This window comes from Pezoporus flaviventris, unplaced genomic scaffold, assembly GCF_033815535.1.
Source record: "Pezoporus flaviventris isolate CSIRO_AGI_PZ_B2104156 unplaced genomic scaffold, CSIRO_AGI_Pfla_v1 ptg000093l, whole genome shotgun sequence".
NCBI classification, from domain to species: Eukaryota; Metazoa; Chordata; class Aves; order Psittaciformes; family Psittacidae; genus Pezoporus; species Pezoporus flaviventris.
The window spans coordinates 1,155,963-1,267,547 of NW_026892641.1; the positions used below are offsets into that span (position 1 = coordinate 1,155,963).

General features: G+C 44.6%; 5 protein-coding genes and 3 non-coding genes across 11 annotated transcripts; 6 read left to right on the forward strand and 2 right to left on the reverse strand.

The window, feature by feature from the left end:
• Nucleotides 1–9,259: 9,259 nt before the first annotated feature.
• Nucleotides 9,260–43,754, forward strand: CLMP (CXADR like membrane protein). The gene is made up of 7 exons (XM_061476037.1): nt 9,260–9,669; nt 37,535–37,692; nt 38,392–38,593; nt 39,375–39,539; nt 39,875–39,997; nt 41,555–41,696; nt 43,059–43,754. The coding sequence occupies exons 1-7, from the start codon at nt 9,642–9,644 to the stop codon at nt 43,351–43,353; spliced, it is 1,113 nt and encodes a 370-aa protein (XP_061332021.1). The 5' UTR covers nt 9,260–9,641; the 3' UTR covers nt 43,354–43,754.
• Nucleotides 43,755–49,709: 5,955 nt separating this feature from the next.
• On the forward strand, nt 49,710–54,681 carry HSPA8 (heat shock protein family A (Hsp70) member 8). Its single transcript, XM_061476036.1, has 9 exons — nt 49,710–49,876; nt 50,637–50,846; nt 51,280–51,485; nt 51,572–51,724; nt 51,824–52,379; nt 52,696–52,898; nt 53,220–53,418; nt 53,522–53,754; nt 54,201–54,681. The coding sequence occupies exons 2-9, from the start codon at nt 50,642–50,644 to the stop codon at nt 54,384–54,386; spliced, it is 1,941 nt and encodes a 646-aa protein (XP_061332020.1). The 5' UTR covers nt 49,710–49,876; nt 50,637–50,641; the 3' UTR covers nt 54,387–54,681.
• Nucleotides 52,533–52,623, forward strand: LOC133281071 (small nucleolar RNA SNORD14). Its single transcript, XR_009747371.1, has one exon. It is a non-coding gene; the product is annotated as a small nucleolar RNA SNORD14 (small nucleolar RNA).
• On the forward strand, nt 53,028–53,124 carry LOC133281069 (small nucleolar RNA SNORD14). The gene has a single exon (XR_009747369.1). It is a non-coding gene; the product is annotated as a small nucleolar RNA SNORD14 (small nucleolar RNA).
• Nucleotides 53,830–53,926, forward strand: LOC133281070 (small nucleolar RNA SNORD14). The gene has a single exon (XR_009747370.1). It is a non-coding gene; the product is annotated as a small nucleolar RNA SNORD14 (small nucleolar RNA).
• A 15,992-nt stretch (nt 54,682–70,673) lies between the features above and the next one.
• On the forward strand, nt 70,674–76,353 carry BSX (brain specific homeobox). Of its 4 annotated transcripts, none has more exons than XM_061476111.1 (5): nt 70,674–70,873; nt 71,407–71,554; nt 74,440–74,749; nt 75,630–75,826; nt 75,944–76,353. In XM_061476111.1, exons 3-5 carry the CDS (start codon nt 74,485–74,487, stop codon nt 76,187–76,189), a joined length of 708 nt encoding a protein of 235 aa, XP_061332095.1. In that variant the 5' UTR covers nt 70,674–70,873; nt 71,407–71,554; nt 74,440–74,484; the 3' UTR covers nt 76,190–76,353. The 4 variants fall into 4 exon arrangements, with proteins under 4 accessions (XP_061332095.1, XP_061332092.1, XP_061332093.1 ...); XM_061476108.1 differs by having other exon boundaries at nt 71,422–71,554; XM_061476109.1 differs by having other exon boundaries at nt 71,484–71,554.
• Nucleotides 76,354–82,957: 6,604 nt separating this feature from the next.
• On the reverse strand, nt 82,958–94,579 carry JHY (junctional cadherin complex regulator). Its single transcript, XM_061476191.1, has 6 exons — nt 94,121–94,579; nt 88,316–88,917; nt 87,639–87,921; nt 85,700–85,780; nt 84,617–84,742; nt 82,958–83,363 (listed from the first exon to the last, which is right to left on the reverse strand). The coding sequence occupies exons 1-6, from the start codon at nt 94,577–94,579 to the stop codon at nt 83,151–83,153; spliced, it is 1,764 nt and encodes a 587-aa protein (XP_061332175.1). The 3' UTR covers nt 82,958–83,150.
• Nucleotides 94,580–98,224: 3,645 nt separating this feature from the next.
• CRTAM (cytotoxic and regulatory T cell molecule) lies at nt 98,225–110,093 on the reverse strand. Its single transcript, XM_061476112.1, has 12 exons — nt 109,912–110,093; nt 107,118–107,264; nt 105,359–105,511; nt 105,020–105,151; nt 102,417–102,587; nt 101,977–102,048; nt 101,594–101,710; nt 100,822–100,893; nt 100,220–100,324; nt 99,702–99,848; nt 99,238–99,321; nt 98,225–98,940 (listed from the first exon to the last, which is right to left on the reverse strand). The coding sequence occupies exons 1-12, from the start codon at nt 109,958–109,960 to the stop codon at nt 98,810–98,812; spliced, it is 1,380 nt and encodes a 459-aa protein (XP_061332096.1). The 5' UTR covers nt 109,961–110,093; the 3' UTR covers nt 98,225–98,809.
• Between the last annotated feature and the right edge of the window lie 1,492 nt (nt 110,094–111,585).

The window sequence follows — 111,585 nt, forward strand, 5'->3', positions numbered from 1 at the left end:
ATAGGCCATCTTGTCTAAATGCATAGTTATAAGCATAACTAAGCAGAGTGACTCACATTAAAGCCTTAGACTGTTTATGCTTTCTGAAACTTTGCAGAAGCAATGACATGGTATGTTAGATGAAACACTGAGCCATATATTGTATGAAACAGTACTGAGTCATGAATAGACCAGTGGAAAACAGTAGCTTTTTTCTTCCCATTTCCCCAGCTCCACTGAGTTAAAATAGTTTATTTTCTCAATCATCAAACATTGGGAGGCACTCACAGCCTCTGGCTCAAGGAACCTCCAAATCACTCCTTGTAAAACATCAGAATGATGCAAAAGAGAAGGTCATACTGTGCTTGCCTGCTTCTTATACTCATCCACTAAGCTTTTAGTACCAAGCAGCATCACAGGGAGAATACTGCCATTTCTGGACTTCGTGGCTCTGATCAAGTGAAGTTGTTCTATTATTTAGATTTTTATCTTCCAGTAGGCAGGGAGAATATTCTTATGACTAAGATAGGGCTCATAAGTAAGCTTGCAGTAGTGGAATAGGATATGATACAATGATGAAAGTGCTGCTGCATCAGAAATATCACCCTCACTAGGACACACCATCACAATCTGAGCTGCATCACCTTGCAATCATAGTAGCCTAAGCTTATGAATAACTATCACACAGAGTAACTGGTTAAAGCAAAATATCTTCATCGCATGCCTCAAGTCCTAAGACTGCATCTTATCCAAGTCGTATTCCACAGGGTTGATTAGCTCCGTGAAGTTTATTGCCATGACAAAAGACACAAGTGTTGCACAAGACAGATTCGTCATGTTTCAGTTAGGAGCAGGAAATGAGTCACCTAAATCTGGGATCCACTTTCTCGCAGCATCTGTTCCTCATCTGGCGGTAGACTACTAAATCTCATGATACTGAGAACTAGCTTACACACAGGATACACAATCTAATACACAAAAGAAGGTGCAGCTGGTAAACCAGGAGGGGTGAGCCAAAGGACCTGCCTGGTGAGCCCATCTCTCCATTTGCACTTGAATGACAAAGGGAAAACCCTGTTTGAGCTCCATGTTTCTGGCACAGACACAGCATTCTGAATGACTAAATCAGCACGCAAGTGAACATCTTCTGCTGACTAGCGGTGTACAAATGAGATTGCTCCCTCACACTGCTTCTCCAAGGTGAAGAATCCCCATTCCTACCTTTAACCTCTCCGTCCTTCCCCCTCCCTTCTCCCTTTTAAAAATATCCTTTATTTTAAGTTAGTTGCAAGAATTTCAATTGGAACTTTTCCAGGTTGGAGCCTTCCAGTCCCCATCAGCAAAAGCCTAGGAGTTAAGAGAAAGAAATATGCAAAAGTCTGACACCTGCCACTTTCCATTGAGCTTTGGGTGGAAAATGTCCCTGGCCTCTTCCATTTTTAATGTCAGACTCAGCCTGGTGGAAAAGATTACCTCCAGGTAAAGTCATTCAGAACAGGAGCTTGTCTGCCAAGCCCCTCCTTTTTCCCTACTGATGCACCACAACAGCCTGAGCATCACTTTGTCAGGGGCAACCTTCTGTAGGGGAGGTGCATGCACTCAGCACAGACAGGGTTCCTGCCTCTCAGATTGTATTTGCGAGGCTACAGCTCTAATGATGCCCTGATGAGATTCTCCCTCTGCAGTAATGGAGCAGACTGCAATTCGTTCACAGTAACAGCAGCTCATTTCAGGGCTGGAAAAGATGCCAGAAGTTAGCAATGTGGGACCCTCCATCTCCCCAGATATTTAGCAGCCCTCAAATGCCCTCATTAGTCTTCAAGCAGAGAATCTCAGATGGAATAGTTTTGTTCCAAAACCCACAGGATTATGCATTTTAGATCTTCCCAGCCTGGGCTAGATCTATACTAAGCGAACAGCCTCCTCCTGTGCTATATATCAGCCCTTACAAACATTTCTGTGCTGCAAACAGGAAAGCTATCAGGTATATTCAATATTTGTATGTACATTGGTCAGCTTCAGGTTTAAACGCATTCAGATTAGAAGCGAGTCACACTGAAACACTTGGATTCCCTGCCCCAATTCCCTCTCAGAGATCAGGTGTCATTTTGAGCTGAATATAACCTGAATGCTCTAAAATAGACGGAAATAAAAGCAAAAGGAGATGTCATTCTTTACTCACTAATGTCACAAGATACTGACGCTCTTTATTAATTGATAGAGCCCTCTCACTCCAGCCTCGCAATCTCAACGTCTTCATGAATATTTCTATGCAGACAGGAAGGAGATTCTTCTGCTTCTCTCCTTACTCCTGAGACCATCATAATTGCTTTCCTTAGAGATTCTAGGCTATTGTAATTTGGCTATCAGAAGCCTGAGCGAGCCCACCTTGTCTGGCTGCTCTCTTTGCCATCAATAGAAATCCAATTTCAGATAGCCAGAAATACCTTTGAGAAAGATTACTCATTTAATACCATGATTAATTCACAGCACAGTACATGTGTGGTAAGCCTTATCCAAATACTTAAACCCATGCCATCTCCCAAGAATAGTCAGAGTAGGTGGAAGAAAGCGAAGAATAGAACAGTAACTCTGAAGGGAAATTTATCAGACCCACATTCATTAAGAAGCAAAGAGAGAATAAGACTCCTCCAGAAACAGAAAATTCCAACATGAACTAGGCTGTAATACCTCAGAGGAGATTAAAAGAGAAATAGATAAAGCAGAATACATGTTCTTGTTAAATACCAGGAGACAAGGGCTTTGCTTCAGCAACCTAAGGCAGTGGTCAAGAGACAAGAACATGGGACCATAAGGAAAGAGTCAAGGGATGTTCCACAATAGCCTGCATCATTTACTGCCTTTATTTCACTGCTAGAGCTCTTCTGAAGAAGAGCGTGGACTTTACCTAGTCACAACTTGATAACAAAAGCAGAGCTGTAAAAGGAACTTTAAAGAACATTGCACACACACGTTCCTATGGTCTGTGCCCCTTGTTCAAGATTTCCTATCACTTCTCAAGAGAGTCCTTTGGGTCTTTTGGTTTAAATGGCTTTGATTGGCGCAAGTGGGACTGTCAGAAAAGGTTTAGCAACCGAGCAATAAACCTTCCCGAGTGTCTTTTAGCCATACCGAGTCAGTGTCACAGCCTCAGTGACCACGCTGGCATTTTAATAGGAGCTGAAAGAACAGGTCTTGGAACCTTCACTCCTTACAGCTCACATTAAATTAGTAACATACATTAAATGATTATCTTAGATGGCATTACTTAAACATAACCTCACAGGACATTTGCCTTGAGCAAACTGCAACAGAAAAGCCAAGAGATTACGTAGTTCAGATACACATGAGTGTACAACAGCATGTTTGCACATGTAAGTGTGCTCAGGGAAGTCCACAAGCTTCAACAGTTTCTTGAAGCATATGGATGTACAGGACAAAGGCAAACCCCTTAGGAGTCCATAGTGAAAAGCCAGTATTTTATCACTGAGAGTCATTTTTGAACAGGCTGCAGGCCTACCATCTTCAGTCCATCAGCACATTACTTCCCTTACAAATCAGAACAATCAGTTTTCCTGGGTCAGGCACCCAAAAGGCTCAGGGATTCCATGAAACCTTAAGAGAAAGGCCTAAGGTTACCCACACAGAGGCTTGCCCTGCTCTATTAGTGCAACTGTATGCCAAATCACAGTTTCCAGTAGTTAAATTTAACAGCTACATATAGTGTTAAGCAGCTTGATGCAATAGTGTCTACAGCAGTGACTTGCAAAAGTTCAACTACGTTAGCAACTGGTGCAATAAAGCTGTCATCAAGTAAAGCAATCTTGTCCACAGGATTGCATATAGAATTTAGTGACATACAGAGAAAGTACCTGTAATGTAGCCTCAGATACAACAAAACCAAGTCCTCTAAAAGAAGCCCCGAGAGAACATTCTACATAAAGGCAAATACAACTTGTCCTATCTCAGGGTAGGTAAAAGAAACAGAACAGAATCCACAACTACAGGTGCTCAAGTGCCACATAATCATCTCCATAGCAGTCCATCATGCCATTCCAGTTCATACTTTATACTAGCTAGCCTTTAATACGTAGGCTCTTTAGTTATTTCACATATTCCAAGTGAACTCTGCTTTGGTGAAGATTAAAACAAAACTCCAGGGACAGATGGTTTCTGCCTGGCCCCTGCTTGCAACAGGCTGGCTGCCATTCAAAAACCACACTCCCCCCATGTCATTTGCATTACACAGTATTTTTTAACCTAGACAAACAATGCTTAAGAATAAGGCCACAAGTCTCCACCTAATCATTTTAACCCCAGCCTTCCTCCTCCTCTTAGGCTAGGTCATTGTGACAGCGCATGGAGTTGGTACACCCACCAAGCAGTGGGGTGAAGTTTACAAAATCATTTCCTATGGCTCTATAAACAGCTGCTGCACAACAAATACATTTGTCTGCTTCCAAGTTGAACTGGGGAGCAGTCAACAGATCAGTTTTACGCATGCCATGGTGCCTAATGACAACGTTAATAGATGAGAAGGAAATATCCAAGATACAAGCAGCTGTTTCTTTGCATTCGCTGGTTCGATAAAAAAACTCATGAAGCATTTCTTCGTTTTCTTTTTTTCTTTAAGATACTTCTTTTCTAGGTCATCACTTCTAAATAATCTCTTCTAATACTGAAAGGGAACCCTAGTTTGCTGACCAAGATGTGCTGCTTTCTACTAGCCAAGCCAAAGGACTTACTTGCCTACAGGCAGCTAGCCACACTGCGTCATACTAACTGCGTCCTGTGATGGAAGTGGACAAGGCATCAGCCTCACTCTAGTTGTTTATTAGAAGAAAAGCTTAAAAGGGCAAAAGTACTTGGACAGAATTTACCTGAAAGCAGTTGAGGAGTACATTATGGCTTGATATTCTAGTGCATATAAGTTATTATTAACTACATTATAGAAACAGAAAAGCAATTTAAGGAGTTAAATCTAGCAAGCACAGTGCATTTGTCTTCCCTCTTTAAGAGCTTCAAGAGGGCAAAAGCTTCTCCAACAGAAAGCTACACCAACACAAAAAGCACTCTAAGGACTAAAGTATTAATGCCTAGAAACCACAAACACTCACAAGAAAAACACCACAGTTACCCCAACTGAGACTTAAGCAGAATAACTCTTAAACAACATCATTCACACCTTCTCCAGCATTTTCTGTTATCCTATATTACACTGATAACAAAATTAACTTAACATGCTGAAACCATTCCCCAACGTGTAGAAAATGCACTTACTCCCAACCAAACTTACACAACAGCACCAACCCCCCCCCAGTTCTCACATACCTTACAGCAAAAGCAGCAGGCAACTTTTCTCCTCCATTTTGTTAACCACTACTTTTGCACACATACTTCTTCTATAGTTGGCTTATCCAGCTTGTCCTGCAATGTTTTACCAGCACTACCTATTACATATACATTAAAATACCAAACCAAAAGATGAAATAAAAACCTTGAAACTTACATTCATTTTTGACCAGCATAACCCTCCATCGAAGAAACACCCATGCACCCCCCTCCTGCTTCCAAACATGCGCTCTAACCCTCTCTGCTTAATCTCATACGATCCACACCTGCATCCTGACCCACCCTCCTTATGTGAAGATTCATATGCTTCACACCTGTGAATCACAGATGAGCATTATTTCCAATCACACAGCTGGGAAATCAAACCTTAGGGTTCCATTCGCTAATGGAACAATAAAACCCAGCCTTTTTTGGTGGGCTCCTTTCTGTCCTTGCACTGTTAGAACAGTCCCTGAGGTCTGAAGGTAAAGAAAAGTTAGTGTTTGCTTGTGATGCTTCTATGTTTAGCTTTATTTGCTGCGATGTTTTGGTTGAGGGGATGCTTTCTTACTTAGGAAAGCTCCATTAGGGGATTTGTTTGGAAACAGAAGTCTTGTATTCCAGAAATATTTAAAGCTTTTGATGTTAATGAAAATGAAATCTTGTCTGTTCTGACCTGGCTTGCCTTTTAGTATAAAATTAATAGTGCTAAGTGTTTCATGTTGCGTTAAGTTCTTGGCTATTGTGGCAACAACACAGTAAAGATTAAAAATGTTGTTTCTGTGTGTAAAGAGCAATTTACTTTCTGTTTCTTGAAATATAAATGCATGATTATGTGTTTGTATAGAAAATAAGGTTGCTTAAAAAGCAGTCAGGGTGTTTTCCTGCAAAGCCAACAAAAATTGGTGTTGGAGTAATAAGCTGCATGGACTGATGCACTTTGAGTTAGCTACAGCCTTAAGGAGCTCTTTGGTGGTTTGTGTTTATTCCCAGCTGCTGACACTGTGAATGCATTGGCTTGTTGAAGTGAGACTTTTCACTAATACTAAATGACTAATAGTGCTTTTATGATCAATTATTGAAGTTATTTGAGAGCTGAGAGCTTCTTAAACAACATCTTGTTTATAACTCAGTGTCTGAGTCCTGATGTAGTGTGAAGCAGCTTTTCTACTAGTGTCTTATTGTGAAGAGAAATCAGTGTGAAGGGCTTTATTTTCTACCCTGCTATTCCTTGGTGTCTGCTTTGAGTTGTCTTTCTCAGAGACTGGCTTCTTTGTGTGGTTTGCCCTTCCTTTGTCTGAGCTTTTCTCATTGCAAAGCCAAAAGATGAACACACATGGTTTTGCTCAAGAGACTCAAAGTGCTCACCTGGCTTTCTTGGTTGAATGACCCCTGTTCTTCTGCTGACTGTATCAATAAGATGCTTAAATAATTCAAGCTGCGTGAGATAAGCTCATGATGGAAGTTTCAGAGAACAGACTATTTAAAGAATCAACCCAAGAAGGTACCCAAGTAGCTGCAGTCTGTGTAACTGCTGTCCTAACAGCTTTCGAAGAGGATACAGCTTCTGGATGCATTTTGGGTGATGGGGTAGTTGGAGCTGTTGTTGCTGGGCATATGCAACATCATTTAGTGTTGAGTAGATATTGGGAGGCAGCAAGGAGTGGTTTTCCTGGAGGAGGAAGGGCAAGGTGAAACAAATAACCTGACACAAAAAAAATAGAGCTTAGAGAAAAGCTCCCCCATATGCTTCTCATAATTGAGGTATAGGAAAAGTTACTGCAGGCTCTTGGGACATGCAGGTTTAAGAGAGCCTCTTTTCCTAGGAGGGTTGACTCATGCAGATGTGAAAGGGGCTGAAACCGAGGCAGCAGCAGGGAGGACCGCAAAAAAAACCCTGGAAAACCAGTGTGCTGCAGATAGGGCCTATTCCCCCAAACCCGGTCAGCAAAGGTCTTGAGAGGATGCGCTGGTGCGAGTGGCATGGTTGTCCTTATATGTACTTACACACCAGCCTTCCCAGCTCCTCGCTGGAACAGTTACGCAAACAAGTGAGATGTGCTTGCCATAATAGGTATGAACACCAGAGGGAGAATCCCCGCTGAACCCCAAAGCACAACTTGCTCTTGAGGGGCTGAATGTAATGTGAGAGCAGGCTGTGGAATGGCTTATCCGAGATGATGAAGGGGAGATTTTGCATGCGTGACCTCCTCTTTCATTCTCCGCATCCCCCTCCTCCTCTGTGGATCTCAGTGGAGGCAGGGCAGTGAGTGCAGGGTGACAGCACTTCTCTGTGTCTTGGTTTCTGATGCATTGATTCTATTAAAGCAAAGCAGCATGCTGGCTATTTACAGCATAGCTTGGGACATCTTCTGTCAGACTTGTAATGCAGAGAGACAAGCTCAGTGCCGCTTGGTTTCTGGACAGCGGGGGAAGGGATTAAATGCATTTTTCTCCTTTGATTTATGCCCTGCACTGAAAATCAATGGTGTTTTCTCAGATCCACTCAACTATTGGAAACCAGCAGCCTCTTTGGTCAAGTGTGCGGGGAACAGTTCTGAAGGATATGGGTGGATGGGACAGATATAGATGCTCTATGGGAAGCACTGTGTTCATTTGGCAGTGTTTGCTTTTGTATCATAAGCCTATATTACTTGAATATGCTGTTTAAAGCATTTTCTCTTTTACACAGAGCAGGAGCCTAATGCTGCTTTTACTTCCATTGGAGGCTGGAAGGGGCAAATGATCAGGGGAGTGCAGCATGCTACCCCTGATCTCACAAGGGCGCTATATAAAAACTGTGTATAGATGGTGTTAAGAGACAGCTTAAAACTGAAGTCTGAGACCTCAGACCACAGCCTGGTAGACTTGCACGTGGCCTGCTCTTTCTTTAAGGTCTTAGAAATACCTTCATAAGTGTTCTTAAGGGAAAGGGTTTTGTTTTGTCTTCTAAAGCTTTGCTTTGTCCCAGGTTCCACAATATGGGTAAATTTCATTTGCCATCTGCTGTGTTTCAGGTAGCCAGGGTTACTCTTCTGTTAACATCCAAGCAGCCTAGCTGGAAGTTCTTTGCTTATCTGAAAAGCACATGTATCCTAGGGCACATGGATATAAAGGTGTAAGCATGAACTGTGTATGCGTAAAATGTAATAGATCAGAATGGTTGTGTAAATGCACACACGTAAAATAGCACAGTTTCCATGGCCTTGCAAGATTTATATGTGTTTTAATAAGGAATAAGGGAGTTCTGGCTGGTCAAAGTCATCATCTGTGAACTTTACTTGCTATCACATTTGAATCTCCTTATAGAAACAGGTTTGTCTTCACTGCTGTCACAGCAGAAACAGAACGGAGCATCTTAGCTTCTAAAACTTGCTAACTGCACTAGGGTGAAGCTCAAGATGAGCTGTAAAGCTGTACTGGGCTGCTTTAAAAGGGCTTTTGGAGGCGAGTTATAAATTGCATCCCATAACAGTCATTAAATGTAGACAACACATTGCTGCTTCATTTGGCTTTTTCTCTCATCGTGGAATGCAGAGGTAAATCAATTTTTAGGAGTTTTTTCTCTCCTAAAAACTTAAAGAAAACCATGAAGCAAATAGAAGTATTCCAGCAAGGCTGAAAGCTTTAATTCTGCCATCTACTAGCTACAAAAGGGAATAAAGTTAATATATACATGTGTGTTTATCACTCTAAAGAGCATGTGTGCCTTTTTCCATGAGTCTGTCTCTAGCCCTTGAGTGACTAATCTGACTTTTTTCCATGCTGGATTTTTACTGCCTCCAAACTTAACTGTTTTGACACTAGAGAAATCCTCTTGTTTCTCCTTTAAAGGTAAATATGTATATATATATATACACACACTATCGCTAGAAATCAAGAGAAGCTCTACCTCACCCATGTCTGGTCTTCACTATTAATCCCAGCTGATGGTAGGGAGGGGCTCTTCTGGGAGGCAGCCATGTGGTGAACATTGAGCACAGTGTTTTCCCCTGCTTCTCTCCTTTTCAGACAAGCAAAATTGTTCTATGCTGCCGTTAGATGTGAACTCCTTCCTGCGCTGCCTCTGTCTCCTCTTCCCCAGAAACTCAAAGGCCTGAATTACCGGCTGCAGAGATCTAAAAGCTCTCCCTGAATCTGGGTTCAATATGGACAAGGAGATGAATAGCACAAGGGAAGAAAGAGTGAAGTTGGTTATTTTTCTGGCACTTGGATGCAGTTACGCTCGGTGCATTCCAGAGGCGTTCCTTTGAATCCTGTGCAGGTCTGCTTGCTGTTCCTGGGAGAAAGGAAGAAAAAGGGAAGAAAAGTCCCTCTAGCTTGGAGACGGAATGTCTGCACTTCCCATTCTCTTTTTAGGTAGGTTGGTGTTTTGCTTTTGCTTAGAGTTTTTAATCAAACTTCCATGCACCCTCTCTTTGCGCCCGAAATACATTTCTCATGTGTTAGAGGAAGGGGTTTGTAAAGAGAAAACTTTGATGGGGAACTCCGATTTCAGTGGTGCTTGGGTTCCGAGGATTTTCCTTGTTGCTTTATTAGCAGGTCGATTGCCAGGGATCTCTTAATATTTCATTTGTGGTGGTTAAGCAGACTTAGTCTGGAATGTGTTTCTTGTCTAAAGAGTGCAGTGCCTTTAAGCAGTGAACTCGCGAGGGGCTTGAACCTCTCTGGCAAAACAAGGTGAACAAAATGTCTTTGTTTCGTGCATAGTGTCAAATGTGTTTAACTCCGTGTTTTCATTTGCTTGGGCATTTAACATGCAGATTCTGAAAGAAAAAGGGGTTATTGTTTCCAATTGATGCCTAAGATTAGAAACAGATGTGTTGAAGTGCAAGAGGGAGGAGTTGGGGGGGGAAGGATGGGAGTAGGGAGATAAAGGGGGAAAGCAAGAAATGGGAACAATGAGGGCTGCTGAAAGAAGGGGAAGAAAAGAGGTAGAAGCTGACTGTTTAACAGGAGAGGAGCGGAGAACGGCCAAGGAGACATTAAAGGAGAGTAAAGGGTTGAAGAGAGCTGTTTGTTAAAGCTATAGCCTATGGAGAGAAGAGTTTGCAGCCCTGAGGTCTTTGAGGGGGTTTGCCTACAAGACTGACTCAGAAGCAGCCTGAGTTTCTGCACCTCCAGAGGCACTGTAATGTGATGAGTGAGCTCCTGTCTGCATTCTGCTCACCACATCATGCTGACAGCTTTGAAATCTGTTGTGGCTGGGTAAAGGCTGTGATTCCTGGCTCTTCCTGTGCCCCAGGAACACTGGTACAGGTGTGAAAAAGTGGGTTGGTCTTTGATTCCCTGGGAAGAGTTGAGCCCCACAGGATGGTGGACTGATGGGGTGGCTGGACACAGAGTTTCATGACTTCTCCCTTAAGTCTCAGAGGTGTGGAACATGGACTAACCCGATTTCTAGGTATCTGAATGACAGGCAGCACTTAGAGCTGCTGAATAAACTGGAGAAAGGGGTTTTGCTCTAGGAATGCTGTTAGCAAAGGTTTTATCCATAGGAATGTGGCAGGGGGCTTGGATGTGCTGCAGGATCCTGCAGGGGAGTGCAGGCAGCGGTTTCTCCCTCTGGACATCTCCTCTATGTGCCTCTATGGCATGACTAGGACTCCTTTCATCTATAAAACACAATGGGCATTATCATACCTTTGGCACCTAGGCAACTTGTTCTGCTCTGTGTCCAGCTTCATTCACCAATATTGGAAGCATCCAGGGAAAAGTAAGGAAGTGCTGTGATTCCCTATTGAAAACAAGGAGGCTGGGGAGTCTTGTTTGCTAGCTAGGGAAAGTCTAATTGCTTTTCTGCAGTGAAAAGGTATAGAAGTGCCAACGATGGCTTGTTTTTCTTGCTGATAACGTGAAAGCCTAGTGTGGAAAACAGGGGTTTTCGCAAAGACAAGCAAACTTGAAAGGAAAGTTGCCTGGTTTGGGTTTTCATTATTAAACATACTAATGGCATTTCTAATATATACAGTCCTTGCCTTTTAGTGTTTACTGCTCTGGGGCAAGTGAGCAGCTCTGTGAGGAGACAGGAAACAGGAGCCAATTAGTTTTAAACCAAGACAAGATAAAAGACCTTGCGCAGGGTGGGCAAAAGCATGACCATGCTTACTTCCCTGCTAAAGGCTAGGTAAATGAAGGGGGAAGGGGTGAGGAGTGGAAGGTGATGCTTGTGAATGTGTGTGCCTACATGTAAGTGTTTGCCATCTGATTCTCATCTCTGTCTGCAGCTGGTCAAAACGGTTTCAAACTCCTTGTGTAACACACTGCACTCTTAAGAAACAAAAGGCGTGTTTCCAAGAGAAATAGCTGATTCTTCGGTGTAAAAACTCAATGTTGCATTTCTCAGGCAGTAAAAAAGCCCCAACAAACTAGCGAATGCTTTCATTTAAAGATTTTACTGAATTAAAGTTTTCAGGTGCTGGAATTCTCCTTTGCTGCCTTTTTCCCCCTCTCCAAGTTAATTTTGAATGCTTTGAATGAGCCTTCCATTAAGGTAGAAAACTGATTTTTCTTTTTTTCTTGTCATCAAGTGTGTTCACCTGTGTAATGCTGGCTTTGACACTACTACATGATTTTTCTTCACTTACTGGCTAGTGCATCTGTTCTGCCTTTCAGAAACCAGTGCCTTCAAGATTCACAGCAATGATGCGAGAGGCCAAATCAGCCATCCAGCTTTCTGGTGTCCTATTAGCAGTGAACCTTTACATTAGTTGCTTAGCACAATGCTCATTGAGACTGACTTACTGTCTGACAAAGGTGTAATCCATGTGTGAGACTGGGGTGATGCTGCTGGAGTGGGTGCAGCTGTAACAGCACAAGTAGCTCTGTACTTGTGCTCTGCCCTTTAAGCTCAGAGGTCAATGACTCTCTTACAGCCCTGTCCCAGGGGTATGCAGTTGCTGCATTGAACACCAAGACTCCAATTGTCTCATTGCACCGGGGAAAAGGTTATGGTGCAAGCCTGTTGGCATGAGCAATTGGGTCTGACAGCATGCATTTGCCTAGGTATCCACCAGCCTTCTAGCTTGAAGATCCATGATGATATGGAAGCGGCTCCACAGCATTCAGCAGTGGTAGGTCAGCCTGCGGCTATGCTCTAGTACACTGACTCCGGCCTTCTCTCCTGCTCGAAGAGCACAGGCAACCTGCAGTGTGCCTTATCTCATCTCCTTGAGATCTGTCTCCTTAAACCCTTGCAATGCTGCACTCCAAAGCCAACCGCTGCAGTGTTTTGCTTTAAAAAAGCACTTCTCTCCGTGAGCTTACTGGGAAGCTTTACACTTCAATGGAATGCATCTGCCTGGAATTAGTAAAAAGCAAGGAGGCTGTTCTAAGCAACCGAAAAACTAAACTGATGGATTTCCTATTCCCGCTGATTTTCCCAGATTTCTTAGCAGTAACTAACAGCGTGTAATACACCTTCTATTTCCTACCTTTCTCATGCTTCCTTCTCTGTTGCTTTTGCTTGTTTGCTTCATGGTATACTTAAAAAGCTTGGGGAAAGGGTTTTTGCTCTATGTGTTCACAGAACTTACAAAGCCTTAGCTCAGGAGCGGAGTACAAAAAGGTCTGTAGCTGTGGAAAGGGGTTTTATGTGTGATTTTTGGGAGGAATTCACCTTTTTGTGCCTTTGGATTCCAAAGGAATTCGGGTAACTGAGTGTATTTAGCTTAAAAGACTCTTCTCCAAAGGACAATTGGCAACTCATGGAAACTCCAGAAGCAGACAACACAATAAGCTGTATGCAAGATGGAGCCTCTTTCAGTTTAGTTCTAGGGCAGGGCAAAGAGCTCTTGAATAGAACACTACTCAAGGAATAGTGAAGGCAAGGGAGCAAAGCAGTGTATGCATTTGGCGCTCCAGGAGGGAATTAAAAGGAGCTAGACATAATTGAATTGCTATATGGCAGGGTTTCAGGGGTAACACTCCTTGTGAGATACTAAAATTGTTGTAAAGCAGGGATGGTTTCCATCAAATACCTGCTGCCAGGAGGCTCGGTGAGAAGTTGCCTGTTTTCCTCTACCGGTGCTTTGTTTTAAATGCAATAGTTTCATTTTTAGCATTAAAAAAACCTCACGTTTATTTGGGGAGTTATTTTTATCCCTTGTTTTTTCCATTTTACCATGAGCACAAAAAGGAGAAGAAAGGTAATGTTCCAGAGTGAGAAAAAGCAGGATGCCAAAGAGCTGCAATTCCAATGATGAATTCATTTTATGGGAAATAAAGCTGGAGGGCAAGGCAACCCTTATGCATTTCCCATGGAAAACAACTGGTGTTTTGCCTTTGTGGCCACCCTGGACCTTGTCTCCAGCATGTAAATTAGTGGTCTGTTCCTGTGGGGTACTCTGGCCCACTTCAGAACGATGTTTTGTGTAAGAGCAGCACAAGCTTCCCAGAAATGTCATTGCACAACTGGCCTGGAGATATCCTGATCTTCATCCTGAGGATCACAACAAATGCCCCTGTTTTCCTCAAGGCAAATACAGGGTTTTATAGGGAACTTAGCAGGTTTGCAGCCTGGGATTTGAGCCTTCAGGAACCGCCTGGAAAGCAATGTAAACAGTCATTCAGACAAAGCCTTGTGTGTAAATGTGCTTTCTATGCACTATTAAAACCAATGCAGTCGTTGGTTGTGTATCTGAAATGCAAAGAAGGCTCTGCTCGTGTGCACACAGTACTGTGCACGTCTTGCATGCACTAACGTGGCTACTTTGGGTAGAGCGGGAACTTGGTGGTGCCCTGTCCAAAAGATGAATGGGTCTTTTCTTCCCCTCCTCTTTCCCCAGAGCTGTTTCTCCATCTGTTTTTAGAAGCGGTTGCTTTACAGAAGCAGCCCAACCAAAAGCCAAGGGTGAAGTCAGGTCACTGAGGTCTGTGAATAGATACTCAGATGACAGGATAGTGGAGGATGCAGGAAGCACAACAATGGAAAAATGTGTGAAGTGATGGAAAGTCAACAAGTGAGGGTGAATTTCTATCTTTATCTCTTGGACTCTATTTTCCCTTCAGTCTGCTTTAGCGCTGCTGAGTGAAGTAACAGCTCACCTTTGTCAGAACCCAAGGGGTTCAAGCCTTGCCTAAAACACTCTTTTCCCTGGGTAGAATACAGAGAAGGTGTATACAACAGTGACTAGAAAAAGCTATGGGACTATGTGAAGAGGACGGGTACTACCTTGCTTCAGCAAAGCATCATTGCTAGGCTTTTCTCAGTGGCACTTAGGTTTCTCCATGTGACTCCTTAGGTAGCTTTACAACAAGTTGCTAAGGGGACTGAGCAATTAAGATGTATTAGTGGTGGTGAATGTGACAGAAGGTCATGAAACAACTGCTGCCCTCCTCTGCATCTTCTCTAGGAAAGCATTTGGCAGTTTCAAAAGGCAAATGTTGTAAATCAGCATTTCTCTTAATGGGCCAGACCCAGACTGATGATGTCCTACACGAATCAATATGCATTCCAGTATCTTTTCAGCCTGTCTCTTATGTAGCTGACATCCTTTTTTGTGCCTGGAAAATGAGTATGAAGCCTTAGCGTATGTGACTTGCTCCCAGCCTCTAAGGTAGAAAGGTTGAAGTTCAGCTTAGTGCCTGCAGTTTAATTGCCTTTGGTAGGGAAAGGGCAGTGAAATTTGTGGTGTTTATAACATGCACTGGCAGAAGAAAGGCTGCTCTCCTGGAAACAGCCTTTTGAAATGGAGCGTGCACAGTTAGAGGCAACTGATGACCATAACTAGGCTGCATTTGGTCTACCATATCATTGTGCTGCTGCTGTTAAAGCATGCATTGTGGTGTCACACTTACGTAAAGCTTGGGGTAACTCCGTCCAGCATTAGGGAAAAGTGGCTTTCATTCCCTTTCCTTGTGTCTCAGTAGAAATAATGGAATTAGGTGGTTTTCCAGTATTTGGAATATGAGATGCATGCTGGCTGAGTCTCATAGCTACTGCTTAGGCTATTCCTTTGTTTCTCAAAGGCTTGATGAAATTTTAAAGGCCGTAGAGATGTTTAATAGATATGAACCTTTTTCCGTATGGGAAGACTGACACAGAGTGCTAGGCAATGGCAGGGTGGTTTCGTGTGTGCAGGGGGAAGTCTTCCATGTAACACATCAAGCTTTGAATATTGAACTCGGAGTCAGCCACTTCTTTTGCTTGAAAGAAATCAAATTGCAGGGTTTTCAACCTAGAAGGCAAATCACTTTATGACTTCATTGTTTAAATATAGGTTTTGTTTTGCGGGGGGATCGTTAGACTTGAAGCAAAAGCCTTGTAGCCCAGGGACTGTCACTTCTGATTACTTCCAGTGACACTTCCAATTATTTCCAATCACAATTCCAGGGACAAGAGGAAAAAGGAGCCACGTTCTCTAGCATCAGGGCTTGGGGTTTTTTTTCCCCCTGAACAAAGGGCCATTTATCAGACCTCTGCAGGAAAAGGTACAGAGCCAGATTGGGAGCTCTGTTGTGGTAGGGTAATTCCAGAGCAAATGTGAAGTGAAACTAGAGGCCGGTGTCTGGGAATCCTGCTGTGGATCCTGCCTTGTTGAGTAATATTAAGGAAATTGCTTCATTTTCCCCAGGCGTTAACTGGCACTAGCACTCATTTCAGTGCACAACACGCAGCTCCAGTGAACGTCTGCTAAATGCTCTGTGGCTCTTGTAAGACATGAGCATGCAGAAGTGCTGCTCATGGAGAGCAAACAGCTTAGTGTGCTCACAATGGGAACTGAGTCTGCTGAGGGAACTCGACTGACTTCTAGGTATGTAAAGTGAAGGACTTGGTGCAGTCTAGTGAGCCTTATAGCTATTGTGTCCTTCCAGCCAATGGAGGCTGGAGCACTACCTCATTTTCAGATGTCTCTGGTAGCATTACTTTGAACTGCTCAAGTGTAAAAGTAAGTCTAAAAATGGTGTCACAGCTTTCAATCACGGTTAGGGATTTAATTTCCTTCGTCATACCACACTAGGCAGTGAGTGAAGTTGGACCTGCTGAGCGTAGGGGTTATTATTAGCAACTGATTGCTTTATTTCCTTTATAGTTAAAGGCACCAGCTAAGATCAGGGCTCTACAAACACTAGGGAGACTGTTTTACATTGTACTAATAGATGATGAGTAACAGACCTGGTCTTATGTTAGGAGCCAGACAAGTTACAATGGGAATTGCATGCAGCTTCATGTGGTGACTGCTTTTAAAGTGGGGATGAGATGTATCAGTGGCCTGGTGGAATGAAGTACTGGTGTTTACTTCGTACTGCCATAAATCCCCTGTTGTTGCTCCTCAAGTGGTGCTGGTGGCCCTCACTTCTGTGTTTATTCTGGTCTGCCTAGGGTAGGATGCCACGGAGAGCTGCCTGTGCCAGCTTCATCTGTTTTCCTGTAAGGAAAGACTGGTGTGAGGTGCTGCTGTAATATGCAAACACCGGGCATTATTTGCCTCTAGAGCATAAAGCAGACCATGGACATCTGGTCAGCAAAGTTCAGAAATTCATTTCCAGATGAGCAATTTGGCATTATTCTTGTTCCAAGACCTTCAAAGCATTCCTGTTCATCAGCTCTGATCTTACTGCGACATTTTGATGCCTGGAGTAGCTCAATTCCATTGTAGGCTTCCATTAGTGTGACTGAGGTGGCACTTGCAGGGAGCTTGGTGCTAATCCTCTAGGAATCTCATCCTTTCACATAAGGAACTGTTTTCTGAGTCCTTCCTGTCTGGATGGATGGTTCCAAGCTTTGTCTTGTTCTGATGTGGTCTGTGCTGTGGGCAAAACCCCTCTTCATTTCCATTGTTTCAAGCTGTTGCTTGGAGACAAAGGGAATTTTAACCAGATAAAGTCCAGCTTTTGCAATGACAAATGCTGTGATTCTTTCAAGCCGCTTTTCCAAGTGGGAATTTGATGCAATTGTGAGCATTCAGGATGTCTAGATTCCATCCTTGGTTTGGCTAGTGACTCAGTGGTGTAGTAATTCAGGCTCCATTTTAAGTGGCTGTTAGTTTTGAGTGTCTCCATTTCAAGTGTCACAAAGGGCCAGTACTTGTAAAAACGCAAGCATACAGACACATGAGCTTGGTCACACCAACTAAGTGCTGTCAGATGTCAAGTTCTGGGGTGCAATTGAAAATGCCCTGTGCCTCAACTGCTCTTCTGCAGAATAAGTGTAAGAGCACTCAAACACAGCAACCTTTCCCTCATAGCTGTAAAGTGCATTGAAATCACTGTAGGAATGCAGCTGCAAAAGTCCAAAGTGACAGACTAAGACGTATCAGGCACTAGTTTAATGGGTGAAGAGTCTTCCCATCAGTGCCACTCGACGTGGCAAATGGATCCCAGTTTACCTGGTTTTGTCAGAGCTCCTTCCATTTAGCCCAAAGCTACCCCTGGAGCAAACAGAAGAGAGCTGTTAATCCAGGCCCAATATGACCTGGTACAAGGAAAGATCAAAACTGAGCTGCTGTGCTCTGGAGCTAATGATCCTGCATTGCTCAATACTTTTCCTTCTAATAACTACTTGAGCTTCCATCTTTCTCCTAGTCAGTAATACCATGGGCATGTTGCTTGCATTGTGGGACAGCAACGAATACATACCCATCAGTCAAAGGACTGGATGCAGTGGGGGCTGCAGTGTTTCTTTTTCTCTGGTTGTCATCAAGCATCTTCCCCTGCCCTGTATCCTTTTCTGTGAAAGCACCAGGAGTGAGGATGAAAGCCCCAATGAGAATGTGAATGGAACAAACTGGGTGTTATTGCTCCGGGTGGAACTATTTAAGATGATATTTCCTGGGTTCCCTGTGCCCTGAGACAGGGAGTACTCCTTTGCCTGTTTGCACCGTTGCCTTTAACACTGCAGACTTGAAAGCTGGTACAGCAATCCAGAATGTCTTAAACCCAGCTATCTTCCTGCTTGCTGTCTAAACAAGCCAGGCACCAGGTAACTCCAGACTATAAATTCATGCAGAGTAATAGGCACTGCTTTTCTATCCTTGCTGCTGATTAAAATGCTTCTTAATTTTTTATTGCAAGCTTGTATAAGCAGAATGGAGGGAAAAGCCATTAAAAAAGCAAATGAATTCTGGTTTTCTAAAGCATCTGCGTGGAGCAGATAGGAACTGAGCACACTCAGTGCTCCCCTCTAAAATGATGTCTTTTAGCACCCTTTCAGTCTGGATCTGCCTCACAGCCCTGGGTTTAGATTTGTGACATTCTTAGCTTTGACTGAGTGCTAACCTCTTCATCCCTTGCAAACCTCTTCATCCCTTCCTGCCTCGGTGTCCCAGCCTCAGTTAGCACAGTTGTGATGCTGGGCCACAAATGGTTTAGTTCACGAAGGTAAGGCTGTGTGAAGAGTATCTGATGGGCTGGAGGCTGTCAAAGGCTCTGATTTTTTCTCACACTGTGTAAGGTCCATAAGGAGCCAGATTTACACTGGGTCTGAGTTACAGGAGGAAAAGGCAGTAGTAGCTCTATATTCCTGCTCTTGAGGGAACAGCCCTGCTCATTGCTTTAAATCATTCTGGGGTTTTATTTTTCTGTGTCAGCACTGTCAGAGCCTATAATCCTCAACTAAAAGAGGCCATCCCGCCCTACCAAGAGAAGGACTTAAAGTGAGGAATCCCCTTCAGCAAGGATGTGGCAAGCAGACTGACAATGTAAAAGAAAGGAAAAAAATATCCTGAGCCAATATGGATAAAATTAGGGCCTGATAATGATGCAGAATTCCAGCCATGAAGAATTCCCCGAGCACAGGGAGCTGGTGGAGCCACACAATGGGCAGTGCTTACTGCCAACCATGCATACTAACAACAGTAATTGAGCAGGTAATGGTTATGCATGCTTTATAAACACCCATCACCGGTTATGCTCATACCGTGCAGACAGGGAAGACTTTATATAGCAGATTAATGTTATTCTACATATGTTTTACATAGCAGTTACTATTCATGTATTCTCTACATCCCCTCTAATCCATAATATAGGAACACTCAGGGCAGATGCCAGGGAAAACGTTCAAGGCAGCTGTGAGATTAAAGGTATTGGACTGTTAAGACTTGCCTCAGTCCTGAGCTGTGCTATCAGTGTTGAGACAGGTTACAGGCAGAGGAGCTTTGTTCATTATCTGGCCTTTGGGTCTCTAGGAAGACAGAGTAAGACGCTTCCCTTGTGCTTCAGGTGGAGGTAAATGCTTCCTGTACAAAGTACAGTGTGGCTAATGCATGGAAAATGGCATATGAAACTTGGTAGTTATCATTCTAGCAAGAGGGTCAGAATAGTTTGTAAGAAGAGATGGGAAGACCAGAGTCTGTGCTTTTGCTTCCAGCTCCAGGGGTGACTCTATCAGAATGAGAACCTTTCACTGGTAAGGTTCAGGTCTGTTGTTCATTAACTTGTCTCATCTCCAGTGTAATTCCAATAGGTGGGTTTACAAGTCCTTTTGGAGCCTTGGTGTCCCCATCCACAAAAAGGCAAAGGTCTCATTACATAACATGGTTTATGGTCCTCAGACAAAACAATGAGGAGTATTGGTAAATAGCTTGATTTTTATCAGCCTGCCCTTTCCAAAGAGCTTATAGCTGCTGTCTGCTTGCATTTGTATTTCATGCCACTGGGATGTAACTGTGTTCTGACAGAGCTGGCTCTTTCAGCATTTAGGGGGGAAGAGTTGGGACTCTTCAAGAGCCACATAAGTCCTTACTTCAGTTCTTTATAAATTTTGTAGGAAATACACTCAGCCATACTTCCTAAAAGAGGAAATGCTCGAGTCCTGTCTCCTGTGTTTAGACTAAACAGAATCCAGATAATTTAATCTAAAAGGGAAATGCTCTTTTGAGGATAAACAGCCTGAATAAAACATTTCTGAGCAAACCCATGGCAATGTCCCCCCCCTAAACAGCAGTTTCTATCCTGAATGATGCCAGAAGCAGCTTGGCTGATCAAGGGAATTGGCCTCACTGTAAATCTCACTCAGGATACCCTGTTAAGACTGCTCCCATCATGCTGGTACCAATAATCATTGAGGATCAAGTGGGCACTTTTTACTTGGCTTATTCTGCATATATGCTAACTAAGACCTGGCAGATAGACCCTTTGGGCTTGTTTGTAGATACTAATGAGGGCCAGATGCTGAGACTTGTGTGGTCTGGGGCTGTTGAACTGCTGTTATCTACAGCACGGAGCCGTTTGATTTCTTTTCTTTACAAGGCAAACAAACTATTTTCAGCATTATGAAGCTGTTGCAACTTTGCCATTTGCTGGGCTGAGGAATCACAAGAGGTGGAAGCTTGAAGTAGGGGTGTATATATCCTGTCACTCCAGATACAGCAACATGAAGAGCAAATAGGCATATCAATTGTCAGTGCAAGATTTGCACATTAGAACTGTGTCCAGGACAGAATGCCAGCATCTAATAAGCATGTGTTACGGAGTAAGAGGTGCAATAAGGGTTAGGATACCCACTTAGCCTGTTATCTTGTTTCTAGTTATTAATAGGAGCTGGTTTGAGGGAAGGAATACAGGAGCAGAGTAAAAAATGGATTATTCCTGATATTTATAGTCAGTAAATGGCTAATGTATTCACTTAGCCATACTTCCTCCTGTGGCCCATGGGTTTGCCACAGTTACTCATACCCTTTATTCAGTTGTGAGCTGTCACAACAGCATCTGACAGATGCCTAGGAAACCCTACAATAACCCCAATAAGTATTTCACTTTTCTTACATAGATTTAGCCAGTGAGTCAGACTCCTGCCTGAGAGCAAACATGGAAATAAGGAGTTAGGAAATACTGGATGAGGCTAACAGTTAATCTGCAGTGTTTCACTTCAAAATGGTCTAGTAGCAGATGGAGGTGGAAGAAAACCCACAAGTGACAGTGCATGAAATCCCATACTTGCATGGGAAAGTTACTGCTGAATATAAGGTAGATAAGGAAAATTATGCATGTATATACTTGAAGAAATAAATCTAGTGTGACTTGTGCTTAAGCCTTATAAATATCTAATATCTTCCTGAATAGAAACTGAGCACTTGGGATCTCTTTTCTAGTAGCCGGATGCCCCATTTCTTACTGTGAGGATGAGCTGAATCACTTCTCGGATTGATGGAGGAGTTCAAACAAAAATAGGCTGTGGGGACCCTGCTGAGGCCTTTCAGCTTTGGCTTTGTGTGGTTTCAGGTAGCCCCAGGTGTGTTCATGAAGAGCTGGACTTTCAGCTCTCCCTGCAGCCTTGCAGCCACCCTTTTCCCTTGGCTGCTTCAGGACAGAAGGCATGTAAGTAACTGTGGTGCTTGCAGAAGCTTGTGCCTGGAGAGCTGGCTTAGTCTGGGCCAGGGTAAAGGTCTTTGCAGTAAACCCTTGGCCCAAGGCTGCTTTTTAGCTTGTTGAAACAATGCAGCTGAGTGGGGTTTAGCTCAGGGAAGGAATGTGAACTGTTTAAGACTGAGAGATGATGCTGGGCTATGCTTGCTGTCAGATATGCACAAAGCTCTGTCAGAATGTGCTGTCTGGCATCTCTTGGCACCTCTCATGTTTTACCTGCTTACCTTTTATAGTAAATGTTTTGATGAGCAGCAATACGTCCAAGCAAACAGACACAAGGATGACATGACAGACACTTTGCCCAGATCAAGAGGCAGGGTGCTGTGATTGATTCCCTAAAAGAAGGAGAGAATAGAACTAGTCAAGTTCTGTAAATCCCACTCAGCTCTAAATGAGCCCTGGATTCTAACATCAACTGACAGCTAGGGCTGGTTGATGCTAAACCTCCCCCTTCCTGGATGAAGCCCAAGATCAGGACAGCCCCTGTTGTCTTTTAGATAACTGTTCTCAGAGGGCCCTGTAATCTAGAATGCAGGGGGGTTTAAGAGCTGATAGCTGGAAGTTGAACCTTGACAAATGCAGGATAGAAGCTAAGATGCAAGGAATTATTGGGAAGCTTAATGTACCACTGAACTAGTCTATCAGTGGGAGGAGATGCTAATAGAACTGCAGGCTGTTAAACTGTACAAACATCATGGTGATCTACGGTCTCTGTACTGCACACTTGGATGATCAAAACTCATACATTCTGGCTTTGAAAATCTATTGGTAAATGTTGCATTTCATTCTTACAATTGTATTTTGGATTGAGGCTTAATTTGGTTTCTCTGGAATTATGCTTTGGATGTTCCATTGTCTTGTTATGGGCTTAAAATATGCTTTCTGCAGTAGTTCCACAGAGCTGTGGAGCGCATTACCATTAAGTGAAGTGGTGAGTGCAAACGTGGGTGGACAAGTGTGTATCAAAGAGTGGACCAAGTCAGTTCTTAGACTCCTTTTTAGATCATGGAGGTGTCTGACTTCCTCTCCCATTCGTTTTCTTTGTCTGTTTAAATATTTTCTTTTCCATCTGAGTTTCGTACTGGGATAGAAGCTGCCTTGTCCTCAGCCTTCTAATTCATTCTAAAGATAAGTACAAAGCTGCTTTTGTTGGTTTGAGAGACCCCGTGGGGTTTGAGGCTTTGTCAGTCTCTCCAGCTAACACAAGTTCCTATCTATTTTTCCTGCTTATACCCACAAGTTGTTTTCAGCCTGCATCAAGTTTTCAAAAACAACTGACTTTATGTATATACGGCTTCCATTTGAACCTTGCATCAAGAGGAAGGTGCTTTAATTGCTTTCCAGACTAACAGACAACAAATGATGATGTAGATAAGAGGATGTTTGTTCCTTGTATGTTCTGTGCTGGTTCTTTTCCCATCTCTGCTGCTTCCCAGTCTCTGCCAAAGAGCATATAAAACCAAAGGAATTTGAATCTAAATTTGCACCATCTGAATGGGTTTGAAATGGTGAGGAGTCAACATCCTTGCTGCTTTTCTAGAAACCTTTGTATGCTCAGTTTTGCTTGAGCCACTTGATAGCCTAAAGATTCTAGGTCTCAGGTCCTATGAGTTCTCTCATCAGTCTCAACTTGCCTGTTGTCTCTTCTTTTAGACACCCATATATCACCAGTGTATTTGTTATTCTGTATGCAGCATCTAAACAAGACCTATTCTTGTCTCAGTGCTTAACCTAATGTAAAGAATATCAAGCCACATGTCGAACACCTTCAATCAGCTAAACTGTAGTCAGAACAATAGGAGTAGAAGCAGATTTTTACTAAGTAGTAATCTGTGTCTAACCATAAATGCTTCAGACGCTCTATTTCTCCACTGCCTTAGTGTTTGAAACAGTCAGATTCACCACATCAAGAGCCTCACAATAGCAGGGAGGCACCAGGCTACTGCTTGTGTTTGTGGCGTTTAGTCTTGATGGTTTATTTACTTGCTCCTAAAAGTTCTTTGGGGGGAATCTCTTATCGGCTCCAAAACGCGGCCGTGCTGCTGAACGAGAGGCTGTGACATTAAAAGTAATTGACATTAAGAAGTGGTGACATTAAAATTAATCATGTTTGATGGATGCTGGAGACGGAAGCCGCAAGGCTCCCGGGTGCACGTTTTAGCAAGTTCTGACATTCATTCTCCCCCTTCGGTTCCTGCAGCATTATGTAACTGCCTTCTGCACCCGCTGGTCCCGAAACCACGTGCGGGGAGGGAATGTGCTTCAGGAAGAAGGGGTTTTCTTGGAATCCACTGCTTCATAGCTTTGGGTGTGATGGCTGTTTCAGCCTCCACCCGGTGAACTAATCAGTCGCTAAATCAACGCGGTACTGGTGACACTGGCTTCCTAATCTAAAGGCTGGAGATGAAAGAGGCCACTGGGTGTTTGCAGCAGAGCTGATGGAGTTGTGGAGCATTTATTCCCTCTACTATAGGAATTCAGGCAGAAGTCTTGCAAGGAAACCTGGTTCTTGTAGTGTAAATAGGGATATTTGTGGTTTTGTTGCCATTTGTTGCGATAATGGGCAAATATTTCTGTTCTTGTCACAACTGCGTGGTTCAGACCTGGTCAGTTCCCACTTCTGCTGCTGTGGCACCAGCACTCAACGAAGAAGAAACTGACAGTGTTTTCCTTCAGGACCTGGAGTTTCTCAAAGACCTGGAGGGGATGTGCTATAACCTGATACCTGTAGTTTACAGCCAAGTCCTTTAGCAGCAGCCAGGAATGAGATGAGCATCAGGAATGGACGACTGGTCTCCATGTGCATGCTTACTCTGGGAAGAATCAGGTGAAATCACAGCAGCCTTCTCTTCCTTTTGGTGCCCAAAACCTACCTAGAAACGTTCCTTCCAGGCAGCAAGTGAGATGCAGCTTGGTTGAAAGGATGAAATCTTGGTTCCAGGATAGCATTTTCCAACTTCCTTTTTTAGCCATGTGAAGCTGGAGGGGCCTCAAAAATGAACCCATGTATTGGGCGAGAAGCCAGTTACCTCCTTGCAGCTCGAGCTCTGTGCTGGCTCCGCTTTCTGTCCTATTTGGAAACTAGAAGTAATAAGCTGATGTGAGCTGATCTTGTTTTTCCTTTCCCACTGTGGTCTGTTTAGGGTGTCAGCCTTTGAAAGCCAGCACAGTGAGCATACAGCCTTTTTTTTTGCATGGCCTCTTAGTACCGAGCGATAACTTGCATGAGATCCAATGTAACTTCACTTTTAAAAGCAAAAAAACCCACATTGTAAGGTACTTTAGCTGGAGTTAAAGCTTGGCGTGATGGTTAGGGGCACTAAGAACTGCCATCTGCAAACAGCTTGTCAAGAGATGTTCCCAGTGTGTAGTTTGATTTGGATTGACCCTGTGAACTGTAGATCTTATCCCCAGCTCTGCTCATTCCTTGTGACTCCAGTCAGTCTTGTTGTGTCCCTAGTTATCCATGGGCTTTCAGCATCGGCTTTTTCCTTAGCAAACTGGAAACAATGATACTTGGGTGCTTCACTATGTGCCTGTGAGGAGAACACTGAGATCTTGGTATAGGAGGGTCGATGAATCTTGTCCTTTTCACTGTACAATGTGCACAAGTCACACTGTTGGGCACCAAGGACAGGAAGGTGATGTTAAGGATGTTTTTGCTAATGCAATATGAAACTAGTTAATAGACTGTCACTGGATGAAGTCCATAAGAGACAGACTTGATTGAATATACTATTTCCTTTTCTTTGCACTCTTCTATTTTTCTTTGGCGATATCCGAGTCCCTGGGGAGCCACAGATAAGCTTGAGCATCCACAGTGTTTGGATATGCAAGATAAAGTACTAACAAGTTACAGTTGAGATGCTTTGGTGGCAGGTTTGCAGAGGTGCTGAAGACATGTAGCTGTGCATGCCCTCAGTGAAGGGTATGAGGGTGAAGAGCAGCCTGGGGAGGCAAAGGAAGACCAGAGATGCCCTGTGTATACAGTGGGGTTTATGTAGCCTTCCTTCTGACTGAAAATGCCTTCTTAAAGCATGGGTAAGAAGCTGTGTCAGCTCCTATTAAAGCAAATGGGTTTTCCTAGAGAAGCCAAACCCACGAGTACTGTAGGGAAGAGCCAAATATCTGGCAGCTTTTTGTGGTGTTTCTGGCTTAAGAACATGGGGAATTTTTGAAGACAAAATTAACCCCTTGGAACACTGAATTACAGGAATAGAAGTGGATTTCAACTTGCAGGAAAGCATGCTTTGTGGCTTTTGAAGGGATGGCACCTCCCTGCAAACCTGGGTTTATATGCATCTCCAGGATCATGAATAGGGTATGGGGACTAAGGAAGCCAGCTAGGGGGGTTGAGCCTCCAGGGTTTGGCTTCAGTTCCCCATATCTGAGCCTTGCTGGCTAATGGACAGTGCAAATATTGCCTTTGCCCCTTTTTGTGCCACTTTATGTGGTCAGGTAATGACTTAGTTATTGTCTGGCACTTAGAAATAAATGTCAGTGTTGTCTGAGTAAATAGGGGGGAAAACCCCAACGTTAAACAGATCCTTCCTTGTAAGTTCAGGCAATCAAAAACCAGTATCGGGTGATGTTTTCCTCCATTATATGAAGAGAAATAAAAGCTGGTACTGGAGACAGCTGTGACCTGCTCACAGATACTGTCAGCAAGAAAAGAGGTTGAATCCATCAAATAAATGCTGTGCTTGGTTATCCCCCCAGACCACACATGCTGGGCTTTAATGTAAATGTGGCTGCCAGATGGTTGCCAGACGTTACAATGGGCTTAATCACTGAAGACCCCACCACCCTGATCCAGCAGCTGTGTACACAGTTTGTGTTATGGTGGCTGAAACCAAGCTGGTGTTTAGGAGCATCTCTGTTCCCAAGGCAGTGCGAGAGGAGCATTGTATGCTTCTTTCTGCACGGCCTAATGCTGCAGTGAAGCAGGAAGGCTTTAGGGAGTGGGACTTGAGTCCCATGGGTCCTTCCTGCTCTAAGACTTCAAGCTTGTCACGGAACAGCACAAAGCAGAAGGCATTTCTGGAGGTTTGTGGCTCAAAAGCAGCGTCAGCTTGCATCAGGCTGCTCAGGATTTTAGCCAGTCCAGTTCTGAATAGCTCTAAGGATGCTGATTCAACAGTCTATGAGCCTCTGTTCCAGTGGATGACTGTTCTCATAGTGTGTTTTTTCCCTACTATCCCATTATTTTCCCCTTTTTAGGACTTGTCCTTTGTCTCATCCACTCGTTGTGTACCTCTGAGAAATCTGGCTTCTCTACAGTCTTCTTGTTCCCTATGTAAGTTTTACATATGCATCCCCGAGGCATGCAGGCTTTCTTACATAGATTGGAAAGGACAGAAACGAGGTGCGGAGAAGCTGCAGCTTGTCCAGGAAACCTTAGCTCTGCATCAGGGCTTGAGGTCCTTTTCTCCTTGAGCTTTCCTATTGGGAATTTCAGATGAATTCCCCGACAACTCCTCACTGCCCAGGTCTCCCAAATAATTCAGTAGAAATCTGTCCTCCATCACTTGTCAGACTGTACAGACCCACTGCGATGCTTGTTTCCACGCAATGCCTGTATCCCTGCACTAGTTCTGGAGTCCTTGTATCCTGTTCCTTCTATCCTTTCCCCTTTGCATTAAAAATGCATGAGGTTCTGCAGGACAAAAAGGCGAGTGTGAACTAGCAATGTGCCTTTGTAGCAAGGAAGGCTGAAGCAGTTCTGATAACTGAGGTATCGAGAATTAACGGTTGGTGCTACAGATGTTGCTTGCTGTCCTCAACAGCAGTTTCAGGAGTGGCTCTGAAAGACGATGCACACACATTGTGATCCCAATAAAGTCCAAGATACAGCTTTTCACAAGATCAGAATAAGTTGGTTGGACCTCTGGGATAAACTGAAAATGAGGGTGGAAGTCCTGAGTCCTGGAGCTGGTCATGTGCGCTCCCCATTCCTCCTAGGCTTACTTCTGTATACTTCACCTGACCTTTATGGTATGTTTCTTGAGAAGATGCCTGACCTTTTCACATCTCATTAGCAGATTGGTTCAACTGTTGCCTGAATCCCATCTTCACCCTGCTCCAAACCCCTCTTCCAGTTCAGCATCTTGGAAACACTGTGCTTGCTCACCAGAGCTCGGTGATGGACTGTAGCTCTCAGACAGGGCTCCTTGCTGTCGGAATGCTGGTACCCAGTGCCTGTTTTTACAAAGGGCTTGGCCTCTCTCGTCTTACTCCGGGCATCCTTACTTTAGGAAAGGGACGAGTGCCAGAGGAGAACTAGATTGCTCTTTTGAGCAAAGGTCACAGGCATCTTTGGCAGGCATGATGCTTGCGTGTTCCCATTCAGGGTTTCTCCTGGCAATGGCCCTAGGCTTTTGCAGACTTTGTTGCTTTTGCAGAGCCCTTGATATTTGCAAACATGCAAAATATATGTAAGGAGCATTGCAGCCCTGTGGTAAACAGGGAAGGAGCTGCCTCCCTGCTGAGCTCATTCCTATTGCAGAGACAGTTTGTGACCATTAGAAATGGAGTGGTTGACCCCTGATCAGTTCTGAGCTGTTTAACTCTGCTGTATTATCCCTCCATGTTGTCCCCCCAGCAACCTGCAGGTTTGATTTAGCTCAAGTAATACTGAAGCTTTGTTTTAGTCTTTCCACCTGTATGTTTGCAAAGCCAGTGTTTTGAGTGTGCTTCTATTTCTGAGGGAAGTGAAATGGATCTGCTTTCCATTTTAGTCCTTATGCCTCTTCCAAGCACCCTAGATGGTAACTTAATTGATGCTTTGAGCCTTTAAAACTAGGGTTTGGATATATCTACACTAAGATAGAAAAAGAAACAAACCAGTTTTATAAGTAGACAGTTGGAAAACTAATAAACATTTTTTTTCTATGGGGTTTTAAATGTTTTAGAACATTGACAGAAGCAAATATTTGAGTAATTCCTCATTTTCCTATGTTGTTTCTTGGGTTGCTACACTCGATTTAAGCTAAGTTGGTTAACTTTATTGTATAGCCTTGGCCTTTTTAGGATTGGAGGCTGTTGTCGAGTGGAATGGATCCAGAAGTTGGAATTGCTCACACACTGCAATCCTGCGGGTAGCAGAATCCTCCTCGGACTTTACCATCTCTGGCTACTATCAGTGCATGAGAATGCCTTAGGTTCAGCTGTGCTGAAGAAACATAAATGCAGGAATCTGTAATGCCTTATATTGTGTTAAACACCACTTCCTTATTTCCTGTGTCTGACTTTGCAGTCCCTTCCTTAACGTCAGACTCGCTCGCAGCAGCTGGGCAGTGTTGCTGTCAGTTGGAATAGCTGTTGTGCTCCACTTTGGGAAGCTGTGCCTCTGCAGGGAGAGTGCTTTCCAAAGCCTGCTTGTCTCACAGTCAATACAAGTTCTCAGGCGTATAGTGAGAGTCTAGTCTTTGGCTTGTAAATGTTACTGAGAAGCTCAGGATCGTTTCGAGCACCAAATGCAAGATCAGACCTTCTTGAGTACAATGTGAACTAAAATGCGATGTCTAGAGATTTGGTGGATTGTCAGTGTGATGCCAGCTTCCTAAAATGCAGCTGGGTGTCTCTTGCAGCATTTACAGTGGGGTTTGCATTCCTCAGTAATCCCCACTTGCTCCGTTTGTAGCTCTGATTCAGAAAGTGGGATTTACAGAGCTCCGCCTCTACTCATCCGAGACCTTAGTGTCCATGTCCAGATGCCACAACTCCTAGTAACAGTAGGGAAGCAAACAGAAGATGATGGATCTTTTCTCCGTTTTCTTGCAGCTGGTACGCTGTTGTGCCAAAACTCGAGGAAAGATGCAGGGAGGGATTTGAATCCTAGTGATAAGAACCTGGCCCTCCTCCTTTTTATTCCTTCTGGCTCATACTGAAGGCAGTGCAAAGGTTTCTTCAATTCTCTAACCTCTGGGTTCAGTAAACATGAAGTAATTGATTGTAACTACTATAGCATTGGTGAGAAACAGGCTGCAGGCAGCATCTGTAACCACAGCTCCTCCAGAGTTAAGCTGCTGTTGTTCCTGGTCTTGTGCTCACACCAAGGGATGCACCTTGTACTCATCCCAGAAGCGCTGCAGACTTGAACGTCTTCGCAAAGTCTTTCACAAGACTTAAAGGGGTGACGGGGAGGAGCTGCTGCTGCTGTTCTTTTCCTGCCCTAGGGAAGGCTCTAGCTGAGGCTTTGAGATTGAGTGAACATGAGAAGTGACAGAGTGCTAATACATTAGACATTCATTTTGTACCATATTAGTAGTGCTTGTAGTGGATAAGTGAGATGTCATACCGTGTTATGTGCAATTACGAGTACACAATTGAGCATCTCATCGAGGTAACATGGATGTGATGAACAGGGACTGAAGTCTGTACCTTAAAACTATATCAAACTGGGCTGAAAATTAAAGGAAGATGGAGAAAGGCATGAAGTTTACCTGTATCTTCTGAGCTTCCTGGTACCTCTTTCAGCAAGCTTAAACCAAACTGACTTTCTATAACAAAGAGTAGCAGAAAAGCACAATCAGTGCAGTGCTTTCTGGTTAACCTCTTATACTTTGATGCTAAGGGGGAAAAATCAGGGAGTCCTCAGTACAAGAATGGCTTTATTAAGCATTTTAATCAGCTTAAATCTCTTGTCTCCCCAATTTTCACAGCTGATGCAATCTGCTCCTTGGATTTTGAAATTGGTGAGGAAAGATCTAATGGAAAACACTGTTTTGATAACAGTTTTGTTGCTGTCTCTTCTGGTTTGTGTTCTGGATTCTGCTTGGTGTCTGCCTTGGGCACATAACTTCATTTCTGCGTGCTTTCATTTCTGTGTCCGTGAACTGACAGCAACAATAGGCTCACTGGAAGGCTGAGGCCGAAGCATGCTCCTCAGACAGAGGATGCCCTGGAAATTCTTACTGAAACCATCTTCTCATGCTTTCAATCCTCACCTGAAACCAGGCAAAGGAGTGAAATTGCTGACGTTTAGGGGTGGAATGTCTTGTTCTCTTGCTTTTCTCGGTTCAAAGCTGTGTAAGGTACACAAAGCAGCACAGGGATGCTTGCAGAGAAAGGGAGCATCTGACAGCCATAGGTGCTTCAGCCCCCAAGGAATCTGATATGTACTGACAAGGTCTCTGTGCAGATCTAATCCACACAGCTTGAAATCACCAGCTCATTACTGAGAGGCTTGGTTGAGCTGTTGCTGTAAACAGAAGGCACCTGGACCATTTTACTGATACAAATGCCTGGATTAAAGGCTAAGGAATTTCACACATCCCTCTGTACACACACTCTGTGAACCATTAAATAGGAAGATGCAGTTCTGATGCCTTGTCTTCTGTTTGCTGGTCTCCAGGGATGTAAACCCAGAATCTCCTACTTGCACCTGATTTGAAAACGCACTGAGAAAAAGGAGAGCAACAGTACATAGGCAAAGTTCCTAATGGTGTTTTCAGTGGCAGAATTTGGCTGCTTGATTCTAGGAATGTAGAGGTAAGACCCTTAGGTTGCATGTGGCTGCTGGGTACTGCAGGATCAGTCTTTCATCTATCTCTAATAGAGAAACACTGAGTTTTGCCCAGGGAATACTACATCATTGCTGCTGGGGCTGCTTGTGAGACACGGATCTGCACTGGATGGCATGTGTGCCTATGTGCAGTGTGAAGACATTGTGCATTTAAACACTCGTGTGCACTGCTGCTGTGCTGGTAACAGCTATCCCAGAGATCACTTCCCTGCTTCATCCTGGCCTGCCTGGGGAAGGATTGGTGCCCATGCTTCTGCAGCTGTTGATGTTTTTGTTGGTAGAAGCCTGTGTATCACCAGCCAAATTCTAGCCCTCTCCTGCACTCTTGCTTGCTTGCTGCAAATCTAAAACTCGGATGCTTTGCTTTGTGAAATGAGTTTTCTGCTCTCCTTGGGCCTTCCTAACTCATCTACAGCTGCAATTCCAAACGCCTCACGTCACCACTTGGAAACCCAGAAGCATGCAGGACTCTTCCCCTTTGCTTTCTGTTTCACCAGCCTCCTCAAACCTCAGCCCCACGCACATGTGGTTCCCATTAGAGAACCTCTGCAACGCTATGTGCGCACGGATGGGGATAGGCTGCCCTCTTGATTTGAGCACAGCCAGCCTGTTCCTGTGGGAGCTGACTGCTAGCTCACATGTTTCTTATTTGAGATGCTTTTGCTTCACAACCACATTCCTCAAATCAAAGGGAGGCGGAGGGGAGCGGGCTGCAGGCAGCGTGCGCTGGGGGCCAGGTCTTGGTCACTTGGAGCACTCAAGCTCTCGGGAGAAGGTGACATTTGGCCTTTCTGTCTCTGCCAGCCAAGGAACACAGAAAGCAGATGTCCCAGAGGGCAGGCCTGGCTGAGTTAATTATCCTTAGGAGACTCGAGCCACCCCCATTCCTCCTCCCTTGTGCAAAGAACGCAGAAGAGCTGTCTGTAAGGAGACACCATTTCATGTTTGTTTTGGCTTAAAATGCTGTCAGCATAAGGGCTAGCCGGGGCTCTTCAGGCTAGTGTGGTCTGGGGGTGGCGACCTCTTGGGTTCTCCTTACAGTTCTGGAATAAACCAACATAGCTAGCCGCTGTCTTTGTTTATCCGCATTGGAGACTGGGGAACAGAGTGAAAGGGGAGATAAAAGCCTTAATGTGCATGTGTCTGTCATCATTACTGAACAGTAATGATGGAGGGAATGTTTGGTTTCTTAATAGCTTAATTTTGAGGCCTACTGAGCTTTAAATATTTAACTGTAGAACTAGTGCCTTTAGTGTCTTTAGCTGACTTGAGCTTCCGAGTCATTGAAGCATCCCGAAGTTTCACTCAGTGTAATTCTCTGTCCACAAAAGTATGTCAACCTCCTATTTCAGCATGTTGAATTGCATATTTCCTCATTAAAAATGCTTATATTTTGCTTAGTATCACTGTAATAACCACTGGACAGTGTGCTTGGGGCAGGCTTTTGGTCTTCCATAAGGAAGCTCAGTAAACTTCCCTCAAGGCTGGAGCGCAATCAAACCCCAACAGATGTGAAATGTCTCAAATTCCTGGCAGGAAGGAGTGGTTCTAAGTTGCGACACCACAGAGTGTCCTGGGCTGCTTGGTTCTTAACTCTCCAACAGATTATTCTTGTCTCTATCTAATATAGACATGCTGTTTTCAAATACTTGAGGGGAATGAATGCTTTTTAGCACAAGATGAAGCAAGTCAAATGTGCAGTTAAAGGAACACTCCAAGCCTGAATAATTCTCTGAGTATTTACTCTCTTCGGGCTCATTTAAACTGTTTAAGCCCTTCTCAGAAGGACCCCATTTTCACATAGTGGAATCGCACTGATGTGAAAGTAATGTGTTAAAAGTATTCCAAGAAGGACTCAAAATGAGACCACAATGATGGTTACACTTGAGAACTTGTCTGTAGGGGACTGTTCTCCTTTCAGACAAGATATGATGTGTCTTGACAACAGCGGCCATTCACTGTTCCCATCACACCTGCACCCAGGGAACACTTTGATATTAATGAACAAAAGCAGATAGGGCACCTATCCCAGGTGACATGGAAATCATCCAGACAGTGCCATGAACTGTATGTGGGTGGATATCACTGAAATTCCTGCTTTTGCTGTTGTATGGAAGAAGGTTTTCCTCGGCAGCTGATTTCTTTCCCGAGTTGTTTCCCTCTGGTGCTAGTACAGGATGTCTCAAGCTGCAGGAAAATTACAGGTTGCATTTGTGTAATGCCTCTTCATTGGCCATCAGTGCTCGGAATAGCCTGTTGCAATTGTCATCTTTGATTAAAAAGCCAAAATAAGCTACAAAAAGTGTAGCTAAAGATTTCACTTCACAGATGTTCTTGAAACTGAAGTGTCTCAAGACCCATTTTGGATAGTCACATCTTTAAATGAAGTTAGTATAGTATCTTGTATCTTTGATTTTCTGAATCTTTTCTAGGCTGTTCCTAATTCCAGCAGTTAAGTGATAGAGCACCACTTATAACTTTTTAAACAGTATAATCTATATTTAGCATTGCTCCCTAATTCAAACCTTGTTCTGAACCTAAGGAAAGATTTAAATCTGGCAGCTCTTTAGCTTTTAGCACATGAATTTGCCTACAAATAAAGATGTCAGCAAAGCATTTATTTTCACTTTGATTCTGCTTGTATGCCTATGCATATTTCATGCTGGTATATATGTACATTTGTGCGTATACATATACTTATTGGATGGGCATGACAATAAACTGAGCTTCCCAATCTGGATGCGAAAGCATGGGTGATCACATTAAGGATTCAGACATTCATTCATACTACTTTGAATGGATGATAATATGTGGTAAGGCCAGATCCACAGTCCCAATCTGCTCAGCACTTGCTGCATTGCACAGGCGAGGGCTCCTTCCTTCTACATCCATTTCAAAAGGCTGACTCTTGCAATACACATCTGAAATCAGGAGGCTGTTAATGTTGAAATGGTTCTAGGAAGTACCTTGAGTGACACCTTTGCATGAGAAAGAGGCAGAGTATTCCACATTCTGTCGTCTAAAATCTGTATGGCCTGTTCTTGAGAGGGGCAAAAAATCCCTGGCTCAATCCTTGCCCTTCCTCTAGTATATCTGTGCTCATGCTGTTCGGGTACTGTCTGTTTTGGTGTACTAGCTGTTGGTATTGTTTGAAATGCTTGTTTTGCTGTTTCTTGGATACTTAAAACACCAGTGAGGGATGGAAAACAATAATCTCTGTCCCTTCTCTGCAGGGTGTTGGGTGAGTTATTGTCCTCTGAACAATAGAGCGAACACTTGAACATGTTACAATGGTCTCTTCGCCCCAAGTACAGAGCGGGGTTGGCTGTGGTGTGTCAGCGAGCCTGCTGCTGTGCACGTTTATTCCTCTCAGACCCAGGGCCAGTGCTTCCAAAATGCTGCAGTTGCAATAAGCTTAGTGTGCCTGCTCCGCTGGGAAAACAAAGCAGGCTCCCGAAGCCAGGAGCTGCAGGCTGAGGATGGCCTGAGTAAAGCTGAGCGAAGCAGTTCAAGTGCTGCTCTTTGCAGCATCAACTGCTGTGCACAGGATGTGGAAGGGAAAGAGGCGTTTTGGGGTAAAGAACTGTGGAGCCTGCATACATGTGGCATTAGTGAGCGAGGCTCTTGGATCCCACTTGTGGGAAAACCATCTATTGTCTGCTGGAGCCGGTCCGCAGGCATTCGTCTGGGTAGGATCTGCCCTCGTGTGGAAAGAGATGGAGCCGGTTGTGCACCCAGGAGCAAGCTTTGCCGGACCCGGCCCACACATGGAGGTGGTTGCTGCTGTCAGCGGCTGTCCATAAGCAGCCGAACTCCTTTAGTACTCATATGAATGAAACTGAAACTGAAGGGGGTAATAAACGGTAAAAACACTCTGAGAAAAATCTTATTTCTCATCTACACAAACACAAGAGAATTTCAAAGGGCTTTTATTCTTCAGTGAATAATAAAGCATTTAAATTAACCTAGGGGGGACTTGGATGTGCTTTCTGATTCTTTCTCTTTTCTGAGGCATATATTGTAAATTCCAGCACATCCCTAAAGCTAAAGTAGACAGAAGGTCCTGTTTAGAACCCTGCAGAACTTTGACTTCTGATTATGTGGCCTTTATTAAAGGTCTAATAAGGACAAAACGGGCATGTATGGGTTTTTATAGTCAGACATGTCTTGGGAAACTATGCAATGCGTGTGACAATCTGGTTACTGGTTCAAAGGGGAGCCAGCTCCTAATTATCTCTGATTGTATCTACCTTTGGAAAACCAATCCTTAGATGTCTCCCTCATCTTACTTCCATTGAGAAGGTTATTTTATAGGCAGAGGGCTCTTTCTCAAACCCAGAGCTTATTTGCTGGGGGTAACAAGAACCAGACCAAGGCGAGAGCTCTCCTAAAAACAGTCTGTCCATAAACCCAGTCTATCCAAGCCAGGCAGGAAAGAAAATGATGCTTGTTATACTCCCACAAGGTGATTCCTAATCATGATCAAAGCTTTTAATGTAAAATTACACTTTAAAATGTAGAACACCACAAAACCTCAGCGCTCTGCGGGCACAGGGCTTCGAAAGCGCTGCAAATGGGCTGGGAATGCTCACGTCTGAGGTGCTTAAATTAAACTTATTGATCAGCCATGTAGCGAGTGTCAGCATGTTAATGAAGGCAGCCTGCAGCAAAGTGGGCTGTAGAAGAAAGCAGGCGCTCATCCTAGGCAGAATGTATAATTGTATTTGGCAGATGGAGCTTTGAGACTAGTGAATCCAGGCCTAAACTGCATTAGTTTTCCCTTTACAGAAAGCAGCTAATGTGGCTGCAAAGCTTTCACTCTCACCAACTTGCGCAGTTGGAGTAGAGGACAACTAAATCCTTTGCAGAACTCCACCTAAGTGTTTTATATGCGTGTGTGCACATAGCAGTGATAACTTCCATAGAAGTGCTTCCAAGTATTGATTACATATTAGAAGCTTAGGAGCTGAAGGGTGGTCATGTTAACTCAGATCTGATTGGGAGCAGGAGCAGAGTGTACCTTCTATAACAAAGCTAGTCCTGAAGAAGCAGAAAAAGCTGAGGAACTGTTGTGTTAAATGTAATTGTTTATCCCCCCATGAACCTTCACTGTTTAAATACAAGTGTAGGAGCAAATCAGCCTATGTAAGCAGAGCTGCTTATGCTCCTGCTGGTAATCTTGCTATGTAATCACAGCATTGTGTGTTCAGTCACACATGTGACTCCCTAGTGCTGCCAGCTCTCCCAGTGTTCATCAGGTTCATAGTCCAAGAGCAAGATAGTTCATCTCACTTCATCCCATGGAGGGGGAAGTGGTTTTAGGCTTCCTTTTTGCACAGCGAAACTTAAGAACAACCCAACTGCGCTCTGAAGATTCATACACAGCAGACACGTGGCGTTTGTGCCCCAGAAATCCCTCTGGAAACCCGGTTGGAAAATGTATTTGGTGTTATAGCAGACCTGGGGGATCCCTGTCCTAAATGCCTTTAATTTCCCATACCTCTCGTCCTTTGGGTCAGTTTTAACTGAGTGTAAGTGTGTTCTCAAATTGGAGATGGGCAAAGCGAAGGGTCAGTCCCTGATTTTGGTCAGTTTTAGCAGGGATGCAGTACAGAAAGAAACCGAGTTTCACAATGACTAAAGCAGCGCTGGTTAACCAGCGTGCGCCCTGTCTTCTGGTTCAACATTTAGGGAGGAAACGTGCTTTTTGGGTGTTCGCGGCGAACATTTCAAAGGCTTTGCTTCCCTCTAGTGTTTCAGATTGGCAATTTCTCCCTTTTTTCCTCGCAATTTTAAACCCTGACAAACCGTTTTTGACAAGTTCCGGGTTGGTTTTTTGTTTTTTGGTTTTTTTTTTTGGTGATGCTATTCAAAGACACTTCACTGGCCTACTTGTATCGTGCTTTTCTTAATCTCACCACTCTTGTTCCCAGCCTGGGCTCTTATTTCCAGTGCTGAAATGCATGCAATGAGCAGCATCCTAGGGAAGCGAAAGGGGCTCCGAGCCTTATCAGATTGACCATGGGAATAAAACCATGGGCTCTGAAGGTCTTCTGGGTGGAAATACTGCTTATGAATTAAGGTAATAAAAGGTGAAGGCAAAACCAAGGAAGTTATGTGAAATTTTGAGTGCATGGAGGAGGTGGGTGCGACTTTTGCATTGACAGCTCTGGAGTGTGAAGCCATCTGTTCTTCATGCTTAAATATTAGTGTGAAACTGCCTGCCTGTGTATCTATAGATGTCCCCTTTAATCAGCTGCAATCTGTCCAGGAAGCTAGGCTGTTGGGTTTTCTACGAAGCAAATGAGGAAGGATCCAGCTAAACCTACGCTAGCAACGCTTGTCAGTGCAGAGCTGCATGGTTAATCCCGGCCTCTGACCACTGTCTTTCAGCTTCCTGCTCTGTTTGGCTGTCCAAGGCTCAGACTGAATTCAAGAGAGTGGCTGAAGAGAACGTGACTTTGCCCTGTCACCACCGCCTGGGGCTCCTGGAGCAAGGCAGCCTGGATATTGAGTGGCTGCTGCACATCTCCGAAACAGTACAGAAAGCGGTAGGTTCAGCATCCGCTGGGAAAACCATCTTCTTTCTGCATTGACATCAATAGCAGCCATCGATTTAAAGTGATTTCTGTGACGATCTTTGCAGGTTGCTCTGATGAAGTAGCATTAGGAAACACAGCAGGTTTGAGAGAGATTTATAGCGTGTAAAAGTTGTTTGATATTCACATATGCTGCATCGTGTCACAATCAAGTTTGTTTTAACACTGCTTTATAATCACTTATCGTTGGATAAACTTCAGGATCGCCCTTCAGGTTTTCATATATGACCTTGGAATTTAAGGCTCAGTTTTTTGAAACCCTGCTTCCAGGAAAAAAAACATAAGAGTTTAATACCTACAAAAATCAGGTCTGCAGTAACTAAAATTAGCTAGCCAAAACCAGCCAAGACTAAAGCCTGTTTTCATAGTTGTGACACGTGCTGATATCTATTTTGACACCAGTATAAATGCTCCAACATAAATCTCTAGCATAAATGCAGTTTATACATCAGTCTCAGACTTGAAATGCAGCTTTGCTTTTCCAGCCTGTCACAGGCTTCCTACATGACCCTTAGCAATGGTTCTTCACCATGCAGAACCTTAGTCTGCAGCTCATGGACACGCACTGATTTGTCGTCTGTGTGAATGTAAGATTACAACTGGTTGTATATGTGACACACAGACACAGCAGTGACTGTCTCTGTTCCTCAGGTGATCACTTACTCTGGGGGCCGCGTTTATGATGACCTGAATGAGGAACAGAAAGGGCGCGTTTCCTTCACATCCAACTTCCTCGCTGGAGATGCATCCTTGCAAATCATATCCCTGCAGTCCAGCGATGCGGGGAAGTACATTTGTAAGGTTAAGAATGCTGGGCAGTACGAATGGGCTCGCATCACCCTGAAGGTTGTAGGTAAGCACATTTCATTGCTCTGCCAAGGAAGAAAAATTGCTAGCCTCATTTCCTGGGCAGAGATTTATTTCAGCAGGGTATAAATACACAAAGATGTGTCATGATCAGGTTCCACGGTCCAGCTCCATGTCTGCCTTTGCATTTTTTGGCACGGGAAGAGCCTAAAGAACTGTTTTGAGCAAGTGTAATTGCCTTCAAAATCATATGAACTGTTCTTACCGAATTATCTCCATGACCTCATCTGCTGACCATCTATGATCAAGCTGATATTCTAGCTTAGCTGGTGATACAGATCTCCTGCTGAAGACTCTGGGTTCATGTCCCAGGACCCCAAACTGATCCAAGCCAGTGGAGGTGACAAATAAGCTGCTGGGGTTAGCGTTTCCTGTGGAAGAAGTGCTGTGGCCTGCCAAACGCTGTGGGGAGAAGGAAGAAATGGAGAAGTAGGGGGAGGGAAAGGATATTCTCTAAATAGTACCTAGAATAGGAGCACAATGATACAGCTCCACTGAGGCAAGTATCCATGAGGCAAACTACCCCAGAGTATTATAAGGAATACATGGAATATGTATGTCACTTCTATATCTGAGCCAGCCAGCTTTACTTCTTAGACTATGAAGTTGCACACAGTTGCAGCTGAAGTCCCCTAACAAACAGCAGCGATGTAATTCCTTAATGCATTCCAGAGAAGCTGCTTAAGTGACGTACTTTGCCAAAGAAAGGCTTTCCACTAAGGAAACAGCGTGACGCGTTTGCATGCCTTGTCTTCTGTCCCTTCTAGAAAAGCCTTCCAAGCCCAAGTGCTGGCTAGAAGGGGAGCTGTTGGAAGGCAAGGAACTGTCCTTGCAGTGCCGCTCTGCCTCTGGCACTGCACCCATCTCCTACCGATGGCAGCGCATAAATGAGGAAGACAGAGCTGAGCATCTCCCACCTACATCGAGAGTCAGTAAGTCAGATCACTTCCTCTTAGGGCTCTCGGTACATTCAAAGCCACCTAACCACCCACATGTACGTGCTCACGTACAGTCACATGCCTGCTTTTTAAATGGGGATCCCTTGGTGGCAGTGAGAGCAATGATATGGCAGGGATCTCGCTACTGCAGCTGGACAAGGAAGTGCATGTAGGAGTTTTAGTGTTCTGCTGAAGGCTGACAAATGATCATTTGTGAGGCATCACTGATTGTTCTTAAACTGATTTGAACTGGAAGCTCAATCTGTGCTTCTGTTAAGCTTTCCTAGTCGTTTTCTTTATTAATCCCAGTGTTGTTTTTCCTGTTTCAGACATTTCTAATCCTGGGCAAGTCCTACTGAAGAATCTTACACAGATGAGCACAGGGTTATACCAATGCATTGCCACCAATGAGGCTGGACAAGAAACCTGTGTTGTTCAGGTGACAGTGCAGCGTAAGTGTTGGCACATAACTAGTATTTGCATCACTGTATGAGCAGTGCTGCTTCACATCTGTCCCATCTTGCCTGGTGAACTTGCCACACCTTTGCCCTTTCACAGTTCAACCACATGAAGCTGTTCTCATTCATTGCATTTTTAGTTTGCAGACAGTCCTCTGTATAACCTAAAGTGGTAAATACATCATTTGGGCTCACATGGTTTGGTCTGTTAGAAATTTAGGGTTTCTGAATGACTAAGGAAATATGAAGGGAAAACCAGTGAGTGAGAGGTTCCAGAGCCCCTAGATTTTAAGGTACTTCTGGCTGGAGTGATTGCATGAGATTACTCTCCAGTATCCAGCCTCTGTGTGAATAGTCCATTGTTCCAATTCCAAACGACGTATCTGTTGCACTTAGGACAGTAAAGTGTCGAAAGGCTGACGTGAAGTAACGTGCAGAATAAAAAGCAACTTTGGACATAATCTGGTTTCAATCCAGATTTAATAAACTCTGTCCTGAACAACAGAGATTAAAATCACTGTTTTACCTGGTTAACCCCATCGAGGGTGTGCCCATGTCTAGGTAAGGAAAGGGTGGAGTTTAGCACCACACTGAGGACACATCCAAACAATAGTTCAGCAGGTTTTCATGTGCAGCCCTCAGGGGAGATCAGCAAGAGCTGGAACTGCTGTAACAAAAGCCTGCTAATAGAGAAGGCTCTTGGAGATTCCATAGCTTTGGAATCTTGCTGCCCAGCCAGGCCTGAAATAATTGGAATATGGTCATGTAGCAAAGAGAAAGCCCATCTGCCTCAGGCATCTGAAGTAAAAGCATCCAGGCAGCTTTTATGCCAATTGAACTGAATTGGCTTAAAACCTTGCTTTGGTTTGCTAAACCCTCCATAGGGACAAGCCTTAAGGAAACAATTTTAAACCAACCCAACCTAACTGCTCTTATCAAAAGAAGTTGTCATAAAGCATCAGCTAAGGGCCCATATAGCTAGGAAGCATTCCCTCCTTAACTCTGTTATGATGAATGAAAAACACCTTGCACAGTGTGGTTCTCCTTTCCTCCTTCCTCTCTACACCCTCAGTTCACTTTTTCCCCCGACTCAATAATTCATTCTTCCAGTGGATTGTAATAACTTCAGGGTGAGTTGGAGGAAAAGCAAAATCTCCATGGGGAAACATTTGCAGTTCAAACACTCTTTCTCTTGGGAACTGCTCGGTGCCTTGTTTCACATAAGAGTTGTGCTGCTTGTGGTTCTGTGCTCTCATGAGGGAATTATTCCTTGGAGAACTCTCTTTTTCTTTCCTTCCATTCTCACTCATAGCTAAAGGCAAAGCACTTGTGATCCCACCCTTCCAGAGGTGAATACCTTTACCAGTGTTAGCTCTGCTTTAGAAACAATGCCTGAAGATGAACTGGTTCAACCTCAGTGTGGAGACACACCTAAATAAATAGACTAATACGTTCTGCTCTGATTTATACCCAGCTGCGTTATGGACTAGAACCTGACCGTATGACCCTAGTGAGAGTTTACCAGCTAACACACTTGTTTCTGGACCGCAGATGCACAAAACATCGGCATGATCGCAGGAGCAGTTTGTGGTGTGGTGGTGGGTCTTTCCCTCCTCCTCCTGGCCGTGAGGCTGACGATAAGGAGGAAAGAAAAGAAGAGATATGAGGAAGAGGAGGCACCAAATGAAATCAGGTAATTTGATTTAATCCCCCATCTCCCACCCTCTCTTCTTTCGGTTTCACACATCTTTCCACTACAGTTTTAAGTAACCTGGGTGTTAAGTGCACTAAAAGGTTGGTCTAAAAAGCTTTTAAAGCCTCCCTAAAACATTAGTGACACATTTCTTGACTGTGAGAAACTTTGGGAAGAAATTCCAGAAAATTAGGTAGATGGAAATCTCTTTTTTCCCTTCTTCCCAGGACACATTAGCATAAAACTCAACAAAATATTCTGTCTCACACTTGCCATTTCATCAGTCTGAAAGCATTTGCATAATCCTCTCCAGTACTTAAATTCAACCGACTGGAATGTGGTTTTGAGAGGTGGTTGGTTTGTTTGCTTGCTTTTGCCTTTTCAATGGCAATTCCTGTAGGGAATGCTATGAGCAGGGAGGTCCTCCTTGAGTCTTCTGAACAACTGTGCTTCTGGATTTAGCTCCCCTGTGTGCAGAGCTGAGAAGCCTCACCCAGAGTGGGTGTACCAAGAATGCTGACGCATGTTCTTTGAATTCATCTGGTGCATGCGTGTGAGGTCTGCTGCTCACCTCCCCTGAGCAGAGACTGGTCACCAGCCAATTGAGCCTGAACTCCTCAGGAAAGCAAGCCCCGGATAAAGACACTTCCAGGAATGAGTTTTAGCTGTTCGTGCCCTGGAAGAACCCCTTTGCCTTGTTCCATTCTTCTATCTGTAAAAGTGCACGCTGTCATACAACATCTATGTACCGTTAGGCATCTGTAATCACTGAGTAGCTGATTACTCAGCCAGGTGTCAGACTGCTAGCAAGGAAGTAGTGTCTGCTGGTTTCTTCCCTTCCCTTCTTCCTGTTCTCTTTGCTTTCAAATCTCTGAGCTTCACCCTTTTATGTCCCCTTTCTGTGCACGGCTGTTACCTTCTCTGTCTCTCTGGGCCCAGCTCTTGCACTTCTCTTACTACCCACGTTTCTTTTTGTTTAACTAGAAGAACCGGTCTCATTCCCACCTCAGTCATTTGTCATTATGAGTAAGGATTACGGAGCGGACAGCTCCATCTGAACTGTTTGCACTGACACCTGGCATTCGTTCCACAGTCCTCAAAGCTGCACACAAAGAGCCAGGTGTGTGCAGCATCTATTCTAAATCCATATGATCAATAGTTCCACAGAGCAATAAGGAATTTAGTCCAAAAAGTTGCATAGCACAGAACTTGGAAACCCCTGTACCGTGCTTAAACTGCTGGACAAGCATGTCCTGGTGATGGGCAGCTTCAATAAGCAACTTATTGCAGCAGCAGTTCAGTCTGGTACAATGTCTTCAGTGTTCTCATGGTATCTGAGCCCTGTTGTCTGTTTGATTGCAGAGAAGATGCAGAGGCACCCAAGGCCCATCTGGTCAAGCCCAGCTCCTCCTCCTCTGGTTCCAGGAGCTCACGCTCAGGCTCCTCCTCAACCAGGTCGACAGCCAACAGTGCCTCCCGCAGCCAACGGACTTTGTCGACGGAAGCTACTCCCCATCTAACTCCTCCCCAGTACAGCCAGAGGGAGGCGGAAGGGAAAGAAACTGAGCCCAAGAAAGTCGACTACACCAACCTGATGAAGATGGGAGCCACGCTGGTCATGGTGCCAGCCCAAAGCCGAGCGTTCCAGACAGTGTGACCGCCCGCCAGCTGTCTGGAGACTCCTGCTGTCCAGAAACACTTCACCTACCACCAGCCACATAGGAATTGTTAGGTTAGCTAGTTATCCTCCTGGTCAGCTTAACTTTAATCACTTGTGATCATTCACACCACAGGGAGCCCTCACACTCCGCTCTTTCTTACATCTTCCAGCACTGAGGTTCTGATACAGAATTATTTTCTGAAGAAAGATACATTTGAGGGGAAAAGGAGCCTTCTTTTTAAGTTACCTCTGTTGGAAATACACCACCGAGCATTTAAAAACTACAACAGCGAAGCACTGTACAAAGGAAGTGAAGCCAAACCTCAGGGCTCTATAAAAGGGATCAACAGAGACATAAAGATGCAAAATATTCCAGAGAGGTTTTTGTGGGAAAGTCTCTTGTGGAGAACTTTCTCACCTGAAGATTTTGGGGCACCCTCTCAACCTCAAAGCAGACTGACAGGCATTCCACGTCTTCTGTACTCAGTCTTTTACTGAAGCACTTCTGGAGTGGAAATGAAAGGATCACTCAAAACAATCAAGAGATGCAGCGTTAAGGCATGTGTCTGAACTAACTTCTGCACTACAGTGAAAGGACCCTTTATGTCAAAGCAACAGAGGTGCTATAATTGCCAAATAAACGTACAATGCACCCAGAGAGATACGGCCAAGAGCCTGACTCTGCTTGTATGGTCAGCACTGCAAAGCCACAGTTAACTCCACTGCCACTGGAGTGGTACCTGTGACAAATGAGCCTTAGCGTGATGAGAATCAGGCACTGAATCCAGAATGAAGGTGGTACCTCCAAGTGAGGGCCACTAATCTACCGAAAAGCCTGGATGAAGCATTTGGAAGCTATCTTTGCTATTGCCAGGCTGTGAATTCACCAGTTTGGGGTTGAGCCACGCTGTAGAAGCCTTACAGAGAGCTCTTCCCAGGACTGAACAAACAACATACTTGAGCTGACCTTCAGGCATCCAGGTAAGACTGAAGGATGGAGTGACAGAGCACATCGTGAGGAAAACACACCAGGGACAAGTAAACGAGCACAATGCTGCTTCCATTAGAACATATTTATGTGCATTGTCCCATTTACACACCAAACGCCATTTACATACCAAGGAATACAAAGTCTTACAAGTCCAGTTGGAGGCCAATAGGTAATGATGGGAGATAGGCACAGGCTTCCCCTGGAGGCAGATGCATACTTCTGTCATATATATTTTCCTCTGAAGGACTTGGCTCTGGCCACTGCTACACACCAGCCACTGAGCTTGTAGGTTCTAGATTCTTGTATTCCTGGGCTGATGATTTGCTATTAAGAAAAGGTTTGGGGTCGTTTAATCTTCATTTAAGGGGGGGGGGGGGGGGAAGGTTTTCTCTAGTACGTGGAATGAGTCTCCCAGAGATGGCTCAGCACAGAAGAACCACACATGTGTAATTCTTTCACTCCAGGAAGTATAATTAACCTCCTTTCCAGACAGAGAGCCAGAATTCTATCTTTGCTTGAGCTCTTTAGACAATGTGATCAAAGCCAGGCCCTGCTTTGGCTATTTCTGTATGGGAAACAGTTTTCAAACCTGCTCTATACTATCTGAGAACTTCTTTTCCTGAGAGCAGCCACTCATTTCCATCACATGTACAAGAATTCCACTTGTTCTTCTACCCCAGAGTCAACCAGGACCAATCTCTGCAGTTGCTCTCTTCCTGGACCTTGAAGGTTTTAAGAACCCCAAGTGCTTATAAGGTACTCCAAAGCTGGGAAAATCCCAAAGACAACGAGCAGGACTGCTGAAGTAGTTTGTGGCTTCTTGTACAGTTGCTTTATGGTGCTTAATGTTACCTGAGTTGCATCTGAGGATACTTATTCTATGCATATAAAACCAGGAGTGCTTTCCTCAGTAACATGCCAGAGCAACCAGAAGCTTATTAGCCCAAAATAAGGGTAACACTTGAGCTGGTTACAGTTTGAATACCAAAATGCTGTAGGTTAGCTTTGAGTCACTTGCAATTAGTGACTGCAGCCTGAAGGCCACTTGCTGCCGGCTAGGATTTGCCCAGCCTGCTCCTGGCAGTCTCTTTCCTATGGGAACAGGCTGCAGGACAGATCAGCAGTGGCAGCCCTCTCCTGGTCACCATCTCTCCTGGAGCAGGGAAGTCACTCTTTGTTACATGAGCTATCTGTCTGATTGCATGAGATGGAATGTGTATGGACCACAGTGAAGAGGTAGTTGGAAGCAACCCCTGGTGTGTGGGATCATTCCCAGCTGTTCCTAGCCCTGCTGGGAAGCGGGCAATACATGTACCCACTATCCAGGCACGGACAGACTGCCCTGTATACAAACCACGTTGGGAAAAGTACCGTGGCCTTCTCCTGCTACAGAACAAAGGTGTGTGGCCCTGGTTAGAAAACACGGTTAGAAAATCACTGCGGTGCTTTCGAGACCACGCATCATTGATCTCACAGGTGAACACAGAGTCAATTCTGCACTTCAGGAGCTAGCATGAAGCCCAAGAGGAAATGTTCATCACTCAACGGGAATACAAGAACAAGAGCATTTCAAAGGTGTTTTATTATCAAAGGGACACTTTCTGAGCTCCGGATGATAGGATCAGGAGCTGCACAAGGGAAGCAAATGAACTGTAAGCCAAACTCCATTTTGTAAAATAGTGTACTTAAAGCATTTATTGCCATATACCAGTTATTACTAGTGTGATTAAATGCATACGATGCTATGTAGCTTGCTTTTGTTTCTCAGCAGCTAGACTAAGCTTACATCTCTTCTACCTGCTATGATTGGTGTACTTGTACTGTGTCCGAACAACTCGGAGGAAAGCAAATATTTATTATTGATTCCTTTGAATCAATTATTTCTTTTATTTTCTTTTTGTTCCGTTGGTTGTTTTATAAATAAAGGTGCTGCAGCTTAAGTGCTACAGCTCAACTAAACCTGTACTAATGCTCCATCTTCTGTGGTGTGTGGTACATGCTGTCAAGCTGGACCCAAGGATGAAAAGAATGGGGTCAAAAATACAGTTTCTAAGGGTAAAGTGTGGGAAGCTGGTCTCTTCCTGGGTATTTTTTCATTCTAAATTATATGACATGGTAAGAAATATGTAAAACCTTGGGTGTATTGAAATAAATGGTGGTTTGAGTTCTATTTCACACGAGGTATTTTGGCTGAGGACGAGGATGCTTCAAGCTAATAGGACAAATAGTGCCAGCTCAGACACAGCACACATACAAGTGGTGATACTGCCCTCCCATTCCCACACACTGCAGCCTTACTCTGAACCACAATGGAGCCCTGAACAGCTCAGAGCTGTGTTCAGGCAGTTCAGACCTTCTCCAAGCATTTTGAAGATAACCATTTTGAACAAGCCAACAGGAATCTCCGGTCAGGGAGGTGCAGGGGAACTAAATATGATTGTGGTTGGTTTCTCTCACCGTGGTTCAGCCTCCTTTCCCCCGGGGGTGTTTTACACAGAGGTCTCCCAACATCAGCAATCCTCTTTATTGAAACCTGGGAGGAAGAATGACAACATAATTACACAGCAGGTAGAACAAACCGCAGTGGTCTCATAGGTGTGTCCTCCTCTCTATCCCTGATTCATGAGGAAACACTCTTACTTGCTCTTGATGGCACCCAAAACCCTGTTGAGGCAATGAACGTTTTGAGAGGAGTTGTGCAATTGCATGCTGCTGTACAGCATCGGCAATCTTGGGTTATTTTAAACTTGGATCAGTCTGTACTGAGACACTGGAGGGGGAGAACATGGTGGGAAAGGGAAGGGATCTCCTTGGATATGTGCGATTTTCAAACTCCGACCGGGAAGTGCAGATTCAAGTGTGGTATAAATAACAAATGAATAGGAAGCATGTCTTTGGTAATCTCCACTCTTCCCAATTCTGCTTTAAACACTTAAAGGAGAAGCAGTGCTTCATCTCTGATAGATTAAACCAGCTTCAAAACACAATCATCATAGGATCACTATGGAAAAGCCTCCCCATAGAATACTTGACACTGTCCAGCACTTTCATTCTTCTGATGAAATGAACTACTTTTCTCTCAGTTAACAGCCTTTAGTTTCTAATGTAATGAGTCACTTGCCAAAGTGCCCTCCTCCCTGCACTGACTCACAGTTGTTTCAGGCTGCCTTCACTTGCTATCAGTCTGCCGGGTGAAGGATGGCTGCACATGTAAATTCACTATTTCATTTCAAGATGCAGGTAGTGCTGTTTTTAGATCCTGCTGAGACCCTGCCCATGACTTCAAATAACAGAACCAAAAAGCAATCCCTTGCTAACAGTGTGGCTCCCGTGGGACCTGGTGTGTGATGTATTGATGTATTAAGTACAAGTTAGCACTGCATCCCTGAAGCATCTCCCATGCAGCATGGGAGCCTTTACTCTGGACGGGGTGGAGCGTGCTCTGCACGCTGTACCTGGTTAGATATGGGTTCAGGGCTCCTATTGACTGCCCTTATCTATCAAGGCAAAAGAGAGCGACAGTTAGTGTTCTATGATAAGGAGCTTTTCCTTCTCCTGCTGTCTTTAACCTTGTCCCCCCAAGTTCCAGCTCCAAATGATACTTTCTGTTGCCATCCAAAGGTCCTGATTCAGGTTCCTGTGCATGGCAGAGCAAGAAGAGGAGTGACTCCCCATGGGTCAGAGCACCAACAGGAGCCTGGTGGCACTTCCCAGTGAGAATCTGCACATTAGTGGTCTGGTAACAGGCTTCCAGCTTGGGTAACTGCATCATGTTCACTATTAGAGGTCACTCAGTGTTGTTATGAAGGAGATATTGATGCCTATCTGTATCTGAGTGAAGGCTTGCACACAGCAAGGTATCACAGAGCATGGACAGTCACTTGTTTGGGATAAGCTGAAAGGAGAGATTCGTTGGTGTGGTGTCCCCCTTGCCTCTAATATTAGACTTGAAGCAGTCGTTAGTGTGTGTACCCCCAGTATTGGACTTGAAGCAGTTACCACGAGTGCTTTTGTCTAAGGCCAGCCCTGAGTGCATCGGAATTCCTTTTCTATGCAGTTCTTACCCCTGGTTATAGAAGTTCCTTTGCCCTTTTTCCCACTGCCTACTCTCCCATAGGCTGCCCAGGGCATGGTTTTATATAGACCTCCTCCCAGCGACTCCCTTTGACTTTTCCACCCAGCGTTTTACACTGTGTAAACACTTAATGCAAGCAACAGCACTCCTCTTGGAGCCTGACCTTATGGGATTTATGACCTCTGATCAGCTTTCAGCCTAAGGTGCTGAGACCAGCGCAATGTCTGCAGTGTCCTCCTGCTCACTTGATCCCCCCAGGACAAGGGAGAGTTTTCCACCGTGCAGAGCCTCCGTTTCCATTCTGATGGGAGTCACACATGGTGAGAGAGCATGCACTGACCATGTGTCACCTTGTCCCTTAGCTTGGTTCAGTGCCTTAGCGCCGATTATGGATAAGGAGACTTTAGGATGGATTAAAAAGTAGGGCTTGGAGGATGGATTCTGCTTTGTGGGGAAACTGATGCTGCCCTAAACCCACAAACGTGGTTTTCTGTGCCTATTAGAGAACAAGGCTGGGGGAGAAACGACAGAACGGTGCCTTTTGCCTTTTTAAAGAGAACAAGGAAGATCCATGCTGCCGCTATGGATTATTCAGGGATTACTGAAGCAGCGGCTGGAGGAAGCCTATGGGAAGCGACAGGCAATCAGTTGCTAGCATGGGAATGAGAAACGCCGTCACCCCTCTGGGGGCAGAGGGCGATCCCCAGTGCTGTGCCCCCGGATAAGCCCTTTGCACCTCCAGCTTTGCTCCGGCTCTTTTCCGCCTGGATTCGAGCTGCCTGTCCCTAATTGCGCTCAACCGGACATGGTTGCCCGGCGCTGCACCGGAACAACGCTGCCGACAGCAGCTCGGAGCGTCCGGGGGCACTGAGCCCACCCGCTCGGTGCAATAGGAAGAGGGATGGGGATGAGGATAACGATGGGAACGGGGATACCGCCACCATTTTTTGCCGCCCCGCTCCGCCTTCCCGCCCCCTCTATGCAAATGACCCCACCAGCCCCGCGACCCGATTGGCCAAACCCACCCCAAAGGCGCCTCCCCCCTCTCGCGCCAAATATGCAAACGAACCCCCGGCCGCCTACGCTCGCCGGTGTCGTCACCCCCTGGAAGGCTACCATTGGCTCCCGCGCTCGCGAAGCTCCGCCCCCCGCCCATTGCAGGCTGGTGGAGGGGGGAGGAAGAAGGGGAAAGCGCATGAAGGTTCGAGAATACCGGCCGGCCGGCGGGCACGCCCCCTTCCTGCTGCGTCACCGAGGGCGCGGGCTTCCATTGGCGGTAAGGGCAGCGGAATACGCGAGCGGATTGGCTGGAGCTCAGCGAGGGGGCAGTCCCTTCTGGAAGGTTCTCAGCTAGTATTAAAGGCTGCGGGGCGGGCGCGGAACGGTCTCATTGAGCTGCAGCGGTAACGGGGTTGTGTCTCTCCGTGGTGCCTGGGCCTGTGTGTGCCGCGCAGGTAACGGGGCCTGGAGGTGTGGGGAGGGCGGGTAGACCTGCGTAAGGCGTTCCTACAGCGGGGATGGGGCTGGGTTGGGGGTGAGCGCGTTTAAAGCGTTGCTGTGGTCGGGTTTGTCCTTTGCCGTACGGCGCGGCAGCGGTTTTGCAAAGCTTTCTGCGTTACCGGCCCTTTTTTTGCCGTAAATACCGCCCTAGTAGTGGCTTTTTTTCGGTTCTCGGTTCCATGATTTCCTAAAGAAGAGGGGTGGGGGGTTTAGGGAGATAGAGGTGACCCGGCGTCCATGTTCCCTCCCGCGGGGCACGCCCGGGGCTGTGCGGTCGGAAGGAGGGGAGAGATGGGGCTGTGTCAAGGAGCGGGTGAGCATGCTGGGGTTTGTAGTCCGGGAGCTGCGGGAGGGCGGATGGAGGAGGGAGAATGGCTGCAGCACCGCCATGTGTTGGCTGTGGGCTGGCGGAGTGGGGCGGGGGGGGGCGGCGCGGCGGGCCGGTGCCGCAGCGGTGCTGGGGCTGTGCCAGCGCACACGGACCGGCGCGGACGCCATGTAAGATGTCCGCGGGAGGCCGCGTGATCGCGCGGTGCATGATGGGAGTTGTAGTCCTGCGTGATGGGGTTGATCACGTGGTCGCGCTCGGGCAGTATGGCGGCCGGACGCCAAGCGGTGGAGCTATTAAATGCATTTACGTGTGGGATAACAGCACTAAATCGCTTCAGTTTGACTTACTCTAAGCTTTAATTCCCTCTCGCTTTATTATTTCAGACAAAATGTCGAAGGGGCCAGCTGTCGGAATCGATCTTGGCACCACCTACTCCTGTGTTGGTGTATTCCAACATGGGAAGGTGGAAATCATTGCCAACGATCAGGGTAACCGGACCACGCCAAGTTACGTGGCCTTCACAGACACAGAGAGGTTGATCGGCGATGCTGCAAAGAACCAAGTTGCAATGAACCCAACCAATACAGTGTTCGGTAAGGCTGTAGGATTTCTATACTTTACATACAGAAGCTTAATATGGTGATAGTAGATGATCCTTGGTTACAAGAAATACTGAGAGCACAGTTAGAGTGTTCCTGTAGGCAATTAAAATGTCTTCTAATCTGAATAATACAACTGCATTACTAATAGCATTTACTGAAAACATAACTAAAAGTATGTGCCTTCCAGTTAATCTGTTGGTACTGCAGGTTGTTCTTGGCATTCACTAAGTACCTTAGTCTGATTCTTAGGCTGCTCTGTGGTTTATGGTGCAGCACTTGTAGCATTTCTGTGGTGGGTGTGTGATGATGCTGACAAGCTTGTACATACCCAAGAGGGGAAACACGGCAGCTGGGTCTTGACAGGACAGTAACAATTACTGTTCTGGATGAACGTTTTTAATATGGTCAACTGTCCTTTTTCCAGATGCAAAACGGTTGATTGGACGTCGATTTGATGATTCTGTTGTCCAGTCTGATATGAAGCACTGGCCCTTCACTGTGGTGAATGATGCTGGCAGACCAAAAGTGCAGGTGGAATACAAAGGCGAGACAAAGAGCTTCTACCCAGAAGAAATTTCTTCCATGGTTTTAACCAAAATGAAGGAAATTGCAGAAGCCTACCTTGGGAAGGTGAGTTTAGGACATCACTGAAAGGTAATAATTGTGCACGTCTGAGTGGTAAAGCTACATAACTTCTTTGCTTGCTTCTTCTATAGACTGTCACCAATGCTGTAGTGACTGTCCCAGCCTATTTCAACGACTCTCAGCGTCAGGCTACAAAAGATGCTGGAACCATTGCAGGGCTCAATGTCCTGCGAATTATCAATGAGCCAACAGCTGCTGCAATAGCCTATGGTCTGGACAAGAAGGTATCGTAGTAGTGCAATGACTGTTTATGATGTACTAGCAAACTTGCTAAGCTAATGGTAGAAAATGGAATTGCATTGTGAAAATTGATCTCTTTCCAGGTTGGTGCTGAAAGGAATGTTCTCATCTTCGACCTTGGAGGTGGCACCTTTGATGTGTCCATTCTGACTATCGAAGATGGTATCTTCGAGGTGAAATCCACTGCAGGTGACACCCACTTGGGTGGAGAAGACTTTGACAACCGCATGGTGAACCACTTCATTGCCGAGTTCAAGCGCAAGCACAAGAAGGACATCAGTGAGAACAAGCGTGCAGTTCGTCGCCTCCGCACTGCGTGCGAGCGTGCCAAGCGTACTCTGTCCTCTAGCACGCAGGCCAGTATTGAAATAGACTCTCTCTATGAGGGCATTGACTTCTACACATCCATCACCAGAGCTCGCTTTGAAGAGCTGAATGCTGACCTGTTCCGTGGCACCCTGGATCCAGTGGAGAAGGCTCTGCGGGATGCCAAGCTCGACAAGTCCCAGATCCATGACATCGTGCTGGTTGGTGGCTCTACTCGTATCCCAAAGATTCAGAAACTCCTGCAGGATTTCTTCAATGGCAAAGAGCTGAACAAGAGCATCAACCCTGATGAAGCTGTGGCTTACGGTGCAGGTAATGACGAATGATCATGATCTGTGTGCTGAAACTGCTGGATGGTGGTGTTAAGCTCGGTACTACCTGAACTAAAGTATCTCAGCAGTACCGTTGTAGGCCATAGGTCTTCCTGAATTAGGAAGGCTTTTCAAAGCAGAAGCTTACATTGACTTGCAATGATGAATCAGGTTCCAAAGCCATTCGTAGTTTCCACCAGAAGTCTACTAATGATGGCCAAAACCTTCCTTGGATGTCTGAGCGAGCCATGGGCTTAACTGGGGTGGGCAGTGTATGTGTTGCAGGTCTCTTGATGGCTTGTTTTCTCTCCCCCCAGCTGTTCAGGCTGCTATTCTGTCTGGAGACAAGTCTGAGAATGTCCAGGATCTGCTGCTGTTGGATGTGACTCCCCTGTCTCTTGGTATTGAGACGGCTGGAGGTGTCATGACAGTCCTGATTAAACGGAACACCACCATCCCCACCAAGCAGACTCAGACATTCACCACTTATTCAGACAACCAGCCTGGTGTGCTGATCCAGGTAAGCAAGCAACACTGGGGCAAACTGGTAACATGCTCACATAATTATAAGCCTTTGTCAATGCCTCAAGAAGGTAAATTTTGGGCTGGAGGTGTTGTGTTGCAGTTTGTTTGCCAGTAAATAACCTGGTTGCTGTGATGAAAGTGTTTCCAAAGCCATTCGTAGTTTCCACCAGAAGTCGAAAGACTTGTGTTGGTCCAAGTACCTTCCTTGGATGTCTGAGCGACCATGTCACTTCAGGATAAAATTGTCATGAGAACACAGTATCATAATGATGTGTGGTTAAAACTTGCAACTTAATTTGCTGGTTTTTCTTGGTAGGTATATGAGGGAGAACGTGCCATGACTAAGGACAACAACTTGCTGGGCAAGTTTGAGCTGACTGGTATCCCCCCTGCTCCCAGAGGTGTACCTCAGATTGAAGTAACCTTTGATATTGATGCCAATGGCATCCTGAATGTGTCTGCTGTGGATAAGAGCACTGGCAAGGAGAACAAGATCACGATCACAAATGACAAGGGTAAGGATCCATCTGTTTCTGAGGGTGGGAAGCTGCTGTAATCAATCTCTTCCTCGCAGTGGTTGACTGTAAAACTGATCTCAAATGTCTCTGTGTTGTGCAGGCCGGCTGAGCAAGGAAGACATCGAGCGCATGGTTCAGGAAGCAGAGAAATACAAAGCAGAAGATGAGAAACAGCGTGACAAAGTGTCTTCTAAGAACTCCCTGGAGTCTTACGCATTCAATATGAAAGCTACTGTTGAAGATGAGAAGCTCCAGGGCAAGATCTCTGATGAGGACAAGCAGAAAATCCTGGACAAATGCAATGAAATCATCAACTGGCTGGACAAGAACCAGGTATGTTGTATTCCATGTTCGGTCAGTGTTTCCACTGGGCTACCAAGAAAACTTGGGAAGCTGGAGGAGAACTGGTTGCTGTGATGAAAGTGTTTCCAAAGCCATTCGTAGTTTCCACCAGAAGTCGAAAGACTTGTGTTGGTCCAAGTACCTTCCTTGGATGTCTGAGCGACCGCAGCTTGCAAACACACAGCTTTCAATTCCTCCTCATTCACACAGGCACAGCTGTAGCTTTAAAGTCTATACTTGCTTCACTTCAAGTGAGGTCCTGCTGCAAGGGCAGTGTAAGCTCCAGGAGTGATCTGAGGGAGTTGTAAGCAAGAAATGTTCTTGTGCCTAGGTTAGTGGGTCTCTTCAAATATGTAAGCCAGGTAGTGACGTTAACTTTCAGACTGGATCCAAGTAATGTGAGCAACAGATACTGAGCTTTTGTCCTTCTTCTGTAGACCGCTGAGAAGGAGGAGTTTGAGCACCAGCAGAAAGAGCTGGAGAAGGTCTGCAACCCCATCATCACCAAGCTGTACCAGAGTGCAGGAGGAATGCCTGGTGGGATGCCTGGTGGATTCCCTGGTGGTGGAGCTCCTCCATCTGGCGGAGCTTCTTCTGGACCAACCATCGAGGAGGTAGACTAAAGATGCTGGGAGCTGCATTCCACTAGCAGTTAGTATTGGAGGAATCCCCAGGTTGGGGGTTAGCTTGAAGGACCCAAACCTGTAGTCACATCTGGGTTTATTTTGCCAGACTAAAACTCCATAACTGAGCTGCTGTAAAAAATAAAATCTTAAAAGATGTTAAAATTTTCTGGGCATTTTAAATACTTGAACCATGTGCACAGGAGCGGAGATGAAGATCATTGCACTTTACTGTAAACAAGTGGAAATGCAATTCATGTCCTAAAGAATAAAAACTATTTAATGGGCATCACAATGTTTCTCTCCTCACTTTTTGTACATCCTGACCAGTGTGAAAAGAATAAATACACTTAATGGTAAATAAAGAATGTTGGAGGTGCAGCAGCTTTTCAGCCCCTTCCCTCTATCTCAAGGTAGGTAATTGTAACTGCCAGTGCAGAGCTGGTTTTGCTAGATAGCTCCTGCTGTAATGAAAGGTGCTTAGTAGTTTGCAACACGTTTATTCTTTGAAGTACACAGCCACCAACTGCACAGAAACACCTTTCCTGTAATAAAGGACATCACCTAAACAAGCCTGCATTAAATGCATTGGTAACTGCCACCTTTCCAGAGACCTTGCAGAGCTAATTACTCAATCTATAATAACCCACACTGTCCCTAACATTAGGTATAGGGCTACAGACTGGTTAGTCTTTTGGGCCTGGAATCGTTCATCAGCTCGAGGTTTCTCCCCTGAGGGAGGCCAAGTGCAGAGGTGGCCCTTCATTTAATGAAGTCTGCTGGGATGTGGTTTTGGGTAGCCTCGAGGGATAATAAGCAGCTATTCTGTTGCTTATTAGTTACAGTATAATTAGTACATGTATTGTGCTCTATATAATACCAGCACACAGTGGAGTGGCAATTTTCATAGTCCTGAGTCTAGACCATGATACCCAACACAATACATTGCATATTCTGCGTTCCTAGTACATTCTAGATTCAAAACAATCAGCAATTCAGTGTCTGTATTTCAGGTTGAAGTAGTCTGAGCAAATTCTTTCTCAGCACTGATGAATTTAGGGACTTACCATTGTTTTCATTAACAGTGCTTAACCAAAGGGAAGAAATGATTCTCCGGTAGCTTAGTGCTCATCTTACTGTGTCAAAAGTGCATTTTCCCTGGTTGGATGGCTTTAGAGGGCTGCTGAAATGCAGACAGGAGCAGTTGAGAGTATTAAAATGCTTTGTATATCATTTCAGCAAGGAGGGCTGTTTTCACATATGTAGGAGAATGACACTGCAAACTGCAGGAGCTTCTGTGCTGCCGTGCCTTTTACTTTCCAACCTCTTTGCCACAGCATCAGTGCTCCCACTGAAGACTTGTGTACTGGAGTGGCAATGTTCATTAAGTCATGACTGCAGGCCATAAAAATCATCACTGGAATAATAGAACATTTCAGCTGCAAAGGACTTAGATGTGATCATTAAGGGCATTGACAGGTGTGGGCCATCAGCCCCTCTTGAGGAAGCCTGTTCCAGGGTTTGAAATGCTTCCTTGTATCTAGTCTGCCCCTTTCCTGGTGCTGCCCTAAAGCTCTCATCGATCCTGTCACTATATCCTGGAGAAAAGAGATGAACGTTTCCCACGCCCCTGCAGTGGGATATTCCCGTTTTACTGGAGTGTTGTGGCACCTCCAGGTACAGCATCATCAGCACACTTAGAATCCAGCATCCAGGCAAGGATGAAAGCACTATACAGGATAGAGCCCTGAGGAAGGCTGCTGGTGGCTGATGCCCAGCCCTGCTGTTTGACTGGTCCTTCCCTTAGGGCACCGTGTAGTTGCTTTGCTGTCACTGCGTTGCCAGGTGCCTGTTCCGACGATAATGATGGAGCTGTGGAGCCTGCGGTGCTGGCAGTGTTAGGCCACCGGATGGCAGCACCTGATCACCGATTGGCGTAGCTACCTTCTGTTGGTTGCCCCTTTCCAGGAGCATTAAATCCCCTCCAAAATATTTATGGCATTTAACTCCATACATAGCTTGAATTACTTTTTCCTCCCATTTCTTTATTTGTTAGTAAACGAGGAAATTTTGAAAAAGATTTGTAAAGAAAACTTGTGATTTTCTGTTACAAGTTTTCATTAGTTAACACAGATTGGGCAGTAGGTCACCTGATGAGGACCGTTATAAAATGGGCCAGCAGCTGTGTAGCTCTCGTGATTCTCTGCTGTGGGCTGGTAATGCTGCTGCTCTGGGTGCAACAACAGGCAAAGACAGAAATGCAGGTAACATCTATACACCTTTATTCTGTGCACCTCTTGAGGGTCTTGTTTTCTTCCAAAGCAGCAGGATTTTAATGTGATAAGGAGGAACCCTTGCAGGTAACACAGATGCACTGCACAGCCTGTTCATAAGGTAGGGATTAGTTAAAGGTTTTGGTTTAGAAGCTCAGAAGCCTGCTTGGACACTGCTAACTCCTTTTGGGGTGTCTTCACCAAGGAGAATTAGATCTTTTTTCATGTGTTCTGGTGTCTGTTTTCAGAGGTAAAGAGCGCTGTGGCTGTTCAATAGAGCAGGCAAGGAATATGTTACTGGTTTGCCCCTGTAAAAGCTCCTGCTTTGGAGTATTACCAAATTCCTCTGTGTCTTTGTGTGTGAGAGAGATGCAGAATGCATTTAGGTTTTGATAACACAGGCATGGAGGTATGCAGCTTAAGTTTGGGCTTGAAGGAGATTGGTCCTGTGCTCAGTGACTGCTACTGAGGGAGGGCAACCTGTGTGTGCTCTTGGAGTCAGACTCTGTTTCCTACACATGCTGCAGAATGCAAAGGGAAAGAGCTTCGAAGATGCTCTCACAGTTTATTGAAGAATAAAGCATTACTGAGGAACGGTTTGTTGGGGTTAAACATTCATGTTTTGCAAGTAAACCCAGGGTTATAATCCACTATAGCCTTAAGGATCATTAACTAAGCTGTGCTTGCCTTTTCTCCCTTGGAGAAGAGGGAACTCCTTAACCCCCAACAGGTGCAAAGGTGCTGTTAACTCTCCCAAACAATCCTTGGAGACTCACACACACGAATAAAGAGTAAACAGACGTCAGGAAAAGCAAGAGCTGGGTGGTCAGTGCTGGCTATCAACAGCTGGTTGTAAGGCAAGGACATGAATCAGGGCTGTGATTTATAGGGCTTGCTGTAAAAGCCAAATGCGGGTAACCCAGGCGAGCACACAGCCTGCTCACACTGAGCCTCGGTGCTTGTCTCCTCTCTCTGGTCAAGTGCCTGTTTTTTCATCACACGATTGACTTTGTGGCTGCTTTTTTCAGGCTGAAAGACAGGAGCGCTTGCTGGAGGAGGCAGTCAATGCAGAGGTCCTGGGGCCTTGAGAAAGGAAGGATTAATAGGTTTGCTGCCTTTGAGCTGTGCACCCGATAAAGGCTTTCACTAGCAGCAGCAAGGCAGCCAGGCCCTCAACCTCAGATCAGCAATGCCTTCAAGGCTGTTTCCACTAGCTCTAAAGGATAATACAACCTGTGGTAGGGAGATGCACAGGCAGATGTGGTACAGACTGGTTTACGAGCTTTGGCAGAAGATGGGGCAAATCTTTGGCCGTATCTGCCTGTGTTTCATGTATCATGGGGAATTCTTTGCCATTTAGAAGCAGCAACAGCACCTAAGCCTGGTTACATCCAATCACTTCTGGATTGATTAGTAACACTGCTTTTAGTTAGCAGGCAAATAGGTCCTCAGCAGCCCTTTGCTCAGCCCTCCTCATGCTCCTTCTGCTCTTCTTCTACTATCCCACATCATCATCATCATCCCTTTTCTGTTGATGTTTCAGCAATGCCAAATCCTATTGTTGGGAATGATTTCCCACTGGGCGGTAGTTTATTTCTGTCATCAAATCTCTGCTGAAGTCTTTAGACATGAAATATTTAGCCCGATACCAGCAAACCGCACATAGTGTTAACGTGTCACAAGCTGCCTGGAGACAGCATTAGGCTGTAATTTGAAAGTGAGTGAAGTGATAATGCCATGCCCACCGCTTTTGTGAGCGTGCATTAATGCATCTTTTGCCAGGGCTGCTCATTGACAGCAAATCGACTCCCGCTAATAGTATACAGGAGGGTGGCAAAATTGGGGGTGATGCAGAAAATAAAGCATATTGACCAGCCAACTGCAGCGCCTCAGTAGCCTTTAATCTATTATTGCCCTTGATGGGGATGTTTTAATGCAACTTTACTGTCAATTGCATTTATAGTCCCGCACTCTGCCTGCTGGGGAGCACTGTGAAAATGGCAGAACTTGGATCATGCTGTTGCTTAGAGCTCATAGTTATTGATTATGGCCGGGCTCAGGAGTCTGGGTTATAATTGTTTCATTAAACCATTTAATGGTTATCAAATATGAACCCTTGTACCATTCCATTTAGGAAATGTAGCAAGCTTTAAGTTTGATTGCTAATCCATGTTGATCTTATTTTCCTTAAATTGGCCGATGCTCCCAAGTGGTCGCTGCTCCCGTGCCTAAGCTCTCTTGTGTATTGATCCCGGGAGAGCCGCTCTCTCGTGGCACAAGTAGATGGGTTTGTATGTGAGTGAATCTGCCTTAACGGGTCATCCCAAATGGTAACTGGGTGCCTGGTTCCCTTTCTGAGCTGTTTTTGCTATGGTGGAGTCACTCCCAGACTGCCATGGTGGAGAAGGCACTCAGTTTATAGCTGACCTTTTGTGCCTCAGTTTCCCATTTGATCAGTTTGGGGTTTAGGGATTAAAAGAACCAGTTACTATGACCAAAATCCTCCCCTTATTCAAAGTCAGGCTGTTAATGCCTGTAAAGGAGGCAAGAAATTCCTCTTCCAAAGTGTTCTTGATGGGTTTTTAAGAGAATGAGAATAATCACGTTGTTTTTTCTCACACAGCCACAGTATGACTGCATCCCACTTGGTCCCAAATGTTTGAGGCACGCTTAAAAGCATGATAGGCAAAACACAGTCTGTTGCTGCATCTTCTGACACAGAGCATTTGCCTCTCTTCCCTGGGTATGTTATCCTCGACATGGCAGCTTAGAGCATCTTGTGTTACAGGATAGCGCAGGGGCATGGTAGAAATGAGGTGGGCTTTGAGGGGGGGTTGCTCTTGGCTCCTGAGCCTTTAGAGGTGCAAGGGCTGTTCCTGGCTGTTCCTAAATTCCTCTTCATGTCACCTTTCCTCCTTGCGAGCAGCAGATGAAGTCAGGGTTCAAGACCCATAGGAACCAAATGAACTGCGGGACTCTCATCAGCTGCCCCAGGACCCCCTCCTGCCCTTTCTCACACCCTGGTGCCTTTCAAACATCACCCAGACCTCACGATTGATATGTGGATAAAACCGGATGAACCCCAGCCTAGGGAGGGAGGGGGAGGAAGTATCTCGGCATGCATTTGTATTCCGGCTCCATTGAAAGCCTCTAGTCATTGGCACCTTTTCATTAAAACCCTGGATGCCCTGGAAAAGCTATATCTTAATTTGAACAAACTGATTCCTTTCGTCCATGGGCAGGCGATGGAGTTTCTGCAGAGTCCGTTATCAGTATTCTGTGCTGCCTTCTGGCAGCTGCTCATTTTATGTTGCCTCAACCTGTGCTGACCTCATTTTCTAGCACAGAGCAGAGAAGGATTTGGTAAAAATTAGTTATATTAGTAGCTCCCGATACAGCCAGTTTATTTGTGATATGACAAATATTTCAGCCATTAGGATCTTTCCATCTCTTAGCAGCTTAAATGCACTCACTTATATTCCAAATCACTGCTTAATTTAAAAGCCTATTTGTCTAGATTGTTGCAGGCATGAAAAAAACTGCAGAACACTTACCCTTTCAAATAGGCCTGTAGCACAACTGGAGTTGTGCCTGTGATTGGATCTCTCGCTCCATAACTTTACACTCAGCAAAGCCACAGACTAATCACTTAGTGCACGGCAGAAGCACATCAATTCCACGGAGGAAGAGCGGGCGCGATGCTGAGGATGCGGAGGCTGGATTGCTGCATCCTCCCCTCCGTGCAGTGATTCACTGGCTGTGCCTCAGTTTCCCCACAGACGGCATTGCTGGCTTTTTGGAGCTGCTCCATCACCCGTCGGTTTGGGAATACTGTGTGTGTTAGTACCAGAAAATCACTGCAGGGGTAGGGAAGGGCAGGAGGGGTACAAAGCTACCCTGATAGTTGGTCAAGCAGGCAGCAGATAGGGGTTGGTTCAATGCTTACAGGAGCTTTCATGTTTCCTGTGACCTGAACACATAGACTCATGGCAATGCCTAATGTCTTCAACCTTGCTGGCCTCTTAATCCTACAGTTCAGGGAAGGATGGAGCCACAAGAGAGATGCTGGGATGCTCCATCCCTACTGTTGTGCCTCCTTGAACTCCTCCTCGTATCCAACCAGGCCATTTCTGTGGCCTTTTTCCACCCCCAGGAGGCCTGAATGTTTCTTTTAGAGACTGGCATGTTTTGATGGGTTGGAGATGAAACTCCAGGGTTGCTTTAAGGAGCACACACTGGCTCTTGCAGTAAGATCCCAGGAGCTGCTGAAACTCCTGCAGTGTGAAGGGGGCCAGGTCTGCTGGGCAGGCTGGGCTGCCCTTGCTCTCTCCCTCTGTGCATTCCTCTGGGGAATGCTCTTCTGCTGGAGCTCTAATGGACACGTTTCAATTCATGGGTAGTAGTTGTTTAATGCTAGCAAAAGGGAGCACTGTCAAAGACTTAGCGTCCCTTGTCGAAGGGATGAGCTCTGGTTTAAGTGGTAGCGAAGAATCTACAGGTAGGTTCTGTGATGCATTTGCTGCCTTTTCTGCCAGCCCTGTTTTAACCTCTTGGCAGGTCTGCAAACCTCCCTCCCCTTCCAGGAGCTCCTCATCTGCCCCTGGATCTCATCTAGCCTCGTTGGGATTAGATGCAGTAGACATTTCCCTTTGCCCCTTAGGTGATGATGGGTCTATTTGCAAGGAAGAAGGGATCCACATGTTAACCCAGCTAATATCTGCCTCCAGGGCTCCACACAGGGAACAGCTTCCACGCCTGTTATTCCTTCTTCTGGTTTTCCATAGCCTCCTCCCAAGTAGGTAGCTGTTGTTTCTGGATCACACCTTGCAGCTTTGCAGGGCAAACAGTGCTAGATTTGATGGAGTACAGAGCAATGAAAGCAAAGGAATTCACCAGCTCTAAAAGGCAACTGCTGAAAGTGTCGTTCGCTTTGGAGGGAAGGATTTTTGCTTGTGGTGTTAGTCCCTTGGGCTCACAGGCATTGCCTGCTGCTGGTAGTTTCGTACAGCGTCCTTCATGGTAATTCTGCATAGCATCCTTCATGGTAATTCTGCATAGCATCCTTTATGGTAATTCTGCATAGCATCCTTTATGGTTGTGAAGAAGTAAGAAAAGGAATTTAAAAGTAAGATGTTGCTCACATGTAATCTCTGGTTTTGACTGTGTGAGCTGGGATGTCTGACATCTCTAAAGGTAAGCTCTCTCAAAATGTCTACTTTAACAGAATGTTATGGCAGAGGACTCTGACTAAGAATAATTACCCCAAGGTAACTGGGTCTTGATAAACTCTCCTGCATCCTTCACAAGTAAGGAGTTATGATGGAGACATATTTAATTGCTTGTCGAGGCCAGAGGGAACTGTAATTCCTTGCTTAGTTTCACTATTCAACTTGCAAGACTCTAGGAGTTCCAATGCTGATGGAAGTGTATCGATTTTCCTCTATATTGAATGCTTCCAAAAAGAAAACCTCAACAAAAAGACCCAACCCACCTCCTGGGATGCAAGTCCCATGGTTCCAATTAAAATCACCTGTTAACTTAAAAAGGTCTCTTTTTAAAAAGGGTTTAAAAGATTTTCATTTAATTGATTCCATGTAAAATGCCCTTTACAATTACCACTATAAACTACTTGTTTCCCACTGAGTAAGACCCAATTTGAGATGTTTATCAAGACTTTGCACTCTTTCCACACTCCATACTGAGTTCTTAAATTCCTTATTGACAGCTTGCATCTGTCAGCAATGGATATTTTTAGTTTGTTGCAAGAAAGCTTTTAAAAGGCTGTAATGGCTTGATTTTGTCTCTGTGGTCTCAAGCGATAAATCAGCTCTGAATGGCCTCATAAGTGTGGGCAGCACTGGGTGCCCTTTATTTCAGAGCAGTAAAATGATGTGATTTAACACATTTCTTCTTTCCTTCCTCTGAGTATTCCCATAAAGGCAGTGTTGTTTGGTGCAAAGATCACATCCCCTCCTTTTCCTTCTCTTTTTTGTGTGTGTCTTACTATAAACTTCATGTTTCAAGGCCAGGTTGGATGGAGTCTTGGGTGGCATGGTTTAGTGTGAGGTGTCCCTGCCTATAGCAGGGGGGTTAGAACTAGATGATCTTAAGGTCCTTTCCAACCCTGCCTGTTCTATGATTCTTCACAACTGATAAACAGTGTGGCACTGATTTGGTTCTGCTGAAGCTTTGATTGTGGGGCTTATGTAGAACTTCATCCTTAAAAGGCTGACAACCCCCCTCCCCCAATTTGAGGCAAGCATGCTTTTATTAGGAGACAACAGTTTGTTATTGGAACACTGGTGATCTGAGATTAAACTCTGGCTCCTCTCTGCCCTCCAGAAAGACCCTGTTAGTGCTGCTCAGCAGTAATGCCACGATTTCTCTTCAATAAAAGACACTTAGATTCACCTCGCATGCTTAAACCCAGCCCATCTCTCTGACCCAGGTTTACTGCTAATCAAACAGCCTCATAAATTACCCCAATTACAGTTTCACAGACACAGAGTTTGTTTCCACGCTTGCAATCAAAACTCTATCTGGAGCAGTGGAGAGATGTTAGCTTACAGCCCCTGCCACAGACATCCTAATTACAAAGCACAACAGGTTAAAGTGGCCAGCACAAAGGTGATAAATAGAGGTGTAATTATGGGTTATTGTAGGAACTTAATTAGGATAGCTGCAATTAGCCTATTTTTCCCGATCTTCGTTTAGCAGCTAACAAAATCAAATGGAAAATATTCTAATTTGAAAGGCCTTCTCCACATAGAGTTACTAGAAGAGACTTAATTACTCATTGATAACTATGAGGTGGAGGAGAAATCACTTCTTTTGTGCCAGTAGTAATAAAAGCAAGGCTGCTAGCCAAAAAAAAACCATATCCAGCAGGTTTAACCCTGGAATTTAGGTTTCAATCCATGTACAAAGCCGGGAGTCACCTTCACTTTAGTGAAGCTTAAGCTGGAAAACAGCATCTAAACTTCCAGGGAAAGGTCTTGTTTCTCTTTTCAGAGCCTGGGGAAGGCTGAGCACCACTGAGGAGAGCATGGGGTCTTGGTGCTTTCCTGCCCAGCAGGTATCTCCATCTGCTTGGCGTTCAGAGGCAGCTTAGGGAGCATCTGAATAGGTTTAAACACCAGGGACTGAAGACACCAGGGTCTTACCAAGGAAAAGGGCAAGTTTTAAGAGGCATGTTTCTAGATGGATGTTTAGCAATAAAGGGGCATGGAGAAGAGCAGTTTTTAGTTCAGGTGCTCAGGCTCTAATTCATCTTTCTTCTGTTTGTATTGCAATATCTGTGCCCTCAGAGCCTCCTTAAAGCTCTGGAAGTGCCCTGGAGCTGGTGGTAGGCTGGTGTGGTAATGGCAGCACCAAAAGCCCACTTGTGTGGGATATCCAGCCTTCTGGACAAGGAAAAACTGCCAGGATGCTTAGTTTCCTTCAGGTTAAATAAAATACCCAACTCCCTGATCCCTGCTGGTGTGGTGGGAGCAGGCACAGCCCACACTGAACATAGTGGGTTTTGGGGTGTTTAAAGAGCCCCCTCCTGCTAACATCCCTGTGGATTAGGTTGCTCATTTACTGGGCTTGAAAACATTTCCCTGTTCACAAGCTAAACAGATGAGACTCTAAGATTCCTCTCTTTCTTGTTCATTTAGGGGTGAAAAATTGCCAGCAAGAATTCAATTAGCATCATATCTGCTTAACCCGGGCTGCGCTGAGCGCCTTCCTATACCCATACTTCCACTGCATCGTCTTCACAATAGCAGCATCTGCTTTATTATGAGCTGCCTAATTGATTCTGACATGCTCAGTTATTATATGTTAACAATGTCCTCCAGGGTGAATAGTTAGAGGGGAAGGGAGGGGCACTCACAAAGATGTTTTTCTTCTGTTTCTTGGGCCTCCTTTCAGCATTAAACGCTGCGGCTGACCTATTGCATTGCCTTATTCACAGAAAGGTCCCTAACTTCTGGACCTAACTTGCAAATGCTGGTGGCAAATTTCCCTCTGGAAGCTTGGTTTTCCTTTTCCATTAGCTTTAAATGGTGTGGAACGGGCTGACAGGTATGAAAATTAAAGCCACCTTTATCATTTTTCCTCACAGTGTATGTGGCAGGAAAAGGCAGTCTCCAGCTCAGCAAAGGCAGTTAGAAACCCCAGGCACCATCTGAAGCTCTCAAAGCACTCTATACAACATTCAAAGCTATCACTGCTTTGGAGAGGGTATGAGGCCAGCAGTTATTGCTATTCTGTGGGAATTGTAAACATATCCCGAGTTTTCCTTCTGCGAAAATAGGAGTTGCTGTGTGCTGAGGAATGAAACTTATGATTAGGATGGCATTGCTGATAGAGAGCATCTAAACATCGTGGTGATTATGGGAGCAGGAATTGGAGAGGAGTTCAGACCCATGCCTTTCCAGGTGGGAAGTTAGGGAGCAGGGAGATGGATGAGGAGAGCTCTTGAGCTGGCTGCCGGTCCTACTTAGTACAAAGCTATTTGCAAGGCAGTGTTGTTACCCTAATCCTTGCCAGTCTTATAATGTGGTTTGATTTACACTTGCGCTCTAACTTCTGTCTTCATTTATAACTGCTGCAGAGGCACCCTTGTAAATCATGTTAGACCCCTCCAGCCTTCAGAGGGCTCAGACCAAAGCTTATGCAGGGTTGGTTGCTCCAATGCCTAAGCCAGAAATGATGCTGAAGCCCAATGTTCATGAAGCTGCCTTGTTTGAGCACCTCCTTGTCCCCTGGGGATGTGACAACTGTCTACCCTCATGGGATGAAGATAGCAAGCTGCCACCATCCTCTTCAGCCTGTTCACTGCTAGGTAAGATCCATTAGTGGCTTTTAAAAGGTGCTAATTCTCTCCCACAGTTTAGGGTGGGAAGTGAAAGAAATGGAACTGGGCTTTGCTGCAGCCCTGCAGGATGTGCTAGAAGTGACTCTTGACTCTTGTTTGTTTCTCCATTGAGCAGGGAGCTGTGTTTGAATCCACTGCTCATTACAGGCACTGCCAATTGATGCTGCATATTGACCAGGCCCTTCACATCACGGCGATGGGAAGTGGCTTGAATTTTGTCAGAGTAACTTATTAGGGAGCATTAATAAGACTTGTTACCCTAATTGAAACAAATACTTCAATAAAAATCAAGGCTTCAGACATTAATGGATGTGCGTGTGGGAGAGGGAAGAGCACACGAGTAACCGGGCTTCCTGTCCTTTTAGGATTGGATAGCAATAACCCTACCACGATGACAGCTAAATTAGAGAAGATGGCTTTCCATAATTTCTCCAAACAATCACTTAATGGGAGCGGTATAATTCCGTGAAATAGGTGAATGGAGCACTGATCCATTTTATGGAACCATCAATAAACTAAACCTTGCCTGCTTTTAAGATTAAACTGAAAAAAAAAGGGTAAAAAAAAAAAGAGGGGGGAAAAAAGCCTACGAGCAGGGAAGGGAGAAAAAAAAAAAGAGTATTTATCTTTACACATAAAATTTGTGTGCTAGTAAAGTGCAGGCAGTGACAGGAATTTCAATTATTTAATCAAAAAGAAAATGAAAGTGGCTTTAAGTGTTGTGATTTGAGCCAGTGAAATCTAATGTGGGCTCACATTGAATATGAGGAAAATGGGAAGAAAATTAAAGCTGCTCCTACTTAAATCATGTGGTTACAAATGGTAAATTAGTTTCTCGATGTTTTCATTTAAGTGTTTAAGTGGAAGGTTTTATTCTTAATGTAGTGTTGTGACTCAGAATAAAAACCTTATCTGTCTCTATAGCTTTTTTTCTTCCCCCCTCCGTGCTGCTGCCTTAGAAGGCAAAAGGGGAAAAAGCTGCAGCAATATTAGACTGCTTTTGTTAAAATTGGGAGGCAATATGCTTTCACCACAAGCTCATTAAGGTAATAGATGAATAATGTCTATTAAAAATGCACTAGGCTAAATGAATTTAATGTGTGTTGGGAAGGAAATTGCATTTGCCCGAGGATGCAAACTGGAAAATTCTCCTTTTTGCACTTACTTGGAGACTCGAGGACTGATCTCGGTTGGAAATGCACAGCCGAGCCCACACGCAAGCGTGCGCACACGCGTCTCCTGTTGGGACCCTGTGAGAAAGATGCACAAGGTTATGATATTCTAAGGCATGATATGTTGTTTCTCGTAATTGTGCTGCTGTTTTCCTCCGTTCAAGCTTATGGCTCTTGACCTGTTGGACTTGTAGGTTTAATTTTCCATCTGTAATAACAAACAGCAAGTTAATTTGCAACGATGGCTGTAGGCTGTTGAATGCCAAGTCTTGATTCCCTCTCCCTAAAGTCAAAAGAAAACTAAAGCACGTTTTGGCATTGAACAAATCCTTTCTTTGCATTGGTGAGCCTAGTGATTCCATTGCGCTGATCATTTCTAACATCAGCTTTGGAAAGCAGATAATATATTTATGAACTAGGAAGCTCCACAACTCCTTATTAAGGTATTATCTAAAAGGAAGCTAAACCCAGAGCAAAATAGAATCAAACTTGTATGCCCCATAAGTAAAGAATCAGTCTGTGCAGTTTTCCATCATGCTTCTCCTAAAAGAAATGCCAGACTTTGTATGTAGTGATTTGTCTACTGGGGGGTGTGGGGAGGGGGAGCTGGTCCTTGGAAAACTCGACATACAGAAGTCTTTTTCTTATCCAGAATGCATTTATCCCGTATAGAAAACTCTTTAGCATGCACGCAAGATGCAAAACTGATGCCATAGTCCAGTTATGTCTGTCAGGAAGTTGCTGCTCCTCTTAGACGCACTGATAGACTCTAACAGTTAATTAAAGATGATCCTATAGTGCTGTCCTGTTGCTTGAATAGGCCCTGGCCATACATCCCCCGTCCCCCTGAGGAACCTCGCTTTCTCCAGTAACTGAAGAGGGAGCCTGTTAGCTGTGTTAGGTGCCAACACTTTGACAGCAGGGAATGGCTGGAAGGGGATCCCTGCTTTCTTTCAGCATGAAAAACCGTGGTCAGCTTTTCAGCTGCAGTTCTCTCCCCAGCTACTGCACCCTCCTGTGAGCTAACTCCTGTGCTTTTGCCACACCAGACCCTAAAGAAGCGATGGGGATTTGGGGGAGCGAGGGGTCAGTGTGGATCCTCCAGCCTCACACTGCAATAATGAAGTCCCTGCCTTCTGTTCAGTCACTTACTTGTGAAACGTTTTGGGAAAGCGCATGTTTGGAACTGCTGATCGTCCAGCCAGTGTGACTGAAAAGGGCTGCTCTGCTGCAACCTTACCATGGTAAGGGGAAAGAGGAGAGTTAGAAAGGGATGTGCAAGCCTCAGGGTCTTTTAGCACGAAATCATATTAAAATGGGATATCAGAAAGAGTGAGGAATAGCTGGACTGAACCAAATATTGCAGAACTAACTAAATTGAGTTTATCCTTTGAGGTTGCTCAGAGAAGCTGTGGCTGCCCCATCCCTGGCAGTGTTCAAGGCCAGGCTGGACCAACCTGCCCTAGTGGAAGGTGTCCCTGCCCATGGCAGGGGGTTGGAACTGGATGAGCTTTAAGGTCCCTTCCAACCCAAACCATTTTAGGATTCTATGATCATCCAAATATTAACTTACTAATTTATTATGAGGCATCTGCCTGAATTACTTGTTTCAGGTGACCAAGCACACTTTAACATTTCCATTTAAAAATAACATTGACAAACGTGACAAAGTATTTTTAACATTGGACTATATTCTCTTACATCAGATCGCCATTTGAATACCATTTCCAAATGTAATTTCCACTTTTAAGGCATTATTTGAAGATGCATTTGTGAGATGTTGACTGGATTCTATCCGTTTTCCCCCAGACCTGTCATCCACTTCTGGAGTGCTTAAAATAAAGTGCACAGATACAGAGTAAGCTGAAACAGTCAAGAAGCTATATAATATAAAAATGCTTCGAGTAAAGTGTGTTACTCAGATCTTTCTAAAGTACATTTCTCCCTTTATTCTGAAGGCCACAGCACAGACAACTCTGACTAATGCAAGTAATGGAACCAATCTCTTCCTTTGATCATCAAAAAGGTTATCTTTTAGTAAACTAGGTCCAACTAGTTTTGCAATCATGTTTGGAGCAAACATGAAAGGAAAAGGTTTAATTATCTTTCACTAAAGAATGATTCCTCTTCTTTTAACAAAATAATCAGCTAAGACAGCATCACTTTGTGACCGTCACTGTGCATGTGACACGCATGGAGTGAGAGATGAGTGTACACATTTGTGTACACCTTCAATCTCAGTGCAAGAGGATATAACAGTTTGCGTGTAAGGCAGGATGTTGAGACTTGTTCTGAGCGGTTTATAAAGCTACTCCAGTAGAAATTGACCTTTTAATTAAGGGCTGAATGATATTTACAACAGCTTAGTGTAGAGTTTGTAAATAATCACAGATCTTCAGTCATAATATACAGATGAATAGAGAAGCTTGGTAGAGATAGGAGGAAAGTGGCTCATTCACCTGATTTCTAAGCATTTATTTCTTACGTACATATTGTGATGTTCCAAATATAATATAAAGAGTTAGAAGACTGGTACTGTTATTGCACAGGCTCCCTGGGTTCAATGTCTTCTCTAAATTCAATACAGTAGTTACTGGCTGAAACTCTGATTTAGGTGATTCAGAGGGTGAGACTGGGTGTCATAGCAGCTTCCCCTGACCTTGGAATGCATCGTTTGTGTGGTTTTTACTTTTAAGGCCTCCAAATGAGACACTTTAAAGCCGGGAAGTAAAGAGAGGGATTGAAAAGCAGCAAAGTATTTGTGTCATTTAGATATGTATGAGCCATTGGCTTTTGTATAAGTTACTTCTGTTTTCTGCCAATACTATATTCAGAGTATTCCTCTAAGTAGAAAAGGCATATGGGGTTTTCAAGAGGAACGTGGAGCTACAGAAAGAGTATGAGAAATAATCAAAGGAAAAAGACAACGGTAGGAAAACAATGGGACTAAAATAAAGGTTGAATGGATGAGACAGGGGGATTATCCTGCCCCGAAGGTTAAAAACAAGGATGTACAAGGTTCATATGTCACGAAATTAGGGAAACAAGGGAGGTTCTGAGTCATTAAAGCAAAGAAGTGAATCAAACTGTCGAGTTGTGCAGATGATTGTAACACAGCTGGAATGAAAGGAAGCAAATAAGCATTAAAGTGCAGAAGGCAGCAGCAAAGCAGTGGCTACGGCAGCAAGAATGGATTTTTCTGAGAGCAAAGGATTAGCGGAGATCCCAAAGTACAGATGGTCTTGGGTGAAATAATCACCTTCGCCTCGAGGGAGTAAGCAAGGCCCATGGGCTGGTCGCACGATGAGGAGGAATTGATATGTAACCAAATGAAGAGAAGAGTAATTGAAAGCTGGTCCCAGGGAAACTTCTAAGCCTCCCTCCCCATTTCTGACTCACTGAAAAGGAAGCGAGCAGGAATAATCTCGCTGTGGTCTGGAGCAGCACAGATAACCCTGCTGAAGTTGGAAACGTATATTAGGTAACTAAAAAGATCCGAGGTCTTAAAAGAGTCGCTGTTTTAGGGGAAGCCTTTAGACCAAACCTATAGACATTAACACAGTCATTGTCTTTTTGCAAGCACCCTGCCTTCAGACATTCTCAGGATTATCAGATAACGAGGCAAAATTTCAGTACAGAGATAACATTCTGGGTTTAGGAATGCACTCTCTGAGCCCATGCATAGATAGCTGGGTTCGGGAGCCCTGTGAGGGATCTACAGTCTAAGCTCTTACTCTTTAGATATTGTTTTGCCGGTCATTGATGCCATATGTGGTTTTATCCCTGGCATTCTTGCTGTTATTGGTAATGATACAAGCCTCAAAATACTTTCCTGTGTCAATCACTTCTTAATGTGGTTCCCTTGCATCAGCAACACTCCCGTCTCCCCCTGTGCTTTTTACCTAGAACTGTAGCCCTGAAATTACAGTGATGTTTGTGGTAGATTCAGTGACTCTGTCAGAATAACACAGACCCAGCTTTTAACCACTGTCTTGGGGTACAACCAACAGGCTGATTGCTTCTCTGTTTCACATTCTGACTTCATCTCAGCTACACGTGATGGAGAATGCCAGTCCATAGGCTACCTTTCGTGGCAGCAAAAGCCAAGGGGTGGCAGAGTTATGAGCCTTGGAAGACCTGGATGGATCTTCTGGTGCTGCCATCAACCCTGGTTAGGAGGTAAACTCCTCTTTGACACTCTTTCTCCTCCCACCTTCTCTCAGCCCATCCTGAAACAGCCTACCAGGTGCTGTAATAGGCAGCCCATCCACTGAGTCTTCCTTGAAGTTGAGCTGGTGGCAAGGCATGCTTGCGAACACTGAAACGCCAGTAAAGGCTTCTAGTGCAGACCTCAGTCCCAAAGGGGCTTCCCACCACTGCCTTGATGTTATGTCAGTTAAGCTGGGGGTATAGAATCTGTCATCATGAACCCAGCATCCCTGCTCCCAGGAGCCATGATTTTCCATGAGGAGTTTGCAGGGTGCTGGGAGACCTGTGGAGAAATGGGAGATGTGGGCAAAGAAAGTTAGGAAGGGGCTGCAGTGAAAGACAGGAGTGTTTTTAGCTCTGGGCAAAGGCACCCTGTTCCTTCAGGATGGGAAGTGGTTTTGCCTGAAGCATCACGCATGGAACACTCTCCATTAAGCCATGCTTTGTGTTCAAAAGACCTCTCTCTATGTTATGTGTGTGGCTACTCCAACTGAGCTCTTCAGACCTCTTTCCTGCAGCCAGGCTCCCATTTTGATCATATTGAGGCTGTCTGGTTTTAATTTAACCCTTCCTTTTTGAGTGGATTCGTCTTGAAAGGCATGAAAAGGCTGGGCTCCCAAGCTACCTTACCTCTTCAAGAGCCACGGGAAGGTAAGTGCATGTATTTTTAAACCGCACCAAATTTATCCTTAATGCAACATGCTGAAATAAAGCCTTTAACATCAACAGAGCTGCACCAACCTTTTAAATGACCCCCTCGGTTTTAAGTCAAATAAATTTCTGGTTTCCTAGGCAAAATTCTCCTGTAATAGCTTCAAATGATCTTAAGTGTGCAAGTAATGACAACCAGTGGTTATGTAAGCAAAGCACACGTGTATTATTAAATCGTTAAAGGGGGTGCGTGTCTATACATACAGGGGGGTTATGTGTGCCTCTGTTATGCTACCAGCGAAGTGTATAAAGCTCTTTTAGCCATTAGAAATAGTGTGTATTATTGAAGGGACAACAAGCTAACTCCATTGTTGTGTGGCTACCTGGCTTCACAGACACGTGCCCCTGCAGGAGCCCTGTTCGGGGTTCCAGGCTGAGACGTTATGCAGTCCCACAATGTGTTGGAGGGAGGACGCGAGAGCGCAGCATCAATGGGTAATTCGGCTGCCCCCTCCATGGGAAGGGAAACACACGGTGAGTAAAGCAGCCAAACCTGCTGCTTCTCCCTGCCTTGCACTGAGCCCAGTCCATCCTGTTCTCCCACCCTTAGCTCATCTTCTACCCAGGTTTGGGGAAGTTTCTGCCAAATCTGGGTAAAAGCGGTGGCACTGCCTCAAAGGGGGACCCTGCTCCGTTGAAAGGAGGCTACAAAGGTTTTATTTGAAGACCTGACTCACCCGTGTGTTTGGCAGCAAATGGAACTGTTACATAGAAGTACCTATGTGTGCATGTGTTTGGCAGCCAGTAAAAAGGGCTAATCCTGGGGATGGATGCAGCCAGGGTTGAGAGCGTTTTAGGGTCTCGGGGTGGGATCCATACTGCTGGATCCCCATCACTACGCTTTTATGGCAGAAAAGACCAAAAAGGGGAAAGAGAGGTGAGAGGTTTGTTGGGCAAAGATGCTAACAATGCCTGCGGATGGTGGGAAGCACCCGGCACCCGCTTCCTGTCACAAAGTCGTGAAACGTGAAGTTGAAATAGTCCCTGGGTGTGAGGACTGCAGTGGGAGCCCCTCTGGATGTGGCTGTCAGCAGGTAAACGCTTGCCTGAGTCCTAAAGCCCAATCTGGCTGAAGTAATATGTCTTTAATCTTTCAGATCTCCTTTAAATACATACATACACACACCCCAGTGATGAGTAAAGCCTCAGACCCCCCCCCCCCCCGGAGAGGCAATCCCAGCTGATGAAATGGCCAGTCAAGCAGCTTACATGCCCCGGGCCGCTCTCCCTCCGTTAACAAGGTGGGCATTAGACCCATTTCATCACTGTTAATTCATTTGCTTTACTCATTTGCTCCTCAGAGAAAGTTGTTAGCCTGTTGTATTTTTAACACCACCCCACCCCCGTCCCGGGCCAAATTCCCGGCTGATGCTGCAATGGGCGTTTTGGGAGGGGATCCTGCAACAGGTTTGTTATTGGGTTTTAACTTTAGGGGGGTTTCCTGGAGAAAAATAGGGAATTTTGTGGCAACACAAGGGGAGGCAGCAAGCCCCGTCCCTCCCGGAGCGCTCCTGCCTCTGTGGCACCCGCTGATGTTTAGATATATACATATATATGTGTATATCCACGCGTGGAAGCGAAGCGGCTGTAACACGCACTGCCTTTATATAAAGGCTCCCGTGGCTTCTCCCGGTGAGGCATCGGGCACCGCTGGAAAAGCCGAGTTCCGCCTTCATTAAAGCCGGAGGATTGCCATTTCTATTCTTTTGAAGGTTTCCCCCCATCTATTTGCCATTTACCAGCTCATCCATATGGAAGACATGGCTTACACTTCCCTGAGAACTGTACTTTTAGGACTAATTGATTCTGGTAATTAATTTGTTCTACCTGCTGGATCAGATGGAAATGCTGTCCATGTGCCCAAGGATTAGCACTTGCCTTTCTAACATCTTTCTTAATTATCTAATAGCATGGGTTGCGCGAATTCTGCCTCTATTAGAACACTTTTACTATTAACGGTAGTGATTGGAATTGTGATGGCAACTCGATTTCAACAAATTAGAGCTTAAAATCGGGAGATGAAGGAGAAGCGCCTTCTTTTAATTTCCCTGAGTTTAACATCAATAATTAGAGCAATTTTCTCGGCTATGATGTGGCGTATCACCCTCATTTTAGCAAATTGACTCCGGGGAAATGAATGTTACAGATTACGGGGGGGGGAATAGAAGACAAACAGAAAAGGAGAGTTAGCACAACACTGAGTGGGGAATGGACGGGAACAAAACCCCAGCGGGGTTATAACTTGAGCGGAAGGGACAAACTGCAAGGGACAAGTTAGGAGCGGAGCGTGGGGGGCAGCTCAGCAAAGCGCAGTGATTTATCCCCCCCCCCCCCAAGTTTTTGCCTTTACAAAAGCAAGAGGATAAAACACTTGTGTTTGGGAAAAAGCTCCGACTCCACCGCTCGCACCGGGGCTGAGAGTGGGTTGCGCTGCGCTGCGGGGCTGAGGTGCGGTGCGCCGGGGGCAGACTGCGCGTCCCCCCCTCCCCGAACCCCAAGCGGCTCCGCGTCCCCTGCGCGGTTTGGGTGGCCCGGAGGGCCCGTTCCCCCCGCCCGGCCGATGGCGATTGGTTCGCCGGAGACCCCCCTTTCTCCCGCGCCTCAAAGGCGCGCATCTCCCCGCACAGCCCGAGCCCGCCCGCATCGCATCCCCCGGCTCTTCCCTTCATTTCTGGCTGGGGGGGCATATTTATTTTTAATTGTTATTATCGCTATTTATTTTTTCTCCCTTTTTAAAAAAATATAATTTATTCATTGTTATAATTATTTCTATTTATCACCCCCGGCCCCGCGGCTTCCTCGCCCCCTGCATCCCTCTTTCTCAGCGCGCCTCGCTCCCTTCCCTGCTGCCCAAGGGGACCACAACCGAAATGAACCTCAACTTCACCTCGCCAGTGCACCCCGTCTCCGCGCCTAGGCCCACATCCTTCTTCATCGAGGACATCCTGCTGCACAAGCCCAAGCCCTTGCGGGAGGTGGCTCCCGAGCACTTCCCCGGCTCCTTGGCCTCTCGCGTCCCCCTCTTGGACTATGGGTACCCCCTGATGCCAACCCCGACCCTCCTGGCGCCTCACCCGCACCCTGCTCTGCACAAGCCGGAGCATCACCATCACCCCTATTTCCTCACCACCTCGGGTAAGTGCAGCCCTTCGCGGGAAGGAACCTGCGGAGTTTGTGGCCAGGCGGACCCGGGTGGGGAAAAGAGGCCACAGCCCCGGACGGGACAAGCCCCTCCGGGCATCTTTCTGCATCCTTCACCTGGATCCGGGCTGCGGTTTCCCGCTTCGTTATCAGGGAAAGGAGCGCACGGAGCTGCAGGTTGCCATCCATCCAATTGCCCGATATCTCGAGGGTCTCCTTCTCTTTCCATTTATATTCCATTTATTACTTTTAATTACTTTTATTTTCTGACCGATAACATCTCTTTTTCCTTGCGTTATCCCTCCAGACAGTGCCCGGGCTTTGATTTTTCCACCTCCAGCAGCACCGCTAGGGCTGCTCTGGCTCCGCATCCAGGGGCCGGGAGAGAGGCTCCTCCTGCCCGGCTGGAACCCGGGGCTTTGCCATCCTTCCCCGGGCTCTGAAGGGAAAGAAGGAAGGAAGGAAACAAATCCTCCTCCAAAGTTCCTCACCGGGCATCCCAAGTGAGATGGGAAGTTGCGCAGCCGTGGAGCCGGGAGGATCGTTTTCCTCCCAGCCTTTTCCAGCGCTGTCCTCGGTTTTCCTACTTTCTTTTCGTTGTGGTTCGATTGCCAGGAGAGTGAAGGTTTTTCTGTCCGGGCTGACCGCTCCGGCTCTGCTTAAGAGAGCACTGCTCAGGCTGCCTTTGCGTTGCTTGGGAAGGGTTCAGCAGGGGCGAAAAGCTTTGTTTTTAGAGCAAGAAAATCCCCTAAATCGATAAAACGACCTTAAAAACGATGTAAACGAAAAAGTCATTAAAAGCTAAGGGAGGCAGGGGGAGAGCCCAGCTCCGGGAGCTGCAGCCCACCCGGGTCTCGGCCGTGTGTCCCTCCAGGAATGCCGGTGCCAGCCCTCTTCCAGCCCCACGCTCACGCCGAGCTGCCCGGGAAGCATTGCCGCCGCCGCAAAGCCCGCACCGTTTTCTCCGACTCGCAGCTCTCCGGCTTGGAGAAGAGGTTTGAGATCCAGCGGTACCTCTCCACGCCCGAGCGGGTGGAGCTGGCCACGGCGCTCAGCCTCTCCGAGACCCAGGTACCGGGCGGAGAGACCGGTGTCTGCCCCATTCCCGTATCCCATGTGGCATCCTCACCTTTTCCTTCTCGTTTCTCTTTACCGTTATTATTTTCCCCCTCCTGATGCTCTCCCCAGGTGAAAACGTGGTTCCAGAACCGGCGGATGAAGCACAAAAAACAGCTGCGGAAAACCCAGGAGGATCCCAAGCACCCCGGAAGCGAGGAGAACCGGGAGCAGAGCTCCCCCGAACCCGAGCTGCCAGAGGCGGCCGGCACCGACCCTCGCAAGGGCCCTCCAGGCCCATTCCTGCTCCAGGACCCCGAGGATGAGGTGGACATCCTGGAGGAGGGGGACCTCTGCGCCGGTCCCCATCGCCTCTAGTTGCGCAGGGGCCCGGGGCGGCTTTGGCCCGGCCCGGCAAACTGCCCCTATCTCCCAGCCCTGAGCAGTGCCAGAGGGGAGGGGATCACGTTTTGGGGAGGAGGTGGTGATGCGGGAGGAGGCAGTGATGCTCCGCGGTACCGTCGGCTGCCCCTCGGTATCAGCCCTAGAAGTCTAGTGAGGCAGAGCGGAATAAGGCGAGTTCCCTTTTAAGTTTCCCCTTTTCCCTACGAAATATGGGACTTCTCTCCGTTCCCCCAACTTTCCTCGGTTTTGAAATAAATGTGCACCCGTGGCAGCGTGTTGTGGTTACTGGGAGCGGCGGGCAGGTCGGGTTTATCCCGGATTTATCCCGGGCAGAGCTTCCAGGACACGCACATCCTCCAAAAAAAAAAAACAAACAACCCCAAGGAAAACAATTATGGAAACGCCTTCCAAAGAAACAGGTAAGACAAAAACTACCGTTTGTTTAATCCGATATAGGGAGGGGAAAGGGGGAGCACCACGAATAACTCGATCATTGCTCGGAGCAGACGCAATCCCAGCGAGCAAAAGAGAACCGCTTGGAGAGCCACCTGCACCGGTGATTTCAGCCTGATTCCTTCCCGGCCTCCAGGTGCGAATCACCATTCGGATACTCCTCTTTTCCTCCCAAAGATGCCCCAGAGCAGCGTTTGGCTCCTGTTTTCCCCTTGCCTGCGTTTGCTCCAAAGCCTCCCTGAGCTCCGTGTTGCAGCCGCCGCTTTGCCTTTATCTTCTTGCCAGGGAAATGCTTTTAATTTCCAGGTAAATTAAGATATTTTAAATGCTATTTATTCCCCCCCCCCCCCCCGGCGAGCTGCTGGTTTGGGAGCGAGGTGGAGGCCCCTTGTTTCCAATGGGAAAAACTGGGGTTTTCCTCGGGAAAATCCTGGAGGAGAGGCTGTGCTTGCTCAGACGTTGGCTGCGCAGCCCCTGCTGCACCAGCAACCGGATGCCGCGTCGGTGTCTCCTTCGGTTACTTAATCCTGTTTTCCTAGCTTTGTTTTTAATTTGGTGTCATGGGCACTTTTGGTGGGTTTTTTTTGGATTATGGGATATGCGGTTTTGCGAGGAAAAAATCTGCTTAATATATAAAATACAGATTATTGTCCTGTGTAAGTTTGCTTCCTTTTCGTGGGTTTCCCTTTATGCTTTTTACCCGTGGAATAATAAACATCACACTTTAGGGAGGGAAAAATACCAAATACCCAACTGTCTGCCCATCAAATGGCTGGTTATCTTTCACATTGTCTTTATAATTACTTCCTGAACAAGCATTTTAATCATAAAACTTTGTAAAACGCCAACCATCTCCCTAGAAATGATAATTCAGAAGGCAAAGCAACCAATTTCCCCCTAAAACCTCGGTGTGTTTTGGAGCATGGTAGAGAGCTAAGCACAGGTGCAGCAGGACATTTCACATTGCTCTCTGGAAATGCTTCTCCTGTCTCTCCCCTTCTCTCATCACCTACTCGGGAGCTGATGGAAACTGTCTGGAAACCCTTTCAGTTCCATGCCATCCTTCACTTGCATCTGTACTCAGTTATCCAACAAGTATTTGGTTCCTTTTGCTCTGTCAGCCTTCCCCTGATCTCATGTTTCATCAGGAACTATTAAAAGTGATATAAAAGAGAAGCTCTAACATAATATTTAGTTATGTTTTCTCTCTGACCATGTCTAAAGCTGCTGTTCATGGCGTGGTATCGATACCCATCTCAGGGCCGATAACGCTCTGCTGCTGGGGTCCTTTGGTAATAGGGTTGGGCAGCAAGGTATTTAGAGAAATCCCTTTATTTTAGCGAAAGGGAACATTAGGAGGACGTATAAAGATGTAATAATCTAAAACAATTGCACCTGAATGAAAAGGGAGATTAAAAATCCTGTCTCATTACATTGGTGTGTGTGATTTCTTTTTACTTGTGTAAGGAATTGCTTGTTCTCTCTATTATTAAAGGCAAAGGCGTGTAAAAATGCTCTGTGCTGGAAAGAACTCAAAGAAAAAAAAGGCAGGAGAAAGTAAAAAGTAGAAGATGAAGTGAGAGAATGGGGCAGAGATGTGCAAAAGCAACTTTTCCCTCCTCTGTCCATTTACACTGCTCTTTGGCAAGGCATCTAGTGGATGTAGAGAAAGTAGTGGTGTCAGCCTGTGGGCACTGCCAGGCTCTGCCCTCCCAACACTGCTCAAGGAGTGGGATCAAATGCTGTGTCACCAGGCAGGTCCCACCTCACCAACCACCCCAAAAGTCAGTGCTCATCTCCTCTGCAGTAGCAGGGCCTGGGGCATCTGCGCATTGACAATGGTTATAGTCTGATGGTGGTTCCCAAGGAGGGAAGGATCCTGGGATTCAGGTGTAGGCACATCCAGGAACAAGGTCTGCAGCACAGAGTGCCCCAATGCAGGCAGTGCTGCAGACGATAGTGAATGAGGTCAGGACAGGTAAACCCCACAGGTACCCTCACCTCAGTCCCCTGGGCAGGGCTGGGTTCATGGGACCCAGGTTTCTCTGAGACACAGAAGTGTGACAAAGATCCCATTCCCCTTTCTGCCACCAGCATTATCACACTCAGGATGTGCCAGGACTATGAAGAAGGGTCAGAATATGACTCAGATAACACTTAAGTCTGCTGCCTCTCCCCTGCCGCTACGGGAACTTTCTCCTTCACAAAGAATTTATGCTGGTCAACGAAATCAAATCAAATCCACCCTCTCTTCCCCTCTCTGTATGTCCAGGCACCTTGGCTAACATTTAAGATTCCAATTATGTTTGAAATGAAAGCCACTGATGGCTATCAACCTCAGCGACAAGTGCATACAGAATGTGAACCATGCAACCCGAGGAAAGGACACTGCCCTGGTATGCGCTGAGCCTTGCAGTTAATGGGAGAAGGCTTTGGGAACAGGCTGCTTATCCCATCAAGTTTGATGCAAACAAGGGCAAATGAGACGGGGAAGAAAACAGCCCCTACCTGAGACATCTCCTCCCTTTAGAATAAGTGAAATGTGGTTTTATTCATCCAGTGACGAGTGCTGACTTTCTCCTGCTTTCCCCAAGAAGCTTAAGGAGTAGGGGAGATTGTTTAGAGCTCTTTTATATTTATGTGTGGGGGGGAAATGCTGAGTAGAAGTAGCTTGCAGGAAATCTTGGTGGATTTCCTATTTTTCAAGAATTTTCATCAAAATCCTTCCTTTTTCTTTTTCCAAATGGAAGTGTTTCCTGTTAATTAATTTGAACAGCCGAGTGGTTAATGGTTGCTGTTGATTTCATTAAAGAAAATCACAAAACGCTGCATAAAATAATTCTATGAACCTTTGCTCTCTGTTTTGATTTTGAGCGTTTTCCTGTCTGCTGCCCTTAACATCACTGACTTTCATGGGACTTTAAAGCAGTGCTGACCACTCAATTGCTTTCCTAAAAAGACTCGCTGTTCTCTGGTGTGGTGTATCTTGTTGGATCTGCTTTGACTGCTGGAACAAACCCTTCAGTGCTCCTATGACACACAGAAAGCTAGCCCTATGGTGCTACCTGCAGCTGCCCGCTCTGCTCTCCTGATTATGCAAAGCTCTTGCTGAGCTGCTGGGTGCTTCTTTAGCATCTGCTCTATCCAGGTTTTGGGCTCAGCATCACTTCTGTTCAGAGCAGGCTCTTCTGTAAGGCAGGCTGCTGTAACTCACCCTCACCAGCTGTCACCAGTGGAGGTTCACTGCCTGTCTCCATCACTGTGGTTTTGTCCACCTAGAACTCTTTCTCACACCACACAGGCAGTCACCAGAGCTGGTCCTTTCTTCACATGCCTGCTTCTTCTCATGCAAAGGGCACTTAGGTTTGGACAACATGCAAAAATAATGATAATTAAAAAAGGCATATTCTTTCTGCTATTGTAATTTAATGCAGAACTGGTTCCTGGTGCTAATGATCAAATGCTTGGCTCATTGGCTGTTTGGACATTCCAGCTTGTTCATGCCTGTTTGAAGGATTCAATGACTGCAGGAGTTAGGCATCATTTTGTCTAGTTTACAGTCCTCATCTTTGCCAGTGTGTCTTTAGAGATGTAATGATGGAACATGGTTGATTTAATGTTTTTAACTGTTAAACTAATATGCTTCTGTCAGTCAGCAGCCTATAAGCCAGACTTTCATACCTTTTGTGAGATGATGGTGGGAAGCCAACGTCAGTTACCTTCGAAAGAAATGTGATGGTGGTTTCATTGCAGCAGCATTGCTCCTAAGTAGAAGTGAAGGTGGTTTCAGCTTCTATCCTTCCTGAACCTAAAATACCAAGAAGTGGCAGTAGAAAGAGCCTGCCAAGTAAATGTTGAGTTCTATTGGGTGGCTTACACAATTCCTGCCCCTGTGAAGGCAGCCTGTGCTCACGGTAACGCTGTGATAGCTGGAGCCGTGGGACTACATCAGGCAGGTTCTACTCCAGCTCAATCTCTCCCTGAATACTTAATGCAAAATTCAAGGCCTATTTCTTATTTAAATTCCTTGCCTTCCTAATTTGAAAGACATTAAGTTTTGGCCTTTGCTTTTAAGCAGATGGATGCTCATCATTTACTTGTATGGTCCCTTTTTGTGCCACCGTATCTGTTAGGTGCCGGGAAAATTTGCATTAGTATTGAGGCAGATCAAAAGATTTTCTTTCCACATATGCTGCAAATAATGTCCTTTTCTTTTTTTTTATCACAATCTGTGTTCATAGAAAAAACCTATAACACCCCCCCCCCCCGATATCATATACGTGGCTTCTAGTTAGCATGGGTTTAGTATGTGAATGTTTCCTAAAAGTTCATTGTCTATTAAAGCCCCCCAAATAGAACACACCACCCACCTGGAAAGATCACCCTCATTTCTGGGAGCTCTAAGAGGCAGTCGGATGACAGATAGGGAGGAAGGTGATCAATTAAGACATTAAGCATTTTGCACCACATGGACACATCTGCATGTCAGCCAAATAATAAGGCCATCAGCTCATTTTCAGAGGGCTGTTGCCTACTTCAACTCAATCCTCAGATCAAAGAGGAAATGTCTGCTTGCATTTTCTAATCAGAAAAGGGATGCTAATTTAGGTTCCTTAATGTGTGGTGATAAGAGACTTCTTCAATTAACTGAATTCTATAGCTCAGAAAATAAAAAAAAGGGGGATACAAAGGGAGTCAGGCTGGAAAGGCAGAAGTTCTCATTAAATCAAAGGTCCAATATTCATTACCTCCAGCATCTGGGGCTAAACACTAAACATGGAGATCATCAAAGGGGGTTTAATGGGTTAAATTGAGAATATAATCTAATTAAAATATTAGATACGAGTAAATAGCTCTTTGATATTCATCTGAAGGTTTCATTAAAATAGGTACTTGAGGTTTGTATTAAGGGGGGATTATCACTTTTAAGCAGAAACAACAAGTTGAGGTTCCCTAATAAGAAATGCTTCAAAGTGTAACCATTTGGTTTAAAATATAGAAGTAGAAAAGCAGCAACTGGCAGAGCATGGTACCATTTACCCAGCCTCGCTTGATGGATCAGACCACAGGCATGCACGGTCTACAGCAAGGGGGCAAGTGATGTTCCCAAAGGCGAGCAGAAAGCAGGCTGAGGCAGAGGACAGTTCTGTTCCAGAAGATGCAGGGGCCATTTGGAGGTGTCTGTTGCTGCACTTCCATATGCTTCTTCCACCAGATTTCCCCCCAAAGCTTATGTATGTGACAAACTTGTGCCTGCAAAGTCTAATGGTCCCTGGGGTGGGTCAGGCGGGCTTTAAGGAAAGGAACATGTCCTTTTCCCATCATGGAGAGACACAGTATATTGATCACTTTGACTGGAGATGCTAACACACTTTCAGGAGGGCTGAGGCATCCTGAGGACTATAGGATCTAGATGAATTCCCCCCAGGACTCTCTAAAATGAAAGATATATGTAAGACTTTTCCAGCAATATATTTCATACCTCCAATGCCTTGACTTCACTGTACAACTACCGTAAAATCATCTTTCTGGTGAGACATCCAGCCCCTGTTAACCCAGCAATGTGTTAAGTCTTAATGCATTTCTAGCTTTTACCTTTGACTAAAAGTACATCTAGAAAGAGAGAAAGCCATTTCATAGATATTCCCTCTTTTATTCCCCATCTTTCCTTTCCATTGTGAGCCTCCTTCAGGGAGACCCAAACCTTTTTTTCCCCTCAAAGACTAATTCTCTTTCCTCCCATTCAAGAGGGGACCTAATAAATTGGATAAAGCAATTACATGTAATCACGAGGTGGTTGGGTTTTTTTGTGTGTGTGTGTTTGCACTTTTTCTTTCCCTTTTAACTAGCCTATTTGCTAAGATTTTAGTGCTTTTTCTCCAAAATTCCCTTGCTGTGTGTTCTAATCACATTTCACATGTTGACTTAATTCATCATTTACTAAGTTAAAGAAATGGAAGCATCATAAGCAACCCATCTGTTTGTTGTTATTTTGATAGATTTTAATCTGTTAAAAGCCGTTTCCTCTCAAACATGTAGCTCTCAATTATCCTTAGTTACTCAGTGTATTTTCCAACTGCTTCTGGCTAATAACAGATTGTCTGCATCATCAGCCAGGGCTTGTTTTGAATTCTCTTGCCCCAGATGAAGCTTCAAAATCTGGGTCTTGCTGTGACAGCTATTCACTAACAGATAACAGAGTAACAGTTGAGTAATGAGTATTGTGCCATTACCCACTGCCATGTTTGGTGCACTTCAAGAACAGAAACATCGCTGGTAGTAAAATCATCAAGTGAAACTGATGTTTATTGGTAATGCTTTGTAGGTATGCCCATATGCTTGAAACGCCTAAAAATGCTCCGTCTGTGGCAAGCCAACAGGTGATTAGTCTGAAAGAACAGAATGGGAAATCATACGTGATGCTCAGAGCTCATAACTAAATGGTTAAGATAGCTTAGCCTTGAAGATGTCCCGAGTAATTTCAAAACACTTTTAAGATATGAAGGTTTTTGAAAGCAGCTACAACTTGCTTCTCCTTCTGGTGTCTGTCCTGCAAAGTTTCCAAGGATGCAATCTGAGGCAGAATGCCTCCTTTTAAAGTCTGTGGCAGAGCTCTTTCTTCCTTCACCTTTTCAGCTGATTGTTTTGTTGTGAAAGTCTTTGGTCTAGGAATCTTCTTAGCATATTCCAGTGCCTAAAACCAGGAAAATTGGGATAATTAATCAAGAGAAAACCTGACCAATACTTCCAAGAAAAGGTAGGTATTTCTGTATTGAGTTAAATCTAGTTCTCCTAATTCCCAATTGTCTTGTTTCTGACAGTGTTCAATACTAGATGTTTCAGTAGCTACTGCAAGAAACCTCTGGAGTGGGCAAATCACCACCTCAGGGTGATTTGCTTTCTGACACCACTGGAGAGCACCTTAAATACTGAAGCAGTATTTTTTCTTCCAAACAGATACCTGTAAGAGGGTCAAATAGCACAGAATGATGCATGGAACCGGAAGGCAGAGGGAATGGGAACAGTGCTACAAAAATCCTGAAACCGGGAGCACCCTGGTTTAACCTGGGACCCCCAAAACCCACATAAGTGGTTTATGTGAGGCTTGGAAATAAACACAAGTAACTTGGTGATTAAACTGATATTAAATGCCAAAACTTGTTTCCTGGAGCCTGCAGGTCTTCTTCATCACTGTGGAGGAATAGCTGTTAGCATGCAGACGAGCTCCTGCAGAACTGATGGATATATACTATTTCCAGAGCTTTATTATTTCCTGCAATATAGAAAAGGTGCTGCCTTTGCTTGTTTACGTGTGCCACTGTCATGTAGTCAGTCGTTGCTCATTTGGGCTATTTTTGAAGGCAGGTGAAGGCTAAAGCGATGTTGTAGGGGCTTGAAAAATAAGACCAATTACTGTAGCTATGCAACTGAAGTGAAAAGAGTTTGTGAGTGAGACTGACAGGCAGGTGGATAATAGACTAACAAGAGGATATCTGTGGTCCATTAGAAGAGTGCACTCTGCAGTAGTGAGGCCTCTAAGGCTGATGTGAAGCAGAGCATGTGCTGCACTGGGTAATGCTCCTAGGAGGGTCCCACTCGCCTTTGTTCCCACCCTTTCCCCAGGAAACCATCACTAGCTGTTTAAGCCACGTGGAGTGCTGGTAGCTGGATGGAGTACTGCTCTTTTGCCATTTGGTACACCCTCACGAAGAGCAAGGCAGATGCATGGACTGAAGGCTGCCGTTGGCAAAGAAATCAGCAACTACATCTACAGCCATAACAGAATAGATGAGCACTTACCAGGATCCCATAAGTCCTTAGAGTTGATAAAAGGAAGATCAAAATGGAGAAACCATGTTAGCCTACAGTGAGTTAAATTTATGCTTTTTCTTTATGCATAGGCCAGAATCTCTCCCTGCATGCATTTTAAAGGGACTCTGTTCTTACCTTCTGTCTTGACACTGAAGTTACGACCTGGGGTTTTGTAGGTAACCTCTGAACTGAAGCAATGCTTCTCATGTTGCGTTCCTTAATCTGCTTTGCATATTCCTTTTGTTGCTTCAACTTCTCTTTCTGACAAAGGCAAAAAGTGCATGGTTAATGAAGTATCTCCCTGGATCCATCAATGAGACACTTTCCCACTGGAGACTTCCATTTACACCTCTGTTGCTGTTTAACCTGGCTATGCTATTGATCATTTCTCAGCAGAACACAACAGGAAGCCCTGATAAATGGCACAGCTTTCTTAGTCACTTTTTGTTTTTAAGAGCTTTGCCTTGGACCATATTGAGGATAGAGCTCAAGAGAATTGTGACAGGTTTAAACATTCTTTATTTTGAATGTTTAAATCTATCTGTTCAGTTCTAAAATGGCTGTGCTAATTTCTGACAGCTTTTGCAATGACTTTTGCAAGGAAGAAGAAGAAAATACAGGGGCAATTACTCCAAAGGGATGATCATTTTACCATTGTTCCTTCCTACTGTACAATGTCTGTATAAAGAATGCCATATAAAGCACCTCTTGTTACATTAATAGCATCTCAAGGCATGCAGGATGGAGTTTGCAGCACCTTAGATGTACAGCTGCTACCAGACCCTCATTACCAGCAGAAAACAGGCCAAGAGATACCAATTGCTCAGGTACTTCTCCTGAACAATCTGTTTCCATTTCAACAGGGTAATGCACATCCAGCTATTTCATTCTTGTCTTAACTTCTTTTACTTCCACTTTGGAGGTTAGGCAAACCTTCTACATTGGGAATGAGACCGCAGTTAAGCCTCATGAGTGTATAACTTACTCGTGCAATTAGCCCTGGTGAATCTTGTCAACTACTCACTTTTTCTGGCACTACAAAATTAAAGGGTTAAAATGATCCACAACACAGTTGTCTTTCCTCCTACCCAATCTCCCTTCAGGATCTCAAGCTAGACCTACAGTCAAGGACATAAAGTCCTTCTCAGCAGAGATTTCTTTGCCGTTCTCCTCTCTTTGCACAACTGAAAAGCGGATCATACAATAGGGACTGCTTACTTTCTCTTTGATTGCCTCGTAGTCAGGTCCAAGGCCTCCAAGCTTCACATTCAGATTTATGTAGGCTTTTGTGGTACACGGCTAAAAAACAAAGAGCAGTGGTAGGTTTTCCATGATATGGTTTCACAGGGAGCACAATTCAAGCAAGGCTTGTAGTGGACATCCAAGATAAGAGCAGGATGCAACTTGTAGTCTCAGTCTTACCTCTGGCGTGTCTCATTTTAAGGATTGTAAATGACCACAATGATTGAGTTAATTGCACAAGTCAAATTACACTGTATTTCCTTTGAATCTAGGTGGGTAATTGCCAATTATCCAAATCAAAAAGCAATAGTTTCTCGGTCAAAAAGGTGATCTTTTATGAGCTTTATTTTTAAACAGCTTGAAGTGACTCATTTGACTGTTATTAGAATGAAACCGCCAAGAAACTGTTACAAAGAAAAGCAGATAAAAGTACCCAATTTGGGTAACAATAATTAGACAGCTGTTATTAGGGATAGTAACCTTGCTTTGCTCTCAAGACTGCAATGGGAAATCGTTCACTGGGAGTTGAAATATACATGCCTTGCACCACAGCAAAAGCTTTACAAGTGCATAGGGAAGACTGAAGGTGAGTGATGAGTGATGCCATTTCAGTACTTCATGACACTACTATAAGGATCCCAGTACTTCTATAATCTTTTTAGTCTCTTCCAAATATGCTAGACTAACCTTTAGAAGTGGACTGAAAACTTGTCAGTGGAAACCCATTGTGACAGCTCTGTAGTAACTTCAATCCCAGAGTAATGCAGAAACAGCAAGAAATCTATGTGCAAATAAAACATGCATTTCTTCGAAGGGCACTTTCAAGTTTAACTCAGCTGCAGAGATGCACTATTTGATGTTGTTTTTTGTATCTATTATCCCTATTCTTTTGTGATACATTTACACATAACTAAGTGTTAATGAATTAGCTGTCTACAAACAAATCAGGGTTTCCTCACTTCATGCAGTGAGCATGAATTCATTTGTTCATTAGGAAAAGCTGGATATTTCTGTGAGCAGAAACAGTCTTACTCTTGTAGCATTCCCCACATACAAAGCGTGAGAAAGCTACTGAAAATACAGGACAGAAACAATGGTTTGAAGTGGGGGGAACAGCAAGGGAAGGAAATCTGCCCTTCAGTTACTATCATAATCCAGCTAATTCTTCTCAAAAGCATTCAAGCAGCAATACACAAACTGCCTCCTAGATGAGACACATGAGTAATTATTCCAGCTTAGTTTGTCTGCCCTGAGACTTGGGGCTAACTTCTTAAACATTTAATTTGTCATGGACACAGGGGTATCTTTATGCTGTTCCACTGTGTCTGTGTTAACTGGCTGCTGAATGAAACTGGACACACAGAAAAGACAAAAGGAACCAAGTTTTAATAAGGACCAAAATGGAATCATCAGGAGACTTGTAATAATGTTTATGCTGTTAGCTTTACAAATCCTCTAAGTTTGTTGTTGTTCACTTTGATTCCCTTGGAAACCAGGAGATCTGAGTTGGATAGCAAATGAGCGTGACCAGGATAATGGTTCGCTCAGATCTGAGGGCTGGCTACCTGCTGCTTTATATAAATAGCTTTATTCTAAATCATTTTATCACTGGATAACTTAAAGGACAAACACTGCTCTGTGTGTTCTTAGAGCTAATCAAGACTGAAAGTGACATAGGGAGAGGTGGTGGTAAACTGCTTTGCTCTTTAGACTAAAATGATTGTAGTGTCTGTTTCCACCTTTGTTCCTTGGGTTTTAGTGTTCTGGGCAAGGCAGTGTCTGTCAGTGTGCTTTCTGTAACATGAACTATTTCTCAGTCCCCATTCCTTTTAAGGTTTTTGGATTATTAAGGAAACAAATCAATCAGAGGGGAAATAGAACTGTAAAGCCATCCAATCCACACCTATTTGCTTACCTTCTTTCTGACTTTGGGCTGGTTTTGCTTTTCCATCTGCATGAGATATTCTTCTGAGTAGCTCTGGGTTGTTTTCACTTGATTTCCTTTAACACTCTCTGGATCTGCCTCTGAAACACTTTCTAGCTGTGGGTTTATGGGTGGAAGTAGGCTGAAGAAGTGCCTGTCAGCTAAGCGGGCTTCTGTCAAAGGAGTCTCTTGGTGATATCGCTCCATCGTTGGTGCAAACTGGGAGGTTGTACAAGGGGCTGTTGGTGAACTGTGAATAGAAGGTTGAGGCAGCCTAAAAAATAAAGAAGGGGATGAATAAGTATCTTATATAGCAGGTAGCTCAACAAGCAATCTGTACAGGGAATGATCCTTGTATTCTGGGAACATGATGGTGGAAAGATGGGTATTCCATAACGACTGACGGTGCCTAATGGGATGACAAGACATCTTCTGACAAGCGCACGTAGGGATAGGACGAGGGGCAATGGCTTTAAACTGACATAAAGGAGATTTAAATTAGACATTAGGAAGAAGTTCTTCCCTGGGTGGATGGCACATGATTTTATACTTTGGCCTTTAAAACATTTACTTGTCCATTTCTATGTTTTCTGGACATCATAGTGTTATGATATTACTGTTTCAACACTTACATCCTTACCCTAAACTACTGATAACAGTTCTGATACCTTTTATCCACACAAATGTGTCTTTTGCAACCCTGAGGCGACTCTTGATCCTTCACCAGTTCTTGAAAATTGGCATTAAAAGTAGATGAAATATTCCTCTGATTTGGATGTCCTTGACAATTGGTACTGTTATCTCTTGCAAAGAGCTGCACAGTGGCATGGTTGTGTAGATGTTGCTGGCCTCGTGGAAATCCATTTGGACAATTAGGCTGATATTTCCAGTTCTCCTTGCTGGTATAGGCTGGAGATATAGCCTCTGCTGGGTGATATGTATGTGATTTTGAATGAAAAGGATAGCTAAAGGTGGTAAAATCCTGCTTGACAAGATGTCTTGAACTCAGGGAATTATTGAAGCAAGTATCTGAATTTGCTGCTGTATTAGCGTCAGGGCCAACAGAAGGACTTGGATGCAGCGTGCTGCTGTCGCCTTGCTCCACTGCCTGTGTGGGAGAGGTCTGAGATCCTGGTATTTGGCGGTGCCAAGGCCTCAGTTCTGCTGGTCTTCCTGGCTGTTGCTGGCTGTCATTCCTTGGGATAGCTCTCCCTTTGAGTCTCTGGTTGGATTTTGTGTTATTTCTCTGGTAGGACTTCAGTGGGTGAGTCTAAAACATGTTAACAGAAGCAGGGTGATTTTCAGTGGTTGCTATTTTATATGTTCATTAAGACCAACAATATACAAGCGTACTGGTAAATTTGCCTGTCACAATACCTTTCATGTAGCTGTATCTTAAACCTCATCAAAATTAACTGATTACATGCTGTTTTGACTGGATTATATCATGTTCTATGGTTTTCATTCAAGACAACATTCTTATTTATAACAGACTGATGTCAGTGATTGAAATGATTTCATTTCTAAACCAAAACCTCCCCCCTGCACTGTATCCTGCAAAACATTAGCCAAATGATAGGAAACAACACAAGAATTTAAATGCACCAGGACTACTGTTTAGAGCTAAACTGACATACTCTAAACCTGGAGTTTAAGATTTGTCATGTTCCAATTACAGCATCAGGTGTTGCTCATTTTGAGGAAAGACATGGCTTTCCTTCTAGGGAATATACAAATCCATTCTGAGTCCATTTAATCTTTGTCAGCTCTAAAATCCTCCGTTTCATCCTCCTGTCTCTCTCTAGGGTTCTTTTGTTAGCAGCACTTGCAATCACTCCATAGCATATGCACTCAGAGTAACTACTTAATGGTAGTATTAAATCTACATACAGACCACAGTGTTTTGGTGAAAGCCAAAAAAAGCACTGGGGAATCTTGACTCCTGGTGCCAGGATGATGATTTGTTATCTCGACCTCTGCTGTATCGATTAATGTTCTGGCATATTGTGCCCTAGTCAAAAGCATCAACTGCTGCCAAACTGGGACCAGGCCAATGTTTTCTCATTTAAACAGAATGAGCAGCCCTGTAAAATACCCTCCTCATTCTCAAATACCACATATAAAGCACATCTCTCTCAGTGGACAACAGCATAAAGTCATGTTTGTTCTTCATAGAATTGCAGCTTCCAGTCTTAGGGGAATTTAAGCAGTCTGCCTGATTCACTTCAAACACTTGTAATACAAAGACAGTAACTAGGTTTTCCAATAATAATCCCAGTTAGCTTGAAGTTCTGGTTCTGGGTTCTTGGTTTTTCATCAGTGATGATAACCTGGTCTCTTCTGTTGCTCCAAAAACTACTCCACTGCATTGGTTTGAAAGCATAAAGCATATCTATAGACCTATGCATACAGAGGAGGTCAGTACAACTTTGCCTACAGATAACATTTTCCATTTTATGGTAACTTCTTTATGGTCATGAGGATTTTAGGGGACAATTAATATAGCAGTAGTTAAGTTCTAGCTCAGAATCCTCATGAGCCATCACAGACAGGTACCAGTTTGTGTGTCTATATTATTATCAACCAAATAATGTTGTAAACAGGTAAGATTCTTTGGGCTCAGGATTTCTTGGAATTTGAGCTCTATTTTGACTTTAAATAATTCAATATATAAAGCAGCATATACATTAGATTTTGGTGATTGCCTACTGACACATATCTAAGGATTTATTGTCAATAATTGATACTTTGAATTTAATTATATTACAGCTTTAAATATTCAAACTTCAATGCTTCTATGTGTATATTATCATGTTATGTCAAAACTTAACCTTGAGATGCTGTGCTTTCAGGTACCATTTGTCTTCAGGCTCGATTTTCACAGTCTGGAATGGTAGGACCCTCTTAACTGGTTCCTCATCAACAACTTTAGGATCTGTAACCTGAAAAACCAAGAATGTTTATGGCCACAGCCCAACCAGTTGTAAGGATTTAAAAGTCTTGAGGAAAGAATGAGAAATAATTTGTCTCCTATTAAAGACAAAATGGTAAAGTTAGTCAGTATAGAATAGAAAAGAAGAAAATGAAAGGCAGAAAGGGAAAAAAGGAAGCAAAAACCCAATTAACAGTGATGTGGTAGTAGGAAATTTTCCTTCTACTTCTAAAAAGAAGAGAAAAATACGGTTGCAGGAAGTATGAGCACAGAAACCTACATGTAACTATCAAAATTCTGGGCTTCTCCATTTATAAGAGATGATGGAAAGATGGGTGGATGTTCCTAGTAACAGAAAAGCGACCAGACAATCATCATGGTCCAAGCAATCAAGATATTGATGGGCGGTATATGTCACAGCAAGGTCTTGAGCAATATTCATGCATAAAAAGATGACAAAACATAGTAATGTAGGAAGAAAAGTGCAAGGAGTAGCTGCACAAATGGAACATCTAATACACATAGCCTGGCAACGGTATCAAACAGCCTGTGCACAATAGCAAGCCTATAAACAAGAAGGATACCTTCACGTGGCCACAGTGGTGACAGTACAATGGCTGGAAATTAAATCTGAGCTATTTTGGAGGGTGGCTGCTGGCACTACAGATTTCAAAGGCAAGCAATACCCTTGTAAATATAGCCATAATGAAAGTTTTTGCTGAAAGCATCCAACATTTGACTCCAATCTATAAAATTTCAGGAAAAACAATTGTTTTTTTTTTCATTTATTATTTTTTTATTTATACCTGTGTTGTCTCAAACCATCCTGCTAACTACTATAGCAGGTATGACCTCAGTTTACTGTGCAATCTCATCATAAAGTGTCTACAGCTAACTATGTGCTGGACTCCTGCTTGTGGTAGGAGTACCTACGCATGGCTGTAGAGTGACACTTTCTAACACGGGAGAACTTGCACTGAGAACATATCTGTGGCCAAGAGACTTCTTAAGTGAAATCATAGTGGTGAAATCAGTGTGAAGGAAGCGGGGAGGCTGAGTCTCTCATCTTTGGGGGTGAGAGATTAGGACAACAAGGAGAAGGTATTTAGGGTTTATTGCTGAGTTTTCTTGTTGCTCCAAATGGCAATGTGGATTCTGTTAGTCGTGAGCAGAAAAGTTCACAAATTAAAAGTTACCACACCGCTTTCCTGAACCTGGGCATAGATACAGTAAGATGCAGGCAGTAAGATGTTTTTTGGTGGAACCGACTCACTGGACTGATAGTTTACTAGGCAGGTAAAGCATACTTCTACATTATCTCTTTGAAAGAGGAACAGGACACAACCTCTGCCAGCATTTTTTGTGAACTATTCTATTAATACCAATCAAATTGAGAAAATGATCAAATGAAATTGCATTTTGAGAATCATAAGCTGTGTAATGCCTATTCTGTTAAATTGAGGCCCATAATTGCTTCTCTACTGAAAAGATACAACAAAGACAGCAATCATGGCATGTCATTATCCCAGACTAGAAAACCAGCCTTTGCAGTGAGGACTTCAAAGGCTTGTGGTTCTCGAATTGCATTTGGCTGCTATTGTTGAAGCGCAGGCAATCTTGATTAGGTGTTTACACTGAGGTAAGGCGCAGTGCACAGAGAGTCTGAGTGCCTTGGTCTAGAGCCATTAAAAAATTGTACATTATGTTCCTTGCTTTGAAGTAAGGGGCTTGTAGGTAGGAAAGCAACTCATATTGAGTACAGCTGAGCTAGATTGGGCCACTGCTTCTCTCTCTTTCTCTCTTTCTCTCTCCCTCTTTCTCTCAAAGAAACTCATCATCAGGTTCTTAAAGAATCAGGCAACACTGCAAAGAACTTGATGCTTTATAAAATGCTGTATGAATTAGTAAATACACAGATCAACACACATTTATGGTATGTTTTGGTACATACAGCCTGCTGTCTGTACGCACAGGGATTACAGCTGTAATTCTAGCAAGAATGAGGGTGCAATGTTATGTCAGTTGAAGAAAGATGCATGCAAAGTACTTATTGCATTGTAAACGCTATTTTTGCTCTGGGCAACAAGATGCTTCCATTAGGCCTTTTTTCACCCCTTCCAACAGGATGGAGCAATGGTTGTCTCAGTTAAGAATGAGAAGTAAGTACTTTTTCCTATGCCTATCCACAGCAATTACAACAGTAGCTGACAGTAGGCGGTGATGCTGTTGTGGGTGTAAGAAGGAAAGAAACACATCTTTCTACATGCGTGCTGCCTGGCTCCTGCTGTGTCACAGCTCTGCTGACCCTGCGGCTACTTCACCAAGGTAATCTTAGAATAGAGCCCTGATTTTAACATACTTCTTTCTCCTATTCCATATCTTTGAACAGTGTCTACACAATCGAGCCCTGATCCCTGGCTCCGATACTTACATAGAAATCATTTTCAGAATTCCCCAAATAGTAAACATAATCATATCAACACAGCTTTAATCAGCATCAATCTGCACTAATTATTTTTACCATCCTCCAAATTATAACTGAAAAAAACCCAAGTGCTCTTAATAGCTCTGCTAGAAAAAAGCTTGTCCACCCTAACGCTCATTGTAATGTAGTCGGCAGATGCCCTCTAATGTTGTGTCAACTGTTCATTAGCCTTGGAAAGCAGCAGTGTCACTTGAAGCAGGAAGTCTCTGTAGTTTTGCAAGCTAAGATATGCTACAACTAACTCGTGGAGTGATTCAGTGACTCCCACCTTCCCATTATGCATAATAAGTAGCAAGTAAAAGCAACAAACTCATGTATAATCGTTCATTAGGAACTGTAATTACATTTCCACTTAATCCTTAATAGAAGTTGTCTGACATTTTGCAGTCAATCATAAGAAAGCTAGGCTCTTCAAGTCTAAGTACTGTACATGACTTGTACCTGCTGACTGATTTCAAATATAAGGCTTGGCTTGGCTGAGAAAGCAAGTAAGGGGTTGTCTGACCACCCAAATCCAACACATATTGAATATTCCTGCGTATGTGATCCTAAATGACAGTGATAAGCAAGAATGTGCATAGCCTTTGAAAGCAGTGTGACCAGAGAGTTTTCTGGTTCTTAAACTCATCTGTAACGTCACATACACTTCTTTGTTATGATCAATGTGGGTGGAAAGAGCTTCTTAAGCCAAATGGAGACATCAAGGTTTCCTACTGCAACCCTAACCATCCTATGATTCTGCTATTCTACGATTTCTCTAATATCAAGATTAAAAAGTAGTGACAGATCGCCTCTGCAACATGCTTCATGGTCAAGAATATATGTATCTTAAGCAGGCTTGTACCAAGGCCATCACTGGCGTCGTGAGTAACCGAGGATTTGTCAATTATTCCACTCAGGATAAGCAAGAGCCTCACTGGAAGTCGTAAGTTATGAGTTGCACGATAGGTTGTGAATCTACTTAATTCCCCTATAAACCTGATCATGCAGCTATTCTCCTTTACACTAGACAGTCCTCTGTTTATACCAATTATAAACCATGTAAAAGTTACCTACCTGCTTTTGAAGAACTTCTTGCCTTCTGGTGTGTAACTGAAGGTAGGAATCAATCTCTGAACGTAATCCTAAAGTCCGTTTGTTTCTTGCCACAAAGTCTTTTTTCGCTTTTTGTGGTCGATCTTCTTGAATCCGAGGAGGAAAAGCACCTCCATGTATCCTGGAACTACCTTCGCAATGATGGTTTTCTGCAGGTTCCTTCCCTTTGGCATGTAGCCTCAAGGGTTCGTTGCTGACCACAGCATTTGGCTCATGAAAGCTTAGTAGTTTTGTATCAAATTCTAACAACGAACCCTGTGACTTCACCTCCTGTTGATTCTTTTCTTCTGCAGACCCATTGGAATGGAGGTAAAATGGATCTTGTGTAAAGTCCATACTGATTCCTTCAACAATGTGACGTAGCTCAGAAAACTCTGCTACATCCTTTGTGTTCTTCCAATTAGAATTGGGCTGAAACATGTGTCCACATACTGCTGCTTCCTATGTAAAAAAGAAGCACAGATTTATTTATGTATAGATTGTTATCAATTCTATATTATTTCAGGGTGCAATTTGAGCCAACAAATGTCCTGCAAATATGGTCAGATGAATTCTGTCAGTGCATACAGCATGGTAGGTTCTGGGAGGAGGTTAGAACAGTTCTATCCAAAAATTCTTCAGCAGAAAACTAGGTAGGACCTCCTCTTCAGTTTGGATTTTCAGTGTCAGTGAATGATAAATTGGCCCAACATTCACATCACAGTAGAATACAATCTTTATCCTAAATTCAGCACAAATAAATTAGAGAATCAGCTAAAAGATGAAATGACATTGTGCTGCTTCTGATATTTCCTTTAAAATGATGTAGCCTTCAAAAGAATGAGTATCTGTTGCTCATTCTTCAAGGGCTCTGCTGTGTGAAATAAAAGTGATATTTATGATCTATTATTTATTACTTATAAGATTATTATTACTTATTATTTAGAAAAGTGATATATTCCTGATGAAATCCCTCTGTCCAATGTCAGTTTGAGACTTTCTAAGCAGCAACAGCCTCCAGCTCCAGGTTTTTATTCTATTCTGACTCCTATAAAACATCACTATGTTTCAATAAGAAAACTCCCTATGAAAGACTTAAAGTAACTTCTCATTTAAAAGCAGGCTGTAATTGAGATAAATATCCATACAAATTGGCTTCCAGAAGATGTGCAGGCAGTGGCAGGAGTAAGGAGCATGGGAGGAAAAGAGCTTCTAACACTGTTTTTTCCTTAACTGGACCTGCTGTGTAGCCCTGGTTTCTTGGGCACTGACGAATGGTGAGCCCTTCAGAGTGATGTTTATAGGCACTGAAACCTGGTTGACTCTTTTAGACCCTGTTAAAAGAAATGTCCTGACCTGCTGGATTTTCCAAACCGTGGCATAGTTAATGATGCTCACATTTCCATAAATCATTAATTCATCCTTTCTGAATTAGTTACATGCTTATGCCCATATTTCAAGTGGCTTCTAATAATACAACAATCTGTTTCTCTAGCAATGCTTTTCATTTCAGGCAAGCATTAGCGCTGTGGTATACTCTGAACTGGAGATTGGATGGTTTACACTGGTGAAAACATTCCTAGTTGTCATACACCACAGGTAAAGAGAAATAGGTGAGCATATTTTGAAATGAGTACAGAAGTATGTGATATAATTGCAATGATTCAAGTAACAGTATAATGCTAAAGAGTTCTATTGTGCCGAAATGTGTGCACAGCAGCTCAATTGTATTATGCAGGCCAGGTCACCGCACAGGAACAAAACGAGTGTGAAGAGCTCCTTCATCTCTAATCATCTGCACACAAAAAGTGCACCTTTTATTCCTCCCCTCAAGTTGATATAAAGGTTAGATGGACTCTGTACTCATGAACAAAAGTGTTGTATGTAGACAACAGATGCAGCGGTTCCTCTTCAAATTCCGAGGTTAGTAATGGATGTAGAGAGGGGGTTTCATATGTATATGCTGTGATATTTGCTCCAGTTAATGGACTGTATTTGAGTACTTACTAGGCTAAGTTCAAACAAAATAAAATCAAATTTCCATTTAATGAAGAGCCTCACATTCAGCATAGTATTCAGTCAAAAAAATTACTAAAAATTAGAGCATCTTTCTAGCACAATTAACATCATTTGCACTCACAATAAAATATTCAATAACTGGCCATTTTGCCTGTTGAGGAGGTGAATAAAAGCATGCTATTAATCATTTAGCCTTCATTTGTTTGCCATTTTATTTTAAGTAGACAATTAAATTGAAACTGCGCATCATTATTACTTCGGGTTTAATTTAACCCCTTTAAACTTGAGAATTATTCCCAATTTATTCAGTGTTAAACATTTTATGCATAGGACTGCAAATTGCATTTTATTTGATGTACCGAGTGAGCGTTTTCTAAACAATGTTTAAAGGTGACAGTAGCCCTGGAAATGTTCATTTTAGATTTACACAGCTATAAGGACAAAATGCACTTGTGCAACCCACCAATTTTTGCCTAAGAGGAAGTGGCTCAGTTTGCTCAGCACGGGTCTTTCTATATGGAAAGAAAAGAGGATGTGTTGGTGCTGGTTCTTGATTTCTTTCTTGGCAAAGTCTGACAAAGCCTGCTGGGTGCTCTGGAAGGCAGAAAGGAGACTCTTATTTGTTGCTCTAAGTTAATAACAAGGACCCTATACAGCAAATGCATCACCTCTTGCTATAAAATCTGCCTTAAACTATTAGTGGTAACAAAGCTAATTGAGTATAAATAGCTTATGAAAAAAGAAAGCAAAACAACACAATTTTAGTTGAAAAATAGAGGCAAAAGGCATTTTACATGTTCTTATTCGACTTTACACCATCTCTGACATGAAAGCTATCAGCAAGGAAGTGTGTGACAGCAAAACCGCATTTTCTTCTTAAATTAGGAAGATGGCTTCTTTTCATTTGGTTGCATTTAGATGTTCCCAAGTTGTCTGCCCCTCCTGACACTTAGAAGACACCGAGTGGGAACGCGTGTGTGACACTGCCCCAGTGAGTGGCAGTGATTTGAGAGGAAATATACACTAGTTGGTTTCAGTGAATACAGTGGGATGTACACGGATGGGACCCATCCCTTCAAAGCTACAGGGTGAGCTTTGCTTTAGTACATGGGCAACTGTTAAGATATGGAAATGCAGAATATGATTTCTAACTTTTCAGGGTGTTTATCACACCAGTTTACCCTCCGGAGGCCTTTTACATCTGGGTGGACACCCTGTACCCACTGCTCCCATCATGGATCACAGATGGGAGGTGGCACACACTCTGCAGCCCGAAGAGGAAAGCCCAGCACCAGCAAAGAACCTTCTGTTTGAACCACCTTTCAGCGAGCAGCATCCACAGCCTGTCCTGAGCCCTCCCCCTGGTGCTCTCTCCAGCCTGAAGGCAGGCCTGCAGCACCACCCCCCCCCCCCCCCCCCGAGGCCTTGTTCCCCCAAGTTCCCTCACCCTAATACCCATCTCCCCAGTCCCATTACCCTTATAGGGCTCAGCTCTGCCCGAGGGCGCTGTCCCTAAGCGCGGCCCGTTGCCGACCGCCCCGTCGCGTCTCGCCGTTGCCATGGCCACGCCGGAGGACGCGCAGCATCCACCAATAGCGAGGGCGGAGGAGGGGGGAGCTGCAGGACAAAGCCGCTTTAAAGTGATATGAGGTTTATTATATCAGATATAATAGCAGCCGCTTCAAGGGCATGTCCAAAACCAGTGTTCAGCTTCTTGCTTACAGTGAGGAACAATCATCTCTAGCGGGAAAAATAAACACAGCTGCCTGCTGTAATGTAAATTCTCTTTATTTTAGGAGTTCAGTTTTATCTTCCCCACATGGAAAAGGCTCCCGGTGATGGCATAGCGGGGCTGTGCGGATGTAAAGGCTCATTGATTCTCCTAGGTTGCCTGCTGGCAAGCGACTTTGTCCCTGGATCGAGGGAGTCCCATGTGTAATATCATCTCCACGTTTGAAAGCCCACGTTTGAAAGCTTCCATAGTCTCAGTGACACCCCTGGAAGTTTAGGTGATGTGGAGTACAAGTGTAGTACCCAGATGTTCTGGTTTCAGAGCCCCTTCCTTGCAGACTAGTGCTGATGCAGTCTGGCATGGCACAGAATGATGCTATCGTTGCACAAGTGAGAAACCAAAGCAGGAGTTCTGGCACAGGGGAACAATCTTGGTGTTTTTAACTCTTTGGACATCAGGATGCTTTCCTCCTTGGTTAAGTACAGGTTTGGGGTGAGAATAAGATAATACAAGTCCCAGTGGGTCTGCAGCTCCCAGGGTTTCCTGCTCAGTCCCATGCTTGCAGAATTACATGAATGTCTTCATACCCTACAGTCCTTGGAATACCTGCATGTTCCTTTGCCAAGACCCTCACTGCTGGTAGGATCTGAGAAAGGACTGAGGAGCTTCATTTCTGGCAGTGGTTATTTAAATCCTTTGAGGACTACAGATAAATCACTGTCTTCATTGCTAATAGGTTTCTAGGACCACCAGTCCTATCTACCTGCCCCACTGTTTAAAGGAAACCAATCCCAGGTAGCTTTTGGGTTGAGGGTAACTGTTTGTAGTTCTGCTCCTTGAAGTCATATTGGTACTTGAATGCTGTAATATGAAGATCAGGAAACACTGGTGTTTCTGCACATCGTACAGATTTACTATTGCTATACATTTGTTTCCTTTCCACATCCAAACAGTTTCTCACTTATTGCATTGGTTCTGTCTCTGGGATTCCTCTGCATTGTTTCCACATATCCTGCTGTTACATATTGCATGTTGGACTTCTGATTGACAGCTGAAAGATAAACACACATTTATTATTGATTTTGTAAAGAGGGGATGGTGTACCTGCTGGAAATACATATGACTTAGTGTTACAGAGCAATAAAAGATGACATGCATCTCTAGACATTGTTAGGGCATCCATCACAGTGAAGACTGGGAAGCATGAGGTGGTCTCCTGCAGGTTACACAATACTCAAGGCACTACTTTGTACTAGAAGTGGTTTAAATGTCTTGCATGTGTATTCTTATATATGCTCAGTAGCAATGCTCTAACAGGAATTAGTTTACATTGGTTAAAGCTCTTTACCATGTCCGTTCTTCTCATGGCCTGGACTGTCTTCATTAGATTTGGATTTATAACTCTCCAGAGTCTGGTCTGAAACATCATTTTCTGCACAGAAAACAGATGTAATTAAGATGGTGAGATTTTCCCATGACCATCGCTCGCTGTCTGCATTGAGCATAGAGAACCTGAGAGACTGGTTATAAAAATAGGGATTTTATCATGTTGACCACCTAAGAAACATACTGAAGGCAACAATTTCATAGGTTTTTTTGTGACACCTTACGTCAGTGGCCTGAGACCACCAGTTACAGGGACTCTTCAACAGTTGTTTGCAGTAAGTCATGGTCACTGTCTAATTTATGGCCACTGTCTATGGGAGAAGGACATCTAAGCAGCGGTTGGAGGAGCTGTGACAGTCTCCTCAGCTCTCCAGCCCTGCTGAATTAAGCAGCGTCAGCAGTTGCTTGAACAGGGCCATCACCCACCTCTCTTCCACACTCCATGAGCTTTCTTCAGCTTCCTTGCAAAAAGCAGGACAATGATGAGAAGCACAAAAATCAGAGCAGCCACCAAGATGGGCAGCAAGAGATTTTTCTCTTTCTTTTCCATGCCTTCAGATTTCACGTCTTTGTCTGTAGGAGAGGAAGGTATTTGTGTTGTTAAATAGCTTCCTGTGAGTCTCTGGTAATTAAGATAAGTTATATCCTGGACCAGGCCAGATGAACATGGTGCGAGAGCAGAAGTCCCCTTATTGGATTTAAGTTTTAGGATGTGAGACGAATTATTTCTTCTTGTATGAATAAGAAAACTTGATTGAAATAAGTGGGTTCACGCTTTTTCTAGCTGATAAAAATAGTTATGTTTCTGGGGTCTCTCCCCAGGATTGCAAGCCAGCATTACCCTAGTGTATTGACAAAAGGTTTGGTGGTACATAGTCAGAGAGAACCAGGTTGGTGTAAGACAGCTCATTGCATGTTTGGGAGCTATCATTAAGAGTTCATACCAGAGGGGATTGTGGAAATCACAGTTACATTTCCACTTGGTAGTGGGGTTTCTGTCCTGGAAACTTCCTCTTCTGTGACATTGCCACTGACTGCTGTTTCAGTGCCTGGGGGAATAGAAAGGAGAACAGTATTTCTCTGAAAGGCAAAGGGATGCTTAAGAAATACATATTTTCCTAAGAGCTTTGAAGCCCAGGGCATCTGGTACTGCGACAGAAAGGGACTTCTAGAGTCTCTGTCTCAAAGCTCTGTGCTCACTTCCTTACTACTGTGTTTTGTTTTCATCTGAAGACCACCTAAGCTTTATGAACAGAAAATCCTCAGTGTCTCACACATTGCTGAACTCAATGGTTTCCATTTACAGCCAAAGTAAAACAAAGCTGAGCTCTGACTGTGGTCATTTGTGGGGGTTTCCCTGCCCATCAGTTTGTTCTCTTGCTTGCAAAACCAGGAATGAGCTTGTATCCTTTGCCTTAAAGTAGATTTAAATTGGTTTTTGGTATTCATATCCCTGACTACTCTTTTACTGACTTCATAGCTCCCAGTGGTGCAGTCACCCCATCCTTTGCCACCACCACCCATGCCTGATGATGTGAAGTCATACCTCTGGGGACATGAAAACTCGATGAACCAGCCAATTCTTCCTTTCCTGCTGCAGATGGTGTAACCTCAGACCCTGCACAAACACAGAGGTGAGCTCTGCCTTCCTTACACACACGATGACAACACATCCTTGGGTAATTGAACTTGATTTGTAAACCTAAAGTGATAACGTGGGCTGTGTCTACCAAAACTTTACAATCATAAGAGATTTTCTTCCTTCTCAAGACCTGTTGAAGCATTCAACCTCCCTTTCTAAGCATGTTTATCAATAAGTATATGATCTGTTTATCAGATTGTAGCCATTCTCTAGTGCTTGTAATCACAGATGTAGCACTTTTAAACAGCTATGAGCAATTCTAACGCAACCAATTGATTTTCTCTGCAGGGCCTGTCACACAAGGTGCCCACCTTGGTGGGTTTTGGACAAGTTATTTGAGCAGTGGAGCTCTTAATTCTTCGGCTGGCAACAACTCAACAGTTCACTGACTGCAACCCGAACCGTTGCTGCACAGTGCCATCTAGTGCAGCCGTCCAGAGAAAGAGAAATCCCAGCCTGGCCTCACACCATGCTGCAAGAGTGGCCCATTTGGCTCCTGCCGCTGCTCTGCATCTAGCAGCAGAGATTTTGCTTTCATAAACCTCAGTTCTCCTCGCACAAGCAAGAAATGCTGCGGTTGATGTTATGTGCTTGCTTGTAATGATGAATGTAACGCTGTTCTTGGTAGCATTTCTGTCCTGCTTTGGTAACTTGACGTAACTAAGAGCAAACTTACAAGTAGATGTGATGTCTGGTTGGAGGGTTTGCTGGGTTGGTGTTGCTGCTGAGCTGGGAACTAGTGGATCCTCTGGTTCTGCAGAAGAGATGGTTGGTTGTTCGGCTCCTAAAGGAACTTACCCAAACACAAGACAAATCTCAGAAGACACACTTTGCCACTGAATGATGCTTGAAACCACGACAAATTGATGCTTAAACCGTGACAAAAATGAAACCTGCCCTGTATGCTCTGTGCTCTGGGCTGTTTGGGTTCTCCATTGGTTAGACTCCCAGTCCTACCCTTCCACCTTCAGCTTCCCTGTCCTCTGACTGTATTTAACACTATGAAATGATGGAAGACCTGGGCATGAATTAAGAAGAGGCCAGGCAGCCAAAGCCTACCTGTAGTTTGCTCATTCTCAGAGACACGTGTATCCACCTCTGGGTTAGATGGTGCAGGATTTGTTTTTGCCACTGAAAAAACCCAACGAAAGCACAACTTTCAGAGCACTTTATAAGTACTTGTGGAATGAAGCAATCTAAGGAAGAAGGGAGTAAGAATAATAAGATCCATCCTAAAGATGAGTAAACAGGCAGAAAGTAAACTCTAGTCTGAGAATTATTAGACAAGCAGCTTCAGTTACTGTTAATTTACATCATTTACCCTCTGTGGTAGTTAAAGCCCCCAGATCTTAGTTTGGAATTCTTTTGCTTCAATGTAAAAATAGATTCCACACATGGGCAGTAGACTATGGGCTTCAGCTTTGCATGTGAATCTGCATAACTTTCACCACCTCAGAGTGGGAAAATGGGATAAGGACTCCTGAAGGAGCCTGCAGTACCTGTCCTAGCAAGGTCCTCAAACTGGAAAGATGCCATCAGCTTCTCTTCTCTGAGTGCTTGGTGGTGAATGATGCAGCTGGCTGTTGAATTGGGCCCATAGGCAAGGACTCTCAGTGTGCCGGTTGTGGTCCATTTCTTCCCATCAGCTTCTAACTTGTGCTTAGTGTCACCTATATACCCATTGGAAGAAAACATTTAAGTGCTTTCTAGTCAAGAGTAATTGAAAGAAAAACCTTCCAGGCACAATCTGCATTACTTTGCTGTGCTAAAGCAGCACCTGATTACTGGGCACAAGTGGTTCACCGTGTAAATGGATTACATGGGAGCCCAAAGGCAGCAAGGTCACGGTTTTTGCCTCATCACTGTTTAAGTGCAGACCTCACTGCCTCTGCTGGGTTTCATAACTAATGTGGGGAAATTCACCTGCACTGCAATGTCCAGACACCAAACACCAACTTCTGGCCCTTCTTGGATGGGATGAATGGCTCTGCTGTGTGCCACAGCCATGGATGGCCTGTGAGGAGCCTCAGAGCAAGGACCTGTTGTTTTCCAGCATGACTCAGATCTAGCAAAGTTCTGGCTCTGCTAGCATTAAATATGTGTCTTAAGAGCTGTGCATTTGTCACCCCAAACATAAAAAGCAGTTGGGCAATATTTGTGCATATTGACCAACGCAAAGATAAATTGCCTGGGAGTTTTTCTGTACATAACACAGAGGATCTCTGGAAACAAACTGATGATTTCTCCTCATCTATTACCCTTGGTAATAGATAACTTTATTGGTAACCCTAACTTTATAAATGGAAGAAATTCCTTGTTTCCAACTTAGCCTTGACAGGTCATTTGCTGTATCACATAACCTGGTACTTCCCAACTCTTTTCCCCATCCCCAGCAGGGTCACGTAAGAGCTCAAAAGGATTCCAAAGTGGTTTTGTTAGGAAGGAAAGAATCTTTGAGAGCAACTGCTCAGTAATTACAGCTGGGTTGCCCCTGCTGTGCCCTGGTGGAACAGAGAAGCTGCCAGTAATTAAGGTGTATTAGCTATTTAGTGACTAATATAAATATTTGCAGTAAGTGATTAAAGCTGTGAAAGGGAAGGAAGGGGTGGTACTCAGTCATCCTCAAAAAGGAAAGGTACCCACAGAAAGTCTGAGAAGCAGTGATTTAGGATGGGTAGTTCCCACTGGTATGGTTTGCTGCAACAGTTGACTGGCTTAGTGTTACAAGGCAAGGCGAAGATAAAGGTAAGTGTAGGTTTTTGTTAATAGAAGTGGAGAAAAGCATGGTTGGCTTTATGTGTTCTGGGAGGTGTCTTGTGTCTGAGTTGTGGTCTTACAAATAACACACTTTGCCAGGCCAGAACTGAGGGGCTTTCAAGTCTAAGGAAACCTCCTGTTTTTAGAAGAACTCTGGCAAAAATGCATGTAAAAACCTTAGAGGTGACATATTGCTTCCCTGGGCTCTTCATAACTTCATAGCTGGTGTTCCCCCAAGACCTTAGTATCATGCAGCCCAGCTCTTCCCAAACACATGCAGGATTTTAGAACTTGCTTTTTCAAGCCCCATATACTGCTCCAGAGCATCTTTTCCCTGCCACCACAGATAGCTTTCTGCCCTGGCTTTTGTGTGGTTCACTTACCAGCTGCACTGCTTCCCCTTAATACAGTATCTTTAAGCATAGGGCTGCATATGGTTGCATTAATGCCTGTGCATCTGGAATTATTCCTTAGTCTTGATTTCTAGCTATATTGAAGCCAACACACTTCTCTGCTGTTTTCTAGAGTTCTTAGTTAAAACAAGCTGTCTGGGGGTGTGGGAGAATATAGGTTAAGCTTTGAATATGTTGCTTGATGATGCAAAATACCATTAAGAGCTGGTTACTATGTGAAAGAAAAGAGTTTGCATTTATGGGTATTTTCCTCGTGCTTTGATACAGATGTGCATTTCCTCTCTGCTCTGCTACAGGTAGCTAATAAGGTAGCTATTACTAGAACATGGCCTTTGGAGCAGCTATTTATATGGCACATGAGTTAATTTGAGCTACGTGGTGGCTTTGTACTTCCTCGCATGTGTCCACCCAGATGCGTGCAGACCTCTCACTGGGGCAGTGTTGCAGGGTGGTGTGGGCTCTTGTTTCCTGAGCTCTCTTCCTGTGCCTGCTAGTGGCTTGGAGCAGGTTAATGTGAGAGAGGCTGATGGGGTGTGTGTGTGAGCTGCTCAATGAAGTAGCTTACAACATGGAAAGCATGCTTACAGCGCGGAAACAGTTAAAATGGGTTTGTTAACTGACTTTATATCCGGGCTTTGGAAATTGTGCCTCCAGAGTTTGGGTTTCACTTTATTCCACTGGAATATGACTCCTGACCGTCAAGGGGTTTTGGTGCCAAGTGTTACTGCTCTGCACCGAGTGTGAGCAAAGCAGATGAGCCCTCTCCCTTGCACAAACTCTAGAATCCAGTGCTGGGTTTTCTCCCAGCCTGCATCGTGGGGCCAGGTTATACTCAGTTAGTGAGTGATGGTCCCAGAAGGTGTTCTACCCTCAAGCCCAAGACTGATAAGAAGGAGTTGTTAGTAATAAGCCCCTTGTCCTTTAATGCTTACCAGGGAGTTCTATCCCATTGTCCAACAGCCAGGTAATCTGGGCCTGTGGTTTACATCCTTGGGTATAGCAAGACAGTATAACGCTTCTTTCTGTGCCTCTGGATACTTCCAGTACTGGGTTAGAAGGAGCAGCTGCAACAATAAGATTTTGAGTCGGTTATAGAGCGTCTTTCTACTGGGTTTTATGACTGGCTGCACATAGCATTGCTGGGGGGGGGGACGGGACGGCATGGGACTGAGTTAAGACCAGGATTATGCTGTGTAAAGCATCATGCAATTGCATGCCAAAAAGCAGGTCTGGAGTTGAGAAGCTGAGACAAAGTGGGTGAAAGATCTTACCTAATACCTTAACAGTCTTGTTCTTGCTTTTGAAGGGGATGCCATAGTAGAAGCATTTATATACACCTTCATCACGCACTGTTACGTTAGTCAGTTGGATGGATAATTCATCTTTTGAATAATGGATAAGTTTGTGTCTCTGATCTCTTAAAGCTGTAAAGAAAATAAAAGCCAGCATGCTATGTGTGTATGAACAGAAGAGGAAGACAGATAATCAAAACATTAATGAAGGGGGACCATTTTCTGTTTGGCATTTTTTTAACCCATCGGCATTTGACATAGAGGAGCAGTTCCAGCATGGAGCACTCCTTGCTGGTGCTGCACTAGCACATAGGCAGCAGGAAACCGAAGAAAGGAGGGGGTGTGATGCCAGACAGGAATATGCCATCCTCTTTCTTGCTTTTATTTTCAGGGCGATCTTAATCCAAAGCAATTTGGGTAAATATAAGCAACCATTGTGGGGTGAGGACATGATGTGTGATCAGAAAACTAGTATGACCTTTGAATATATAGCATAGATACATGAACTGAGGAGCTTTCCCTTCCTCATTCTCCAAGCCTTTATTTGGCCTTGAAAAAAATCACTTCCCTCTTTGGGTGCATTTTGCGATGTATAAGTGAACACTGTGGTCAGCACACACCTCTTTATTAACTGCTTAATAATTGGCTGGTTTGCTTCCCTTATATTTGTCTGATTACCTTGATTTTAATAAGGGTGTTTGTACTCTGCTGTACAACCCCCTTTCTCTCAACTTCTAGTTTTGCTTCATGGATGTCCCATGGGAGTCCTCAGGCGTGAAGTCACATGGACTTTTCCCACAATCACAGCACAGAAAGTGTAACTTTCTGCCCTTAAATTGAACTGAAACTGGGGTTGTGCACCAACCCTTGGGGAGAAAAAGACCTCAAAAGCTCTCTTTTTACTCTAAAGCTGGGGTCTTGTAAAAATGTGGAGTCGGGAGAAAATCCCAACAGTGTTGTAATTTATGGAAGTGATTAAATATGAAAGGATTTTGATATCACCCTAAGGCTTGTAGGTAGCTGGTAATATTTTAGCTACAATAAGACTGAAGGGAACTGATTTGTGAAGTGGTTTATTGGAGAAGCAATGTGACCTGCATCCACGGTGGTAATTCAGAACAAAAACATCCATGCACAGTGTAAAGTCTGGCCACTCTCTAAATGAAGACTGTTTTCTTTTGTATTGCAAAAAGAATATATTCAAGTGTGTCTGACTTGGATCCATATGCTTTGCAAACTCTAGTCCTTGTGGATGTTATGTCATGTGTCTAATTGTGGACCATCAGGAGGAGAGATACAGACGGAGACATAAGGTGTAGGGAGTGGAAGGGAACACAGTAATTGTAACTGGCTTTATCTCAGAGAATTTTAGAAATCACTGCTTGTTTCCTAAACATTTCCTCTCGATGCACTACATCAAATTCCCTGATGAGCAGGAGAGTACCCAGGGCTTTCAGGCATGTCCATTCCGGTCTCTCTTCTAAGGTAAAAGTGTGTTTTTGTGCTAATGCCTTGGTGCTGGTGGTAACTACAGTTCATTACTAAAAGCTCTAGTGCCAGAGCACTCTTGTGAGGGTTTCCATTTCATCAGCTTCCTGCCAGAAAGGGGCTGAATGTAAAACCATCTAGAGTGTCGGGTAGGAGGTGAGTCAGACCGGCCATGGGTAGGAGCTGGAAAGCCCTATGAGTGACCCTCCAGCCCCATGTGGAAAGAGTTGCACTTGGTTTTCACACTTACCCTGCTGGGTGTTGAGAAAAATGGCAAACCCATGAGGGTTTAACCACTGCCGGGCAGACCCATCGTCACTGCTGAGGGTGCAGCGGAGGTTCAGGTCCTCTCCTTCCTTTAGGGTTATGGTTTCACCTCCAGCTTCTGGAAAATCCCCTGCCAGCGATGAGGCGGGGGGGGGGAACAAGTATTGAAATGTGATGTGAAGTAAAGCAGCAGTTTCACACACAGTATTGCATCAACTTGCCTTCTTTCAAGGGTGTAAAGGCTCTTCTTGCTGATACAATTGTATTGATATAAATATATCACAGTCATTAGGCAGGTCATCCCAGCCACTGGGTAAGACTTGTACCAAAGGTTTGTGATCTTTACCTGCTAGCACAGCCACGTTTAGTTATTAGATGTTATTCCATGAGCCAAGGAAGAATTGATAGCGGACCCATTTAATGCATGTTCTGCCTGTATGTTAACACAGACATTATTACTCATTATTCCATGCTCTGTTCTGGAGCTGTTAAACCCGATTTACGAGCATGTGCGACTGAGCAGTGCGAGGCATCCCTGCCCATGGTAGGGACTTGGGAACTAGGTGATCTTAAGGTGCTTTCCAACCCAAGCCATTCTATGATTCGATGGTCAGCACCTCTGAAAAACGAGGCTTTCATTGTGATGTTGCAACTGCTTTCAGCTGGTTTTGAAACTTCCTGAAGGCGGAATCCACAAACCTGGCCTGGCATAGCTTACTAAACCAAAATGCCCTTCTCTCTCCCAGTTCATTTTACAGATGGGCAGTAAAGTGGGTTTTTCCCTGTCAGCAGTCCAAGCCATATAATACACTTGGTGAAAATATTTGATGACCTGGAATAAATCACCTTCTCCAGGAAAAAAAAAGCCTGCCCTGGAGAAATGACCAAGAGCAATGCCTGGGTCAGGGATAAGTAAGTAGGCAGGAAGAGGGTTATATTTTTCATTCCTGTTTTGTGTGCTTTGGTTTTCTCTCCCAGGTAGGTGTTTGCTACAAGTGCTTACTGTGTCCATGAGCATTGCAGTTTGGGGAAATGAGCATTTCTGCTCTTCAGGGAAGCTTTTAATGTTCTTGAACCATTTAAAAATCAAACTATCGTAGGGTATTCTTGCTGGACCGAATTCTTTATCACTAAAATCAGAGGGAGGACTTGTCTCCCTGTAAGACAGTATTTCCCCATGAGGATCTGTTGCCATGCCTCAGCTGTTAGTTGTGCAAGCATGACAGGAACTGAAGAGTGGCTGTAACTGATTTACCATCACATATGGCTCATCAGTGCCTTTGCCTTCTATTTGTTCTTGTTTCCGCCTCCATTTCCTAGGGTTAGGGTCTCAGCTTGTTTCTCTGGGCTTGTCCTGTGTGGGGGTCATTTGCAGAGGAGCAGTAGAAAAGGCAAAGCTCCTTGCATGGGTTCTATTTGTGAAGACCTGTGCCAGGAGGTGCATGTTGGTAAGGCAGCAGAGGGCCTTGTCTGTGGTTTTCCATGGGGCCCTTCTATAGCGATGATTTCCTGTCACTAACAGCAGTGTGGGGTCTTTCAAGTCTCACCTTCTGAGGTGAGAGCAGCACGACTGAACAAGAAAAAGAGGGGGTGTTTCTTGCCTTTCTAAAACAGAGAAAAGCAGCCCCCAGAACCAGCATATATGTAGTTTCCATGGGAGACCATGGCTTCATTCAGACAGTGACTCATAGGTCAAATCCCCTTTTGTAGAGGACAGTTTGATGTGCCTTCAAGCCACTGTAACCCACTACAGTACAGTCACCAGGGTATGGGTGATGCTCCCATGCCAGCTACAAATGTTCTTGTGCTGTGTGGATCCCTGGAAAAATTAGTCTGGCATCGAGTCCTGTGCTGTACATCGAGTCCTGTGCTATACATCGAGTACTATGCTATATTCACCTTCTTGGCAAGAAGGGGCAGCAATTTCTTGCAAGGAATTGCAGGATGCAGCTGAGCAGAACGGTTCATGCCTCTGGCTGCTATTTTAGTCATCAGAAAGAGCATGGTGAACTTGGTGCAACTTACACCTCTAAGACCTGACTGCTGCTAAACACGTTCAATGGTGATAAAATATTCAAAGCATGTGGTATTACAAAATGCTTTCATAGAATCATAGAACAGTTTGGGCTGGAAGGGACCTTAAAGGTCCAGTTCCATTGCTGTTTAGACGCTGAAATTTGATGTGGCAAAATGTCAGGAGCGAAATCCTCAAGGATCCTGAGCTGTAGATACCCATCTTGCTGCTTTCCTTACTTAAATCTTTCCCTAGTTGACATGGTCAAATATTATCCTCTCACTCTCCTGTGTATGAAGGACAGGAGATTAGCAAAGGAGGTATAAGCTACCTCCTCTAGTAGGAGTAAGGAGTATTTAAAGGGCTTTCAGTTTTCCAAGTACTTTGCAAGTGCATTCTAAATTGCTCTAACGTCTTGTAGTAGCCTCTTTTTACACAGTACATGAGCAAAGGCAGACACAGATACCCACGCCACGGAAAGCAAGCAGTGCTCCACTGTCCAAACTTAAGGTCCTTGCCACATCAAGTATGCAGTAAGCTGCTAGGAGGCCAATCACTCTCATTGATACTGGGTTTAGGAGTCAGCTGGGATTCAGCACCAGTGTGCTTTGGAAATAAGGTGACAATCTGGCATTGTCAGCGAGAACACAGCAGCAGCAGCAAAGCTGCCTTGCACACGATGTGCTGGAACCCTGGAAATGGAGTTCTCCCAGCTGGACTGCTTGCAAAGGGGAGATGGGCTAAGACGATGCATATCGCTTACCTCGCATCAGGAACAGAGCTATGATGTGCAGCACGCTGGTGAAAGTCATGCTGTGGTGTGGGCTGACTTCCTCTCTCTGCCGGGGCTGCAGTGTGCAGCAGGTCCCTTTTCAGCATGGGGGGAGCAGATTTACCATGACTTCATCGCTGCTGGGGTCTCTGCCTCCTGTCCTTCTCTCTGCTGTTCCACTCTCCTCTCCCCCATCCCACGTTTCCTATGTGTTGGTGACTGCTGAGAACTTGGTGAGCTCACAGATCACTAAAATGAAACGGGTGGGTGACAGCACTGGGGGCACTTCACACTGCACCCCCTCCAGCTCTCCCTTGCTTAACACCCATACAGTGAACAGGGAGAGAGATGTACATGTAGGGGAAGCAGATAAAGGTTAAGAGAAACATGGGCCTATAGGTGCACTGTGTGCAGGGTTTAATTCTGAGGATGGCAGAGATTAATTGAAGGACACTGCTGTTGTGCAGTGATTGCTTGAAGACCTGCCTGTGCAGTTTAAATCCCTTGGAAAAGACTTGTGTGCTGCTCTGCACCTTGTACTGCCACATACAGGGGAGGTTTGCTTTGCTCTGATTGCAGGGACCCTGGCAAAACAGATAAGGAAGGGCAGATAATCATCTGTGTGTGGTTTGTGGCTCTCCATGGAATGAAGGGAAGAGGGATGACTGCATCAGGGAGGTCCCAGAGGACCTCGGCCAGAACCTGGTTTCCCGTGTCCCCTTGCAGGCCTGACTATAGGGACATAGCAAAGCTTTTTGTGTCTTTTGGTGTTTAATGTCCAGTAACATCACAGGGTTTATCCGAGTGTGCTGTGGGCAGAGCCTTGTTTCATGATGTAGCCATGTGTAGCTGATTTCCAAAAAGGTTTTGGCAGATCCTCTAATTCTATTAGCTATTGATAATAGCTATGGCTTTTATGTTAATGATAATATCATCAGTTTAATGGGAAAACAGAGCCGTAGGCCATAAAATTTAATGTGCACCCTTGGTTTGAAAGGGAAGTCTCCCTGGCTGATGAAACTCCTGCTGGATTTATAAAGCTCATACCGCAAAAGAAGATATGTGTTGTAAAGGTGAGCACTGCTTCGGTTTAAAAGCTGTGCTTCCAGTTCCACACATCTAAACCTGACAGCAAAGGGGAAAGCAGCCCTCAAGCAGCAGCAGCAGCGCTGAAGTCGCCCCTCCTAACCCAGAGGGAAAACCAGACTTGAGATGGTTTTGTGCCATCTGCCGACGAATAAATGAACTTCATCCTCAGGGGTGAGGAAGTGTAATCCAGCTCAAACTCCCCTTTCTCCTTGATGTTTCCGAGGCTTACACCCATGCAGGCGGGCATCCCGACGTGGCATGTGGTGAGGGCAGCATTGCAACCCAAACTGAGGAGCAGCCCTGGCTCTTGTTTTGTTGCTAAGTTCCAGTATAGCTGTTCTCTAGTTGTACACCCAGCACGGGTGTTTTTCCTACCCACGTCCTGCTGGAGCCGCTGAAAATAGGGCTCTGAGGTACCCTCCATTGAAGGAATATTCACTCTGCCAAAATCCAACAGGCTTGGGAGGCACATTCAAATAGAAGAGCAAGGTCGGCATCTTTGTTAAACCACCTATGAGACACTTGTGTCCGACTTCAGAGAAATCCATTTAATGTCATAAGCGAATCAAAATGCAG

Coding starts and splice junctions, on each gene's coding strand:
- CLMP (XM_061476037.1), top strand. CDS start 9,642: ATGTCTGCACTTCCCATTCTCTTTTTAG. Junction 9,670..37,534: donor ACTTCCCATTCTCTTTTTAG/GTAGGTTGGTGT, acceptor ACTGTCTTTCAG/CTTCCTGCTCTGTTTGGCTG. Junction 38,594..39,374: donor CATCACCCTGAAGGTTGTAG/GTAAGCACATTT, acceptor TGTCCCTTCTAG/AAAAGCCTTCCAAGCCCAAG.
- HSPA8 (XM_061476036.1), top strand. CDS start 50,642: ATGTCGAAGGGGCCAGCTGTCGGAATCGATCTTGGCACCACCTACTCC. Junction 51,725..51,823: donor CCTATGGTCTGGACAAGAAG/GTATCGTAGTAG, acceptor ATCTCTTTCCAG/GTTGGTGCTGAAAGGAATGT. Junction 53,755..54,200: donor ACTGGCTGGACAAGAACCAG/GTATGTTGTATT, acceptor CTTCTTCTGTAG/ACCGCTGAGAAGGAGGAGTT.
- CRTAM (XM_061476112.1), bottom strand. CDS start 109,960: ATGACTTTCACCAGCGTGCTGCACATCATAGCTCTGTTCCTGATGCGA. Junction 102,588..105,019: donor CAATGGGATAGAACTCCCTG/GTAAGCATTAAA, acceptor ATGGGTATATAG/GTGACACTAAGCACAAGTTA. Junction 102,049..102,416: donor TGAGGACCTTGCTAGGACAG/GTACTGCAGGCT, acceptor GGGTTTTTTCAG/TGGCAAAAACAAATCCTGCA.
- JHY (XM_061476191.1), bottom strand. CDS start 94,579: ATGTTTCAGCCCAATTCTAATTGGAAGAACACAAAGGATGTAGCAGAG. Junction 87,922..88,315: donor CACATTTGTGTGGATAAAAG/GTATCAGAACTG, acceptor TTTATTTTTTAG/GCTGCCTCAACCTTCTATTC. Junction 83,364..84,616: donor CTTCAGTGTCAAGACAGAAG/GTAAGAACAGAG, acceptor TCCTGGTTTTAG/GCACTGGAATATGCTAAGAA.
- BSX (XM_061476111.1), top strand. CDS start 74,485: ATGAACCTCAACTTCACCTCGCCAGTGCACCCCGTCTCCGCGCCTAGG. Junction 74,750..75,629: donor CTATTTCCTCACCACCTCGG/GTAAGTGCAGCC, acceptor GTGTCCCTCCAG/GAATGCCGGTGCCAGCCCTC. Junction 75,827..75,943: donor TCAGCCTCTCCGAGACCCAG/GTACCGGGCGGA, acceptor TGCTCTCCCCAG/GTGAAAACGTGGTTCCAGAA.